Source organism: Oncorhynchus clarkii, chromosome 4, assembly GCF_045791955.1.
Source record: "Oncorhynchus clarkii lewisi isolate Uvic-CL-2024 chromosome 4, UVic_Ocla_1.0, whole genome shotgun sequence".
In the NCBI taxonomy this organism is placed as follows: domain Eukaryota; kingdom Metazoa; phylum Chordata; class Actinopteri; order Salmoniformes; family Salmonidae; genus Oncorhynchus; species Oncorhynchus clarkii.
The window spans coordinates 59,845,133-59,989,311 of NC_092150.1; the positions used below are offsets into that span (position 1 = coordinate 59,845,133).

The 144,179-nt window shown below is 41.7% G+C and overlaps 2 protein-coding genes across 2 annotated transcripts; one reads left to right on the plus strand and one right to left on the minus strand.

Moving 5' to 3' along the window:
- Nucleotides 1–13,170: 13,170 nt before the first annotated feature.
- Nucleotides 13,171–14,328, minus strand: LOC139407752 (5-hydroxytryptamine receptor 1B-like). The gene has a single exon (XM_071151611.1). It carries the CDS (start codon nt 14,326–14,328, stop codon nt 13,171–13,173), a length of 1,158 nt encoding a protein of 385 aa, XP_071007712.1.
- A 5,832-nt stretch (nt 14,329–20,160) lies between these two features.
- Nucleotides 20,161–64,083, plus strand: LOC139407751 (meiosis-specific protein MEI4-like). Its single transcript, XM_071151610.1, has 5 exons — nt 20,161–20,392; nt 20,713–20,964; nt 23,132–23,706; nt 33,329–33,460; nt 63,253–64,083. The coding sequence occupies exons 1-5, from the start codon at nt 20,353–20,355 to the stop codon at nt 63,529–63,531; spliced, it is 1,278 nt and encodes a 425-aa protein (XP_071007711.1). The 5' UTR covers nt 20,161–20,352; the 3' UTR covers nt 63,532–64,083.
- Nucleotides 64,084–144,179: the final 80,096 nt, after the last annotated feature.

Genomic DNA, 144,179 nt, shown 5'->3' on the forward strand with positions numbered 1-144,179 from the left:
ACCAACAATTTACGACGTTTGGAATGAGACTAACGTAAGGTAAGGTAAATAATGAATTAATTTGAAGACCAATTGATCAGATAATATATATGAAAAGTTATTTTAGGAAATGATAACTTTGTAATCTGAATATTTTTCCTTGGTGCCCCGACTTCCTAGTAATTACGGTTACATGATTAATCCGCCTAATCGCGTAATACTAATTACAGAGAATCTTTGATAAAAACTATCCGTCTTCAGTTAATGATAGTAAAGACACGACAACTGTAACATTCTTGTTGAATACCCAGTTCTCTTTCTGAGTAAACAATAAAAATGGTACACTCCCCTGTTTTTTTTGATTTTGACAAATACATGTTATTTGGATATCTGAATGTCTAACATCTGTTTGATGCTACAGAGACCTGTACAGTTTATGTGAATATATTCTGTGAATCCATAAAGGCAGATACATTTAGAAGATTTATTGAAAAGATCCCGATTTATTTACGGTCCTTTATCCGGCTTCGGTACACTGACAATGGTGTTTGGCATAGTAGGGTGTGGAAGCAGAGTGCTAGTGGTGAATGGTCTTGGGGGCTGCAGAAGGTGTGTTCTTACACGGTATGTATTGTTGTGTATGGGAGCTTGAAGAGAAATTGCACCTTTCAATCATTGTCCTACACAACAATACAAAAAAAACTTCCTCATCTCAAAGACCTATCTGTAAACCTCCCCCAGCCCATTGACTTTGACAGATCATTCTTGTCAATAGTAGCAGGGGATTTTGGTATCATGTTTTGGTATCATGTATCATGTTTTGAGAATTTGCAGAGAGAAGAATGAGGTGGTTGTGATTAATTACATGGTCTGGAATGTACTCTGTGGTCCTCAGGCTACATCTAACCACCTGTAACTACATCTAACCACCTTTAATCCCATAACACAAACACTACCCAATTCATGTTTATGCCATGCTTACTGTAAATGTAGCTATCTATACGCTTGTAAATATTTTTGCCAACTAACCTTCATCTTGTGCAGGGCTAGGGATTGGAAACATGCTGGTGGAATCAGATTATACACCACCTACATCAAAACACACAGCAATACACAATTTTACCACCCCACTAATTGTATCGATCTCTATTAGACTGGCTAGCATAGCACACCTAACATGCTGTTAGCTAGTTAGTGTCACTGAATTTGTAAATGTAGCTAATTTACCTGGTCCAGCTAACGTTACCTTACCTCTAATCGAGAATCTTCTGTTTTGTTGTGAAGGGAGAAAACTATGGTATCGTATCACTTCTCAGCTGTCATCTAAATGGGTTCCCCATCCGTTCAACCTGAAAATACCTCTGATAATCTTTGGTCACCGTAAGCATCATTCTTGATAGCCGCAAACCACTGGCAGCATCAGGGTATATTTCTGGTAGGTAGAATGTTCCACATCTTAGTTGAATTGGTTTAAATTGCTTAAAATTAAACTTCCTTCAATACAAATTCAATAAAATGTTTGCATCCTGTGTGGTGTGGCCAATTCAAATTTATTGTTTGAATTTGAAATAAACTCTGAAATTCCTAATTGACCCCAACCCACCAGGTGGTTTAGATGAGATATGTTTTACAATATTAATCTCTGAGCGTTGAATCTTAGCCCTCTATCATACTATGGGCTTTATTTTAACAAACCTAACGCAATGATAAATCTTAGCGCTGGCGAACGCACTATAGGTCCAAGGATGTGCCAGAAATATTTAGCTATTTTCGCTGCAGGAATTATTAGTGCAATAACTGGTGATGGCGCAAAAGGGCTGGGTTTTGATGAGTAAATAAATGATACAGTGCATTCAGAAAGTATTCACACCATTATATTTTCCCACATTATGTTGTGTTTCATGGCCTACGGAGCAGCGACCAACATGCATAGCAAAGAGTATCTCTCCTCTCTCAGTAGCAGAAGTTTGAGTTTCACGTTAAAGCAATGGTGTTGGGTTTACACAGGCGCTTTTCCATAGTCGGCCAATTTGATGGTTTTTAGGGGTTCTTCATTTTAAATACACTAAATGTTCCATGTTCTGGTCGTTTTATGGACACTCATGTTAATCGTATTTTCATACACTCCAAGATTTAAGACTAGCAACTGATCATTGGTTTTAATCACTACAATTAACACTGCTTTTCATCCTCTCTTTCATGTTATGCTACCTGCATGCCGATCACGGGCGGCACCTGGAAAACCTCTCTTCTACATTGATGCTAGCAACAATGACAAGATACTGGAACTCGTCATGGCTCTGGTTCCTTCGCTATCGCTGCGGGCTAGCTCTGAGCGATAGACATCTCACTCCAGCATGGGTGCTGCTACTGCTTCGCAATCGGTCCCAGCTTCACCCTGAAGATTATGGGCCGATGATCCTCTGCTGCTTGTGTACTAACTACAAGGAAATTCTTGAGGGAAACTTGTTTCAGTCTTATGGGCCGATGATTTGATTAAATGTTCTGAGATCGTGGACGCCTAGAGGAGGTCCTGCAGTAATTGCTCATTTTGCCATGACTGTCTAGTAGCTATGTTGCTTTTCTCTTGCAGCATTGCAATCTGCCATATAACACTGACTGTATATATAGCTGCAACTGGTTGGCTGGGTTCACAGATAGAATATTGTCATGTACCAGATGAGAGCTCATTTTGCCTCCGCGAGGGCACTCGGCTGTGCGTCACATGAGAATTAGCCTACTCATAAGTCTCAGAAGCTATCTCAGTGGCGTGATTACGGCACAGTGTAGATGGGTAGATTATTTTAATTTACCAAGATGGCAGGTTCATCTTGCCTCAGCAAAGTCACTGGGAGATGAGTAACATGGGAAATGAACTTACTGCGGGTGTGCCTGCTATAGCCCACACATAATTTCACTTGCATGCTACACATACAGAGGCTTGCGAAAGTATTCACCCCCCCTTGGCATTTTTCCTATTTTATTGCCTTACAACCTGGAATTAAAATAGATTTTTGGGGGTGGTTGTATAATTTGATTTACACAACATGCATACCACTTTGAAGAAACAAAATATTTTTTATTGTGAAACAAGCAAGAAATAAGACAAACAATTTTTTTACTTGAGCGTGCATAACTACTCATCCCCCCCAAGTCAATACTTTGTAGAGCCACCTTTTGCAGCAATTACAGCTGCAAGTCTCTTGGGGTATGTCTCTATAAGTTTGGCACATCTAGCCATTGGGATTTTTGTCCATTCTTCAAGGCAAAACTGCTCCAGCTCCTTCAAGTTGGATGGTTTCCGCTGGTGTACAGAAATCTTTAAGTCTTACCACAGATTCTCAATTGGATTGAGGTCTGGGCTTTGACTAGGCCGTTTCAAGACATTTAAATGTTTCCCCATGAACCACTCGAGTGTTGCTTCAGCAGTATGCTTAGGATCATTGTCCTGCTAGAAGGTGAACCTCAGTCCCAGTCTCAAATCTCTGGAAGACTGAAACAGGTTTCCCTCAAGAATTTCCTTGTAGTTAGCGCCATCCATCATTCCTTCAATTCTACCAGTTTCCCAGTCCCTGCCGATGAAAAACATCGCCACAGCATGATGCTGCCATCACCATGCTTCAGTGTTCTCAGGGTGATGAGAGGTGTTGGGTTTGCGCCAGACATTGTGTTTATCTTGATGGCCAAAAAGCTCAAGTTTAGTGTCATCTGACCAGAGTACCTTCTTCCATATGTTTGGTGGATTTCCTGCATGTCTTTTTTTGCGAACACATCATGCAATTGCTTTTTTCTGGCCACTCTTCTGTAAAGCCCAGCTATGTGGAGTGTACGGCTTAAATTGGTCCTATGGACAGATACTCCAATCTCCGCTGTGGAGCTTTGCAGCTCATTCAGGGTTATCTTTGGTCTCTTTGTTGCCTCCCTGATTAATGGCCTCCTTGCCTGGTTCGTGAGTTTTGGTGGGCGACCCTCTCTTGGCAGGTTTGTTGTGGTGCCATATTCTTTCCATTCTATAATAATGGATTTAATGGTGCTCCGTGGGATTTTCAAAGTTTTACATTTTTTTATAACCCAACTCTGATCTGTACTTCTCTACAATTTTGTCTCTGACCTGTTTGGAGAGCACCTTGGTCTTCATGGTGCCACTTGCTTGATGGTGTCCCTCTTCATTGTAAAAGGTTTAAACACATGCTTGTTCAATGAACCATAAACAATTAATGAACATGCACCTGTGGAACGGTCATTAAGACACTAACAGCTTACAGATGGTAGGCAATTAAGATCACAGTTATGAAAACTTAGGACACTAAAGAAGCCTTTCTACTGACTCTGAAAAACACTAAAAGAAAAATGCCCAGAGTCCCTGCTCATCTGCGTGAACGTGCCTTAGGCATGCTGCAAGGAGGCATGAGGACTGCAGATGTGGCCAGGGCACTAAATTGCAATGGCTGTACTGTGAGACGCCTAAGACAGCACTACAGGGAGACATGACGGACAGCTGATCGTCCTCGCAGTGGCAGACCACGTGTAACAACACCTGCACAGGATCGGTACATCCGAACATCACACCTCTTTGGATAGGTACAGGATGGAAACAACAACTGCCCGAGTTACACCAAGAACGCACAATCCCCCCATCAGTGCTCAGAGTTACACCAGGAACGCACAATCCCTCCATCAGTGCTCAGAGTTACACCAGGAACGCACAATCCCCCCATCAGTGCTCAGAGTTACACCAGGAACGCACAATCCCTCCATCAGTGCTCAGAGTTACACCAGGAACGCACAATCCCTCCATCAGTGCTCAGAGTTACACCAGGAACGCACAATCCCTCCATCAGTGCTCAGAGTTAAACCAGGAACGCACAATCCCTCCATCAGTGCTCAGAGTTACACCAGGAACGCACAATCCCCCCATCAGTGCTCAGAGTTACACCAGGAACGCACAATCCCTCCATCAGTGCTCAGAGTTACACCAGGAACGCACAATCCCTCCATCAGTGCTCAGACTTTTCCGTTTTGAAAGTTTTAGAATTTTTTGAATCAAGTAATTTTTTTGATTTCACTTCACCAATTTGGGCTATTTTGTGTATGTCCATTACATGAAATCCAAATAAAAATCAATTGAAATTACAGGTTGTAATACAACAAAATAGGAAAAATGCCAAGAGGAATGAATCATTTTGCAAAAAAGCTCTTAAATGGTGCACTTCTACCATACACATAGTTTGTTGTCTGACAACAGTTCTGCTGTTTTGGGGATTGGGCTATGGTCAAAAATAGTGCACTGTTTGGGAATAGGGTACTATTTGTGACTGCATTTCAGCCGGCTGACAAATCTGGGAACAAAAATTATCTGATAGGTTGCAAGATGTTAATAAACCATCACATTGGCCTTGCTATTACCCTCAGCCTGAACTTGCTTTTTTTCCTGTTATCAACTCCACAGAAAGAATAGGCTGCATTAAGCCTTTACATTTAGGGATTCCTCCCTATGATGGCATTACAAGCCCCCCAAAACACTCCCATCAGTACTTTTGAACAGTCCTCGTAAATTGTGAGAAATTATGGAAGTTCTGTCCGAGCTGGAGAGTGGGGAGTTGGCAGCCTCTTCTAACTGATCTATGGATCAGAGAGGCTGTGTGGGACAGAGAGAGGCTTCTGCGTCCCAAATGGCACCCTATTCCCTACATAGTGCACTACTTTTTTTTACCAAGCTATTCCCTATATAGTGCACTACTTTTGACCAGGCCCTGGTCAAAAGTAGTGCACTATATAGGGAATAGGGTGCCATTTGGGACACACACACAGAGTGGCGGTGCCAGATATAGAAGGGGCTTGGGCTCTGTTTGCCAGATGGATCGACACGACGCTGCTGGCGAAGGTCTCATTACAACGACTCGGGGGCCTTCCTAAGATAAAACAGGCATGGGGATCTGAGGAGAGAAATCCAGTCAGCATTCTGGCAGCCCAGCGCGCTCTCTCTCTACCTCGTCCCCTCCTCACCCCTCACCCTTCAGCCGACCCCTCCCTGGCTTCATCAGAGCGCTATTGTTTGTGCTGTGGCAGAAAATAGCCCTGTCCACCATGCAACCCAGCAGTGACATAGGAACACTCAAGCAGAGAGGAGAGATTCTGTCTGCTGTGAGCGATGCACCTGTGTGGTGACTCAGAGCCCAAGATGGAGTGGCAGAGTTGGCAGGTGTTGTTGCTCCGTCAGGTGGTTATTTCCCTGGTTGTTATGTAGAGCTGCAATTAGAACTTGTGATGAGTTGGAGGAAATGGTAAACAACCATGTTGTGTGAAAAATACAGCAAGTAGAGGTGGTGTACTGCTAATGAATGTTTATATACTGTAGGCTAATAGTGGAGCTGATTATCTAAGAGGCGATAGCATGACTCTTGCTGATCCGAGCGTCCCAAGGCAGGAGGGGGGAGGATAAAGACATCTCTTACAGGCACTGAGTGCTGGATGACAGCGAAGCTGAAGAGATTGAGCTCGGCGCACATGTGATAGATGGGCTGCACGAGCCTGCATGAGCTTCTGTGACTGGGGTTTGAATTTTGGCTGTCTGTCACTATGGCAGAAGAGGCTTGGCATGTGGGCCAGCTAAATAATCACACCACTGCGATTACTGGTCCATTTCTAACAGGATAATCCGCTGTGAAAGATGAATGGGGAAGTTATGTAATTGTGAGGGATATTATGGAGCGGGACCTAGCTACAGTACATCAATCTATTTTAAAATATATCTCTGCATTCACACCTTCAGTGTCTTTTGTAGTATAAAGTAAAAGTAGCCTTGGCTGGCTTGTGCGAGCCAGAAATACTCATAGAAGCAGGAGCCGGTTTCAGTATCATGAGACAGTTTAATGTACAAGTACAGGACGGACGGTAGTCTGTCGCAGGGCCTTAGCCCCAATCTATTTCCTTGATGCTGAGTGCTAAACGGACGCATCGGGTCCCATTTTAAGGTCTATGGTAGGACTTGGCCAGATAGAACTCCCAACCTTCCAATCCCAGGGCGGACACTAACCACAAGGCCCCTGACTTGGTCTGTTGCAGTGTATCTGGTATTGATTGTTTTTGCCTCGTCGGAAAAATGTGATTGTTTGGATAGTATGATTTATATTTCCAGTTGAAGTCGGAGCTTTACATACACCTTTGCCAAATACATTTAAACTCAGTTTTTCACAATTCCTGACATTTAATCCTAGTAAAAAGTTAGGATCACAACTTTATTTTAAGAATGTGAAATGTCAGAATAATAGTAGAGAGAATGATTTATTTCAGCTTTTATTTCTTTCATCACATTCCCAATGGGTCAGAAGTTTGCATACACTCAATTAGTATTTTGTAGCATTGCCATTGATTAACTTGGGTCAAATGTTTCAGTAGCCTTCCACAAGCTTCCCACAATAAGATGGGTGAATTTTGGCCCATTCCTCCTGACAGAGCTGGTGTAACTGAGTCAGGTTTGTAGGTCTCCTTGCTTGCACACACTTTTTCAGTTCTGCCCACAAATGTTCCATAGGATTGAGGTCAGGGCTTTGTGATGGCCACTCCAATACCTTGACTTTGTTATCCTTAAGCCATTTTGCCAAAACTTTGGAAGTATGCTTGGGGTCATTGTCCATTTGGAAGACCCATTTGAGACCAAGCTTTAACTTCCTGACTGACGTCTTGAGATGTTGCCTCAATATATCCACATAATTGTTCTACCTCATGATGCCATCTATTTTGTGAAGTGCACCAGTCCCTCCTGCAGCAAAGCACCGCCACAACATGATGCTGCCCCCCCGTGCTTCAAGGTTGGGATGGTGTTCTTCGGCTTGCAAGCCTCCCCCTTTTTCCTCCAAACATAACGAGGGCCATTATGGCCAAACAGTTCTATTTTTGTTTCATCAGACCAGAAGACATTTCTCCAAAAAGTACAATCTTTGTCCCCATGTGCAGTTGCAAACCATAGTCTGGCTTTTTTATGGCGGATTTTGGAGCAGTGGCTTCTTCCTTGCTGAGCAGCCTTCCAGGTTATGTCGATATAAGACTTGTTTGACTGTGGATATAGATACTTTTGTATCTGTTTCCTCCAGCATCTTCACAAGGTCCTTTGCTTTTGTTCTGGGATTGATTTGCACTTTTCGCACCAAAGTACGTTCATCTCTAGGAGACAGAACCAGTCTTCTTCCTGAGCGGTATGATGGCTGTGTGGTCCCATGGTGTTTATACTTGCGTACTATTGTTTGTACAGATGAACATGATACCTTCAGGCATTTGGAAACTGCTCCCAAGAATGAACCAGACTTGTGGAGGTCTACAAAAATAATGTCTGAGGTCTTGGCTGATTTCTTTTGATTTTCCCATGATGTCAAGCAAAGAGGCCCTGAGTTTGAAGGTAGGCCTTGAAATACATCCACAGGTACACCTCCAATTGACTCAAATGATGTCAATTAGCCTATCAGAAGCTTCTAAAGCCATGACATCATTTTCTGGAATTTTACAAGCTGTTTAAAGGCACAGTCAACTTAGTGTATGTAAACTTCTGACCCACTGGAATTGTGATGCAATGAATTATAAGTGAAATAATCTGTCTGTGAACAATTGTTGGAAAAATGACTTGTATCATGCACAAAGTAGATGTCCTAACCAACTTGCAAAAACTCTAGTTAGAAATTTGTGGAGTGGTGGTTGAAAAACTAGCCACACCCAGGTCTGATTACTGCCAGACCTGTTGAATCAAGAAATCACTTAAATAGAACCTGTCTGACAAAGTGAAGTAGGCCAAAAGATCTCAAAAAGCAAAACATCATTCCACGATCCAAAGAAATTCAGGAACAGATGAGAAACAAAGTAATTGACATCTATCAGTCTGGAAAGGGTTACAAAGCCATGTATAAAGCTTTGGGACTCCAGCGAACCATGGTGAGAGCCATTATCCACAAATGGAGAAAATTTGGAACAGTGGTGAACCTTCCCAGGAGTGGCCGGCCTATCAAAATTACCCCAAGAGCGCAGCGACGACTCATCCAAGAGGTCACAAAAGATCCCACAACAACATCTAAAGAACTGCAGGCCTCACTTGCCTCATTTAAATTCAGTGTTCATGACTCAACCAAAAGAAAGAGACTGGGCAAAAATGGCATCCATGGCAGAGTTCCAAAGCGAAAACTGCTGACCAAAAATAACATAAAGTCACGTCTGACTTTTGGCAAAAAACATCTTGATGATCCCCAAGACTTTTGGGGAAATATTCTGTGGACTGACGAGACAAAAGTTGAACTTTTTGGAAGGTGCGCGTCCCGTTACATCTGGCGTAAAAGTAACACAGCATTTCAGAAAAAGAACATCATACCAACAGTCAAATATGGTGCTGGTAGTGTGATGGTCTGTGGCTGCTTTGCTGCTTCAGGACCTGGACAACTTGCTATGATTGATGGAACCATGAATTCTGCTTTCTACCAAAAAATCCTGAAGGAGAATGTCCGGCCATCAATTTGTGACCTCAAGCTGAAGCGCACTTGGGTTCTGCAGCAGGACAATGATCCAAAACACACCAGCAAGTCCACCTCTGAATGGCCTAGTCAAAGTCCGGACTTGAATCCGATTGAGATGCTGTGGTATGACCTTAAAAAGGCGGTTAATGCTCGAAAACCCTCAAATGTGGCTGAATTAACACAATTCTGCAAAGAAGAGTGGGCCAAAATTCCTCCACAGCGATGTGAATGACTCATTGCCAGTTATCGCAAACACTTGATTGCAGTTGTTAGTGGGCAATTACTTTTTCACATAGGGCCATGAAGGTTCGGATAGCTTTTTTCCCTTAATAAATACAATTATCACTTAACCCAAGTAAACACAAAATGCAGTTATCTTTGTGTAATATTTACATTTGTTTGATGATCTGAAACATTTAAGTTTGACAAATGTGTAAAAAAAAAAATATCAGAAAGGGGCAAATACTTTTTCACAGCACTGTATATATCTATCTTGGCAGTGATCAAGGTGAGCTCTTCATAAAGATGTTGCTGTGTTTTGTTTGTTTGATGTGGAGGCAGCCTTGCTCCCATTCAATCAGCGGGCTACAGAGCTGGAAACTAAACTCCTCATGCCGCCATTCACTCCTATCACAGCCCGATGAACTGAGTCCTTTGTAGACCATGCAAGACAAATAGGTACTAAAGGCAGAGACTAATAACTTCCTGACAGGATTTGAATCTGGAGCAGCAATTAATATTGCCCTCTTCATATCAACTTCAGATCAAATACAGTATGTAACCAAAAATGTGTCTCGATTCATCTCACTCTGTTCATATCAATTTTATACCAAACGAGAAACCTTCAATATCTCAATACTTTCTCATTCGACACCACCCAGAGAAACATTAAAATGAGATGCCTTTTGTAATCTAACTTTCAAATGTATACAGATTCCTCTCCGCAAAGGAGGTTTATCTACACAAAATTCACATAACAAAAAGTACAGATGTAGAAAAATGCATTTGGAGCGTACCTTTTCTTCTAAACTGAAGTCCACCCCTCTTCATCTTTCTTCATCCATATCCCGTTCAATATGTTTTTTTGGCAATAGCAAAACAACCAACTACCCACTGAACCTCTGTTCCTGTTTGATAAAGCAATGCGAGGAACCATGGAAACAGTAATCAGAGTGCAGACTTTTAAATGTGTCAAAGTTGGCCTAATCGATCTCAGAGGCAGAGCAGGATATTAATTTTAGACTGGGTAAGAATAATATTGTTGCCATAGAGTCTGTCTCCCCTAAGCAAAGAGGCTTTTACCTGAGAGCAAAATGTACCACAAGAGGGAAAATGACATTTTTAATTTCATAATACAACTGAATCGAATGTACAGAAGGCACCATCCATCCAAAATCCCAGTACGATTCTAAAATGGTCCATTTAGAAGGTGCCCACAGCGTATGTTAATTATCCTATACACACACACACACACACACACACACACACACACACACACACACACACACACACACACACGAATACAGTGGGCAGCTTCTGGCAAAAAATAAAGAAAAGGATGCACCACCATCCACACATCTGGTCTCTGACTTTCACATGAATTAATGATTGCCTATATTATTTTGAACAATTAGGATATGCAATACCGAGCTGTGAGAAGTGCCTTGAAGTGATGAGAACAGAAATATTTTAAAAAGCAACAGTGATAGTGAACCTCATTAAATGTCATCTGGAGCATTTTCATCAGTGATGTCCAATAATTCAAATGGTCTTTAAAGTTGTGTTCGATTATTAACTTATTAACGTACCGCTAAAATGGTTGTTCGGTGTTCAAGGAGGTCGTAAACACCTGGCGTATGTCATAACACACTCTACTATCCCTTTAAGTTTGTTATCTGTTTTGTTACAGCATTCAAAAGATGGCTTTATCTCCTCTCCACAATTATGAGAAACTGATACAGCAAACAAATGTTATTACTATTTCAACATCATGATTTAACAATATCAAGCTTTTTGGCTGGAATATAGCGGTTGACCAGCATCATCATTTTTTACCACAGTCTGTTCTGAATTATAACCTGCTATGTTATCTAATACTTTGGGCTTTTTAGTTGCATTTCCATCTGACGTATGAAGTGCAAACTCATCATTTACCATCCTTCTACCATCTTGTTTTTTCCAAGGAAAATGGCCATACCCTTAGATTCCATTGAACGTTTTATTTCTTGTATTTCACAATAGCAGAAGTGATTTGTACTCCACTGGGATGGACCTCTACTCGCAGAGTCAATGCAATTACAGTGCATTGCTTATGAGCAGAGAAGCTTTATTGTACAGCATTAGTCAATTTGGATCAAATAGAACCTCCATTACATGAGTACTTAGCTGTTGCATCTCTGTAGTTTACTGTGGTTGTATTCGTCAAAATGTGATGTTTAACAATCAAATCTCAATGGATCTTCAACAGCTTATTATTTCTGTAAATTCTGTCAATTTTATCTAGCACTTAACACATGCAGCCTGGAATGTAAAGGGAATGCTGAGACATCTTTGAAACATTATGTTAGGTGTCTGTATTCTTGTCTGTCATATTTGACTTTGATTGGTATAATTCTACCAACAGCAGTATTTTGTAATACCCAGAAGGTTGCAGCAGAGTGAACTCACAGGTAATTTAAGCAGCTCCATAGCAAAATATAACAAAAACTACACACAAAAAAAATACACACGTTACAATGCGTACAGATATAGATACTTTGATTGAGGCTTGTTTGATAAAACAAGAAGTCCGCTTATAGTCCAGTTTGAAGTAAACAACCTTATTCACAATAAAAATAATAGTCAATTGATTATTTTTACATTGACCATGAGATTAAATGAGAGATGGTGTTTAATCATAAAATCCATGCTAATCTCATTAAAGAGTTAGAACAATAGTAAACATACAAGAAGTGGAACAGGAAAGGTCTCTGTTGGCACCAAGATTTTTGATGTGACTGACTATTATTTTCCTAAGGGGGGAGGGGCCTTCCCAGAGGGCTCAGAACCTATTTGTGCTTATCATTCCCACATGAGTTAGCCTACAATAAGTATATGTCCCGAATGGTACCCTGTTCCCTACAGTGTGTACTACTTTTGACCAAAAGTAGTACACACTGTATGTTGGGAACAGGATACCATCAGGATACCATTTGGGACGGATTCTAAATCTGTCATACAGCAGGCATTCCATGAATGTTTAAATATTAAACGTTATATTAAGCCTCTGTTCCTCCAAGTCAAAGAGCTATTGATATCCAACACATATTAACCTTGATACCAATAACGCAAAAAAGTTATTGCTGGTTTAGGTTGGAATATGAATTGTTTAGCCTGGGTGGGTGGTAATCTCATGACTGACTGCCAATCATAAGGAAGGTAGCAGACTATATAGCCTATTTCTGAATAGGTGTCAGTGATTAATTAATACATTTTTGCTTTGCAAAATAACCAAGTTCCCAAACTTGCCTGCAGGCCATGTAGATAGGCTTATGAAGTATAATATCATGTTCCTGGGCTTTTTGAAAACATACTAGATACAATACTGCAATAGGCTAACATGCTGTAATTATTGGAGAGCTGCAGTTTGTGGTGCTGCTGACGTAGCTGAGTAAAATGAAATGGGTTTGGCACCCTTTGTCTGGTAGGTAGCTTATTTTCAGGACCTGCAACATCTAAAGCGTATTAGTTTGTGGAAAGCCTTTTTGAAATCCTCATTGGACATGGTGTAAATGATGGGGTTTATTAAAGAGTTAAGATAACCCAACCAAGTGAATATGTCAAATAATTCTGGATAGAAACATGACGCACAGACTGAAACCACTAAAGTGTAAATGAAAAACGGTAGCCAGCATATGATGTAAGCTCCAAGAATGATCCCTAAAGTTTTTGTCGCCTTTCTTTCCCTGGCAGCGGAGATCCTCTTCTTCTCCAGGAGCGCGTCGGATACAATGACTTTCACATGGTTCACATTGGCAGTTGAGCTATTAGCGTCGCAGAAAGAGGCTTCGTTCGTCCCGTAATTTAGAGAGGTGGTGGATGCCACAGAATGTGTACCCGGCGAGTTTGTTATCAAATGGGCAGAAGTGAGTCTTTTCCCCGGTTTATTAGACGACTGTTTCAAGATTCTCTTTCGGGCTTCCACGTAGATCCTACCGTAAAGGGCTATGAGTAACAAAGTGGGAATATAGAAGGCTCCAAAAGTGGAATAAATAGTGTAGAAAATGTGATCAGTATTCACGTTGCAAGTGGTAACCTCGTCCGTTTTCACCTGACGCCAGAAGAAGGGCGGCAGTGAGATGGAGATGGCAATCACCCAGGCAGTGGCGATCATCCCCGCTGCGCGCGCTGGTGTGCGCTTCTTGGTGTACTCAACCGCGTCTGTTATTGCCCAGTAACGGTCCAGTGCAATTACGCACAAGTGAAGAATGGATGCGGTGCAACACGTAATGTCTGAAGACAACCATATGTCGCACATAACTTGTCCCAAAGTCCATGTTTGACTCACCGTGTATAGTGCGCTGATTGGCATCACCAATACGGACACTAGAAGGTCTGTCAGGGCGAGTGATGCTATCAGAAAGTTTGCAGGCGTATGCAGTTTTCTGGATTGATAAATAGTAGCAATAACGAATGCATTTGATAATGTTGTTGCAAAGGTTATCAGAGATAATGTAAATGCTAAACCGGCTTGGAAAGCCAAACTATCCACCTCCTCTCCTTCAGTCGTAACATTTACATTGGTATCATTGGTTGACATATTCCAGAACTCTCCATAAATAAAAGAAGTTGGCTTCAACTGACTGGCGCGCTCCATCCTTCGACACTCTTTTGACAGATGTCATTGAGCTTTGAAGGAAAACCCTTCATAAAAAGGAGCACAGGGACTGCTTATCCAACGTAAACGTCGCATTTATTATCATTTTCCAGGTTATGCGCAGCTCCATCCCCTTCGGTGTCCATCAGACGCACATTGATTATCCAAAAATCACAAGAAAAAAATGTGAACCCTTCTTCTTGAAATATCCTTTGCCTTGACTTCCCATTAATGTACTTTATTGTTTGTTATACATTCAGCTTTTGAATGGAATGTAGATATGAGAAACTTCCCATTCTATCCATTATTGAATTGTCGTTAGTTTGCCCAATTAAACGTGCATTTATTAATTATGTAGGCCTATCACAGTATTGATAAAAACATTTAAAGAATGATAATGATCTGTAGTAGTTTGCTTTCTTTATTGTTGTTCTTTGAGTCTGTTAATCCGCTCTTCTAGCCACTGTGCTGGATCTGCGGCACTTCAGAAGTTGGGCGCGGGCGAGGTTTCACACTTGGTTTTATAGAGAACGCTCGAGCTGGCAGAACCCTACAGATATCACACTGGTCCTCCTCTCTCTGTCTCTCAAGGCTGAGCAAGTGGTTTCATACACCGGGTCATAATGCCCTTGGGTTTAGTATTAATCATAGCCAGAAAAGGGCTATTAAACTATTTTTACATGCAAATATGGTTATGGTATCTGAAATAGGCCTAACTAATAACATAATAAAACAAATCTTACATTTACAAATGCATTCCGCCACATAACATTGATTGAGATGCAGTGCAACGCCAGAAAAGTGTCAATCAGCACCTTGGATAGCTCCACACAGGCGGTCCGCTGCAAGGACCTTTGGACAGCTCCTCTTCGGAAGTTTGTTACAATGTCATCAGTTCAACCGGGAAAGCCACGCATTGTGATGATTATATAGTACTTGGATATGTTGTTGGTGATATTATTATAGTCTATACGATACTGGTTGTGCTCTGTTCTTTAGAAAATGAAAATACAGGTGTTGTAGGGCGTATAATGAATACCAATGTCAAATCAAAATCAAATCAAATTGGTAGTGTACACATATTTTGAAAATGTTATCGCAGGTACAGCGAAATGCTTGTGTTCTAGCTCCAACGGTGCAGTAATAGGCTACCTAACAATACAAAACAATACACACAAATACAAAACATTTAAATAAAGTAATTAAGACAGATGGGGATGAGCATCCGGAATATAAATATATGTGTATATGATGGTGTGTATAGACTTTACGGACAGTATATGAATAGAAAAGGTGTGTACAGCAGTAGTTATATAGGATGAGCCTTGACTAGACTACAGTATATTCTGTACATTTAAAGTCGGTAAAACAGTATGTATTAAAGTGACCAGTGTTCAATGACTATGTACATAGGGCAGCAGTCTCTAAGGTGCAGGGTTTAGGACCAGGTGGTAGCTGGCTAGTAACAGTGACTAAAGTTCAGGGCAGGGTACTGGGCGGAGGCCGGCTAGTGGTAAAGTCTGCTGGCCTGGAGATTCTAAAGATGTATCCTATGATCAATCAATGGAAAACCATAATGGCATTGCCACTCTGCCTGTCTTTTTGGATATCTTTGAGTATGGCATATAGCCTTTCTCTGACTGTCTTTTTGTATCTCCACAAGATGAAAATAGAGAGTTGAGACTGAGATGGGCTTTGTGAACTTTGTTATTACCTTTGTAAATGATTAATATGTTGGTGCATAAATTGTAGAAGATGATATCTATTAGTGTTCAAATTAGTTATCCTCACAATCCCTCAAGTCACTATAATAGGGGAAATCAATTGTGCAATGCATATTGAAAAGGTTTGAGTTATCTTTGTGTAAAGAAGTTGAAGCAACTATGTCTCTACACCAACTGGGGATTTTATAGTTTATTAAGCTTCTTGGATTTTACTCCATTTTATGCCTTCATTCTAAACTCAACTTAACTTTTAAGTGGGTCATTATTAAACTTTATTAGGCAGTCATTTTCAATGAAATTATATCTGGGGTTCATTCTCTTTCCCCAACCCAGGTCTTGAACAGAGTCAAGGATGGTGAAATCTGCTGAAGAGAATAATCATTCTTATCTGCTAGTGAGAAAAATAAGGTCAAGCGGTTGCTTATTGCATTTCTATTGACAGAGACACTTTGCAATCGTGTAGAATTTGCCTTTGCAACACGAAAGCTGATTGTGATATTGATGTGAGCCTAAATGCTAATTATGACTAATGTATAGTGACTGTACATTATCATTAAGTACTAATTTAGGACCTGTTTGTCAGTCTGTCTTTGTTTCTTCCTGGCTGTACCTCCACCGTCAAAGCTATGCTTTTCCAATCCTACCTGCCTTAACTCCCAGGCTTTCAGCCTAAGCCAAATAGAGACATTCAGTGTCTCTACCATCTCAATTGAAATGTGTTGTTTGTTTGTTTAGCTTTTTATGAGCTTTGAAATAATTTTCTGTAATGAAAAGTGTGTACAAGTTAAATAAATGATTATTAATCATAATCAAGTGAATCTGTATTAAAATAGGCTATATCATTCATATTTATCAAAGCTAGATTGAATGTTTGAAACATGTCCTAGAATCCTTTCTTTGCGCTGAGAACCCTGAATATCACTGATTTAACTTATTTGATCAAATCAATACGTTTCTTTCATCAGATCAATTTACTCCAAATTAGACCATCATTGTGACTGGGACAAAAGTCTTCTCCCCAAGACTTGAGATAAAAAACAGTAGGTCTCTGGTGTTACTGAGAAGGCCATCTTTTATCTCTTCACTTGATCACAATGTTAATGTATTTGACTGTAAAAGGTCTACCTGAAGCTGGCCACGGTCTTGTTCCATCATTGTCTGGTATGACAGGGACTGTGTCCTTGCTGCTCTCCTCTGTCCATGAGAAGGATTTGTCAGTCAAGAGTAGGGTGAACACATTTAATATACCCAAATGCAGGACAATAGGAGGATTTTTCAGGGTCAGTGTAGCCTAAGAATAAAAACTATCTGGCCAGGTTTTGTAACTAATTTTGTGGCACAGACTCTACGTGGATAACTAACTATACATGCAGCCAGAGACAGTAGCCAGCAACATCGCCCTTGCAAAAAAATCTGCAACAGATTGGCTGGTGAAACGCACACTCGGTAGTCTGAATGGACCAGCAAACTGTCAATCAACACAGGTCGGGTGAGCTAGCGAACAGATTGCTGATTTGCTGTACAGCTATAGGATCTATTTCCATTGCAGCACAAACGTCAAATTGTAGGAAGAGAGGATTGCCATAATAATGAAATATGCAGCTCCAAAAAAAAATGGTGACCAAGAATATTAACTGTTTACTTTGCAAACGCACCAGCAATGGGACAACAATTACTAGCATATGCCCACTGGTCATTTGGTATGTAACAATTACTTGAAATTGATCATTTACTTATGAAGCTTGCATTTTTGAATTTTTTGTTAAAATTATTACTCTGGCGAAGATGCACCATAGGCGCGGCTCTTCACATGCACTCTCCAAACTTCCACCACTGGAAGGTGCTTTATGTGCTCTTGTTGAAATGTTTGCGTTTGCTTTCCATGTTTAAATGCATAGGCCCTATGAGGTGAATCTATGTTCCATCTAATACTACAATAATTGCTAGCGTTTCATCATTCCGTCCCTGTACCGTGTATTGCAACATATTTCTATACAATTTTTAATAGGCCTACATAGACATTTCTGTTTCATGTTTGATAGGCCTACGACACATTTCCATTTAGCCAACCATTTGTTACCCTGCTCTGAGTGGGCTCGATGTTTATAGTGCACATGCACATTCCTAAGACCCATGAGGTAAAAGTTATGTTCATTTAATTCAATGTATGATTTCCTTTGTTTATATTTCCCGGGTTATGCCAGAGTTATGTGCGTCTGTGTCCATTCTGTAATTTTTGTTGTTCATAAGGAGCGCGCTCCTCAGTGCGTGGCCTGCGCTCCACGCTTTGGAGTCAGAAAGTTGAATAAGAGAACATTATTGTTCCATGTATGCATGGTGTTGAAATATAATGAATAATCATTAAGTCTGATTAAGACGAATGTACCAATGTATGTGGATGTGGAAATGGCCTTTTACATTGTAGAACCAATGTATTGGTTGTAATTGTCAATTGGGTAATTGTGTGGTCCTGGGGGCCAAGTGTTTATATTATGCAGGCCTACCTGTTTGAGCTCCTGTTAGACAGATTCGATTTGGTTTCTCAAGGGGAGGCTGTTCAGTCTTGCCCTCTAGCTATGTCCGTTCAGATTGTATCCGGTTTAACCTGTCCTAAGGCTATTTATTTTGGGCTATTGCCCATGTATATTTGGTAAATCTACTTGTATATTTTGAATGAAATGGCGTTTTTACCATTGGATCACCAAGACCTATAAATACATTTACACTATGAGCACGTCAACTTGCATTGCCTTCTGCTGATTTCATGCCCTTACGACTGTTACAAGGTCCCTATTTTAAAATGACATGGGCTAATCAAAATGTGTTGTAGACAAAATAATGAAATGGGCTGTCTGGTAGCCTCAATAAATAGACAAAGATGTGTATTTGAACAAGTCATTGTATGTATATATATATATATATATATATATTTTACTAGACTTGAGACTCTTAGAAAGCATGACTTGGGCTTGACTCGAGTCTTGACCTGTTTGTTCTACTTGAGACTCGGGTCTTGTGACTTTCTTGTGACTCGAATAATAGTGATAGTAGTCCCACTATCATTTCTCAAAGATGGTACCGATAGACTCATTTTATATATATATATAATGAGTCTATCGGTATATATATATATATTTACTATTCAGCTGACCATCCTTAAACCTAATAAGAATAAGGTGGTGTTTTTGGTGTAACAGTAACATCATACCTTTATATTTGGTTATGTAGAACACCAATTAATCATTATGTGATCTTCCGAGACATTGATTCAGCTTTGATCTAACTTTACTAAACGAGCACCATTGTGAGAAGTGGCGGGTGCTATGGTAGCACTACACCCCCGCAGTCCGCTGAAACGAACAAGCAATTGAAGCGCCCCTAGCCTACTCTTTTGCCTCTTTTGCCCGACCACCTATGTGGCTGTTTTATGAAAATCTGGGAATATTTGGCCAAGGAAACATTTCTGGTTGTTTTTAAAACAGTTAGGAAAGGAGATTTTTAAAAGGGGATTGAGTGAAGTAGCAGAAAATATGTTGAATGAGCATCTAATAAGCATGGAGAGCCTCACATGTTTGACTAATTTACCTCATATCTTTCAGTTTAATATGGCTATTTACTTACTTTTGTAGCTCTTCACTAAAAGCACACTAGTTAGGCTGAACTGTCCTCTCCAACTTTAGCTGGAATTTAGCCCTAAAGGATTTGAGAAATATGATTGGTTGACGATAGGCCTATGACGTTGGCCTACGTCTCATCTTGCGCTGCACAGCATATCAGAGCTCAACAACGATTGGAGATGCGTTTAACATCATCAGTTGGCTTACGCTACCACATCCTTATGATATATATTTTAATACGCGCAACGCGACTGCAAGAGAGGTCTGAATGTCTGACTGAAATACGGGACAAATTATATAGATTTTTTCTTCTTCTAAATTAGTGACGTTTGATGTTCGGTTGCGAGACAAAGGGCCAAAATCCAGGACTCATACTTCAATTAATAAATTGAAAGTACTGGATATGTTCATTAAAACATATCGCAGGTTTGGTCAGTCTCATGCACACGCGCTTTCATATGATTGACAGCGATCATCATGCGCGAGAGGCTAACTACTGGTAACAATGGCCTAGTTAGCCACCGAGCGTGCTCGTTCAGGCAGGCATCATATCCGATATTTTCACAATACAACGAGAACAAGAGTAACTAGGGTGACTAGCCAAGTTAGCTAACTATATGAAGTTAGTAAAAATACCAATACCTTGGGGTAATCCGCCTCAGGTTTTTATGAACTCGGCTTGAATGATGGATCACAAAATTGAGCGAAGTCCGGCTACCAATGGTAAAATTGCATAGCTAACTTTGGCTAGCTAGCTTGTTAGTGTGATGTTGTGTTTGCCTGCTTGTTCGTTTTAACGCAACGTGTGTTTACCATTCCCCAATGTTAGGCAGCCAATTATAGTGACATTGATGGGCTAGCTAGTTAAGCTACTTCTTGCAAACATTGGGCAGACGGTTAGCTCCTAACGTTAGCGCCAATATTGTGGAGGAAGATGGCTAATTGCGCATAGGCAGGAGTGTCTGGTGTCGAACGAGACTAGAAGATGCATAGCTAGCTAGCTAAATGAACACAACAACATGATTGTTTCCCCTTGCTTTCAGGGACAGACACCGCGGAATGGGGTCTTAGAAAAGCTAAACTTGTCGTGGCTGTTGCCATAATAAAGAGTAAACCCCCCGGGATAAGTGGTCGGAAGCATGCGGAACATTTGGCCAACAAGCTGAATAGCCAGACTGAGGCCTGGAAGACCAAAGCTCAGAGGCTGCAGGAGGAAGTGCTCAGAATGCGTCAAAAGCTCCTTCTCACCCAGATGTTCTCAAAGCCAAAGAACACCAGTGGAACAGAAGCTGGTGGTGGGTCTCATTCATCCTCTGCTAGTTAGTAACTAGTTAACCATCAGTCCTTTAAAGTGTGACTAATAGCATATACCCTATGCTAGACATTTAATTTAATAAAAATGTGTCTTCTATTGGTCCATCACATGTGAATACAGTATACTCAGTAGGCCCGTTGTACGTTAGGTCTGCTGGATAGGTCCAAAGCAATGCATTTAGAATTAGATATCTGTGCCTCTGGATAGGGCTACAGCAGTGTACTGTCACAGTAAATAGCCTCCCAGTTTTATTATTTTGTTCAATTGAAGAACAGTAGGATTCATGCTCATTTAAATGTAGCATATTTTCAGTTAGTAAAGGACTGCTCAGCATGGATTGGATTACAATGTCTACATGAGGAGTGGAGCCTAGATTTCATACCTTAGCTATCAGCCGGGGTGGGGTGTACAGTCGTGGCCAAAAGTTGAGAATGACACAAATATTAATTTCCACAAAGTTTGCTGCTTCAGTGTCTTTAGATATTTTTGTCAGATGTTATTATGGAATACTGAAGTATAATTACAAGCATTTCATAAGTGTCAAAGGCTTTTATTAACAATTACATGAAGTTGATGGAAAGAGTCAATATTTGCAGTGTTGACCCTTCTTTTTCAAGACTTCTGCAATTCACCCTGGCATGCTGTCAATTAATGGACCCAAAATATCAATGTTTTGTTCACCGAGCCACTTAGTTATCACTTTTGCCTTATGGCAAGGTGCTCCATCATGCTGGAAAAGGCATTGTTCGTCACCAAACTGTTCCTGGATGGTTGGGAGAAGTTGCTCTCGGAGGATGTGTTGGTACCATTCTTTATTCATGGCTGTGTTCTTAGGCAAAATTGTGAGTGAGCCCACTCCCTTGGCTGAGAAGCAACCCCACACATGAATGGTCTCAGGATGCTTTACTGTTGGCATGACACAGGACTGATGGTAGAGCTCACCTTGTCTTCTCTGGACAAGCTTTTTTCCGGATGCCCCAAACAATCGGAAAGAGGATTCATCTGAGAAAATGACTTTACCCCAGTCCTCAGCAGTCCAATCCCTGTACCTTTTGCAGAATATCAGTCTGTCCCTGATGTTTTTCCTGGAGAGAAGTGGCTTCTTTGCCACCCTTCTTGACACCAGGCCATCCTCCAAAAGTCTTCGCCTCACTGTGCATGCAGATGCACTCACACCTGCCTGCTGCCATTCCTGAGCAAGCTCTGTACTGGTGGTGCCCCGATCCCGCAGCTGAATCAACTTTAGGAGACCGTCCTGGCACTTGCTGTACTTTCTTGGGAGCCCTGAAGCCTCCTTCACAACAATTGAACCGCTCTCCTTGAAGTTCTTGATGCTCCGATAAATGGTTGACTTAGGTGCAATCTTACTGGCAGCAATATCCTTGCCTGTGAAGCCCTTTTTGTGCAAAGAAATGATGACTGCACGTGTTTCTTTGTAGGTAACCATGGTTGACAGAGGAAGAAAAATTATTCCAAGCACCACCTTCCTTTTGAAGCTTCCAGTCTGTTATTCAAACTCAATCAGCATGACAGAGTGAGCTCCAGCCTTGTCCTCGTCAACACTCACGAGATAATCACTGACATGTCGTCAGATGGTCCTTTTGTGGCAGGGCTGAAATGCAGTGGAAATGTTTTTTGGGGATTCAGTTCATTTGCATGGCAAATAGGGACTTTGCAATTAATTGCAATTCATCTAATCACTCTTCATAACATTCTGGAGTATATGCAAATTGACATCATACAAACTGACGCAGCAGACTTTGTGAAAATTAATATTTGTTTCATTCTCAAAACTTTTGGCCACGACTGTATTATTGAACTGAAGGCCATTGTGGCCAATGAGCGGCTTGCTCATTAATGAAGTTGAGCATCATGGACACACAAGGTTGCTTTGGAAACAAGGCCCGTTGATGTGCAAAACAAGTAAGAATTAGACCTATATGAAATTACACAAGGTGGTGGTGAATTACTTAAAAGGCGAGAGAGACATAATTGAATGGAGTTTAATGACAAAGCTAATTGTGTGAAAACTGAGGGTGTTTTAATTATAGGGCCTAATGCTTAATTCAGTGACACAGAGTATAATGAAGCTGACAATGAGATATGCATAGTGATGAAGCTCATGTCCTACTTGGTGCAACCTGCAGGAGATGGCTTCATGGACCTGCTCTCTCAGGACTTCATGGGGCCGGGCTTGGTGAAAGATCCGCTCAACTCAGACATGGACTCCGGCTGTGGGATGGAGAACAACACAGAGACACTTCTGCCCACTCAAGACTCTGCAGAACCCAGTGCCCAGCCCGCCTTCCCACCTGTCACCACCACACCCCCCCAGATCCCATTCTCCAGCCTGTGTGAGGCAGACCCTCGTGGGAAGGCCATGCTGCTCCACATGCAGTTTCTCCAGAGCCTGTGTGGGCTGAACAGGGTGGAGTGGGAGGCAATGGGTGCGGAGGCTGGAGGGTTTAGCCTGGACAGGGACAAGGACAGGTCCGTGGTGGCAGACTCGGTGTGCCAGCTGCTGTCCTGTGTGGTGTCTGCTAGTAGGGATGACAGACCCCTGCCCCCACGCTCACTGCTCCTGCAGGCGTCCCGGGTGGCGGCCCAGGCAGTGGATCACTGGCTCTCCCACAGACAGCCCTCCCAGCTATTTGTGACAGGCATGGAAGATTCCCTGAAAGAGCTCACTGATGTTCTATTACGCAACGGCCAGCTCAACAGGGTAAGAGAACATAATGCATATCGTAGTGTATTAATGACAATATGTTTTACAGTACTATATTTGTGTAGGTGTTTAAAATATACTTCCTTTAGGAGGTAACACCAGACATTAAAATCCAAAGCGAGAGGTTCGCAGTCCTAGTCTCACTTACAGTTTGGATGATCATAGCATGGCTAAATGTAATATCAAGTTGACCGGAGATTGATGAGTTCAGTTGTTCTTAGTATGCAGTCCAGAATAACAGCCTGTATGTTTCATTACCCTCAGAAAGAAATTACAGTCATCAAAGTGGCATTGAGGTTTATAGATGATCATATCACCAGCTGACTGGTTTTCTGATTCACGCCCCTACCTTTAAGGTATCTGTGACCAATAGATGCATATCTGTATTCCCAGCCATGTGAAATCCATAGATTAGAGCCTAATGAAATTATTTAAATTGACTAATTTACTTACATGAACTGTAACTCAGTAAAATCTTTGAAATTGTTGCATGTTGCGTCTATATTTTTGTTCAGTGTAAATTGAAGACAGACAATTTTCTGTTTTAATGCACAGTAACATTAATATACACTGAGACTGTAGGAGGAAGGAAATGAGAGCATGGAGAAACAAGTGAGATAAAATGGGGAACGCCACCACACCCACTGTTATGACTAATCATGAGATATGACTGGCAGCACCAATACTTATTAGCTTCTGAGGGGACAGACAATCACCTTAGTGTCAGCAGGCTTGAATAAATGCTGTCACAGTTGAGTTGTGAAGGGCGTGTTGTCCCTTTCCGAATGAAGATTAATAGGTGGGAGGTTATATGTTGCTTTTAGGCCAATTGTTATTACAAATCTAGCCACAAGTCGCTTTGGATTTCCTGAAAAACTGCTTGAAAGATTCTTACCTGGCGTAAAGCATTATGGTGATTGTTGTACCAAACAACTTCCAGTAGTTGGACCATTGGTTGAGAGGCTGCTGAATCATAGTTATTTTGGTTACCTGATTATATGAATGGCCAGCAGTTTGCATGTTAGTCTTGGCTGGAACCCAGAAACAAATCTGTCACCAGAGACTAATGTGTCATAGCATTTCCATTATCCCCAAATAGACAGTATGTTGTCCGTCCGTATAGGCTAGGTCAGGGATGGGCAACTTTGATGGGGGTGGGGGCCACAATTAATCTGAATTCATCACTAGGGGCTGCAGTTGTGCTGCCAACATGCCCTGACCATGATTACTATGTTTAGATATATGGCCGCTAGACTAACAATCTAAACATTTTAGCTGATATGGGCTAGTTGAGTGACTCTCGGTGACTGACATAACAAAAGAAAAACTGCTGATGCACAAATTTCGAAATTGCACCTTGTGTATTCTACTATTCTAACTCGCAACAGTAAGTTGAGACCCGAACGGAGTAAAAAAAATAAATATAGATTTTGTATACTCGTGTGTGTGTGTGTGTGTGTGTGTGTGTGTGTGTGTGTGTGTGTGTGTGTGTGTGTGTGTGTGTGTGTGTGTGTGTGTGTGTGTGTGTGTGTGTGGGGGGGGGGGGGGGGGATCCGAGGGCGAGTGTAAATGTAAATAATGTATAGTGTAAATAATGTATAGAATGATTTCCATTGGGAGCTCTCAAACATGTCTGGCTAAAGTTCCGTTAGATATTTGCAAACACTGTATCCCAAGTGCTACCATACTCTTTTTTTAGTGCACTACTTTTGACCAGTGTCCACGATCAAAAGTAGTGCACTGTATAGGAAATAGAGTAGCATTTGTGACACCTAGCACGCTTTGGTCTCTGCGTCTTTAGCATGTCCTCAAGGTTACTGTTATTTAGCGGGACGGTAGATTGATGACCAGTCAGTCAAGAGGGAAAACATATAAGCTAGAAGTCAGCTTAATGTCAGTCAAGGAGGAACAGTCATGGCTGCTCTAGTCTAGAGAGTACAGAATGTTTTCCCAATCGTAATACAGTGTGTACAAAACCCTCACAGCCATGTTGCCTGCACCTGCCACCAGTATTTCAGAGTGGAATAGCCTAAATCATTGCAATGGTTTCTGCATCACCTGTAACAGCTCTCGTTGGTAGAAGAGTGGACCAAAGCGCAGCGGGGAAAGTGTTCATGATACTTTTATTATAAAAAAAAAACACTCAAACAAAATAACGAAAGCGCACAGTTCTGTCAGGTACAGACACTGAACAGAAAACAAGATCCCACAAAACCCAAAAGGAAAATGACAACTTATATGTGATCCCCAATCAGAGACAACGATAGACAGCTGCCTCTGATTGGGAACCACACACACACACACACACACACGGCCAAAAACAAAGAAATAGAAAAGATAGACATTCCCACCCGAGTCACACCCTGAACTAACCAAACATAGAGAATAAAAAGGATCTCTACGGTCAGGGCGTGACATCACCAGTATTCACGGTACACAACACAGTTTGAGGCAGTCTGGGACAGTTTATTCTCAAGTGCAAACTACTCAATAATGACCTTTGTTGAAAGGTTAGAGAAGTTATGATATCAAATTAATTGACATCAAGTTTCCTTATGAATATAATATATATATATATATATAGTTCCTTAAAAAAAAAATCTGTCAATTTGTCTCTGTTAATCAAATCGAAGCCTGAAAGTTTGGATAGGGATTTGTTTGTTTGTGGAAGCCCCTCCTCACAAAGTCCCTGAGAAGAGTTTCCTTTCCATTGTGCACTAAGCTGGTGTTTGGCTGAGTGTTGGCAAAGTGTAATGCTTTGACAAATAGGATCAATGTTTGCTGTAAAATGTTTGCCATTATGCCATGACTATTAAAATCTCATGTTCATAAAAAGACAAGGGAGGAAAGCTAACTTTGATTTATCTTAATATAGAGAACAATTGGCTGTGTCAAACTATCACAATTCTGAAATATTTTAAACTTGTCATGTGCCCATGGGCATCAGCAACAAGCCAACATGTTGGCGTGAAGTGGTGCAGCATGGTTGAGTGGACCTGCAATTTAGGACTGCGTAATACATTGATTGTTAAGTCATTTATAATGAAAACAGGACAAACAAGTGCCCAGGGAAACAATTTTAGTAGGCTCTCAAACTCTCTCCAAGCGGGTGCCCTCACTCCTTTGGCCCAATAGTTTCTGGTGTAAAATACGACAATAAGAAAGTCCGAACTAAAGTGGCTTGTTCGGAGGAGAGCACCATAGAATACCGCTGTAACTCTCTTTCACATGGCCATTTACAGGACAGTGAATGATCCGGACCAGGACGAACCTGCAGCACTCTGTGCCTCTGTGCGTATGAATCACAGACTGCTGAAATTGGGCTGTAGCTTTGGGACAGGAGGGCATGATGCAAAGTCCTCTACTGCTGTGACAGGGACTAAGCTCCTCAGCCCTGTTCTGTCTGTAGGACTCAGGAATCAGCGGCAGAATAACAGAGGCTACATTCCATATTCCCTATAGCAGTGTTTCTTAATCCTGGTCTTGTGGACCCGAAGCGGTGCACATTCTTGTTTTTGCCCTAGCACTACACCGCTGATTCAAATGATTAACTCCTCATCAAGCTTTGATGATTTGAATCAGGTGTGTAGTGCTAAGGCAAACACAGAAATGTGCACCCCATTGGGTCCTCAAGACCAGGATTAAGAAACACTGCTATAGGGAATATGGTTCTATTTGGGATGCAGTTTCTGTCATTCTGTTGCTGATTCCCCAGGACCAGGATTAAGAACTGCCCTATAGAATGCACTACTTTTGACCAGTGTCCTTAGGGTGCCTTTTGTGACTCACATCACTCCAGACATCCTTGATTGTGTTTGTAAAGAAAAACAATTCTATTCACCTCATGCCTGACTGATATTGCCGGTGAATAAAGTCATTAGCCAGGTAATTTTTACTCCGGCTGCCTGTATCAAGCCAAACAGCAGTCGGCCTTTGGGTCATTTCCATGCAAATGAAGGCTGCTCACTGCTCAGAAGGCTGATCACTGACACAGCTTGAGTGACTGAGGAAGAGTAGGCTGTATGCCGTTTCAGCAGGAGGAGCATCACTGCTGCAGAGTATTCTTTTTTTGAGATGGAGGCATCAGAGATACCGAAGGAGTTGTTTAAATGATTTCCAGCTCCATCCTGTAATTAGCGTAATAGGAGCTGTCTCCTCTGCTTTGGGATGACGCTGATGCTACTGGAGCTTATTGATGTCATTTGCAGTTGTGGAAATAGGATCCTTCAGTGATGTGACTTTATATTTATAACCCTCATTTCATTCAAGTTGATTAATTTCAATTAAAAAAAAACTGTAAATTAAACCAGATCCCATCCTATTGCTGGCTCGAGCTGTGTTAGTTAATTCTGCTGAGTAACTAAATGTGGGCGTAATTTTTCTTCTTCCTATTTCACACATGTGGAAGTGTGTTAATGTGTTTACTATGTTATGAATTGGTGGTTTGGTTTATAACAACTAACAAAAGCTTGAATGGTTATCAGCATCCTCAAGGAGGAAATCCTTAATTGAAAAATATGTTGTATTTTTATTCCGGTTCTAAACTGTGCTGCAATCTGCAATCTGCCTGCAATTTTTTATTAGGCTTAAATCTCTATCTTGACTTCAAATGCACGCTTCATTCCCTAGCAATGTGAAAAGAGATGAACTGTTACCATCAAGACGATGATGATGAAATACGCTATAGAGGCCTCTCTCAATAGCTGACATACTGTCAAATAATTTGGACTGGGTATTTCATCTGGGGACGTGAAATAGGTAGGCGATATCATTTACACCGACTGCAGCCCTCAACCTGGGTGATGATGGTAATGCCACAGAAGACAGAACTAGATTGAGATTCTATGGTTAATGCTGAGGCCCTTATGTCTGAATCTTTACCTGGCCCTGTCTGTCTGTAATGGCTTCACAGCTGTCTAGGGGCCAGTCTACTCTAGTCATGAAGGTGACGCGCCTAGATTAAATGGAATATCGTGACTCCCCAGAGGCACCAGTCAAATGTCACTCTCATAGCGTAAAAGGCTCAAGACTATAAGGTGATATTATTTCATGACAGTATTTTATTTCAACTGAGAATAGCACAAAGTTTAGTTTTCTGTCTGGTCACATAGTAGTCTCACTTATTATCATGGCTCCCTTTTCTCTTAGGGTGCTCAGTTATTACCTCTATCTTATGTGAAGACCTACAATTTGTCCAGCTTGTTCTCTTTGCGATATCGAAAAACCTTAGGCCTATAGTCTGAAATCTGAATACATCTTGTATCATAGTGTTTACGGTAGCCTATTGCATAGCATAGCCCTGCATACTGTGCAGGGATGATATTATAGTACAACCGTTCTCGTACGCTGTTCAAAACAAATTGCCAGTAGCCTAGCTATACACTGAGTGTATTCCATGACATAGACTGACCAGGTGAATCCAGGTGAAAGCTATGATCCCTTACTGTTAAGTCCACTTCAATCGGCGTAGATGAAGGGGAGGAGACCGGTTAAGGAAGGATTTTTAAGCCTTGAGACAATTGAGACATGGATTGTGTACACTACCGGTCAAAAGATTTAGAACACCTACTCATTCAAGACTTTTTCTTAATTTGACTATTTTCTACATTGTATACTAATAGTGAAGGCATCAAAACTATGAAATAACACATATGGAATCATGTAGCAATCAAAAAAGGGTTAAACAAATGAAATATTTTAAATTTGAGATTCTTCAAATAGCAACCCTTTGTCTTGATAGCTTTCTCTCAACCAGCTTCACCTGGAATGCTTTTTCAACATTCAACAGTCATGAGTAGTTCCCACATATGCTGAGCACTTGTTGGCTTCTTTTCCTTCACTCTGCGATCCGACTCATCCCAAAACATTTCAGTTTGGTTGAGGTCCGGGGATTGTAGAGGCTAGGTCATCTGATGCAGCCCTCCATCACTTTCCTTCTTGGTCAAATAGCCCTTACACAGCCTGGAGGTGTGTTGGGTCATTGTCCTGTTTAAAAACAAATGATAGTCCCACTAAGCCCAAACCAGATGTATTGAGGATTGCTGCAGAATGCTGTGGTAGCTATGCTGGTTAAGTGTGCCTTGAATTCTAAATAAATCACAGACAGTGTCACCAGCAAAGCACCCCTACACCATTCAGTGTCACCCGTTCATCCACACCACTTCTCACAATATCGCCAATTTGGACTCCAGACCAAAGGACACATTTCCACCAGTCTAATGTCCAATGCTCATATTTCTTGGCCCAAGCAAGTCTCTTCTTGTTGGTGTCGTTTAGTTGTGGTTACTTGCAGTAATTCAACCATGAAGGCCTGACTCACACAGTCTGCGCGAATCATGCCTTCATGGTCGAATTGCTGAAACGAAACCACTACTAAAGGACACCAATAAGAAGAGACTTGCTTGGGCCAAGAAACACAAGCAATGGACATTAGACCGGTGGAAATCTGTCCTTTGGTCTGAGTCGAAAATTTGCGATTTTATTCTGCAGCAATACGCCATCCCATCTGGTTTGGACTTAGTGGGACTATCATTTGTTTTTCAACAGGACAATGACACAACACACCTCCAGGCTGTGTAAGGGCTATTTGACCAAGAAGGAGAGTAATGGAGTGCTGCATCAGATGACCTGGCCTCCACAATCACCCGACCTCAACCCAATGGTTTGGTATGAGTTGGACTGCACATACACTTGTAGGAAATGCAGCCACCAAGTGCTAAACATATGTGGGAACTCCTTCAAGGCTTTTGGAAAATCATTCCTCATGAAGCTGGTTGAGAGAATGCCAAGAGTGTGCAAAGCTGTCATCAAGGCAAAGGGTGGCTAAAATATATTTAGATTTGTTTAACACTTTTTCGGTTATTACATGATTGCATGTGTTATTTCATAGTGGATGTCTTCACTATTATTCTACAATGTAGAATAGAGGTCAACCGATTGATCGGAATGGCCGATTAATTAGGGCCGATTTCAAGTTTTCATAACAATCGGAAATCTGTATTTTTGGACACCAATTTGGCATTTTTTTTTTTTTTTACGAATGGATGCCACCCGTTAGATAAAATACGGAACGGTTCCGTATTTCACTGAAAGTTAAAACGTCTTGTTTTCGAGATGATAGTTTCCGGATTCAACCATATTAATGACCTAATGCTCGTATTTCTTTGTATTATCATGTTATAACTAAGTCTATGATTTGATAGAGCAGTCTGACTGAGCGGTGGTAGGCAGCAGCAGGCTCGTAAGCATTCATTCAAACAGCACTTTTGTGCATTTTGCCAGCAGCTCTTCGTTGTGCATCAAGCATTGCGCTGTTTATGACTTCAAGCCTATCAACTCCTGAGATTAGGCTGGTGTAGCCGATGTGAAATGGCTAGCTAGTTAGCGGGGTGCGCGCTAATAGCGTTTCAAACGTCACTCGCTCTGAGACTTGAAGTGGTTGTTCCCCTTGCTCTGCATGGGTGTGGCTGTTGTCGATGTGTTCCTGGTTCGAGCCCAGGTAGGGGCGAGGAGAGGGACGGAAGCTATAACGTTACTGTTACACTGGCAATACTAAAGTGCCTATAAGAACATCCAATAGTCAAAGGTTAATGAAATACAAATTGTATAGAGAGAAATAGTAATATAATAATAATATAATATATAATATAATAACTACAACCTAAAACTTCTTACCTGGGAATATTGAAGACTCATGGTAAAAGGAACCACCAGCTTTCATATGTTCTCATGTTCTGAGCAAGGAACTTAAGCTTATATATATATATATATATATATATGCGCCATCTCTGTGAACTATTCCATTGCGGAGGCCTAGACTAAAAGACAATTTATGCTTGTTCTGAAAATGTGGTGGAGGCTCCGTGTGGAGGGTGTGAGGCAATTGCCGAACCTCCGTACCGCATCGCCATTCGCCTCCCAAATGTAGTAACAATGCAGAGGGCTCTGTATAGCACCGCATTGACATGATTGGGTGACGGGAGGTGGGGGCGGTACATCCTGTATAAACACAAACTCACTTCACAGCTTTGACCTGCTCTGCGACGCTCAAGAAGTATGAATGCCCTGATTTCTGCTGAGTCTGTATCACCGTAAATTCGGCATGGCCAATGCAGACATTGGATTGACCCTGCAGCGCCCAGATGCACAGTGCTCTCCAGGAATGCGCTCTCTCCCGCCAATTTGTGCACATTCATTGTTTCTTAACTTCATTGTGTGAATTGTTCGCAGGTGGTTGTTAGGAATATATGTAATTCCCCCATTACATATATCACCAGTCGTACATTTACCTTTAATTCCTATAATTTCTAATCTACAATGTTTGTTTGGTTATGGTAATTTCTGTTAATGTATTCAATATATTATTATTCCAGTCTTAAGGTTCTCATTGTCGGAGTAGACACATTGATTGCATAGCGCACAATCTATGCTACTCTTGTGAGAAACAAGTTTTGGTTTATTTCATTCCATTTAGAGTTTTGTCAATTCAATTTAGTCATTAACAGAAGCGCTCCAAACAAAAGACAATGTTGAGTAAGGACGCACACCTGATTACGCGTAGAAGTATATAGGCCTAGAGGCTACCTGGCCTGCACGCAAATGTAGGCATATAAATGTGCCTGTTTAGGGATCTAAAAGTATTTCTGATTGGATTAACACACCACCACTAATGAGCTGTGGAGCTGCTCAACTTAAAGTTTTCTTCACCTCAAACAGCAAGCAAACAAAGTCTGTTTTTACACCCATTGACAATGACAATATTTACTCAATGTAGTAACTCCACAATACTTTTGAGATAATATTCTATAAGAGGAACAGGAGTAGAACATTTGAGGTGCCAGTGCTCAGCTCCGGTGAGCTCCTGCCCAAGTCAAGCACTGCTTCTTATCCCTTGCGCAAATAGCCTACAGCTGTGTCTGTCTCAAACTCACTTGCATGGGAAACTGAGGGCCCAGAATATTTTATATAGCAAGTTCGCTAGTGCAAGCTTCTGGCTGAACCCAAGTTAATAATTTATACAATGTTTCAAGTTCGTTGCAGACAGGCCATGTATAGCAAATGTGATTTTTAGGATATTTTTTCTTTATCAGGATATTTTCTACCTGCAGGTTGCAATGTTTTTATTTGTTGCCTCTATATAGGCTATTTTTACATAGTTGACGATGGCAATAGAAGGGACTTTTTAGGTTTGTATCATTTTCATTTAGATTAGGATAGAATTCTAATTAACCACATGACAATGATTTGGAGATATGAAGACGATGTTTTAAATGAAATGAAATTGTTCCACGAAAATGTGCATATGAAAACCATAACTGGCACGCAGATCAGTATAAATAATACGATATATTGGCAAATGAGAAAGGTTACCGACTTCTAGTATAGTCTATTACCGGCTTAAAGCATCAGACAAGCTCAATATATATAGTTGGTTTTATTAAAACACATATGATGTGTCTATATATGCAAAAATACACCAATTGATTGGTCGAAAGAACAAAACTTTTGGTTGACCAAGATTTTTTGGGGGTTGGGGACAGCCCTAGTTAATTGAAAGAATATGGGGGTTGGTGGTGTTACCGTGCTGTTTTTTTATGTGTTTCCCTCTGGTCTGCATCAGTTCCAGGTTCAGGAGAGGCTGACGGAGTGTTTGATCCTGCTGGGAGGGAGCAACTTGCTTAGGTCCCTGCTCATCCGTCATGTGCTGTCTGAGATCAACCGGCTGGCAGAACACCTCTGGATCACCTGCCAGGTAAGGACCAGGACACGTGCACACAAACACACACACACACACACACACACACCTCTTGTTTGCCAACACTCTCCACACAGACCTGGGGTGGGGGAAGGGAGGATGTTACAGGTTTGTATAGGATGAGTTAAATCATTGAATTTAATTATGTTTAGTACTGTTTATTATGCATATGTAGTGAGCCAATATTGGGACAGTGACATGTATTTTGTTGTTTTGCCTCTGTACTCCAGCACTTTGGATATGAATGATACATATCCAAAGATACAATGACTATGAGGTTAAAGTGCAGACTGTCAGCTTTAATTTTAGGGTATTTTCATCCATATCGGGTGAACCGTTAAGGATTACATTACTTTTTAGACAAATTCACCCCATTTTAGGGGACCAAAAGTATTGGCACAAATGTACTTCAAGTAGTAAAACGTTAAGTATTTCATCCCATATTCATTGCACGCAATGACTACATCAAGCTTGACTACAAATTTGTTGGAAGTATTTGCTTGTTTGTTTTGGTTGTGTTTCAGATTATTTTGTGCCCAATCGAAATTAATGGTATATAATATATTGTGTCATTTTGGAGTCAGTTTTATTGTAAATAATAATATAATATGTTTCTAAACTCTTCATTAATGTGGATGCCACCATGATTACGGATCCTGAATGAATTGTGAATAATGATGTGTGTCTAACTTTCTCATTCAACTATCATACCCCCCCCCCCCCCTCCCCCCCAAAAATGCTAACCTCCACTCTTAATGTAATAGTGTTAGCATGTCTTGGTGGTATGATATTTGGGTGTCTGTAACTTTCTCACTCAGGGCATATTGCACAAGCCTACATGTCACAACATTGGTCTCAGGTAGCTTACAAGGTGTGGTGGGTGATGCTGTTTGACTGGCACGTCTCCTCTGAAAGCCAGTGTATACACACAGCCCAGCCGCCAGCTCTCATGCAAAATAGAAATGTGTGAATAGGGAATTGAAAGCAGATTATTCTCCCTTCTCGTGGCGCTCAACTCCCACTGTAGAGAGACAGTTTGTGTGTTTTTCCTTCATCCTATTGGGGGAAAAAGCCCTAATTTAAGCAGCCCTGAGCAAAAAGCAGAACACAGTGCTGCTGTACCAAGTGAATGAGAAAAGAGAATTTCTGTCACATCATTTTGTCTGCAAGCAAAGTCCTAGACATTGGTTTATTAAATACTATAGGACCTTTTCTTTGCTGAGACCATTGTTGTTGAGTTATTTAAGTACACTGTGGCTGCTACTGTAGACCACTGTCATTTGGTTATAATGTATTCAGATGACCTGTAATTGTTCACTTAATTTTTGGGGCTGTTGACTTGCCTCGTACCCCTCTAACATTGAGGTCTTGACACTTCATAGTACTTGTGCCTCTTCAAAGCCATTATGCCCTTGCACTTGACCCCTCTGCTGTCAATGTAGAAAAAGTGTTGGATAAATTGCTGGTAAAGACCTCTACCGTTTGAAGACTTAGCCACCAGACTGGCTAATTAGTATAGCCTGACCGATATATTGGTTCACCGATATCGGCTGATATTGGCCTTTAACAAACATATCGGTATCAGCCGATAATTCCACCGATAACCAATATTCAATAAATAGGATGAAAAAAGGGAATCTCATGCTTATCCGAACACTTAGATAGCAATGTTTCATTATTGTCACAATGCAAGAAATCAACATTTGAAGCATATTTTTTGGACAATTGGTCTTTTGGATGGCAATTTCTGAGAACTCGTGTGGAAAAGTTACACGTAAAACAGTATATCAGCAGATGTATCGGTAAGTTTTGTACCCCCCAAAATATTGGAATCGGTATCGGACCCCAAAAACACATCAGTCGGGCTCTACTCGGCATAGTACCTCACCCCCCAGAGAATGGATGTCCCTGTCTGTGTCCCAAATGACACCCTTTTATAAGACACCACTATTGACTAGGGCCAATAGGGCTCTGGTTAAAAGTAGTGCACTATATAGGGAATAGGGTGCCATTTGGATCGCATCCCCAATGATGCGGTTGAAAGGATTGAGGTGCATTTAACATAACTTAGAATGGGCTGCTGGCTTGCAGTCGCACTGTGGTACATTATTACAACAACAGGCTTAATTTGCTCTACAAGCTTGTCTGTGCTGTTGAACGTTTGCATGAAAATTGAGACATAACAGGCTTCTTTTTGGTTGATTTAGAGTCTTGGAATATGCTCTCTATACAATAATACATGAATGCAACTGTGGAGAAGAGGCCAGTGCATTGAGAGCTGTAGGCTGGGCTTTTGTCATTATTTTTTTATTTCACCTTTATTTAACCAGGTAGGCCAGTTGAGAACAAGTTCTCATTTACAACTGCGACCTGGCCAAGATAAAGCAAAGCAGTGCGACCAAAAACAATTACACAGAGTTACACATAAGCAAACGTACAGTCAATAACACAATAGAAAAATCAATGTACAGTGTGTGTAAATGTAGAAGATTAGGGAGGTAAAGCAATAAATAGGCCATAGAGGCGAAATAATTACAATTTAGCATTAACACTGGAGTGATAGATGTGCAGATGATGATGTGCAAGTAGAGATACTGGGGTGCAAAAGAGCAAAAAGATAACAATATTGTCAGGTCTTCTAGGAGTAGTGGGTTTGGAGTCAGGCGCAGAGAGCAGAGGGTTAGGACAATCTAATTTATTCCGGTGCAAAACGGCCACGCCAAAAACACTAGGCGCATAAAAGTGACCGGCCCAAAAACAGGACCCAAACAGTCCGGAGAAAATACAATACAAATGCACATCCACAAACTAACAGAGGAACAAGCCCGCACAAAAGCAGGCAGGCCTAACCGGCTTAAATAGCCCTAACCAAAACCCAAACAAGAAACAGGTGTAACTAAACTAACAGAAGAGGAAAAGGGGATCGGTGACAGCTAGTAGACCAGTGATGCCAAGCGCCGCCCAAACAGGAAGAGGAGCCACCTTCGGTGGGAGTCGTGACAAATTTGGGGATGAGGTAGTTGGATGTGCTATTTACAGATTTGCTCTGTACAGGTACAGTGATCGGTAAGCTGCTCTGACAGCTGATGCTTAAAGTTAGAGAGGGAGATATAAGTCTCCAGCTTTAGTGATTTTGCAATCGTTCCAGTTATTGGCAGCAGAGAACTGGAAGGAAAGGCGGCCAAAGTAGGTGTTGGCTTTGGGGATTACCAGTGAAATATACCTGCTGGAGCACGTGCTACGGGTGGGTGTTGCTATGGTGAGGAGTGAGCTGAGATAAGGCGGGGCTTTTCCTAGCAAAGACTTATATAGACTTATATAACCTGGAGCCAGTAGGTTTGGCCAGGAATATGTAGTGAGGGCCAGCAAATGAGAGCATACAGGTCACAGTGGTGGGTAGTATATGGGGCTTTGGTGACAAAATGGAAGGCACTGTGATAGACTACATCCAGTTTTCTGAGTAGAGTGTTGGAGGCTATTTTGTAAATGACATCTCCAAAGTCAAGGATCGGTAGGGCTGCCTGATTTGCCCATCAAAACACAGCGAGTGGGATTGTATACCGCATCAAGCCTCTGTTACTGCATCTTGCCTTGCAATGCAGTGGAGCAGTTTCTGTTAATACTGTATGATTTTCGAGAGCTGTGGTCGAGTCCTGGGAAATAAAGTTTGAAGACCTGCCAGCAGGGCCTAAAACTAACTTTTTAGTTTTAGTGGCAGTACTGTAGATAATCAAATCTACCAGCCACACTGATTTTCTTATTTTGGGTGGATATTTTACACAAAAAACGGATGAGCATGCTTATTAATGTTTCTAAGCATTAAATGTATTACTAGCAAGAAGTAATGTGGTATATTGCTTGATTTAATATTCTGTGACCTATGATGTCTATTTTTTCTAGCAGTGGGAGCAAACTCAAACATTGAAAAGCAACCGAGCTTGTGAACAAAACAATGTAAATAGCCAAGAAACACAAGGAAAACTTGAGTAAATTAGACCAATTTATATGCCTGTGCCCAATGCTTCTATAAACAAATATTTCGGGCACTCACGGCCCCCCAGACAGGCAGTGTTGCTGCATGAGGTGGGATAGCTACAACGTTAGGATTCAGATTTCTTTGTGCCTTACTAGATATGAAACAAAACGGCAGAAATACTTTGAAAACAGCTACAGCAACGTTTATTTTGCTATAAATCACAACTCGCACTTGTGGCCATACTTGACCATTTTTTTCTCAATTGCTCACACTGTAGAACCCGGAGTGTTACCACGCGGTAACGTGGCTGGTAAATCAGACATTCTTACCCACCAATGCCAAAACTCGCTTTTGGCAGGTGGCGGGTGTTCATTTTAGGCCCTGCTTGTCACACTTTAGTCTAGCCGTGGCTCGAAGGTCTTGTGAAAAAAAAAAAAAGTACTAATTTATCAGTCTCTTCTTTTCCGTCCTCGTGGCTGGGTAATGCACGGTACTGTATGCAGGGAGCATCCTCGGACTGATAGCCTCCCTGTGCGTTTGAGCCTCCCATGTGTCTGTGCGTGTTACCCCTGTCTTTCCCCCAGATCTGCAGTGGGACTGTGATAAAGGCAGACCAGTCAGATGAGGTGTATTTCTAGGGTGATTTATGTGAGCATTAATATTCCGTTAACCCTTCACACAGAGTGACAGAGCCACATGGTTTCTTCCTGCCTCTGTAGCTTCATGCACTCAGTAAGGGGTAACGCAGTGGGGGCTGCTCCTTTGGGATGGAGGTCGGATGATCAGTTCAGTCCACCGACACACACACACACTGCAGCAACATAAACACACACTACCTTGGTCGCTAGAGGTGAGATAGGCATCCCCATCTGTTTGCTAGACCCTTCCCATGGTAAAAAAAAATCTAAATAAGTCAGGACTTGGTAATGGTTGTATAAGGGACAAAATCTGTGTGTGGCCTAAAATGTAATTTTAAAAACCATGTCACTAGTTGCTTCTCTGTTAATGTAGCGGTCTGGTAACACCTAATAACAAGACAGTTCTAAGGACAACATGGAGAGGATGCTCAATTATGCCAAATTGTTTTAACGATGAGTCAGTCAGAGCTCTATTGGATCTGGTTGTATTCTGAGAAGTAATTTAGGATCAAATTGTTGTATAATTGGTTTGTTGCCCGATGGACATTGTAATCATGATTATTATGAGAATGATTGCATTTCTAATTGTTTTTTCTACAGACATGCTGTAGGCTGCATATAGCCTAATACTGAACCAAAGAGTGGTGCTGCCTCAAGTCTCTAGTGATGACAATCAATTAAAGAATGATTACTTCAGTAGTATTTTCTTTAAGCCATTATTATTTAATCGGGAGTAGTGACTATTAGGGCTGGGCGATATTACAACACAATCGGAAATCAACAATGTTTGACAGACATTGTCGATTGCAACGACATCATGATGTGACAGATGATAGTTTTTATATGTTTACATTTTTTTTTTTTTTACAGATGATAGTTTAACCTATTTGAACATGACTGGCACAGCAGAAGTCGGCCAGCGCACAACAGTGCAGCTCACAGCCTGGCGACACGCCAAATGACCTACCTATTCCTATTTGCCGTAGCCTTTTTCATGAATTATGTAGGTAGACTTAGCCTACTATTAACATAACGCACGAGTAGGCCTGCAATGTAGACGGCGCGGAGAGTGCCAAAAGCTGCACAAAACGTCAGATAACATTTCTCTTGCTCACCTCTCCAATGTCGGATGATCATGGGCCTTTTGCAGCAGACACTCCGTTGTGTGGCTTGTTCTGAAATCTTAATTTCCCTTTTTGTCCCATTCCCCATTTTTTATTTGCATGTGACTTGTTAGTCTAAGCATATATTTCACGATCAACATTGAAATTAATCCAGGAGGCCAGTAAGCCGAGTTCTATCTCAGTTATGTTTGTGAATATCCTAAATAAAAACATGATATGGTAATAATGAGAGATGGATAACCAACAATTGCAAGATGGAATAATTGAATGGGAGGTTAAACAAACCTTAAACGTTTTTGGACTCCACCTGACCAAAGTTTTTAGGAAAAACAAAGTGTTCCACCGGAAATTCCTTGCAAACCTAACAGCCAATAATATAGCCCTACACTAGGCTACTGTCAATAAAATGAGCAGTTAACGTTACTAGTACAAGTTTAAATAGATGTTTGTATTATTGTGGAAGTGTTAATTCATATCCTTGAATTGCGCTACGGGCATTACATAACCACCCGCAGCAGCGCTTTTGATAAGCGCAAATACAAAATGTATGTTGCCTATAAAAAGAGTGGCTACAAATTACAAAATGAATCAAGTAATCAAAATAAGTATGAAATTAACCGAATAAATGAAAGTGCAAATAAGTTTTAAAGCACACAACAGAGTATTCTAGCCTAGGCTACATTTATTTTGAATAAGACACATCTGTGAATACAGGCTTTGAAAATTAAACAAATAATGCAATGAAGAACCATTAACTATTTTTATTTTCATTATACACTGCTCAAAAAAATAAAGGGAACACTTAAACAACACAATGTAACTCCAAGTCAATCACACTTCTGTGAAATCAAACTGTCCACTTAGGAAGCAACACTGATTGACAATAAATTTCACATGCTGTTGTGCAAATGGCATAGACAACAGGTGGAAATTATAGGCAATTAGCAAGACACCCCCAATAAAGGAGTGGTTCTGCAGGTGGGGACCACAGACCACTTCTCAGTTCCTATGCTTCCTGGCTGATGTTTTGGTCACTTTTGAATGCTGGCGGTGCTTTCAGTCTAGTGGTAGCATGAGACGGAGTCTACAACCCACACGAGTGGCTCAGGTAGTGCAGCTCATCCAGGATGGCACATCAATGCGAGCTGTGGCAAGAAGGTTTGCTGTGTCTGTCAGCGTAGTGTCCAGAGCATGGAGGCGCTACCAGGAGACAGGCCAGTACATCAGGAGACATGGAGGAGGCCGTAGGAGGGCAACAACCCAGCAGCAGGACCACTACCTCCGCCTTTGTGCAAGGAGTAGCAGGAGGAGCACTGCCAGAGCACTGCAAAATGACCTCCAGCAGGCCACAAATGTGCATGTGTCTGCTCAAACGGTCAGAAACAGACTCCATGAGGGTGGTATGAGGGCCCGACGTCCACAGGTCGGGGTTGTGCTTACAGCCCAACACCGTGCAGGATGTTTTTCATTTGCCAGAGAACACCAAGATTGGCAAATTCGCCACTGGCGCCCTGTGCTCTTCACAGATGAAAGCAGGTTCACAATGAGCTCATGTGACAGACGTGACAGTCTGGAGTCGCCGTGGAGAACGTTCTGCTGCCTGCAACATCCTCCAGCATGACCGGTTTGGCGGAGGGTCAGTTGTGGGGTGGCATTTCTTTGGGGGGCCGCACAGCCCTCCATGTGCTCGCCAGAGGTAGCCTGACTGCCATTAGGTACCGAGATGAGATCCTCAGACCCCTTGTGAGACCATATGCTGGTGCGGTTGGCCCTGGGTTCCTCCTTATGCAAGACAATGCTAGACCTCATGTGGCTGGAGTGTGTCAGCAGTTCCAGCAAGAGGAAGGCATTGCTGCTATGGACTGGCCCTCCCGTTCCCCAGACCTGAATCCAATTGAGCACATCTGGGACATCATGTCTCGCTCCATCCACCAACGTTGCACCACAGACTGTCCAGGAGTTGGCGGATGCTTTAGTCAAGGTCTGGGAGGAGATCCCTCAGGAGACCATCCGCCACCTCATCAGGAGCATGCCCAGGCGTTGTAGGGAGGTCATACAGGCACGTGGAGGCCACACACACTACTGAGCCTCATTTTGACTTGTTTTAAGGACATGACATCAAAGTTGGATCAGCCTGTAGTGTGGTTTTCCACTTTAATTTTGAGTGTGACTCCAAATCCAGACCTCCATGGGTTGATAAATTTGATTTCCATTGATAATTTTTGTGTGATTTTGTTGTCAGCACATTCAACTATGTAAAGAAAAAAGTATTTAATAAGAATATTTCATTCATTCAGATCTAGGATGTGTTTTTTTAGTGTTCCCTTTATTTTTTTGAGCAGTGTATATTAACCTACCTAAAGGTTACTGGCAAGGAACACAAGCATGTTCACCTTTTCTGGCTTTAATAGACTCTGGAGTGGCATGCTGTATGTAGACCCACTGAAAACACATTCAGACCGAACACTTTTTGCACAAATGCAGAGGTAAAAAAAAAATTTGATGATACAATTGTAGGACAAGGTTTGGACAGGTCGATGTGTCATTCCAGACATCTCCCAACCCTAGTGACTATTCCATAAGCAGAGTTTAACCCAGCCAGGCAGCAGGTTTGCAGGCTCCGGTGGTGGGCAGGCGGGTTGCCACTGCCCTTGGACCATTCAGAGAAGCCCAGCCATCTGGGCCCCGTGTTGCACTGTGACAGGGCATGACAGTCACAGCACATAGCACCCAACCCAAACAGACAGACAACCCACACAGCCCATAGGACAAATGGTACAAACACTCACTCACTTCTCCAATAACACTATAACACTGGGCAGTAAAAATGAAAATCTGGACTGTTTTTCTGACTGTGCTTTATGTCAAGTTTAAATCATGGTTGTTCTGTGGCTATTGTGAAGCAATTTATCACCCTGGCCCTGCCATTTTGTAATTAGTAAAACACTTTACCGGAGCCATATATTTAGATATATGGCTCTGCTATTTACTGATGGTTGTCTTTTTCATCTTACACAGGGGTACTCCAAGGACAAACCCATAGCCTGAATATGATCTATCAGACTCGGTGTCCAAGCAGCAAACCTGTTTTTTATTGTCTAATTAGAGTGTGCTAGCTAGCCCAGTCTTAAGTCTGGGGAGGGAAGGGATTGTCAGGGATGACTACCTTTTAATAATATGAAGTTTGGCTCCAGGATGATGAATGAAAGTTATCAGATGTGCAGAGCTCGGTCAGCTATCATGTCAGCTAGAGCCAGAGGAAATGAGTGTCAGAGCTGAGGCTTGTAAAGGGCAATGGCAGCTAAAACTGTTCTGTTTAGCCTCAGAAAACTGCAGTGTAATGCTCGGGGGAACATTTTCACTCCGGATTACGCTGTCCATCTACAGTAAGCAGACCACTTACTTTTCATCCCTAAATGTCACGAGTGAGATATCTGTATCTGTACATTTTTAGCCAAAGCTTTCAGTAGAATCAGCTTTCCCTTTCATTTCTGGAGAGAGTATGCTAATCTTTCCTGAGCTGGGAAGGATGCACACTGAAAATTGAGAGCATAATTATATGTGATCATTGTCAGTTTGAGATGTGTTATTTAGAGACTTTTTAAAGAAATTTCATTGCATCCCACTTCACCATTTATCATTTATCAATGACTAGTTTCTGATGCAAAGCACCTTCTCGTCATCATAACATCCTGTATGTCGCCATGGCAGCCTGAAGGCCTATGTATACACTGCAAATTGGCCGGTATTACCTAGTGTTGATTTTCAGTATAACATGTAAGGGAAAGGGGTATACCTAGTCAGTTGTACAACTGAATGTCTTCAACTGAAATGTGTCTTCCGCATTTAACCCAACCTCTCTGAATCAGAACGGTGCGGGGGGCTGCCATAATCGACATCCACGTCTTCGGCTCCCGGGGAACAGTGGGTTAACTGCTTTGCTCAGGGGCAGAACAACCAATTTTTACCATGTCAGCTCGGGGATTCGATCCAGCAATCTTTCGGTTACATGTAGTGTTGATTCAAGTGTTAAATTAACACTAGTTGGTGTAAAATAACCCTAGTGTTGGTGTTAATAACCATTGTTAAACCAAGACCACGCCTATCATATTTCCCAGCATGCTCTGTTGCAGGTTGATTTTTAGAATGGTTTGTTTCATGCTATGTGTTTGCATGTACATTGATTAATTAATCTTATGCATCTCAAATATAAATAACATAAATGTTTCTACTAATCCAATCTGTTACTTCAATTTATTGCACCCGTTACTGAAATAGTTGTACCAGTTTAGATGCTTAGGTAGTCTCATATCTTAGTCTTCCCAACCTGGCAGTCATTCGGAATGCATGTTGCGGGGTGAATTAAAATTCAAAATGTTGGATATCCCCACTCTGGCTGGATTCCAATAAGACTTGTACATCACTTTGCACACCATCATAAAGTGACTTGCAGGCCCGATGTGGCTTGTAAATCATGAGTTTCGGGCCACTCTATTAGGCTAAAGCTCTCAAAATAAGCCTTGTGAAATATGTATTGTGTGAAATAATTTAATTTGAATAATAACATATTTGCTTAGGATCTCATCACAGGAGTGAAAATGGATAATTGCAACAACCATGTCACTGACAAATACAGTCATGGGTGGTAACTCTACAATTCACTCGAAAGGCAAGGCACTCTGGGAAATATGCAAATAGGGCATTACACTAAGCATTGTGTTAATTTAACACCGGAGAATTTGTGGCGTAGTAATGCACATGTACATGAGAGATTTCAGCTGAGGGACACTGCCTGCCATACCACGACAGAGTCAGCAGCTCAGACTCCAGCCCCACACACACACACATAGTGACACAGAATCACACACTCATGTCTGCTCTGCTCCCCCACCCGTCCTCCATTAGTTAGTGGTAGAGTGAGGTCAGGACCCTGCTTAGGACATCCTGTACCCTCAGTGCATCAGGATATTTGTACAGCCGTCCTCTGAGGGACACCGCCCCTGCTTCTGCCTTGGGTTAACTGCAAAGAGCCTTTTCAGGACAAATATTCCTTTCTCACACACACATGCACAGTGACACACACACACACACACACACACAAAGGGTGTCCCTATAAAGACAGAAAAATGATTATTCTGTGTGAATTATTCTTATCAGAGAGAAACTAATAACAGTACTTTTGTACTAAAACAATTGAGGTCATCGTCGTTGTTTTTCTACCACTGTAAAAAATTTTGCACATCTCACTGAGTCAGCGGTAAAGTGACCAGTGAAGATGGCTTTTCTTCTGCGGGAGAAAGACACCTTTGTCTATGAACAGCTTCCGTACCAGTCACACTATTTATAGCTCCTCAGACTGCAGACTGCAATCTCAGGCCTGTTGAACTTCTCTCGGCGGGATCATAGAGATCTACAGGCCGATCTATTCCATTTTCAGTAGATGACAATACCACATATCCCACAACTCCTGTCTAGGTCCCACAAGACATGACCAGGCATACCGATCCTTCTCTAGTAAGAACAAGTTATTTTATCTGCTATGTGGACTGCTTAAAGGATAACTCCAAAGTATTTAGTGGTGTCATACACAATTTTTGTATAATTGTATGATTTAATGTCTATTGACTGTTTAGTGATGAGCAAAACAGGAAAGTGCTCTTCTGTGACGTTTTCCATAATGACAAAGCAAAAACAGGTTTTTAGATATATATATATTTTTTTATTGGTACTTTTAACTCTTTTTTTTTCCCCTCCGCAATTTTGTGATATCCAATTGGTACATAGTCTGGTCCCATCGCTGCAACTCCCCTACAGTCTCGGGAGAGGCGAAGGTCAAGAGCCATGCGTCCTCTGAAACACGACCCTAACAAGCCTTACTGCTTCTTGACACAGTGCCTGCTTAACCCAGAAGCCAGCCGCACCAATGTGTTGGAGGAAACACTATACAACTGGCGACTGTCAGCGTGCAGGCGCCCGGCCCGCCACAAGGAGTTTGCTAGAGCGCGATGGGACAAGGACATCCCTGCCGGCCAAACCCTTCCCTAACCCGGACGACACTGGGTCAATTGTGCGCCGCCTCGGGTCTGTAGTGTCATGACGTTGCCCTCTTTGGGTACAGCAAGCCCCACCCCCCTCTCCCTGCCTCCTTCAACTAGGCTGCTGTGGTCAGAGAGAGGTCGTAAATTCCTGAGGAGAGGATCTCCTCATGGCCACACAGTATAGAGAGAGAGTGAAGTTTCATAGAGAACAAAGGAATTTCTTCCACCTCACAGAACTTGAGGTCCGAACAAATTTCATGTTCCGGAGAAGGTATAAAAGATCGGTGAAGAATCCAGCTACTGGTCCGTTTGAATCCAGCAACTGGTCCGTTTGTTACAACTTGGGAAGCCCATGGGAGACGGTGCGGCCACATTACCATAACGCTGTTTATATAATAGACTCGGATATGAGGTTTATATCTAATTGTTGTAAAAGATGAATGAGTGAGTATGATACTGTTTGTAAAATGGTGTAATGTGATTTTGGATATTTTTTTAACCTTTATTTAACTAGGCAAGTCAGTTAAGAACAAATTCTTATTTTCAATGACGACCTAGGAACAGTGGGTTAACTGCCTGTTCAGGGGCAGAACGACAGATTTGTACCTTGTCAGCTTGGGGGTTTGAACTTGCAACCTTCTGGTTACTAGTCCAACGCTCTAACCACTAGGCTATCCTGCCGCCCCGTTCTGCCTGTTCATGGGCAGAACGACAGATTTGTACCTTGTCAGCTCGGGGGTTTGAACTTGCAACCTTCCGGTTACTAGTCCAACGCTCTAACCACTAGGCTTCCCTTTTGAGTTGAACTAAATCAGAGGACCGCCCATGAGCCCAGTTAGGGTCAGGCATCCTGGGACAGCCCCTTTTCTGCAATTCCGAATAAAACCCAACTTTGAGAAATTCTCAGTAGACCATGTTTTCCTCCATTAGGAGGGGACAAAGGTTGCAGACCATTGCTGAATCTTTTAACCATACCACGTGGTTAAACTCTTAGACTATCGATACCGACAGAATAAGAACAAGTCTTTGATATTAATTACTAGTCTGCAGCTAGGAATTCGGTATCATTGAACACGAAGAACGACAACCGCCGAAACATCCATTCTACAATGTCACTCTGAACTATCCACTATAACTGCGACAGAGAGAGAGAGAAGGACAATTCTACAAAAGAAATGAACTTTTCAACAGCGATCAAGACGACACACTGAGCGTAAATATATATATTGATTGCAATTGTTCCCGAATGAGTGAGCGTTCATGTGTAAAGGATTAGCATTTCAATTGTTATAATTATTAACTCTGTAGTGACTTCTTTGTCGACCCCCACTTCCCCTTTTGTCTAACAAGCCGCCATTCTGGTTTAGCCCACTAGGGCACATTCTCCTATCATTTCTTGTAACCATATTTACTTTGTTGTTTTGTTTATGCATTTCTGTGAATTACTTAGTTAGTAATAAATAAATGATTTAAGACAATTGATGTATGGATGACTCATAGTGAAGACTGGGTTCGTGCAGATAACCAACAATTTACGACGTTTGGAATGAGACTAACGTGAGGTAAGGTAAATAATTCATTAATCAGAAGACTTTTGATCAGATATGAAAATATCTGAAAAGTTATATTGGGAAATTATAACTTTGTAATCTGAATATTTTCCTTGGTGCCCCGACTTCCTAGTTAATTACAGTTACATGATTAATCAGTTTGATCGCGTAATACTAATTACAGAGAATCTTTGATAAAAACTAAGTCATCAATTTAATGATAGTAAAGACACGACAGTAGTGACGCATCCTATTTCCGTTGATCATCCGTGAGATTTTTCTACAATTGATTGGAGTTCACCTGTGGTAAATTCAATTGATTGGACATGATTTGGAAAGGCACACACCTGTGTGTATATATAAGGTCCCACAGTTGACAGTGCATGTCAGAGAAATAAACAAGCCATGAGGTCGAAGGAGTTGTCCGTAGAGTGCCGAGACAGGATTGTGTCGAGGTACAGATCTGGGGAAAGGTACCAAAAAATGTTTGCAGAATTGAAGGTCCCCAAGAACACAGTCATATCAAATTTCAAATCAATTTATAAAGCTCTTCTTACATCAGCTGATATCTCAAAGTGCTGTACAAAAACCCAGCCTAAAACCCCAAACAGTAAGCAATGCATGTGTAGGAGCACAGTGGCCTCCATCACTCTGACAGAGCTCCAGAGTTCCTCTGTGGAGATGGGAGAACCTTCCAGAAGGACAACCATCTCTGCAGCACTCCACCAATCAGGCCTTTATGGTAGAGTGGCCAGACAGAAGCCACTCCTCAGTAAAAGGCACATGACAGCCCACTTGGAGTTTGCCAAAAGGCGTCTATTGGACTCAGACCATGAGAAACAAGATTCCCAGGTGTGATGAAACCAAAATTGAACTCTTTGGTCTGAATGCCAAGCGTCTGAAGGAAACCTGGCAGCATCATACTGTGGGGATATTTTTCAGGGACTAGGAGACTAGTCAGGATCGAGGGAGAAAATTAACGGAGCAAAGTACAGAGAGATCCTTGATGAAAACCTGCTCCAGAGTGCTCAGGACCTCAGACTGGGGCCTTCCAACAGGACAAGCACACAGCACACAGCCAAGACAACCCAGGAGTGGCTTCGGGAGAAGTCTTTGAATGTCCTTAAGTGGCCCAGCCAGAGCCTGGACATGAACCCGATCGAACATCTCTGGAGAGACCTGAAAATAGCTGTGCAGCGATGCTCCCCATCCAACCTGACAGAGCTTGAGAGGATTCAACAAAGTACTGAGTAAGGGTCTGCAAACATTTCTAAAAAGCTGTTTTTGCTTCGTCATTATGGGTATTGTGTGTAGATTGATGAGGGAAAAAAATAATTTAATACATTTTAGAATAAGGCTGTGGCGTAACAAAATGTGGAAAAAGTCCAGGCGTTTTAATACTTTCCGAATACACTGTAAGCCTTTGCAACATTGACCAATTAAAAGCAGTTCTGTAGCGATTAAGTTTCTGCAGTATACTATAGGCCAAATACATTATCACTGCTATGCTTGCCCTGCCGATGTTGTTCTTTTCAGATCGTTTTAAAATTATATTTCAAAACTTGTGTTCTATGATCACACTGGTAATAGATCATAATTTGTGGCACAGCTGAGTGAGAAATAATGTACTTTCTTTATAGACTTAAACATGAACTCACTCATAACAGCTGTATTCATTGACATGAGATAGTCTCTCTCTTTATCGTTTTAGACATTTTAAAATCACAGTAGTATCAACTGCCTTTGCTGTTTGTTCGAGGAAGCTGCCGTGTACAGACACTGATCTGAGCAATCCGATTGGGTTGTGGTTGGGCTATAGGTGTATTTGATTTGCTGTCCGGGTATGCTTAGTAGGCAGAGTTTACCTTCAGACACATGAAATTATTCAAAATGGGAACACTTTGCCTACCCGGCGCAAGGCAGCTGAAACAAGTGCACCTACCGCCAACAGCAGCCTTTATCGTTGGGTATTTTATAGAAATATTTTGCGATCGATTAGGAATGCCTTGGAGATCAACCAGTCGATCGCGATTGACTGTTTGGTGATTGATTTAGACTAAGCTTAGTCTGGGCTTTATAGCCAGCTTGCTATGCTAACTGCAGGCTAACTAGGAGGAGCATTGCATCATGAGAGATGAAATGCACCCTGGCAATCGTAGTATGCTGTAAACGAGGAATCGTGTGGTATGACTAACAAAAACAAAACATCAATGTGTATCAAATCTTACAGTAGTGCATGTATACTAAAAATGTAATAACTGGTTAGAAAGTGTCGGAATTGCCCTTTTTTAAAGGGAAAAGGTAGAAGGAAAAACTGACGAGTAGACTTTTCATGAGTATGTCAAACTCTTATAGCCTAGTAATGGGTGGTGTGCAGTGCACCTGAGGAAAAACAACACTCTTTGCCAATTTATCCTTTACAGAATATCCTGGAATGTAGAGAAGGAGAAAAAGAGAGTGTGTGTTCATTCATGTCCAAGTGAGTCTCTCTCATAAAAGTCATTTTATTCTAGCATTGTTTATGTCCCCCCAGCTGACATGCACCCGAGCTGAACCGCCTTATATCGTATCCAGCAAGCCTACGAGTCTGAGGGAAACGTGACTTATGGCTCTCAGCATTTCATGATACTGATGCTCATTAAAACCCTGGCCATTCTGACTGAGCTATGTCTCTCATTACACATCTGCCTAGTGCGTGTGTGTGTGTGTGTGTGTGTGTGTGTGTGTGTGTGTGTGTGTGTGTGTGTGTGTGTGTGTGTGTGTGTGTGTGTGTGTGTGACAAAGTGCCGCCTCTCTCTTTGTGCTCTCTCCTATTCTCTCTTATTCTCCACGGTTGGTGCTTTCCCTTCTAGGCCAGTGACCGGTTTCAAGGAAGATCAGATTAAGAGCTGCAGCAGAGGTTTTGCTGGACCGTTAAATAGCCAAGGATCAAAGTCGTACTTGGCCCCTCAAAGCAGCACAGATCTCTAACCGAGAGGGAAAACGAAGCTGTTTGATCAAAGTCATGTTATGATGAAACAAAGCCAGGAGCCACCAGTGCGTTGGTAAATCGCCTCATTTTTCCACTTCCTTCGACAGACTCTCACACTCTGCTGATGGCAAACAAATGTGTATCATGGTAGACAACGTGTTTTTCTCTGTGATATCTTGCATTCTGTTCAGGAGGCTCTACATACGTCTATGTTGTGAGATGGAACATAGTATACAAATAGTATATTTATTTTGTTGTCTTTTGGTGCCTTGACAATATAACTTTTTATTTAAATTGTAATAATATTCTTATGTTATTCTTGTCTATAACTGTTCTGTAGTCTGTAATGTATTTTAAGTTTTATGTGGGCTCCAGGAAGAATAGCTGCTGCATGTGCAACAGCTAATGGGGATCCTAAACTAGGAAGCAGCAGCAAGCGTCTCTGTGCCATCAGCATTGACCTACACACAGAGGTAGTGGGGATGAAGAAAATAAAGCCTTATCTGAGCCAGAACGCCCCACAGGGCAGGAGTCTATCTCCTGTGTCTGTAGTGTGAGGCATCTTGATGTACAAGTAAACCCCCTGGACAAAAAAAATGGATTAAAAAACACCCCCCAAAAAACAGACCTGGTAAATAGAGCAGAGAGGAGCCTGGGCAAGGACAGGCTGGGGAGATAGGTAACTGGGGAGAAGGTATACTGTGGTGTCAGGCCCAAGGCGGGCGAGCTGACAGAGGGGGCTGTAGCCTGTGGGGTTTCTGTCTATCAAACCATATTTCTTGGGGAAATTGACGGAATATTGCAGTTCAACCCAGGTGAAGTAATAAATCTCTCTGAAGGTTGATGTCACTTTTGGTCTCTTCATGAGTGTAGTGGGCAGTGAATGTGCCAGTGAGTCAGCGTCCGTATACTCACTACATCACAACGGTTCTGACTGAGGAAAGACCTCGAGAGACAGTTTTCTGAAGAACTACAAAATGCTTTTCTTCCTCAGAGAATAGCCTAGATTTTAATGGTGTTGCTTTTGAGGCAAGCTTGAAGAACTTGATGTTTCTTTTATCTTGTAACAAAAGGTATATGTCCTCACACTAAAAGCGGTCAAAATGCAGTCAGATGTAAACTCGGAGAATTCCCTCGCGGATGAGATGGGATCGATTAGCTGTCGGAGAAATCAGTGTATTGTCTGTCCACCGCCTTGAATGAGACGCTATGAAACACATTGTAGCTTTCTCTGAGGCAGAAGACAAATCAATTCTGGGGAGTTGTTTTCCTTATCTTGAGCCAAGGTGATGACGGCTGTGTGGGCTAGTATTGTCTGCCTTTGTAGTGCTGGCTACAATAGGCTTCGGTCAGATGGCTATCAGAAAATATTAGATTCACTAAGAGCATCTGCTCGGCTCTGCTCTCCACAGTTTACACACCGACCTCGTGACATAGAATGGGATTGCAAATACCGGACCAACAGTCCTGGAAAGAACCCATTTTTCGGCAGCAGTTTTGTTTCCACAGAAAGAGATTTATTGAAACTTATCCTGATTTATGGTCCAGGATTTTGTTTTTTTACGCCTCATAACATGTCCTGCACAGATCATTGATTTGCTTTATAGTGTTTATGAGTGACTTGCATAACATCATTTGCAAATAAGTACAGTACAATGTTCCTCAAATAAATTGATTGAAATTGAGTTCAAAAGTTACCTTTTAAAAATGATTTGAAATGGGTACTCGTCATCTTTTGGCTGCTGATATCTCAGACTCCAAAACATTTTCCAAGTTTGGAAGATCAACCCTCCAAATGTGTGGCCGGCAGGCAGGTTTTGTTTGACATTTGATTTAAACTCTAGCATTTTGGTTTGTACAGCCAATCTGTCACAGATGCGAAGGTTGGTGTTTTGAGGATCTGGCTACTAAGTTAAGTGAACAGTGTTAGTGATGAGCAAATATCTATTTGCTTTAGTGTTGTTGGCTCTGTACTGAAATGAGCAAGCACTGCATGGATATATTGTCCAAACTCCAATACAAACAGACACCTGTGCATACAGTCAGGTACATAATTGTTGGCACCATTGATAAAGATGAGCAAATAAGACTGTATGATGTAAGTAATACAAATACTGAGCTATATTGTATGCTCCAAAAAATTGGGAAATTATACTGAACAAATATATAAACGCAACATTCAACAATTTATAATATTTTACTGAGTTACAGTTAAATGAATTCATTAGGCCATAAATCTATGGATTTCACATGACTGAGCGGGGCGCAGCCATGGGAGGGCATAGGCCCAATCAGAATGAGTTTTCCCCCACAAAAATCAACATTTTGCAACGGCCATCTCAGTTTCCAGACTTGAACCCCTTTGAAAACCTGTGGTTTGAATTGAAGAGGACTCTACATAAGAACAGACAAAGGATATCAATGATCTGGAAAGATTCAGTATGGAGGAATAGTCTAAGATCCCTCCCAATGTGTTCTCCAATCTCATTAAACATTTTAGAGAAAGGATCAGTGTCGTTATCCTCACAAGGGGAGTAATAATGTATATTTCATTATTACTTGTTATACCAAATCTCTTTCTCTGAGCAATTTTATTAGTATAAATATAACTCAGAATTTGTATTTATTTTATACAGTCTTTTTTGCTCATCTTTATCCAGGATACCAATAATCATGGACAGAGTTTGATACTTGAGTTTGTGCAGAGATCAGGTACCTGTAATATTAGAATCTTAGCATCACTAACATTCTTTGTCTACCCACAGTGCATATTAATTCCATTCAGGCCACATTGAAGGCTGTTTTACCCTCGCCCATATTAACCACCAAATAATTACGTTTTCTGTCCTTCTCTATCAATTGAAGGCCTTTAATGTATTTGTTTACTAGGATCCTCATAGGGTCCACAGAATACAACAAAAACAACATGACAAATAACAAAACATTGATGCACATTTAAAACACGATATACAAAGAACACTACCAGGGTGTCTGTGTGCGTGTGTCCCCTCACAGTCCCGCCGTTCCATGAGAGATGTTGTTTAATCCGTTTTTTAAAGGTAATTTTGCTGTTTGCTTAAGTAATTGTAGATGGAAAGAAGTTCCATGCGATCAAATCAAGTCTAATTGTATTTGTTGCATGCGCCGAATTCAACCGGTGTAGACTTTACCGTGCAGTGCTTACTTACGAGCCCTTTTCCAACAATGCAGAGTTAAAAAGTAAAACTAATTTGCAAAAATGTCAAAAGGAAATAGTAACACAATAAAATAACAGTAACAAGGCTTTATGCAAGGAGTACCGGTGCCGAGTCAATGTGCAGGGGGTAATTGAAGTAATATGTACAAGTAGGTGGGGGTAAAAGTGACTAGGCAATTCAGGATAGATAATGAACAGAGTTGCAGCAGTAGATGTGAAAGTGTGTGTGTTTTTTTTTTTCAAAGTCGCCTTTATTTAACTGGGCAAGTCAGTTAAGAATAAATTCTTATTTACAATGACGGCCTAAGAACAGTGGGTTAACTGTGCAGGTGCAGAACGACAGGTGCAGAACGACAGGTGCAGAACGACAGATTTTTACCTTGTCAGCTCGGGGATTCGATCCAGTAACCTTTCGGTTACTGGCCCAATGCTCTAACCACTAGGCTACCAGCCGTATGTGTGAGTGTGTGGATAGAAGCTAGTGAGTGTGCATAGAGCCAATGTAAGAGAGACTGTGCAAAAGAAGGGGGGGGGGGGTCAATGCAAATAGTCTGGGTAGCCATTTGATTAACTGTTCAGCAGTCTGATAGCTTGGGGGTAGAAGCTGTTAAGGAGCCTTTTGGTCCCAGACTTGGCGCCCTTGTACCGCTTGCCGTGCTGTAGCAGAGAGAACAGTCTTTGACTTGGGTGGCTGGAGTCTTGGCTCTGTATAATACTGTGCGTTGCCCTGAATTCGTTTTGGACTTGGGGACTGTGAAGAGAACCCTGGTGACATGTCTTTTGGGGCATGTAAGGGTGTTTGAGCTGAATGTTATTTGATTATACAGACAGTCTGGAATTCTCGTCAACCCTCAACCAGGAAATACTGGTATGCATGTTGTTGGTTCTGTATGTGCAGTTAAGGGCAAGGTGTCCTGCTCTGTTCTGAGCCAGCTGCAGCTTTGCTAGGTCATTCTTTGCTGCACTTGATCAAGACTGGAGCCATAACCTTTTACTGCAGTGGTCTAAATCAGGGTCACACAGTGTTTCTTGGTAGTCTTAAATACATTTTTGAAACAAAAATATACACCTCATACCTATGGTTATGGGCTTTAAAAAAAAGACACCTGTACCATGTCAGATATAGAGTTGAAATGTAGAAAACGTTTAGTTTGCATACCAATATTACACTTTTATATATACTGAACCAAAATATAAAACATGCAACAATTTCAACGGCTTTACTGAATTACAGTTCATATTAGGAAATCATTAGGCCCTAATCTATGGATTTCACATGACTGGGCAGGGGCGCAGAGTGGGCAGGGGCGCAGAGCATAACTGGGCAGGTTCGCAGAAGAAGAGAACTAACTGGAAGTTAACCCCCACCCCTCACTTAGCAGGCACAGGCCATTTGACCATAGTTATGGGCCCTGGTCAAAAGTAGTGCACTATATAGGGAATAGGGTGCCATTTTGGATACAGAACAGTGTGTACCAAAGTCCTGGTGGATCGCAGGCTATGCATTTAGATGAGCGTTAATACTGAGCCTGCCCGCTAACTGGAAGTCTGGACACAGTATTGTTGCGTTAGTGAGCACTGAGAAGGGGAGCAGCTCTGTTCTGGAGAAGGGAGAAAATTGTATATTCCCTTATCTTTCCTCCTTGTCTGAATCAAACTGTGGGCTTTTCTGTTTCGCCTCCGCTCTGTCAACGAATCAATCTCTGTCTATCATTATATTACTACCCCTTTAGGCCTCTTAGCACAGCTTTATCATGCTGTATATACTTTTTCTCTCCCAATCTCTGAGATTGTGATGGCTGACTCTCCAATCAGAGAGTGGGACTGTATGTAGTCTCCTAGCTTTAACGAGCCGCAAGTCTAATCAACACAGCCAATTGAATTCCGTTCAGGGTCCACTTCATTATCTCAAACCTCTGCTATCAAGGTCACAGCACATTGTGATTAGAATCCCTGCAGACAGACAGATAGATCCAGTACAGGAGGCCCTGACACCACTTAAGGCAGAGCCGGACTACCGCATTTGGGGTACTTCCTGCATATCAACACATTTTGTGTAGGAAAAATGTACGGTTTTATTATGCTATTCTACATATTATGTCATGAGGCTAAGAGAAAATGTTTGACAAGGGGGCCCCCAACCCCTCAAAACAAAAACAAAAAATTCACACATGTATTAGTACACACCAAACAGACACACACACAAACAGCATTACAAAGAGAAGGGACTAGTGGAAGTTGTAATTGGACAGAAGGAAAGCATGTATTACACAGTGGCATTACTTGTAATAACAGTAGCAGCAGATAACTGTATCATAGCAGTGTACTGCTATATTATTTAAATAACAATATGCAATACAGCAGCTAATGCAGTAGCGTAGCATAGTTGGAGGCTAGCAATGCTAGGGAAAAGCCATGGAGGCAGCCATCTTGGGTTGCATAACAACACCGCAGCCATCTTCAGGCCTATAGTAACAGTGGAGAGAATACTCCTAATGGCCTGGATACTATACTGTAGGGTTGGGCGGTAATACTGTGTTTTACAATATACCAGTATTGATCGGTTTGCGTTTTTACTTTACCTTCTATAACGGTTTTTGAATGTTTGGTTTGCTAAATGTGATACGCCGTATGTAACGTCCCTTTTTATAATTTGCTCAGCTACTCGAGTCATCTCTCTGATCTCTCCATGCCGCTTCCCACACAGACCTAGCCCCGCCCCCTGTCACTCAAGTGGCGCATTTGTTCGTTCAGTCTGCATTGTCAATACAGCACATGCAACAATATTGGTGACAACGATGCTGTTTTCACTTTGCTTCTTCATATAAATCCACTAGCGTTCTATAATTACACTATGAGTTTGTGTTTCATACATCTGTAAATGGCTAATTTGTATTTTCTTAGCTAATTTTTAGATCTTCTGAATGGAAACTTGAACGTTGTTCGAATTTTGTGCAACTTCCGGCGCGTGTTTACAGTTAACTCTGAGGCTGTACCCCTACAGTTTTAGACAGTAGCCAATAGGCTATTATTGCAATTTGAGCATAATGTAGGCTTATCAGAGTGGCCAACCAACAAATCCAATGGAGAAAATCCCATTACATTTTCACATGTAAATAGCTTTTGATTTCTATGATATAGCCTACAGCCTATATGTGGTGTTCAATGCAGGCCTATATTGCATTAGACTTTTTTACATTATGCAAGGCTTGACATGAATTCATTATTTTTTATTTTTTTGGTCTATAACACCATGGGCCAAATAGGTGACTGTAAATTGCATTGTATTGTGTTGTATAATGTAAAAACCACTTTACAAAATATAATTGATTATTATGGTCATACAGAGAATTAGACAATGTAGGCTACCCCTCAGGATATTGGCTTATTTGTACATTCAAGCCTGTCTCAAAATACAACATTGCACTGTTAATTAAGACAAAATCTTTTTACCTGACTTGCTTTTCAAAGACAGCTTGAAATGTAGCCTACACATTTTGTGTTTGAGTAGGAAGCAGTAACTCCCTATTGCTGACCTATACTTACCTATAACTGGGCTAATAACGCACTAACTAGCAAAGAATATCCACAAATGTGCACATGCGTGGCTCTGATCTGAGCTGATCTGAAAAGCACATTCACTTGCGGGTGATTGAAGATTGAAAGGCCGCTTGTGGGCTAACTACCTGCCAATAGAATTCTACTCCTTTGCGATTTGGCTCTGCCAACAACAAAATCCACCTCAATCTTACAAAGTTAGATTTGTTTTGTTACATTGAAAGGGGGCTGAAATAATGTTGATTCTATCACAGAAAAAACATTGCTCTATATAGTGCAAACTATTAAGGCGAACTCTGTGAAGTTCTGCGCAGCCTGGCATTTCTTCTGCGGCGCAGTCCTGGAGGATTGTTTTAGCTTGCAGTTTAATTGGAACAGTTTAAAACAATCAGAATGGAGAAAGATCCATTCAAATCACTTAGAATGTATGTGCTGACCCTTGGATGGCATACGTATTTATTTATAAATACCTTGATGTGATATTTTGCCCATATCGCCCAGAACTACCCGAAGGGCGTATGTGGCAGGGGCTTCTAACGATCACGGATTACAAAAAAAAAGCCAGTCACGTTGCAGACACCAATGTCGCCCTACTGGACAAGCTAAACACCTTTTTCTCACGGTTCAAGCAAAACGACTCTGAGCTGCCGATGAGAGCCTCTGAGGACAATGAGGGTTACGTCTCCACGGAGGATGCATGCAAGTCATTCAAACATGTTAACCCCTTGCAAGGTTGCTGGCCCAGATGACATCCCTAGCCACGCCCTCCGAACAAGTGCAGACCAGCTAGCTGTTGTGTTTTTGGACATCCTGTTGTGTTTTCCGTTATCCCCACCTGCTTCAAGATGTTCACTATCATCCCTGTGCCCAAGAATGGTAACTGAACTGAATGACTACAGACCCGTACCACTCACTTCCGTCATCTTGAAGTGCTTTGAAAGGCTAGTCAGACTACATCAGCGCCTCCCTCCCGACACTGAACCGTCTCCAATTTGCCTACCGCCCCGACAGATCCACGGACAACCCAATTACCATTGCACTGCACACTGCCTTCACCCACCTGGACAAGCAGAATGCATATGTGAGGATGCTGTTCATCAACTACAGCTCGGTTCTTCAGTACCATAGTGTCCCTTTATGCTCACCACAAAGCTCACAGCCCCGGGACTGAACTCCTCCCTATGCAACTGGGTCCTGGATTTCCTGACAGACCCCCCCCCCCCCCCCCCCCCCCCAGGTGGTGAAGGTAGGCAACATTAACTCCTCCACACTGATTCTCAACACTAGGGCCCCACAAGTGTGCGTCCTCAGTCTCCTCCTGTACTCCCTGCATACCCACGACTGTGTGGCCTCACACAGTTTTCAACTCTCATCATCAAGTTCACTGACAACACGACAGCAGTAGGCCTGATTACCCACAACAGCAAGATGGCATACAGGGAGGAGGTAGGCACTCTGACGGTGTGGTGCCAGGTAAACAACCTCTCCCTCAACGTCAGCTAAACAAAGGGACTGATTGAGGACTTCAGGGGGAACGGGGCCGCCGTGGAGACCGTCAAAAAACGTAAAATGGTCAAACCACACAGACACCGGGGCGAAGAAGTTACAAAAGTGGCTCTTTAACCTCATGAGGCTGAAGAAATGTGGCCTGTCCCCAAGGGCCCTCAGTCTTCAACAGAAGCACCATTAAGAGTGTACTCTCCTCCCTGCCACTAAATCTGCCATGTGCATGTGACTAAATAAAAATCTAAGGGGAACAGTAGGGAAGATGTGTTCTATGTAAGATTAGCTATAACACTGATATGCATTAGCCTGCTAACACACTACATTGAATGAGACATGTAGCAGTAGCATGTTACATTTGAATAGATAAGGTACATGCAGCAGTTGAACCCTAACCCACTAGGTGTCCACTTACATGGTAATTCCATGCACTAACCCAGTGGTTCCAACCAGGGGTACTAGGACCCCTGGGGGTACTTGGCCTATCCACTGTGGGTACAAGAGAAGCCTCATGAGACCATAGGTGTACTGGTGAAATAGACGAGGGGGTACTTCAGGGGTAATCCAGGCAGAGCTAAATTCAGTTGTTGGTACAGTAACCAGAAACGGTTGGGAACCACTGCACTAACACACAGTAAGGAAGTCCAGATTAGAGGATTGTCCATGTGGAAAGGGGAGAGGTCCAGTTGCTGAATTGTGATGGAGGACAGAGACACTCAACCTGCCCTCCTTGGAACAACTAAAGCACCAGCAGGAATTGGGGGCCTGTTACCACCACCAGGTTAGACCGCTGATTGGCTGGCCAAGGTCAGCTGAACCACACCAGGAGAGAGATCCAGAAGAGGTGTGAATAGGTTGGGGGCAGAGAGACCTGTAAACAATGGAAAGCCAATTCCCCGAGTACCTCTGCTCTCTGCTAGGGTAATAAAGGTCCTATTCCCACTACGAGATATGAAGGAGAGTCTGTAGAGCGGGGTGGCGAAAGATAATTCAACTTTTCAATTCACATGACATCTTTGCCTCCCTCACCTTTCGTTCTGGCTGGTAACACAACATTCTTGGTCTGCAGCTCAAATTGACTGTAAATGGCACAGTAGCCACTAGCCAGTAAACATAAAAACAATTCAACAATAGCAGAACATGTTCTTCTAAAATGTATGACACTATTGAATAATACAACCAAACCATATTACACTTGAATAATGCAGCAATTCACAAGCATGTATGTGCAGACAATTTATTTTCTCGTACATTTAGCTTCAAGACCAAAGCACAGAGTTGCTAAAAGAGCGTGTCTTCATCAAGTAATGTTAGCCTATCAAAAATGAATGATTAACCCTCTCATGCCAATATAAAAGTACAGTAGACCTACCTTACATTACTCCAAATCAGCTTCATTTTCCTCAATATCATGCAAATCATTACATATGCTAAAAGCTCATTGTGACTGACAACATGGATATAAGTGAATTCACCACGATAAGCGGTGGAAGCCTATGGAAGCCCCCCCCCCGCAAAAAAGAATCTGACTGTGAGTTATGACATAGTAAATCATAATTATGAGATACTAAATCATAATTATGAGATCTGTAAGTCATAATTATGATATAGTGAGTCTGGATCACGGACTTGAAAAGTAATCTGTGATTCAAACAATAAAGTGGCCCCGCTGAGGAAAAACAAAAAAAGCTGAGGAATGGGGCAGGAGAAATGTAACCACTCTCAAATATGTACATAGTCTCAAGGACTCTCACATAGGGATGCAAGGACTGACCATCCATGAGATCAAAATGATAGTTTTAACCATGTTTTGAAGCTATACAGTGTTTGTTTACAATTATACTGTTTACAAACAATGGAGTTAAACAAGCTTATATTTTGGTTTCTGATGGCATAAGTAAGAACGTTGCTCATGAAGCATTTCTAAGTTACATTCTTCAAGAATCAATGGCTATATATACCAAACCCAGATTGCCCCTTTAACAGATTGGATTGAATTAATGCATTAGTCATATCTGATCAGATGTGAACCAGATGTCATCAAGCAGGCACCAACTCATATCACACACACACACACACTGTGATTGACTATAGGATATACAGTACATAAGGCTGTCCTTTGAAAGTTGAGGGCCTGATGCAAAGTGCACATTGGATTAATGTGATACAGATCGCCTGAACGTGTATCATTATTATGACTTACTATCTCATTATTATAACTTACTATCTCATTATTATGACTTACTATCTCATTATTATGACTTACTATCTCCTTATTTTCACTTACTATCTCATTATTTTTTACTTACTATCTCATTATTATGACTTACTATCTCATAACTCGAAGTCAGATTAAATCAAATAGATTTTGTGGTGGGAACAGACTTCCATAGTCAACTTGCACAATTAGTCTGTGCTTCAATCTCACCAACTGTAGCCTACTGATAACAACCACAGCTGCAGGTAACCTAGAGAAGCCTATACGCATCTGGGCAAACATAACTGTCACGCCCTGACCTTAGAGAGCCTTTTTATTCTCTATTTGGTTAGGTGGGGGTGTGACTAGGGTGGGCAATCTATGTTGTATTTTCTATGTTGACCTGGTCTATCGTTGTCTCTGATTGGGGATCATACTTAGGCAGCCTTTTATCCACCTTAGTTTGTGGGATCTTGATTTTGTATAGTTGCTGTGTAGCCTGCAGAACTTTACGTTCGTTTTGTATTTTGTTTTTCGTGTAACAATAACGTCCTGTTTTTATAGCCTAAGCTATGTATTTATAGCCTAAAATAGGCCCATTTATTTGTGTTCTGAGAAAATGTGAATGATCAAATTTGGTTTATATTCACACTTCGGGTGACTAGGCAACCTAGTCCTTTTTAATCACAAATAATTGACTGGAATGAATCAATCAACACAATTGTGATGACATACTGTATGAGTATCTGTTTTATTACAGATGCAAAGGCCTACAGGATGCAACCATGCATACAGTGAGCGCAGCCATGTTTGTTTTTGTCCGATCACAGTTGTCTCTGTCTGTGTAAAGGGTTTTCATGTTTTCATCCTCCCTAGGGTTAGGAGTTTTTCCAGGGTTGTTCTTTTTTTTACCATATGACCTGATCATACACTGTAACAAGGGTCTGCAGTTGATTACGTACCAGATCAGGAAAAACTCTGGGCCCCAGGAAAACAATTTCCCTCTACCACTCTGGAACCTGTAGTGCCACCTTTGAAATCACCACACAATGTTACAAATTAAAAAACATATCCTATTTGTATGACCACCACGTTTTTGGTGGTGTGGATGGGCTTCCATACTTTTACATGGCTCAGGGCAGCCGGCAGCTACTGCGACAATTTCAGAATGTAACAGGCTGTTACTGAAATTTCTGGTTAAAAAATCTCAATAAAAGTTTCAAATATTTGGAAGAAATTTCAGCTGTTTCAAAAACATTGCTCTGCTATTACCATTTATATTGTAGGAGTGTTGAGTCAATGAGACAATTCTGTTTACACTGCCTTGTTTCAAGGGGGTCAACTGTCGGGCGAGTGTCGTAGCGATCTAGACTTAGCAAGTATGCACGCTTACATTTGAGTAATATGTGTAGTCGACGGTATTTTTTTGTCTTGGAGTTGTGTCTCTGACATAGGGTAAAAGAAGGCTGAGAGAAGTGTTCAGGAGCAACTGTACGGGTTTTCTACACCGTTACGTTATTCTCTGTATATCGGTTATGATGCGCAAAAAGCAGGGAGTTGTTTTAGTGACACAAAGATTAGAGGACATTGGTCTCCAAAGAGAAACGACTAAGGCTCTTTTCCTTCTGAATATCTCTTCAAGCTGTAAGGTGCCCAAAAGGTAGTTGTTTTAGTGACTCGGTGTGTCTGGGCTGTTTTCCTTCTTCAGGAGGACTCTTATCTGCAGACCATCGGTGTTCTGGGGGTTTGTGCGCTACTCTAAATGTTTACTACTAGGCTACTTTAGTTTGCCCCCTCAGCGTATTTTGTCTTTGCAATGTTGGCACAATACTCATGTAATGTTAGCCAGCAGAAGGCATTATCTGCCGCTGTTTATTGTGCTTGTTCGGTGCTATTCTCCATGGTGGCATTGGTCAGCTCATTGAATAGCTTCCTCTGTTATAATAGCGGGATATTTACCATGGGACCTAAGTGGAAAGTTACTTCTGAGGGGAGAGGAACCCAGACCCCCCACCGCCACCGATAGAGGTCTTGCAGTTCATTTCAGGACTTCATCTACATTTTAATTTCCCAACCTGCTGCATTATTAATGGGAAAATGTGTGATCTTGTTTTCTGTGATACAACCTATTGGGGGAATAGATTGCATTGCGAAACATTTATAAGCCTTATGATTACCGTAGATATTTGATCATACTTTCCCGGGTTGTTGTGGTTTGGGAATACACCTCTAACACTACGGGAACCACCTGAGATGTGACACAAGCCTCAGAACTTGAGGAGCGGGAGGCAGGTAGGTAGGTAGTCGAGCGGCTGGAGTGTTAGGCCAGTAACCGGAAAGTCGCTGGTTCGAATACCCGAGCCAACAACGTGAAAAATATGTCTGTGCCCTTGAGCAAGGCACTCAACCCTAATTTGCTCCAGGGACGCCGTACAACTATGGCTAACCCTGTAAAACAACACATTTCACTGCACCCATCTTATTTATTTATTTATTTTAGTTTTCATGGCAGCAGCCATATTGAGACTATACCATTAGCACCCCAGGGAGAGGAGGTGTATGTTCGTGATCTACCCAGATGGGGTCCGAGTGAGTCAGGCAGGAGAGACTATTTCACATCCTGTCAGCTCTCTGGAGACAGCCAGCAGCCTGGAGCCGCACCTGACAGCCATCTGGCTGCTGTTCTACTCATTTTCACTCCACACACACAAACACACACACACACACACTCACACTCACACAAACAGCACAAGCATAAATGGCACTCATACACATACACAAATACACGCACACAGTGATACCAGTCAACTGGAATTAGGCTTCAAAGCACACTTTTTGCACACAAGTAAAACAATTTGTCATCAGTTTTTCTCTAAATTCGGTTGACTGTATATAATTATTTTTCATTTCTCTTTTTAGAAGCCTGTAAAATGACCTGAGAGCAGGTTGAGTTCAAATATTAAGTGTGAGATGCTGTTGGTATTTATTCCAGCCAGGTAGTTTACTTTAATTTCCTCTGTGATGTTTGTGTTTTTCAGGGGGAAAGCAGCGAGGGGTCCGGCCAGTTTGACATATCCCTGTATGAGAACTCCTTCTATCTGTTCTGGCTCCTGGAGCAGCTCCTTCAGGTCGGACAAGGACCTCCAGGGGCCACAGGGGGAACTGGGCACCACTGGAGCCCAGAGCAGAGGATCCTTCTGGGCCGGCTGGAGCATAGCGTCTTGCTCCTGTCCGATGATTTCCCTCTGTACTCCCTCTACATGTGGCGGATAGGGGCTCTCCTCGCCCCCTCCGACATCAACAACACCCAGACCTGAGACTGGCTTTCCAGGAACGAGCGCGGCACCGCCACACGCGTGTAATTCCACCTCCAGATCTTTCTACTTCAAAGGGCTGCAGAAGTTGGTGCAGTTAGTCAAGGAGGATTTGACTAACTTAGCAGGAATCAAAAGACAGGACTTGACAGGACTGGAGAATGAGGTGGTGGCTCCATTTGATATTCTCCTCAGAAGAAGAATCTAAAAATAGTTTTGTGGCTCGTATAGTAAGCTAAACCAATTATTATTGTGTGGCAATGTGAGAAAGACTACAGTGGATGACATTAGAAAAAAAGCATTACATTTTTAATTAGTTTTTATTTACAGACTGTAAATGTAGAATTAACATGCTGAGTATTGTATGAGCAGCTATTTATAGGAACATATTACTGTAAGGAAGGAATGTACAGAATGTTTGTGCTTAGACATCCACGTTTTAATTTGTTGATTCTATTAGCAACATTTTTACTAAAAGGACTTGAATAGAAAAAAGCCTAAATGTTTGTATTCCAGATTTTCCCCTTTCACTTTACAGATTAAAGTCCATGTAAATATTTTGGATTTTAGACTTTGATTTATTAGACCTGTTTTTGGAAGTATTAGCTGATATATTTAACATTTTAAAAGCAACATCCTGCTCCTTACCTGATCTTTCCAAAATATTTGTATTTTACATCGCTCTATTGTCAGAATTTTAATATCTCAAACAGAAGGGCCCTGGACTGGGATTCTACTAAGCTAACATATGGAATTGTTTTAAGATGGTAATACCAACGAACATTTAGCATGATTTTTTTAATGTTTTATGAATAATTTCATAAAACACTGAATTTGGCCTAACTGCTATTAGCCTATAGAAACGCATTGAATAACATTCATACATGGCAAAACAGATAGTCCAAAAATGTATAAAATTGAAGTTTGTTTTGAAGTGTCTGTCCTAAATATGAGATATATATATATAAAAATAAAAAAAGCTCAGGAATTTAGTATATCTATTTTTTACACATTTTTAACCCTTTTTTGGGCACTTAAGTACTTCCATATTCATTCAAAATGTATTTACCCCTTGACTTATTCCACATTTTGTTGTGTTACTGCCTGAATAAAAAATAAATGAAATAGATTCGCTCTCACCCATCTACACACAATACCCCATAATGACACATTGAAAACATGTTTGACATTTTTTCAAATATATAGAAAATTAAATGCATATGTCTAATTTACATAATTATTGACACCCCTGAGTCAATACTTTGTAGAAGCACCTTTGGCGGAAATTACAATCTTTAAGAGGATTGTACAATATTTGCCCATTGTTCTTTCAAAAATTATTCAAGCTCTGCCAAGTTGATTGTTGATCATTGCTAGACAGCCATTTTCAAGTCTTGCCATAGATTTTCAAGACAATTGAAGTCAAAACTAACTAGGCCACTCAGGAGCATTCAACGTCATCTTGGTAAGTCCAGTCCAGTGTAGATCTGTCCTTGTGTTTTAGGCTATTGTCCTGCTGAAATAATTAATCTCCCAGTGTCTGTTGGAAAGCAGACCGAACCAGGTTTTCCTCTAGGATTTTGCCTGTACTTATAGCTATATTCCTTTTATTTTTATCTGCCCAAAAATTCCCTAGTCCTTGCCGGCGACAAGCATACCCATAACATGATGCAGCCACCAACATGCTTGAAGATATGAAGAGTGGTACTCAGTGATGTATTGTCCTGGATTTTTTTCCCCAAACATAACGCTTTGTATTCAGGACCAAAAGTTATTTTCTTTGCCACATTTTTTGCAGTATTACTTGCCTTGTTGCAAACAGAATGGATGTTTGGAATATTCTTATTCTGTACAAGCTTCCTTCTTTTCACTCTGTCATTTAAGTTAGTATTGTGGAGTAACTACAATGTTGTTGATCCATCCACTGTTTTCTCATATCACAACCATTAAACTCTGTATCTGTTTAAAATAACCATTGGCCTCATGGTGAAATCCTTGAGCAGTTTTCTTCCTCTCCAGCAACTGAGTTAGGAAGGACACCATTATCTTTGTAGTGGCTGGGTGTATTGATACACCATCCACAGCCTAATTAATAAGAGTTATGGGAGGGTTTGGCCAGCCCGGATTTCCTTGTCCCATTGCGCTCTTGCGACTCCTTGTGGCAGGCCGGGCGCTTTCAAGCTGACTTCGGTTGCCAACTGGATGGTGTTTCCTCCGACACATTGGTGTGGCTGGCTTCCGGGTTAAGCGAGGTGTGTGTCAAGAAGCAGTGCGGTTTGGCAGGGTTGTGTTTCGGAGGACGCATGGCTCTCAAACTACGCCTCTCCCGAGACTGTAGGGGAGCTGCAGCAATGGGACAAGACTAACTACCAACTTGGATATCACGAAATTGGGGAGAAAAAGGAGTTAAAGTACAACAATAACAAAAAACATAATAATCATAACCTCATTAACCACTATTATTTAACACAGAATGAGTCCATGCAACTTATAATGCATTTTTTACTCCTGAACTTCAGGCTTGCCTTAACAAAGGGGTTGAATACTTATTGACTCAAGACATTTCAGCTTTAAGTTTCCCAAATTTTCAGCAACCACAATTTCACTTTGAGATTATGGGGTATCTGTGACACAAATTTAATCAATCTAAATGTAATACATTTTAAATTCAGGCTGTAACACAACAAAATTTGGAAAAAATAAGAATAATACATTCTGAAGGCACTGTACTTCCATAATTTTTACTGATAATTACTTCAGACAAGTCTTGTGAGGCTTCTGTACATCCTAGAGCAAAACACGTGTTCGTGAGAGTCATCATTCAGTAGAGGGATCGTTATTAATTTATACACCAAACCATTATGACGCTACAGACATTTTTGTGAGAAGACGATTTTTGGGATGTTTCCTGGTTTGACAAACACCGCTGTAGCTCAAATCAAATCAAATCAAATTTTATTTGTCACATACACATGGTTAGCAGATGTTAATGCGAGTGTAGCGAAATGCTTGTGCTTCTAGTTCCGACCATGCAGTAATAACCAACAAGTAATCTAACTAACAATTCCAAAACTACTGTCTTATACACAGTGTAAGGGGATAAAGAATATGTACATAAGGATATATGAATGAGTGATGGTACAGAGCAGCATAGGCAGGATACAGTAGATGGTATCGAGTACAGTATATACATGAGGTGAGTATGTAAACAAAGTGGCATAGTTAAAGTGGCTAGTGATACATGTATTACATAAGGATGCAGTCGATGATATAGAGTACAGTATATACGTATGCCTATGAGATGAATAATGTAGGGTAAGTAACATTATATAATGTAGCATTGTTTAAAGTGGCTAGTGATATATTTACATAATTTCCCATCAATTCCCATTATTAAAGTGGCTGGAGTTGAGTCAGTGTCAGTGTCAGTGTGTTGGCAGCAGCCACTCAATGTTAGTGGTGGCTGTTTAACTGTCTGATGGCCTTGAGATAGAAGCTGTTTTTCAGTCTCTCGGTCCCAGCTTTGATGCACCTGTACTGACCTCGCCTTCTGGATGATAGCGGGGTGAACAGGCAGTGGCTCGGGTGGTTGATGTCCTTGATGATCTTTATGGCCTTCCTGTAACATCGGGTGGTGTAGGTGTCCTGGAGGGCAGGTAGTTTGCCCCCGGTTGTGCAGACCTCACTACCCTCTGGAGAGCCTTACGGTTGTGGGCGGAGCAGTTGCCGTACCAGGCGGTGATACAGCCCGCCAGGATGCTCTCGATTGTAGAATTTGATTGTCGATCTGTAGAAGTTTGTGAGTGCTTTTGGTGACAAACCGAATTTCTTCAGCCTCCTGAGGTTGAAGAGGCGCTGCTGCGCCTTCTTCACGATGCTGTCTGTGTGAGTGGACCAATTCAGTTTGTCTGTGATGTGTATGCCGAGGAACTTAAAACTTGCTACCCTCTCCACTACTGTTCCATCGATGTGGATAGGGGGGTGTTCCCTCTGCTGTTTCCTGAAGTCCACAATCATCTCCTTAGTTTTGTTGACGTTGAGTGTGAGATTATTTTCCTGACACCACACTCCGAGGGCCCTCACCTCCTCCCTGTAGGCCGTCTCGTCGTTGTTGGTAATCAAGCCTACCACTGTTGTGTCGTCCGCAAACTTGATGATTGAGTTGGAGGCGTGCGTGGCCACGCAGTCGTGGGTGAACAGGGAGTACAGGAGAGGGCTCAGAACGCACCCTTGTGGGGCCCCAGTGTTGAGGATCAGCGGGGTGGAGATGTTGCCTACCCTCACCACCTGGGGGCGGCCCGTCAGGAAGTCCAGTACCCAGTTGCACAGGGCGGGGTCGAGACCCAGGGTCTCGAGCTTGATGACGAGCTTGGAGGGTACTATGGTGTTGAATGCCGAGCTGTAGTCGATGAACAGCATTCTCACATAGGTATTCCTCTTGTCCAGATGGGTTAGGGCAGTGTGCAGTGTGGTTGAGATTGCATCGTCTGTGGACCTATTTGGGCGGTAAGCAAATTGGAGTGGGTCTAGGGTGTCGGGTAGGGTGGAGGTGATTGGTCCTTGACTAGTCTATCAAAGCACTTCATGATGACGGAAGTGAGTGCTGTCGTTTAGCTCAGTTACCTTAGCTTTCTTTGGAACAGGAACAATGTTGGCCCTCTTGAAGCATGTGGGAACAGCAGACTGGTATAGGGATTGATTGAATATGTCCGTAAACACACCAGCCAGCTGGTCTGCGCATGCTCTGAGGGCACGGCTGGGGATGCCGTCTGGGCCTGCAGCCTTGCGAGGGTTAACACGTTTAAAGGTCTTACTCACCTCGGCTGCAGTGAAGGAGAGTCCGCATGTTTTCGTTGCAGGCCGTGTCAGTGGCACTGTATTGTCCTCAAAGCGGGCAAAAAAGTTATTTAGTCTGCCTGGGAGCAGGACATCCTGGTCCGTGACTGGGCTGGATTTCTTCTTGAAGTCCGTGATTGACTGTAGACCCTGCCACATGCCTCTTGTGTCTGAGCCGTTGAATTGAGATTCTACTTTGTCTCTGTACTGACGCTTAGCTTGTTTGATAGCCTTGCGGAGGGAATAGCTGCACTGTTTGTATTCGGTCATGTTACCAGTCACCTTGCCCTGATTAAAAGCAGTGGTTCGCGCTTTCAGTTTCACGCGAATGCTGCCATCAATACACGGTTTCTGGTTAGGGAATGTTTTAATCGTTGCTATGGGAACGACATCTTCAACACACGTTCTAATGAACTCGCACACCGAATCAGCGTATTCGTCAATATTGTTATCTGACGCAATACGAAACATGTCCCAGTCCACGTGATGGAAGCAGTCTTGGAGTGTGGAGTCAGCTTGGTCGGACCAGCGTTGGACAGACCTCAGCGTGGGAGCCTCTTGTTTTAGTTTCTGTCTGTAGGCAGGGATCAACAAAATGGAGTCGTGGTCAGCTTTTCCGAAAGGAGGGCGGGGCAGGGCCTTATATGCGTTGCGTTATGCGTGGAGAAACCCGCTGGCTGCACCGTCTCCGATAGCGTCTCTCCAGTGAGCCATGTTTCCGTGAAGCAAAGAACGTTACAGTCTCTGATGACCCTCTGGAATGCTACCCTTGCTCGGATTTCATCAACCTTGTTGTCAAGAGACTGGACATTGGCGAGAAGAATGCTAGGGAGTGGTGCACGATGTGCCCGTCTCCGGAGTCTGACCAGAAGACCGCCTCGTTTCCCTCTTTTTCTGAGTCGTTTTTTTGGGTCGCTGCATGGGATCCATTCCGTTGTCCTGGGTGAAAGTAAATAGTAAATAAATAATAGTAAGTAAATAAATAGTAAGTAAATAAATAATTAAACCCAATTTTGTATTGCTGATTCAACTTGTTAGCCAGGGTTCGTGAAGATAACCAAGAATATACCATTTTCAGATGAGACTGAATTAAAGTGACGATTAATATTGACTGTTATTGATGTAAAATATTACCAGGTCTTTAAGAGTTTATTCGGAAGATAACAGCTCTATAAATATTATTTTGTGGTGTCCTGACTCTCTAGTTAATTACATTTACATGGTTAGCTCAATCAGGTCATATTAATTACGGAGAAAGGATTTTATAGAATAGCATGTCATATCACTTAATCCGGCATAGCCAAAGACACGACAACAGATATCGACTCTAGGGAGTTTTAAGACATGATTGTATAGATTGTCAGTGACATTAATTATCAGTAACACTAGAGTAAATCTGACTTACTGTTTTTACTATTGTAAGTCGATAGCAGGGGTATTCGACCAGGGTTCCGCTGCCCCTACTGCCAGTGGATTTTTTTCTCTCAATGTTTTGATGAATATCGCTAGCAACAACAGAATAAACTAATTTTGAATTACATACCTATAGTAGAAACGAGGAGAATATCTTTCTACTTATGTAAACTCTTAATATTGAGCAAATTACACTCACTGGAGCCAATTACAGTCACTGGAATATCTGACATAGGCTTTGAATAAGCACCTGCGAATAGGCTACCAGTATGGCAAGTGCTGCTGGTAAGCTTTCTTGACTTGCGCATACATTTTTGCCAACACATGGCTAACCTTTGTTTAAAGGTCCAATGCAGCTGTTTTTTATGTCAATATTAAATCATTTCTGGGTGAAATCATTTCTGGGTACCTTACTGAGGTTGTTTTCTATTAAAATGGTCAAAAAGAAACAAAAATTGCTTCCTAGCAAAGAGCAATATCTCAAGCAAGAATTTTGCTATGACTGTATGGGAGTGGTCTGAGTGGGGAGGGGAAAACTGAAAATTTGTTGTCGTTGGCAGAGTGGTTTGGACCTCCCTTTCTTATTTGTCTTATTAACCAATTTACTGCATGTTCACCATGGGCGGCGAGAACTCCATCCCACCAAACCAGGCTGAAAAAACAGCTCTTACTCTAAAAGGACATTAACATAATTTTCACAATTTCACAGTATTATTCCAACCACATAGTGTGGAAATATATATAAAACACAGGAAACTGCACTGGGCATTTTACCATCTTAACAGTGGCTCTTAGCAAAAATTTATATCTAATAGGCTATGTTAGCGTTTACACTTCCTCTTCCAATTATAATGTGGGGAGGTCAAAATAATAAAAATGTATCTACCAAATCTATTCATTTGAAAATGTTGATTACTTCTTTCCATGATCAGTCACCCGATGATAAGAAAAGACGTGAAAACGTATGATGGGGGTCCCTTGGTCTCCACTTTGCCTGGGAAGTGGTCCCAGGGCAAGATAAGGTTGAAGACCCCTGTCCTATAGCAGTGATACCCTAAGTCTGACTTACTATAGTGTTTTAGTTAGTTATTTATTTAACCTTTATTTTAGCAGGGCCTCTTTTTCAAGGGATCCCTGCATGTAGACAAATAATACACATTTACAACATTTACAAATACAATATTTATTTACAAGCAATTTAAGAAAAGCAATCACATTCCTCAACACGGAGGTCCTCCATCAACAACTTCTACTGCCCTAGAGGTAACAGGGGATCAAGTTGCAGCGAGCTCTGCAGATAATTCTATACACGGGTGCAAAAACACTGAATGCAGATGTACCTAATTCTGTAGAGATCAACAGGACCTCTAGAGTTAGCCATCCCTGTGATGGGGTCTGGTAAGTCTTTAGGTACAGTGGAAGTTGGTGCAAAAGGGCTTCATTAACAAAAAGAGAGCAGTGTACCAATCTATGAGACTTGAGCTGGCCAGCCTACATTCTGATATAGGATGTAATAATGTGTACTAAACCTGTCGCCCGTAATAAAGAAAAGTGTTCTGTGGTAAACTGGATCTGATGGTTTCGCATTCATAAAAATGGTTTTACCATAGTCTAACACTTGCAGGAAAGTTGAATGAATTATCTGTGATCAATGAGGGCACTATCCAATATACATATACATAAATCATCGGAAACTTTTTAAAGTAAATTGGAAAACATCATGTACTTGGTTTTATCTGTATTAAGTACCAATCTCATTTCCACAAAAGCTTTCTGCAAAGCAGCAAAAGCAGATTGCAGCCCCCCAAAAAGCCTGGTTGTCACGCCCTGACCTTAGTATTCTTTGTTTTCTTTATTATTTTGGTTAGCTCAGGGTGTGACATGGGTGATATGTGTGTTTTTGTCATATTCTAGGGTGTTTGTACTGTCTAGGGTTTTTTGTAGATTTATGGGGTTGTTTTCATCTAGGTGTTTATGTTGGTCTATGGTTGCCTAGATTGGTTCTCAATTAGAGGCAGGTGTTTATCGTTGTCTCTGATTGGGAACCATATTTAGGCAGCCATCTTCTTTGGGTATTTCGTGTGTTATTGTCTATGTTATGTTGCACGTTAGCACATTGTCTATATAGCGGTCACGTTTGTCTTATTCTTTTTGTTGTTTTTGTTTAAGTGTTCTTCGTGTTCTTCATTAATGAAGAAGAATGTATTCTAACCACGCTGCGCTTTGGTCTACTCCATACGACGATCGTGACACTGGTCAACCGTGTACTCTTATTATCCACCCCTCAGAGCCTGGTTGCTCTCTAGATTTCTTCCTAGGTTACTGGCTTTCTAGGGTGTTTTCCCTAGCCACTGAGCTTCTACATCTGTATTGCTTGCTCTTTGGGATTTTAGGCAGGATATCTGTATAAGCACTTTGCGACAACTTGCTGTATGTAAAAAGGGCTTTATAAAATAAATGTTGAATGATTGATTGGGTGCAATAGCATACACAACTGTTTCATCTGCGTACAGGAGTATGTGATTTTTTTTTGTTACATATAGACCACTATTATATACAGTATATAGACAGTAAAAAGTACAGAACCTAAAATCAACCCCTGTGGGACACCTTTTGTAATATAAAGGATACTTGACTTAACACCATCAGAAAGTACACATTGCGTCCTATCTGTCAGGTAGTTTTTAAAACAATTACAAGATGCCTGGTCCAGGCCAATTTCAGACAACCTTTGAATTAGTAAAGAGTGGTCGACAGTGTTGAACGCTTTAGACAAGCCAATGAATAGAGCAGCACACTGTTTCTTTCTATCCAAACTATTCACCACATTTAAAACCAGTGTTGCTGCTGAGATGGTGCTATGGTCTGAAGCCCGACTGATGCACATTTCGAATAGATTTTGAGGTTAAGAAAGATTTAAGCCGAGTGTTGAATAAAGCACTGTATTGGTTTTGACTGACAGACATTATAAACATCATTACTACATCATTTTTTTAACCATTTTTTTATTACAAGAAGATGTCCCCATACCTCCCGCTAATTGGGCTACCTTTGCACATATTTTGTTGTCTGAGTGTGGGAAATGCTATAAATCGAGAGGAGTCGATGTGTTCTGAAAGATGAGATGTTGAGAATTATAATAAATACCGCTTTGATGTCTTCAAGCAAACTGCACACCCATGAGTACAAATGTGCACTTCACATTTCCACGTTTGAAAACTCATGTAATTTACAGTATCAACTTTTATGATCCACAGTTACAAGGATGATATGCGTTATACCCTGGGTTGTCCTGAACATTAAGGTCAGATGTTTGATAATGCCTATGTTTGTCGTATTGTGAATAAAAATGACCTGCAGAACACTCACGTGAACGCACTCATGACTCCATTCTATGCGCATCAAAATGACAATGTTTGTCTGAAGTAGGCTTTTTAAAGTTCAACACTTATAAGGTCACTTATAACAATAGGAGAGGTTTGTGGCCACTTGGAGACCCCACTTAGACCTCTCACTCAAACCCTTGTGATATTTATTTTCCTATCTTGCACCTACTCCAAAATGTCAACGAATATTCTCATGTTATTGAATGTATCCAGAGTATTTTTTAAATTGTCTTATGGGCAAATGCTTTGAAATGTACAGTTTGGATTCTTTTCTTTTGTTAGTTTAAATGTTGTGTCCCCGCTTTGGTCTGATAATTTCCCCATAATCTCCAAAGTGTTCTCTTTCAATTGATACCATGGTCATGCATATGCTTTTAGTAGTTCTTCTGTTAGAAACATTTACATTTGCCATATTCTTATAGGCCCATTTTCACGAGTTTAAGGGGTTAGTAAGCAGAGTGTCTAGCACATCACAAGTATAAAGTTGTTGAAAGGAAAACAAAGATTCACTACAAATTGATAGATTTTCCATCATGCTAACTAGTGGCTGGGAGAGGGAATAGTGGTCGATTGACTGACCAGGGTCAATTAAAGTACAATTTCTTTCAAATAAAAAGTCTGCCGAGATTAATTGCTGATTAAAAGCATCACTCATCAAATTGTTCTTAGTAAATATGTTAGAGTCTGACATAATTTGCTTAGGTAGGGAGGGAGAGGAATTCACACGCTTCAGTGCATAGCAGCGATGGCTCTGTGGACAGACTGAATAGGGTCTATAAAGCTGCGTTTAGACAGGCAGCCCAATTCAGATCTTATTCTCACTAATTGGTCTTTTGACCAATAAGCTCAGCTCTGAAAAATATCTCATGTGAAAAAGACCAATTAGTGGAAAAAAAATCTGAATCGAGCTGCCTGTCTAAACTCAGCCTTACATGCTGGGAGCGTCCGCGTGCGTCATCACGTGCCCGTTGATTTTGTCCATCCACACCAGACATGATCAGGACACACTGGTTCAAATATCAAAACGAACTCTGAAGCAACTATATTCATTTGGGGACATGTCGAAAAGCATTAAACAGTCATGGCAATTTAGCTAGCTAGCTGTCTGTTGCTAGCTAATTTGTCCGGTGATATAAACATTGGGTTATTATTTTACCTGAAATGCACAAGGTCCTCTACTCCAACAATTAATCCACAGATAAAAGGGTAAACCGAGGTAGTTTATAGTAATCTCTCCTCCTTCAGTCTTCTTCTTCTTCTTTGGACTTTATATGGCGGTTGGCAACCATTTTTGAGGTGCATTACTACCACCAACTGGACTGGAGTGAGTACCTCAGTTCATCTTTCAATCACCCACGTGGGTATATGCTCCTAAAAACCAATCAAGAGATGGGAGAGGCGGGACTTGCAGCGCGTCAAGCGTCACAAATAGAACCAAGTTCTATTTTAGCGCCTGGCTACGCTTAGCCTGTTGACGTGCGTGAGCAGTTTGGATGCAATTATTGAATAACATTGCGGTGTCAGTGCTGCATCTTCCTCCCCAGTCCCCACTGTCGTTATCCTCTCTTAAATTGCCGTGGAGCGAAGGTGAGGCAGACTGTCTGTGATGTGCTCTGCTCTGCTTGCCTCGGACTCCAGGTTATTTGTTTTTGAGTGTAATAATGGCCACGAAACACTAAATAAGGCTGCGTCCCAAATGACACCCTATTCCACATATAGTACACTACTTTTGACCAGAGCCCAGGTTTGGGACGTATGCTAACTTTGCGGCGGTGCATGGTGAATGACCTGCTCTCGCTCTGAGAAGCCCTGGCTCTGCTGATAGGCATCACTTCCATTGTTTCTGTCTCTGTGTCCCTGCCTGCCTCACTGCCTGTGATCTCCTCATCTTTCATATCCTGTTGCTAGAAGGGCAGGGATCCGCCTGCAGCGAAAAAACAGACTTATTTTATGTGCCTAGACATGTGATGTGTCTTGGTTCAAAGGGAGACAGAAATATAATGAAGGCAGGCAGAAATACCTCAACACATACGTACATGCAATGGCCAAGGCACTAAGATAAGAGACATCTCTATGGGCCAAATGCATGCATGATTACTACTTGTGTCATTGTTAAGGCACACTCCATATAATTACATAGAACACTGAACTATAGGCAGAGGTGAAAGTAGACTTAATTTCTTCCCGGTATGTGACCTCTTATTTATCGGCCTAACAATTGCCACCCCCCTCCTATCCCCGCTAAACTAGAAAAGTGTACAGCAGGGGTCGGCAATTGGTTTGGACTTGGGCTACAGAAAAAACACATAGGCTACTACCCTTTCTAACGTAGGCTACATCATTTATGTTAAATGAATTTGATGGAGCATTGTGTCTCTCCAACAGCACCCTGGAGAGGTACGGTGTTCATGGACAAGCTAAGTATGTAGCTAATGCTATGGACACCAGAACATAATCAGGTAAGGAAGTAGCCTAAGCTCTGATTTAAAGCAATACTGTGGAAACTTGGAACATTTAATTTGCAATTATTTCACTTGTTCTCCTCCCTCTAATAACCTACAGCCTTAAATACAGGTGTGTCATGGTGCTTTGAGCTTGTATCTCTTGCACAGGTGGCTGCTGAGGGGAGGGCGGCTCATAATAATGGCCGGAAATGGAATGGAATGGTATCAACACCTGGAAACCAGTCATTACCATGAGCCTGTTCTCTCCAATTAAGGTCCCACCAACCTCCTGTGATCTCTTGTTAATCCCTCAGGGCTTTGTGACAAAATAGAAGAGCAAGTCCTGGAGTGTGTGATGTGGGGGGGGGGTATCCAATTAACTTTTTAAGAGACCCTTAATCGTGCCAGTTAACTTCCCTGTTTCAACAAGGTTTAACATAAAATTCCATCCTCTCTACCTGTATCCTCTGCTTGCCCTGTGTGAGCTCCAAGCTAACTTTGAGTGATGCCAAAGTACAATTTTGTTTAGATATTTTACCATCAAGATGTCTTGCTTGGTTATGTTTCTGACACCCAAACAATGTATTTTCGAAATTGTAACATTGTGCCACAATAGGACACCCAAACAATCAAAAAACAAAACGAATAGACCATCAGAGCTGACATTTCGATGTGTATTTATGATTCATTAGTCCACCTTTTCTTTTTGTTCAGGGAGCTTCAGTGATGTGTGATGAATGTGTAGCTTTGATTAATCCCCCATCTGACTCTAGATACTAACCAAGGTTATATCCAGGTTATAACCAGCCAGCGCCTTGAAGATTGATCGTTTATCCTCTTCCTCTAGGGTTAAAATGACCCAAATGTCATGTAGCAGCTACACACACACACACAGGCCTCTCTACTTCTCTGTATCGCCTTTTTATTGGCCATGTCCTGAAGGATTACCCGGATATCTTAGAGGTCACATCTAGGATGCGTCCCAAATGGCATCCCTGTATCAGCGACTCTCGACAGGTGGGTTGCGACCCAAATTTGGAAAAATGATGAAATACTCCAGTCTGAACTTAAATGACTAAAACCAGGATGAAAGTGTGTAGAAAAAATAATGAACCTATATTTTAAATACACTGAACAAAAATAAAAATGCAACATGTAAAGTGTTGGTCCCATGTTTCATGAGCTGAAATTAAAGATCCCAGAAATCTTCCATACGCACAAAAAGCTTATTTCTTTCAAATTTTGTCCACAAATTTCTTGTATTTCTCCTTTGCCAAGATAATCCATCCACCTGACAGATGTGGCATATCAAGAAGCTCATGAAACAGCATGCTCATTACACAGGTGCACCTTGCGCTAGGGACACTAAAAGGTCACTCTAAAATGTGCAGTTTTGTCACACAACACAATGCCAGAGATGTCTTAAGTTTTGAGGGAGCATGCAATTGTTATGCTGACTGCAGGAATGTCCACCAGAACTGTTGCCATGAAAATGTAAAAAATAAATAAATGCAAATAGTCTGAGTAGCCATTTGATTAACTGTTCAGGAGTCTTATGGCTTGGGGGTAGAAGCTGTTTAGAAGCCTCTTGGGCCTAGACTTGGCGGTCCGGTACCGCTTGCTGTGTGGTAGCAGAGAGAACAGTCTATGACTAGGGTGACTGGAGTCTCTGACAACTTTTAGGACCTTCCTCTGACACCGCCTGGTATAGAGGTCCTGGATGGCAGGAAGCTTGGCCCCGGTGATGTACTGGGCCGTATGCACTACCCTCTGTAGTGCCTTGCGGTCGGTCGGAGGCCGAGCAGTTGCCATACCAGGCAGTGATGCAACCCGTCAGGATGCTCTCGATGGTGCAGCTGTAAAACCTTTTGAGGATCTGTGGACCCAGGCCAAATCTTTTCAGTCTCCTGAGTGGGAATAGGTTTTGTTGTGCCCTCTTCACGACTGTCTTGGTGTGCATGGACCATATTAGTTTGTTGGTGATGTGGACGCCAAGAACTTGAAGCTCTCAACCTGCTCCACTACAGCCCCGTCAATGAGAATGGGGGTGTGCTCGGTCCTCCTTTTCCTGTAGTCCACAATCATCTCCTTAGTCTTGATCACATTGAGGGAGAGGTTGTTGTCCTTGCACCACACGGTCAGGTCTCTGACCTTCTCCCTATAGGCTGTCTCATCGTTGTCGGTGATCAGGCCTACCACTGTTGTGTCATCAGCAAACTTAATGATGGTGTTGGAGTTGTGCCTGGCCATGCAGTCATGAGTGAACAGGGAGTACAGGAGGGGACTGAGCACGCACCCCTGAGGGGCCCCCGTGTTGAGGATCAGCATGGCGGATGTTTTATCTACCCTTACCACCTGGGGGCGGCCCGTCAGGAAGTCTAGGATCCAGTTGCAAAGGTAGGTGTTTAGTCCCAGGGTCCTTAGCTTTGTGATGATTTTTGAGGGCACTATCGTGTTGAATGCTGAGCTGTAGTCAATGAATAGCATTCTCACATAGCTGATAAATAAAGCCCTTTTGTGGGGAAAAACTTAACCTGATTGGCTGGGCCTAGCTCCCCAGTGGGTGGGTGGATCTATGAGCCCCTGCCCAGTCATGTGAATTCCACAGATTAGGGCCAAGTGAATTTATTTCAATTGACTGATTCCCTTATATGAACTGTAACTCAGTAAAAAACTAAGAAATTGTTCCATGTTGCATTCAGTATAATTTTACCAAGTTTTTCTTCAATCACAGTAATTTTTCAATATAGAGTCATTAGAAGCGCTGATCAGCGGATCTCAAACCAGTGAGTGTAACGAGTGCACTGAGAGTCGGGAAGGAAGTTCAGGGAGTGAGTGTTTTAATAAATAAACGTAACATAATACAAAACAAGAACACACGGACAACGCACCGACATGAAACTGAAACAGAAACAATAATGCCTGGGGAAGGAACCAAAGGGAGTGACATATATAGGGAAGGTAATCAGGGAAGTCATGGAGTCCAGGTGAATCTGATGAAGCGCAGGTGCGTGTAACGATGGTGACAGGTGTGCGGCATAACGAGCAGCCTGGTGACCTAGAGGCAGGAGAGGGAGCACACGTAACAGTGAGCTTAACATTCTTCATCAAGAATATGGACAAAATGGAATTATTGACAATGAAAAAGGTGGGACTGTTGTTCCCTTGTCATATAACTGGTACATTTACCATATAGTATAGATATAGTATTAAACATAGTTTTCCAGATGCCATTTTGACAAAAACAATATGCTATGTGAATATTGGATCACGACTGAGACAACCTGGTTCAATTTGGGTCCCGAGGCAAAACCAGTTGAGAACCACTGCCCTATATAGTGCATTACTTGTGACCAGAGCCCATAGTAGTGCCCTAGAGTTGCATGCACCAGCCAGCTCTGTTTATAGATCAGTGTCAAGTGGAGCAGATACTCTCCTATCAGACTAGAGTATTTAACCTCTACATACAAGAGACACTGAGGCTGCGTTTATACAGGCAGCCTAATTTGTATATTTTTTCCCAATTATTGGCAAAAGAGCTGATCTGATTGGACAAAAGACCCAATTAGTGAAAAAAATATCAGAATTGGCCTGCCTGTGTAAACGTAGCCTAAATTATTCCCTCATCTCAGCTGTTATATCAAGGTTCAATCAATTAGGCTATAAGCTCAATATAATGTTGATGATGAAAAAGATAGCTCCTCTAAAGCATGTTTTTCATCAAGGTTTTACATGCAGTAATTATTAGGCTGTAACCTAAAGGGATAGTTCACCCAAATTACTAAATATTGGTTTTGGTTTGGCTTTAGACTGCTTAAAGAGTAAGGTAACCAATATGTAGTGTGGTGAACTATCCCTTTAACATAGTGTAATTGCTATCTGAGCTGATTAAATGTAGTAGATGACTCCAAGGCCAGTGGAACTTTTTGCAACCCTGATTAACATAAAACTGATGTCATTGCCCTGTCATTGATGTAATTTATGTCTGCTTGTTCCAGATGCTGTTCGGTTTTACTTAATAGATCACTGATTTTATTTGGCAGCTGTTTTGGATATCAACTCTAATGTATTTTCTAATGATTTAATTACTACAAAGCTATTACCGTCCTGAGTTAAACATTAAAAACACATTCATTAGGGGTCACTGAGAGGGTTATTAACCTAGAGCAAATGTCAATTGAATGTGATCAGAAAAGGTCAAAGTATTTTTACTTTGCAAAGTTTCAATATACATTGATGAAGAGATATTTATTTAATTTAAGGAATAAATATATGTATATATGTTATCATAAACCAAAGGCTTCAATTTATATAAGGCTTCAATTTATCTAAAACTTACTGCACAGGCCATGAACAGAATTTGTCAACATTAAAGGGGAGAAGCACTGTACTGTACTTCTCTAAACTCTTATACACAGTATATCACTTACAGCCCACTCATTGTCTCTAAAAGGTTAGCAGTTATCACTCTTACTTAGTCATAAAGCAGTCCCCGGTTGGTTTACGCCAATGCTCTAGGGTTGTTGTGTTGAAGTCATCCTGGGTCTATGTCATAGATCACAGCACTGACCTTGAGCCCAGAACCCACGTCAACCTGAGTTGTGGCGATGACGTTAGTGCAATTTATGTGACAGCGTCTGATCCCCCACGTTCTTCACGCTTGATAGCAAGTAATGAAACGTGTGACGATCTATACCAGAGGTACTCGTGTGTAGGAATTACAGTCATGTGAATTACATTCATATTGGTGTGAACTTAACTCTTGTCTGAACTTCCTGGCATTGCAATATCAAGTCTGTCTCTGGCCTGTGAAACAAGGTTTAATCCAAACTTTTATTTCAGAATGTTAGAACATCACCTGTAATAAAGAATCCCATAGGTATAGTTCAGATCATAATACAGACATTGAAAAATCACTGAGGAACCCAACCATGCATTTCCCCCATTTAATGTAATATATTTTGGAAAGGCGTAACTTGATCGACATATTCTCATTCATCTTCATTTTACATGTTTTTGTATCTCCGCCAAGATGACAAAATTATTTTCCCTCTACAGCAACATAAAGCTGAAATATGACATCTTAGTGGAAGTAGAACACAGTATCTGGATCCTAAATGGCACCCTATTCCCTTTATAGTGCACTACTTTTGATAGTGCACTACTTTTGGCCAGGGCCCTGGTCAAACGTAGTGCAATATAAAGGGAATAGGGTTCCATTTGGAATGCACTCAGTGAAAGAGGAATTGCCCACAGTCAGGGTACTCGGGAGAAGCTACACATGTCTATCAGTCTTCATGTAAGGTAATGAGGGGTCCTCCTTAGCTCTCCACACCCCACTGGGTCATATTGAAGTGGAATATTATCAGGATTTATGGATGGAGGTCAACACTGCAAACAGTGTTGATTCTTTGGCATGCTTGCAGTTATCCGAAGTAATGAACAATAAGTCATGTTAAAAGGATACTCCACGATGACTGTAGAACTCAGCAGTCAGTGTTTGTTGGGTTTTGGTTCTTAAAGCTGCAGTATGAAACTTTTTGGGCGACCCAACCAAATTCACATAGAAGTGTGAGTTATCAATCTGTCATTCTCATTGAAAACAAGTCTAAGAAGAGGTAGATCTGTTTTATTTGTGCTATTTCTATGCTTCCCTTTATTAACTTTCGTTTTTACGTCTTTTACTTTCGGTTTTGTACACCAGCTTCAAACAGCAGAAAATACAATATTTTTGGTTATGGAAAATATATTTCACAGCGGTTTAGATGGTACAATGATTGTCTGCACTATCCTTGCTTGTTTGACACCTAAATTGAAATTAGGCAAACTATTAAAATAATTTGAAACCAGGAAAAGGTAGAGCAATTTCTGCATAGTGCACCTTTAATTTTCAACAGGTGACTGATTGAGATCAAAGAAACCAGGTGTTGGCAACCTGTCGCTAATTTGTGACAATTAAGTTCCAGCAGGGAGAAATTAAAACCAGTAGGACTAGAGCCCTCAGTTGTGCACACCTGAGCCGACAATGGTTAACATGTTGTGAGAATATGTCCCAGGATGAGAACGTCTTTCACGTCATTGAATTAATGGTTGTGGTAATAGCAGTTCTAAGCCTCTCTTTGGTAACTCCTAAGGATAGTTATTATTAGGAAATCAAACGATTATTGATCGATTATTATTAGAATGTCTGATACAGGTTTAGCTCTGGTCCAGGGCGTTACGTGTGGCTTGTTGAAACTAAGGAAGGCTCAGCTTCAGCAAGCCTCACATAACACCCTGGACCAGAGCTAGTACAGGGTGTATAGACCAAGTGCGAAAATGTAATTCTAATTACAAAAACTAAGTGACCTGTTGTGTGCTGACGTGACTTCCAAACTGGAACCTTGTACATTATAGTGTTCTTGTAATGGAACTCATGTTCTTCTGGAGGACTGACGTGTGACACACTAATGTGTGCTTAACCTCCGGTCCACTCCAGAGAGCCGTGCGTTAGATGGTGCATTCGGGTGCTGTCTAGCTCAGAGTCAGAGATGGAATGGTCATAGGGCAGTTCTGGCAAATGCCAGATGGGCTGGTCCATCTTTAGCCCTGTGGGCCTGCCTAAATTGGTGGGGTTGCTCAAAATTATCATTATTTGGCCAATAATGTGGGCCTCAAGGAAAAAAGGCAAAGCAAATGTCTGTACCTCGCATAACTCACCTAAAAGCACTTTGCTTGAAAAATTTGAAAAAAGTGGCAATATTACCATTTGTCCTTCTTGAGAAGCCATAACAACAACCCAGCCAGTATACACTTCCTCAAAATAGTCAGAATGAATCTAAGATAAGTCAAGAAATCTGCAATTAATTTGGACATTTTTGCAGGGGAGGTCTTAATCGTGCAATGTTGCATCTAACTAAGATGTTTGGTGCAGTATTTCTGAAGTGAAAAAAATGTGCATGAAAACTAGTCGTCTCTCGTTGATTGACAACAGACAATTAATTGAAGAATCCAATCCATAGTTCCTACTCCTACTAGGAGTAGTACTGTTGACTAATCACCGACTAAGGGACATAGACTTCGGCTACCAAACTTCGGCTTGCCACAAGAAAAAAAATTGGTGTGCAGTAACAGCCGGGAAAAAAACCTGCCGAACACCAAAACAAGCAAAAAAAGTCACAAAATTGTTTTCGACTGGGCAGCATACGCCAGGCTTAACACTCAAACCTCTTTGTCTGTGTGGCTTACAGAGAGACAGTTTGATTTAATTTGTGTAAAGGTCCAATATTAGTGCTGAGGGGAAATGTAATAATGCACGAAGTCATCCGACAGAATAATCATGTGTCTGTTTGTGACCTTTGTGTTTTAAAGCTGCCTGGATGATTCACCACTACCCTAATGAAACAGACGCTATTCTCATTAGATCACAGTTGTAATGGCATGATCTGCTGCTCCCCATAGAAAACAGGCACTGTGGCTGCATCTGAAATGGCACACTATTCCTATATAAGTGCACTACATTTTACATTATGTTTCCAAAATGGGTATTATGATGCCAGTACGTTTTTTTAAAACTGTTGCAGAGGCAGGATGTGTTGTAATTGGCCCACTCTTGACATGAATTAGTGGGCAATGCTTCTTCAAAAACAGGGTTTGGTCAGAAGATCACAAACGGCACTAATCGGTCTTAAATGATGTTGTACTAGAGTTCTTTAATAAGAATGTTCTTCTCTCTACACCACTGTGCCCTATTCCCTCTTTGTGTCTGACACTAAATGACGTTCGCCGTCCTGCAAACTGGGCTATGAATGACCACTGCCGGAATCCCCATGATTAGATTTTTCAATTTAGCGAGCAAGCATGACACCAAATGCTGGAATTCAGTTTTAATTTATCTAAAGCAATTTTGGGCTTTTGCTTCCACTCTGACGCTGTATGAATATGTTAATAAGCAAGACATGGTGAAAAGGTGAGAACACTCAGAGCTTCTTGTCTTGTTGGGTTGTGTTCTCCCTCACATCCACTCTCTCTTCAATTTACTTCTGAGTGACATTTTATTAGTTCCCATCACCAAATGACCTATCCAAAAGTCAAAGTGGGGAAACTGCAGAATAAATGTCAACAGGAATTCTTCAGGATCTCACTTCATGTGGTTGTCCAGCTCACTGCTATGCTTTGAGAGCATGAGGTTGTATGCTGGTGATACATCGTCAGAGGCAGATGAGCATAGCGCTGACATTTATGGAGTAAACATGGCCTTCCTACGTGACTACAGGGCATTCGAAAAGTATTCACACCCCTTCACTTTTTCCACATTTTGTTACATTTCAGCCTCATTCTAAAATTGATTAAATCGTTTTTTCTCTCTCATCAACCTACACTCAATACCCCATAACATGACAAAGCAAAAAAGTTTTTTGGGACATTTTTGCAAATTTATAAAAAAAAAACAAACAGAAATATCACATTTGCATAAGTATTCAGATCCTTTACTCAGTACTTTGTTGAAACACCTTTGGCAACGATTACAGCCTCGAGTCTTCTTCAGTATGACTCTACAAGTTTGGCACACCTGTATTTGGGGAGTTTCTCCCAATTTTCTCTGCAGATCCTCTCAAGCTCTGTCAGGTTGGATGGGGAGCATCGCTGCACAGCTATTTTCAGGTCTCTACAGAGATGTTCGATTGGGTTTAAGTCCAGGCTCTGGCAGGGCAACTCAAGGACATTCAGAGAATTGTCCCATACATTCAGAGACTTGTCACTTCTGCGTTGTCTAGGCTGTGTGCTTTGAGTCGTTGTCCTGTTGGAAGGCAAACCTTCACCCCAGTCTGAGGTCCTGAGCCCCCTGGAGCAGGTTCTCATTAAGGATCTCTCTGTACTTTGCTCCGTTCATCTTTTCCTTGATCCTGACTAGTTTCCTCATCCCTGCTGCTGAAAAACATCCCCACAGCATGATGCTGCCACCCCCATGCTTCACCGTAAGGATGGTATTGGCCAGGTGATGAGCGGTGCCTGGTTTCCGCTTGGCATTCAGGCCAAAGAGTTCAATCTTGGTTTCATCAGACTAGAGAATCTTGTTTCTTGTCCGAGAGTCCTTTAGGTGCCTTTTGGCAAACTCCAAGCCGGCTGTCATGTGCCTTTTACTGAGGAGTGGCTTCCGTCTGGCCACTCTACCACAAATACCTGATTGGTGGAGTGCTGCAGAGAAGGAGCTCTGTCAGAGTGACCATTGGGTTCTTGGTCACCTCCCTGACCAAGACCCTTCTCCCCTGATTGCTCAGTTTGGCCGTGCAAACTCTTCCAGGAAGAGTCTTTGTGGTTCCAAACTTCTTCCATTTAAGAATGATGGAGGCCATTGTGTTCTTGGAGACCTTCAAAGCTGCAGAAATGTTTTGGTACCCTTCCTCAGTTCTGTGCCATGACACAATCCTGTCTCGAAGCTCTACGGATAATTCCTTCAACCTCATGGCTTGGTTTTAGCTCTGACATGCACTGTCACCTGTGGGACCTTAAATAGACACGTGGTGCATTTTCAAATCATGTCCAATAAATTGAATTTACCACAGGTGGACTCCAATCAAGTTGTAGAACTATATCAAGGATGATTTATGAAAACAGGATGCACCTGAGCTCAATTTCGAGTCTCATAGCAAATGGTCTGAATATTTATTTAAATAAGATATTTCAGTTTTTTTGCAAACATTTCTAAAAAACCTACTTTCACTTTGTCATTATGGGCTATTGTGTGTAGATTGATGAGGGAAAAAATGTATTTAATCCATTTTAGAATAAGGCTGTAACGTAACAAAATGGGGAAAAGGTGAAGGGGTCTGAATACTTTCCGAATGCAATCTACATGTGGATTAAGGAAGAGCCCAGAATATACTGAATAAAATCACTGGAGTGTGTGCAAAGTCTGTGGTGTAACATTTCATTTTATGGGATCCTTATTACAGTGTAATTAGATATTTAATTACACTAACAAGTATTGTTATTCAGTGTAATCATTCATAGTTACACTGTAATAACCACATGTAACTGGTGATAATTGCAGTCTGTAATTACAGCGATGTAACAACGAATGCTTGTTACAAATTTGACCAAGTTTCTAATAGCATCCCGACGTGCCATATTTCCGCCTGCACAAACCACATGATAAGTGTTACCAAATTGAAAACCGACTACCTCATTGACACAACTCTGCAATACAGATCTGGAGTATGATCCCCAGGCCCAATTGCAAAATTCGGGTTCACAAACGGCTCACATCAACAACAAATAACTTTAAATTGTTAAATCATTTAACATTGCATTTGACAATTGGTCAATGACTTTACCATCAATTTTTTTTACATATTAATAAACAGTTATGGTTAAAATTGTGAGATAGTCATTTGTGCTTGCCAAATTGTAAGCCTATTAATCTTGGTTGAATAATGGTTTATAAATGCACTTAAAATGGTCGAACAGGGCCTTCAGAAAGTATTCACACCCATTGACTTTTATCACATTTTGTTGTGTTACATCCTGAATTTAAAATGGACTAAATGTAGATTTTTTGGGTCACTGGCCTCTACACAATACCCCATCATGTCAAAGTAGAATTATATTTTTACAATTGAATTACGAATGAAAAACTGAAATGTCTTGAGTCAATAAGTTTTCAATCCCTTTGTTATGACAAGCCTAAATCAGTTCAGGAGTAACAAGTCATATAATTGGTTGCATGGACTCACTCTGTGTGCAATAATAGTGTTTAACATGATTTTTGAATGACAACCTCATCTCTGTACCTCACACATAAACTCAGCAAAAAAAGAAATGTCCTCCCCCGCTGTCAACTGCGTTTATTTTCAGCAAACTTAACATGTGTAAATATTTGTATGAACATAACAAGATTCAACAACTGAGACATAAACTGAACAAGTTCCACAGACATGTGACTAACAGTAATGGAATAATGTGGCCCTGAACAAAGGGGGGGATCAAAGTAAAAAATAACAGCCAGTATCTGGTGTGGCCACCAGCTGCATTAAGTACTGCAGTGCATCTTCTCCTCATGGACCCCACCAGATTTGCCAGTTCTGGCCCCAGCCCTCACCCTTCGATCCAACAGGTCCCAGACGTGCTCAATGGGATTGAGATCCGGGCTCTTTGCTGGCCATGGCAGAACACTGACATTCCTGTCTTGCAGGAAATCACGCACAGAACGAGCAGTATGGCTGGTGGCATTGTCATGCTGGAGGGTCATGTCAGGATGAGCCTGCAGGAAGGGAACCACATGAGGAAGGAGGATGTCTTCCCTGTAATGCACAGCGTTGAGATTGTCTGCAATGACAGCACGCTCAGTCCGATGATGCTGTGACACACCATGACTGACCCTCCGACTCCAAACCGATCCCGTTCCAGAGTACATGCCCATTCCATCCAGAGTAACGCTCATTCCTTCGACGATAAACGCGAATCCGACCATCACCCCTGGTGATTCAAAACCGCGACTCGTCAGTGAAGAGCACTTTTTGCCAGTCCTGTCTGGTCCAGCGACAGTGGGTGGGTGCCCATAGGCTACGTTGTTGCCAGTGATGTTTGGTGAGGACCTGCCTCACAACAGGCCTACAAGCCCTCAGTCCAGCCTCTCTGTCTATTGCAGACAGTCTGAGGACTGATGGATGGATTGTACGTTCCTGGTGTAACTCGGACAGTTGTTGATGACATCCTGTACCTGTCCCGCAGGTGTGATGTTCGGATGTACCGATCCTGTGCAGGTGTTGTTACACGTGGTCTGCCACTGCAAGGACAATCAGCTGTCCGTCCTGTCTCCCTGTAGCGCTGTCATAGGTGTCTCACAGTACGGACATTGCAATTTATTGCCCTGGTCACATCTGCAGTCCTCATGTCTCCTTGCAGCATGCCTAATGCACGTTCACGCAGATGAGCAGGGACCCTGGGCATTTTTCTTTTAGTGTTTTTCAGAGTCAGTAGAAAGGCCTCTATAGTGTCCTAAGTTTTCATAACTGTGACCTTCATTGCCTACCGTCTGTAAGCTGTTAGTGTCTTAATGACCGTTTCACAGGTGCATGTTCATTAATTGTTTATGGTTCATTGAACAAGCATGGAAAACAGTGTTTAAACCCTTTACAATGAAAATATGTGAAATTATTTGGATTTTTACAAATTATTTTTGAAAGACAGGGTCCTGAAAAGGAGCCGTTTCTTGTTTTGCTGAGTTTATAATTATCTGCAAGGTCCCTCCGTTGAGCAGTGGATTTCAAACACAGATTCAACCACAAAGGCCAGGGAGGGTTGACAGCATGTACCTTTTGACAGCATGTACATTTTGACAGCATGTACTACAGTCAATTTAATCCACACTTTCATTAGTCCCCTTGTTTGGTGATTGTGACAACGAAAAGGAAGCAGACAGACATACCTACAGTAGTATTTTTTAGCAGGGAGATTTGGCAGGGTGACTTGATTTGTAACTGAAAATTATTTTGTCAAATAGATTGTAAATCGACAAGTGTACATTTGAATCTAGAGGGAGGACAATGAATAGAACAATTATTTGGTTAGGGTGTAGGAGCAGATTTTGTCATCTTGTCTTCAGTAGATTTTATTATCTATTTACTTTATTTATTTATTTATCAGTGGAACAATCATTTTCTTAACAATGGGCTAAAATGTAGAATAATTACTGTGCTTGTCAGCAAGAATACTAGTTATTCCCCACACTTATTTTATTGTTCCACTTATTCACAATTTTGCCATATTTGAAATATGATATGCCTACTTGTATCTTTCAACAGTAATTATATGAGGCTATGCATTATTGCAGCCATTCATGGACAGTTTTGAATAAGTCATTAAAATATGCATTGGATATGAAATGCTCCAGGAATCAAATCAATTTTTTAAATGTTAGTATTGCGCGCGTACTAGGCAGAGATGGTAAGGGGACTCAGAACTCATAACCACATCATATTTTGTCTATGTAGAGTAAGATAATGGCAAGGATCTTCAACTAGTAGGCATAACCCACCTGAATATTGATATTTATTAGATATTCAATGTTTCTAGCATTTGCCTGTCTCCCAATCTCATTTATTTACTGTCTGAATAAAAAATAAAAAAACATGTTAAAAAAATATATTTGCATGCTTCAAATTGCATCCCCCAAAAATCTCAAAGTAACAAAGTCGTCAATTTTTTTTGTGTTCCTTTAATGTTCAAAGCATCATGAATACACACATTTTTATATATATATATTTTTTTAATTATTATTTTTTGGGGGTGGATCAGCTTTAATATTGCGGATAGATTGTAGCTTCCATCAATGTAATTGTCTGCATCATTTCCAATCCCCCATATATTTATATATATACTGTAGTGAGGTGCGTACTGGTGGCAGAGAAGTCAGGTGCAGGAGAGCGAAAACGGATTTACAACGGTGTTGGTTAATATCCATAAACCACCGTCAACAGAACAATACAATAAATGGGTCAAACAAAACCCGGTAAATACCAGCATACCGTGAATAAGCACTACAAGAAAACAATTACCAACAAATTACCGCCTAGTTAAATAAAGGTTTTACACACACACACACACACACACACACACACACACACACACACACACACACACACACACACACACACAAACACACACACACACACACACACACACAAATATCTCGTAAACGCACTAGGCAGATGTGTAATGAGAGACATAGCTCAGTCAGAATGGCCAGGGTTTTAATGAGCATCAGTATCATGAAGTGCTGAGAGCCATAAGTCACGTTTCCCTCAGACTCGTAGGCTTGCTGGATACGATATAAGGCGGTTCAGCCCGGGTGCATGTCAGCTGGGGGGACATAAACAATGCTAGAATAAAATGACTTTTATGAGAGAGAAGTTATTTTGTTGGCATATACATGTGTCCCTATTACCAGTAAAACATAATCAAAACCTATTTCTTTCACATACTTGTTGTGCTGTTTCGTTGTTCATTTGCTCATTTGTTCAGTTGTTTCATTCTTAACCAGGACTTCCTCACACATGTCAAGCAGTGAAGTTTCAGCTCTGTCTGTCCGTTTCCATCTTGTCCAGCTGGGTGTGTAGCATTTCACGTAAACTCTGTTTCTTGTCTGCATCGAAGTAGCGGTCCTTGTACCTACAGTAGCATCGAGCATGGTGGCGACACAGTAAAGAGACTCAGAGAGAATACCACCGAATCGCTTGTTCATAGCCTCGAGTCATTTGTAAGTTTTATCCCCACGGTCTGTGTCGGCAGTTTTGTTGAGCAGGCGTTTCAATGCCATGACAGAGGGTATCACATCTGCTGCAGATAAAGTTGATTAGCTTATTTCTCTAGTCAGTAGTTCGAATGGCGCTAGGAGTGTGTTCATGTTTCCAAAATTTCAAACATATTTTCAAATGCCATTGAAATGGCAGCAACGGTATGAGAACCAGCACATTCTTGAGCATGCAAGATGGCTTTCCTGCATGCAATATGACCCACTGTGCTGTCAGACTCAGCATGCTCATGGGGCTGACATCTCTGGTCCAAATATCAGTCGTGACGCCCATAGCAAGTAGCATACTGAATTAATGGATTTCGGCCTTTGAGATGTCTCGCTGAAATGTTACTTTTTCAAATGACTGCTCAACTTGAACTTGTTTAGTTGTTGGAAGTGTGCGCTTAGTGTTTTTCTGCTTTTGTTCTGTGTTGCACTGTATTTTACGTGGTATCAATACGTAATCTACCAACGTTATATACGTAAGCTTTGACATCGGTTTTGCACATTGGCGTTAAACTAGACATCGCATTTTTAGCTAATATCGTCCGATTCCGATATGCTCACCAATATATTGTGCTTCCTTATTTATATGTATAAACTCCAGTCATACTTTATCAAAGGCCTTTTCAAAGTCAGCTATGAATACCAGGCCTGGTTTCCCAGATTTATCATAGTGTTCTATTGTTTCCAGTACTTGTTTATATTATCTCCAATGTATCGTCCACTTAAAAAAAACTGATTAGAATGAACAATATCCGGCATTACCTTTTTTAAATTCTATGCGCTAAGCATTTAGCTAGAATTTCTGCATTACAACACTGAAGTGTAAGAGGCCTCCAATTTTTTTAATGGACAGGATCTTTATATTCACCACTTGGATCCTGTTTCAGTAATAATGAAATCAGACCTTCTTGTTGAGTGTCCGATAATATACCATTTATATAGGAGTGCTTAAAACATGCTAATGCAAAAAGGTTTGACTGGCTGCTCCATGCTGACTGGCTGCTCTGGCTGCTCCATGCTGACTGGCTGCTCCATGCTGACTGGCGGCTCTGGCTGCTCCATGCTGACTGGCGGCTCTGGCTGCTCCATGCTGACTGGCGGCTCCTTGCAGACTGGCAGCTCTGGCGGCTCCTTGCAGACTGGCACCTTGGCAGCTCCTTGCAGACTGGCAGCTCCTTGCAGACTGGCAGCTCCTTGCAGACTGGCAACTCCTTGCAGACTGGCAGCTCCTTGCAGACTGGCAGCTCCTTGCAGACTGGCAGCTCCTTGCAGACTGGCAGCTCCTTGCAGACTGGCAGCTCTGGCTGCTCCTTGCAGACTGGCAGCGCTAAACAGGCGGGAGACTCCGGCAGCGCTGGAGAGGAGGAAGGCTCTGGCAGCGCTGGACAGGCGAGGCGCACTGTAGGCCTGATGCGTGGTGCTGGCACTGGTGGTACTGGGCCGAGAACACGCACAGGAAGCCTGGTGCGGGGAGTTGCCACCGGAGGGCTGATGCGTGGAGGTGGTACTGGATAGACCGGACCGTGCAGGCGCACTGGAGCTCTTGAGCACCGAGCCTGCCCAACCTTACCTGGTTGAATGCTCCCGGTCGCCCTGCCAGTGCGGCGAGGTGGAATAGCCCGGGCTATGCAGGCGAACCGGGGACACCGAGCGCAAGGCTGGTGCCATGTAAGCCGGCCCAAGGAGACGCACTAGGGACCAGATGCGTAGAGCCGGCTTCATGGCACTTCGCTGGATGCTCACTCTAGCCCGGCCGATACGCTGAGCTGGAATGTACCGCACCAGGCTATGCACCCGCACTGGAGACACTGTGCGCACCACAGCATAACACGGTGCCTGCCCGGTCTCTCTAGCCCCCCGGTAAGCACAGGAAGTTGGCGTAGGTCTCCTACCTGGCATCGCCATGCTCCCTGTGAGCCCCCCCCCCCAATACATTTTTGGGGCTGACTCTCGGGCTTCCATCCGCGTCGCCGTGCTCGTCTCTCCAACTCCATTCTCCGATAACCTTCTTCGCACTGCTCCAGCGAATCCCAGGCGGGCTCCGGCACTCTCCCTGGGTCGACCGCCCACCTGTCTATCTCCTCCCAAGTAGTATAGTCCATACTCTTGCCATCCAAAACGTCCTCCCATGTCCATTCCTCTTTTCGCTGCTCCTGCTGCCTTTCACCACGCCGCTTGGCCCTGTTGTGGTGGGTGATTCTGTAACGGTTTTCTTTAGGAGAGTCGGACCAAAATGCAGCATGGTGGTTATTCATGGTTTTTAATGAAGAAAAACTATACATGAATAAACTAACAAAACAATAAATGTGCGAAAACCTAAACAGCCTATCTGGTGACAACAACCACAAAGACAGGAACAATCACCCACAAAACACTCAAAGAATATGGCTGCCTAAATATGGTTCCCAATCAGAGACAACGATAAACACCTGCCTCTGATTGAGAACCACTTCATAGACTTACCTAGAAAACCCCACTAAGCCACAATCCCAATACCTAACAAAAACCTAAAGACAAAACACACCACATACAAAACCCATGTCACACCATGCCTGACCAAATTAATAAAGAAAACACAAAATACTAAGACCAGGGCGTGACAGTTTTTTATAATATATTACAGTGGATCTTTCTCGAATAAGTTCCTACATTTCTTTTTGTTTTGTGTCCCCCCAACCCCTCTTTTACACTGTTGCTACTCTCTTATCATCTATGCATAGTCACTTTAACTATACATTCATGTACATATTACCTGAATTAGCCCGACTAACCGATGCCCCCGCACATTGACTCTGTACCGGTACCACCTGTATATAGCCTCGCTACTGTTATTTTCACTGTCATTTTACTGTTTTCTATTTTTTATTTCTTTACTTATCTCCAGCTATATATATATTTTTTTTTTGAATTTTACCCCTTTTTCTCCCCAATTTCGTAGTATCCAATTGTTGTAGTAGCTACTATCTTGTCTCATCGCTACAACTCCCGTACGGGCTCGGGAGAGACGAAGGTTGAAAGTCATGCGTCCTCCGTTTCACACGTGACAAATAAACGTTGATTTGATTTGAAGACGACTAGCTTGATTGACCCTCCGTTATGTAAATCTCTCACTAGGTCAGGGTACTTAAGCCTCCATATATCCACTAATTCCAATATATGCATGACATTCATAATTTCCTTAAGTGCATGAGGGTGATAGTTTGTAGTGTGATTTCCTTTACGGTCCATAGATGTATTTATGTATTTAATCTCCCACCATAATAATAGAGTAGTAGTACTGCTTGTAGGGTTGATAAATTAACATATTTCAAATCATCCATCTACAGTTGAAGTCGGAAGTTTATATGCACCTTGGCCAAATACATTTCAAATACATTTTTCACAATTCCTGACATTTAACCTAGTAAAGATTTCCTTTCTTAGGTCAGTTAGGATCACAACTTTATTTTAAGAATGTGAAATGTCAGAATAATAGTAGAGAGTGATTTATTTCAGCTTTTATTTCTTTCATCACATTCCCAGTGGGTCAGAAGTTTACATACACTCAATTAGTATTTGGTAGCATTGCCTTTGAATTGTTTAACTTGGGTCAAATGTTTCAGGTAGCCTTCCACAAGCTTCTCACAATAAGTTGGGTGAATTTTGGCCCATTCCTCCTGACAGATCTGGTGTAACTGAGTCAGGATTGTAGGCCTCCTCGCTCGCACACGCTTTTTCAGTTCTGCCCATACATTTTCTATAGGATTGAGGTCAGGGCTTTGTGATGGCCACTCCAATACCTTGACTTTGTTGTCCTTAAGCCATTTTGCCACAAATTTGGAAGTATGCTTGGGGTCATTGTCCATTTGGAAGACCCATTTGCAACCAAGCTTTAACTTCCTGACTGATGTCTTGATATGTTGCTTCAATATATCCATATAATTTTCCTACCTCATGATGCCATCTATTTTGTGAAGTGCACCAGTCCCTGCTGCAGCAAAGCACACCCACAACATGTTGCTGCCACCCTGTGCTTCAAGGTTGGGATGGTATTCTTCGGCTTGTATGCCACCCCCTTTTTTGTGACACGGTGAATTATAAGTGAAATAATCTGTCTGTAAACAATCGTTGGAAAAATTACTTGTGTCATGCACAAAGTAGATGTCCTAACTGACTTGCCAAAACTATAGTTTGTTAACAAGAAATTTGTGGAGTGGTTGAAAAACAAGTTTATATGACTCCAACCTACGTGTATGTAATCTTCCGACTTCAACTGTACCTTGAGGATCTGTTTGGACAATTTGTACATTTGGATCAAAATTACTGTTAATTAATATCATCAACCCTTTTGAATTTCTTTACCCATGGGAGAAATATATTTTCTCCCCACAGTCCTTTTTCCACACAACTTTGTTGAATGAGTTTCCTGTAAACAATATATGTTATATTCCTCTTTTAGCCCGTCTATTCTTATTATCTGCTAAGCCATTACAATTAGAACTGGCTATACTTATTACACCATTTAACATAATGAAATACAAGTTTCAAATTGATTTTTCATCATATATGTTTGTAAACTCACCATTAAAAAGTACCATAGTGATTGAGTGTCCATATATCTATGCCATGATATATGCATTGCTACTAAGTAAACCTCCAACTGGTCCCCACTATTCCACCTGCTAAAACCCTCACATTCCAAGTTGGGTTGGTTGTCATCCCAGTGACCTTTCTCTAGTAGGGCCCGATAGGTTATTTATCACAATGAACGATGTCAGCTAAATGTCCACGATAAGTGGTAAGTTTGGTCGGTGTCAATTCATTTTGGTTCATCGTCCCAGCTCTAGGAGAGAGCACTAACAATGTACGCAGATATATAAATTAGACTGCTCAAGAACACAACGGCAGGGGAACGGTGGAGACTAGTAAAGACAGAGGCGGCATTCCAAATAGCACCCTATTTTAGCGTCAAAGTAGTGCACTATATATGGAATAGGGTGCCATTTTGGACACAAACAGAGCACTCGAACTGAATGGGGATGTGCCTGTAGCCCTTTCCTGCAGTTAAATTACCTAGTAGCATCATGGGTGGAATGTTATTCATATTTTTCATAATTAATCAACTTTTCTTTTTACGCAGGAAATCCGGTGTTTCTATGTCAAACAATTTTGTTATATTTCAGTCTTCTGTGATGTAATATTGGGATGCAAACTAAAAATTTGATACATTTCAACTCTATCTATTTTTTAAACCCATATCCATATGTGTGTGAGGTGTATTATTTTGTTTCAAAGTAGATTTGTTTATGACTATCAAGAAACACTCTGTGTGACCCTGATTTAGCCCACTGCAGTATGGTTAAGGGTTAAGGGGTCAGAAGTGTACTAATTGAGGTTCATGGTTGGTGGGTGCATCCATGTCAACTTATGGATGTGTTTCACTTAGAGGTATTTACAGGTTGAAATGTTTGTGAATCAAACGGATACCCTACTGTTTGATCTCTACAGTCAACCGCACAAACAAAAACATGGTATGGTTATTCAAAATAAGATATAGCATCATACATGATAAGTTCTTTATGAATAACTGTATTATAGGTTGCATGTTGTCAAACCTGTGCATAGCCGCGGGAAGATGTTTTGAGTAGTGGGTGCTGACCCCCCTCAATTTCGATCCGACCTCTCCCGTACCCACACGCGTGCTGCGCACCCAACCTTCCATTGGATCTGCAGATATTACTGCCTATAAAAATGGATCTAACTGATGGGATACACAAACAAGACAAGCTACATTCCTTGCCAAATCACGCCACTTTTATCAAACATTCTAAATGGACTGGATGATTAAAGTAGGGAAATATGTGTTCCAACCACGAGCTGCAGTTTTGGAGTAATAGCTGCATCTCGTCTCTTTTAGGCTTTTTGGCAAACACACGCCAAACACACGCCAAATGCGGGTATCTAATGGTTAAAAAGGGATGCATTTTTGCTTTTTAATGCTTTTAACTATGTCTCGACTACAAATATTATGAAAATGACACCCTCTTAAATATCAAGTACATTTTCCCTCAACAAAGTTGACTTGATAGTTATTTAAGATACTCTTCAAAGAGCTAGGGTTTCGGAGGTTTTCGAAAGATAGGCATGGACTCCAATCTCCTGAGGACCAAGAGACTAGAGGTGGGGGAACGGAACGGTCGGGTTGGGATGTAGGGTTTGAGCATAGCCTGAAGACGCAGACTCTGCATGGTATAGAATGCCAAATCATTTAGCCACACGGGTCCTCAGGCTTTGCCAGCAGCCCATCATTGATTGACACATCATATCTCAGCTTGCTAGATATCATCTAATTGAGATAACTTGTACAACAATGCATCTTGGAAATGTGCCCTTTGCTTGGCCCCTGCCTGGCAGACTGAGGCAGTGCTTGAGGGGTGAACAGGCAGGCTCAGGATGGGTGGGGTTTTCTCTCACCTTCTCACCTCGCTCTTTCTCGCTCTCAATTCAATTCTAAGGGATTTATTGGCATGGGAAACATATGTTTACATTGCCAAAGCAAATGGAATAGACGATAAAGAAAATGGAAATAAACAAGGGAAATAAAAAAAATCAGTAAACATTAAAAGAATCTAGACATTTCAAATGTTATATTATTGGCTGTTGTAACAATGTGCAAATAGGTCAAGTATGAAAGGAAAAATAAATAAACAGATAAATATAGGTAGTATATACAATAATGTGTGTGCTTCACTAGTTCTCATGGCAACAGAACACAAATCTTGCTGCTGTGATGGCACACGTCGGTATTTCGCCTAACAGATATGGGAGTTTATCAATGTTTGATTTGTTTTCAAATTCTTTGTGGGTCTGTGTGATCTGTGGGAAATATGTGTCTTTAATGTGGTCATACATCTCTCTCTCTCTCTATCACTGAGCTCCATATAAGATCCACAGCTCAGCAGCATCAGATCCACTCATCTCATAAAAATATTTGCTTCTCCAGCACCTAATAAATTATTTGTCTCATTAGCCCCTCTTTTTATTTACAAGGGGCAGTCCTCTTTGTTCCCCCAGACACCTCCAGCACCACAAATGAGCCCAGGCTGCTGTTAAATGATCACAATCTTTCATGAGCCATTCTGAGCCAACAATGACAAGAACCACTTCAACTCATGTGTGTTCTTCTTTCATTCTGGCTGGCTGTCCTCTTAAAACCATGGTAATGTGGGGATATTTCTATAACAAAGTGCATTGTTATTGCGTTGGAGTGACACAAGAAGGAGTGAGCCACACCAGAGATCAGTCTCTTAAAGGCAGAAGCTTACAGGAAACAAACCCATCAAGCTTACTCCGTCATGACTTATATCCCAAATAGCGCCCTATTTGCTTTATAGTGTACTTCTTTTGAAGGGTCCGTAGGGAATTGGAGGCCATTTACTTGGGGTTCCACAACTCTTCTAATTAACTCTCTGGTGAGAGATAAAAGATGGAACGTAATTTACAACTACTCTGATGTTGGCACTATCCCTTCATAATGACTGGCTGTGGAAAATAACCAACTTATTGGAATACATAAATGAATCATCAGTCTTTCTATCCAAGGCGTTCTCTGTGTGGGTGGAGTATCTGTCCACCTATACAGAGAAACAGAGATTTACAGTTAATTTCCCTCAATCAAAAGTAGCTGCAACTGCAAACTACTAATTGTGGAGCTGCTTATGCATTTCTTTATGGAGGACAGATGATATATTATCCCAATTGTAACTTTGAGCTGATTCATAATTGCCATTTGAATCTGAGTTTGTGCTGGCTGAGGAGGACTTCTTCATGCATACAATGGGCCCATCCCAAATGGTACCCTATTCAGTTTATAGTACACTGCTTTTGACCAGGCTCATAGGGCTCTGGTCAAAACTAGTGCACCACATAGGGAATAGTGTGCCATTTAGGATGCATCCCATGTGTCTCTCTGTAAAGTGACTGATGAGGAAAATCTCACTCTGCCTGTGGATACAGTTCCTTCCACAGCACGACAAAATGTCATAAGGGCAGCATGTACCCCAGGCTGTTGGGGAGAGCCCATCACTCAAAAGAGGCTCATATGCACGTAAACACACTTCAAAACAACACGGGCTGTTGCCACTGCATGTGTCTGTCCTATAGTCAGACTTCAGTGTCTCTATCACATTCTGTCATGCAGCTCCCCAGAGTCCCTCCCTTTGGCCTACTCTCCTCACTGACAAGCAACATACTTCTTTGGCTCTAGGGAAGAGTGGGGTAAGTCGAGCCATTTATTACATTCAGTATCTCTCCGTCAAGGGAAATATATAACTATTATTTCTAATAAAGATATCTACATATAATTCAGAATATTGTGTATTCCTGTAAAAATCTGAATTCATGTAAACATTACAGTTTTGAAAACAATAGCTTGTTTCTTTGCACAACTATGTGGTGTAGTTTGAGACATGGGGACAGGGGACAGGGTAAGTTAAGCCCCTTACACATTTCTATACCGAATGAAATATTAAAACAACTTTTTTTTAAAACCAATCAATCAATCAATCAAATTTATTTTATATAGCCCTTCGTACATCAGCTGATATCTCAAAGTGCTGTACAGAAACCCAGCCTAAAACCCCAAACAGCAAGCAATGCAGGTGAAGAAGCACGGTGGCTAGGAAAAACTCCCTAGAAAGGCCAAAACCTAGGAAGAAACCTAGAGAGGAACCAGGCTATGTGGGGTGGCCAGTCCTCTTCTGGCTGTGCCGGGTGGAGATTATAACAAAACATGGTCAAGATGTTCAAATGTTCATAAATGACCAGCATGGTCGAATAATAATAAGGCAGAATAGTTGAAACTGGAGCAGCAGCACAGTCAGGTGGACTGGGGACAGCAAGGAGTCATCATGTCAGGTATTCCTGGGGCATGGTCCTAGGGCTCAGGTCCTCCGAGAGAGAGAAAGAAAGAGAGAATTAGAGAGAGCATATGTGGGATGGCCAGTCCTCTTCTGGCTGTGCCGGGTGGAGATTATAACAGAACATGGCCAAGATGTTCAAATGTTCATAAATGATCAGCATGGTCGAATAATAATAAGGCAGAACAGTTGAAACTGGAGCAGCAGCACAGCCAGGTGGACTGGGGACAGCAAGGAGTCATCATGTCAGGTAGTCCTGGGGCATGGTCCTAGGGCTCAGGTCCTCCGAGAGAGAGAAAGAGAGAAGGAGAGAATTAGAGAACGCACACTTAGATTCGAATAGGACAGGAGAAGTACTCCAGATATAACAAACTGACCCTAGCCCCCCGACACATAAACTACTGCAGCATAAATACTGGAGGCTGAGACAGGAGGGGTCAGGAGACACTGTGGCCCACTCCGAGGACACCCCCGGACAGGGCCAAACAGGAAGGATATAACCCCATAAACCCCATAAAACCATGTCTATCTTTATTTCCCAAACACAATTCAGCACAATCACAATCACTTTTAATCATTTTAAGCATATTTTAACACCACACAAACACTTTGTACTTTGCCCTGTTATTACTTCATATTCCAGCGATAATGCCTAGCATTATACCTAGGGAAAAAAACACTTAAATTTGCTTACCTTGCCATTGGCTCAACCATTGGCCCAACTTGTGCACTGTCATAGTGGACCTCATGTTGACGCTTATAAAGACCACAGTTGATGTACAGAACAATCTTAAAATATCTACTTTGGTGTAGATACCAACATCATGAAACCTCAACACAATCAATACATTTTGACTTGGTGAAAAGTGGTAACTTGCTTAGCACTTTTTCCATGTGGTTTCTTCCTTCACAGACTCATGATGACCTCTTCTAAATATTTGGTCAAACTATACATTTTGTGTATGGTTTCCTAGAAACAAGGTTGACTCACCTTACCCCACTCTACCCTCCAACATAATCAAATCCTGTAGTTTTGTGTGTGTGTGCGTAGGTGTGTGTGCGTAGGTGTGTGTGTGTTTCGGATGTATCCATCTCTTGTCTTCTAAACTTCACAAATGAATCAATCTCCTTGTGAACTTTAGAAGTTGGCTTTTGTCCAAATAAAAGAGTTGCGTATGTCCCTGTGGAGGCCATTGTGATTGAAAGAGTAAAAGTCACATAAATAAGAGCTCCCTGCAGCTTTATCAAATGGTTTTAAGTCCATTTGAAATTGTGCTCATTTTCTATCTAGTGATTGGTCATGCTGTGGCGGCTCTAAGTAACAGTATCATGAAATTCTTTGAGAGTTAGCCTGAGGGGATATGCCCATATTTCCCCTCCTCCTCAAGCAGTGACCAAATTGAAACCATTTTTCTCAGGTTTTCCTAGAGGGCCACAAACATACTGACATCTCAAAAAGCTTTGCCTCCAAGTGATGGCTAAATCACAGAGCTGAAGACGCAGTGTTGTTGCTCTCTATTGAGAACATAAGGTGGGCGGTAGCTGTCTGCTGGTTTGCCGCCCATTTCCCTCGGGCAGTGGTCACCAACCTTTCTGAGTCGAGATCACTTTCACAGTCAAAAACAAGCAGAGATCTACCACTCAGATTTGTTTCAAATATGACAGAATTGAAAAAAACATTAACCTATTAAAAACAGTTATGTAGGAAAGAGGTTTGGGCAGTAGGCCTAAAACATTATCACAGCATATTGGCTATATGCCTAGCCTGCCAATATTGTTATTCTCACATCATATTATAGGCTATTTCAAAGCTCAAGCTTTGATAACAAAATAGATCGGTTGGTGTAGGGCTTGAGAGACTCTGCAGAGCATAATTTGAAATAATTAGCTTATTTATTTTACCGTACTGATGGTACCTGCATCTGATGGTCATGGTGCTTTCAAGACAACTGGGAACTCTGGGGGGGGGGGGGGGGGGGGGGGGGTGACGAGGTCAAATCATGACCAGTGATCTTCCGGTTGTAAAGTCGGTGCTCTAGAAAGATGCCTGAGTTTCCGACTTGGAATTCCGAATTTCCCAGCCGGATCTCTTTCTTTTTTTTTTTTTGAGTTCTCAGTTGTCTTGAACACACTGAAGTCGGAGATTTCCGAGCTCCCAGTTGTTTTGAACAAGCCATTAGTCTCAGTGGAGGGCGGGAAAGAGCAACAGAGGGTCCACAGCAACTGTCTTCCACTTGATCTTGACCACATCTGCCTCATGCACAAATTCATGTTGTTCCTATGATCAGAAAAAGTGAAATATTCCTTTCACATTATTATAGACACGACAAGCTAACAATAATACAAATGCAGGGCTATCGATACACTTGGCTACTCAAGCATGTTTTATATTTTGTAATAGTGTTGAATCAAAACTGTTGACAGTGTTGAATAAAAACTTAAACGTGAATTCACTCATGAAAACAGCAGCACTTAGCTGATCAGTATCATGGTTTTAAAAGTTGCTAAATCATACGCTAGTCACTTTAATTATGCCACTTTAAGATTTTTTGCATCTTACATTACTCATCTCATATGTATATACTATATCCGTCACTATCTATTCTTTACTATGCATTGCATCTCAGCCGCTCTGTCACTGCTCATCCATATATTTTATACTTCTATATTCTTATCCCATTCCATTACTAGATTGTGTGTATTATGTTTTGTTTTGGAATTTGTTAGATATTACCTGTTAGATACTGCTGCACTGCCGGATCTAGAAGCATAAGCATTTCGCTACACTCACCATAACATCTGCTAACCATGTGTATGTATGTGACCCAAAAAAAGTTATTAGATTTTTACATAGGCTAGTAGTAATCGTTGCTTTGGCCGGGGTCGTGGAAGCTCGGTAGGCACGGTGATTTGAGCTATCTGATTGGCCAGCACAGTAGGGGCAATCAATTTATTCACAGATCTCCTGGTTCGCCGGGTAGGCAGAGTCATCAAATCTAATTTATTTATGAAGCCCTTTTTACATCAGCAGATGTCACACATTGCCTATACAGAAACCAAGCCTAAAACCCCAAACAGCAAGCAATGCAGATGTAGAAGCATGGTGGCTAGGAAAAACTATTGAGAGCCACCAGTCTCTGAGGGGTGGCCAGGCCTCTTCTGGCTGTGCCGGGTGTAGATTACAAGAGTACATGGCCATGAAAGCCAGATCATTCTTCAAGATGTTCAACTGTTCATAGATGACCAGCAGGGTCAAATAGCAGGGTGCAACAGGTCAGCACCTCAGGAGTAAATGTCAGTTGGCTTTCCATAGCTGAGCATTCAGAGGTCGACACAGCTGGTGTGCGAGAGAGAATGAGAGGGTCAAAAACAGCAGGTCCGGGACAAGGTAGCATGTCCGGAGAACAGGTCAGGGTTCTATAGCCGGCAGGTGGAACAGTTGAAACTGGAGCAACAGCACGACAAGGTAGCACGTCTGGTGAACAGGTCAGGGTTCCATAGCCACAGGCAAAACAGCAGAAACTGGATCGGCAGCATGACCAGGTGGACTGGGGGCAGGGACAGCCAGGAGACATCAGGCCAGGTAGTCCTGAGGTGTGGTCATAGGGCTCAGGTCCTCCGAGAGAGATATATGGAAGAAACAGAGGGAGCATACAGGACTCCAGATAAGACAGGAGAATTTCCCCAGATAGGAAAAACTGACCCTTAGCCCCCTGACACAGACTATTGCAGCAAGATCTCCACCGGACGAGCCCGAGGGGTCGCAAGACCGGACAGGAAGATCACGTCAGTGACTCAACCCACTCAAATTGAGTATAGTGAAAAAAGTCTGTCACAACGTGAAGTAACCCCCTTAAAAGCCCCCTTTTTAAAATGTTCACCTAAAATGACATAACCAAATCTAACTGCCTGTAGCTCAGGACCTGAAGCAAGGATATGCATATTCTTGATACCATTTGAAAGGAAACACTTTGAAGTTTGTGGAAATGTGAAATTAGTGTTGGAGAATATAACACATTAGATAAAACAAAAATTCCATCATCTTTGAAATGCAAGAGAAATGGCATAATATAATATTGCAATTTTAGGCGCAATTTAGATTATGGCTTCAAGATGGCAGCAGTGTGTATGCAAATGTTCATATTGATCCAGTGAAGCGTTGCAATAATGCACAGTATTTTGTATCAAGTCTGCACAAATGTGCCGAATTGGTCAATTAATACGTTTTTAAGTACATAACTATAGAGAACATACAAAAATTATATGGTAATACAAAATGTAAGTTAACACATTCCCAGGAATGTCATGCATGATGGATCATTACCTTATACACTAACTTTCACACATCTAGATGGCCGGACGGGGTGGGTGTAGAACCAAAGTCAGCAGGGGTTCAAACTGTTGAACCCAGTTCCTACATTTGAATATAAAAATGAATTATATCAAACAAAACCATGCTACATTTTATCTCTGGGACCCTCGTGACAAATCAGAGCGAGATTACTGAATGTAAGTAGATTATTTACCTTCAGAGTTGAATGTATCAAACCAGTTGCTGTCATAAAAGTTGTTGTTGTGCACTCAAACAATAGCATGGTATTTTTTCACTGTAATGGCTACTGTAAATTGGACACTTCAGTTAAATTCTTAATCTAAGCTTTCTGCCCATATAAGACATGTCTGTGTCCTGGAAAGTTTGTTGTTATTTAAATCATTCTAGTCACATTAGTGCACGTTAGCATCAACCGTCCCGGTATAGGGACACCGATCCCGTTGATGATAACAGGGTCAGAGAATCCCAGTGGAGAGAGGGGAACCAGGCAGAGACGGCAAGGACAGTTCGTCACCCCAGTGCCTTGCCGTTCACCGTTGCACCCCTGGGCCAGACTACACTCAATCATAGGACCAACTGAAGAGATGAGTATACAGTGAAGACTTAAAAGGTTGAGATCAAGTCTGCATCTCTCACATGGATAGACAGACCATTTCATAAAAATTGAGCTCTATAAGAAAAAGACCTGCCTCCAGATGTTTGCTTAGAAATTCTAAGGACAATAAGGAAGCCTGCACCTGTGTATTCGTAACGCACGTGTAGGTATGTACGGAAGGACTAAATCGAAGATATACACTACATGGTGAAAAGTATGTGGACACCCCTTCAAATTAGTGGATGTGCCATTTCAGCCATACCTGTTGCTGAAAGATGTATCAAATTGACAAAAGTCACCTTGTCCGAGAGAGATCTACAAAGGTATCAAAACGTCACACCAGGGTAAGCCTACATGAAACACCGTCCTTATTTTAAACGTTTTTCTAAAATCCCCTATGGGGAAAAAGTAATGGTGGAAAAACCATTGGAACCATTTCCCTGTTTGACCACTAGGTTTTATGGGTATTATGACTCATACTGTGGTAGTTGATGCAACTGACTACACAACACCTTAGTAGAAATATACATGTTTTATTACAATTGTAACATCTACACGCTAGAAAGGTCCTGTCCTGGCCCATTAAAGGGAAGCCGTGGATACAGATAAAGAACAAGGAGAGTTGATTAAAGCTTAGAGTATTAGGTTAACTTCAAAATAACACATTAAGAAGAGTACACCAAAACAACTTCTTAGATCTCACTTCCACTAGATAGCTTTCTGAAACAGTGCTTTCAGAGATTCAGCTGACCAAGTTCACAAGATGACCAAAAATAGTGAGACAAACAATACTGTACCTTTGATAGTAGAAATGAAACAGTGAACTGCATTAACAAACATATATTTTAGAAATACAAATTACTTAAAGACAGTCACCTTATTGGAGGGTGCTACCAATAAACTGCCTGGACCTAAAACTAGCAAAGTCTCTCCAAACAAACCGACTGAAAATAAATGCAGTGGTTTTACCTAATGCAAATCTTAAATATTGTCACACCTGAATAACTTACTGATGGTCAAACTCAAAACAATCATCCACACCTCAAACATTTCTTCAAGACAGCATGGTCACAAAATGGTTTCTCACATAAATAAACCAACCACATCAACACCATACAGCCTATACACACAAATGACCTTCCAGGTAAAAATAAATAAATAATAATAATTACAAATATATATTAAAAAATGAAAAAGAATTAAACTAAATATAAAACTGTTTTTTTTTATTCTCTCACCTGAACATGCTTTTATACATTTCCTGCATGTCCTCCCCTAATAATGGTGCCCAGGGAAACACTGACCAAAACTTTGGTTCCTAGCCTGTCACAATATTCTTCAGTTACAACATTGTAACTGAATTAGGTTCAGGTGAGTGTTATGGTGATGCCCATCTACTGTGGGTTAAAGAGCAGGTCAGAGGCAGAGATACAGTTCAGTTTAATAGTCTTTATAGATTCAGGTAATAGAGATGATTTACAGTTGACATGAGGCATGTCTTGAATTGAGACTTGGTTTGCTAGCTAGCCAGGTTTCCTGGGTAGTTTGAACACAGTCCGTGACGCGGTTAGCCCTTGTGGCATGATAGTCCAGGGCTTGGGTCTGTTTAAATCTCTGCTTTTTGTTGCTGATTTCATCGGCCCTGCGAGCTGTGCTGGGCTGGAATTATGTGGAGTACTTTTTTTCTCCATATTATATATATCTTCAATAAGCCTTGAGAAAATTGAGACATGGATTATGTATGTGTGCCACTCAGAGGGTGAATAGGCAAAACAAAATATTTAAGTGCCTTTGAACGGGGTATGATAGTAGATGCCAGGCGCACCGGTTTGTGTCAAGAACTGCAATGCTACTGTGTTTTTCATGCTTAACAGTTTCCTGTGTGTATCAAGAATGTTCCACCACCCAAAGGACATCCAGCCAGCTTGACACAACTGTGGGAAGCATTGGAGACAACATGTGCCAGCATCCCGGTGGAACGCTTTCGACCCCTTGTATAGTCCATTCGACGAATTAAGGCTGTTCTGAGGGCAAGGGGGGGACTCAATATTAGGTAGGTGTTCCTAATGTTTGGTATACTCAGTGTATGTAGCCTTAGATATAAAGTTAATGAAGTCAATAACTTTCTAACATCAAATAACATTCATATACTGGCCATCTCTGAAATTTCCTTAGATAATTAGTTGATGATACAGCAGTAGCAATACAAGGATATAACATCTACAGAAAAGACAGGAATGCCTATAGGGGAGGTGTTGCAGTACATGTATTGAGTTATATTCCTGTAAAGCTTAGAGAGGATCTCATGTCAAATGTTGTTAAAGTATTGTGGTTCACCTGCCTCATCTAGACGTATTATGGGGTGCTGCTATAGGCCACCAAGGGCTAACAGTCAGCATTTGGATAATATGTCTATAATCAAATCAAAAGTTTTTTGTCACATGCACCGAATACAACAGTACACCTTACAGTGAAATACTTACTTAGAGGCCCTTAACCAACAATACAGTTAAGAAAAATACCTTTAAAAAAGTACAATTAAAGTCACTCATAATTTAAGAGCAGCAGTAAAATAACAATAGCAAGGCTATATACAGGGGGGTACCGGTACAGAGTCAATGTGCGGGGGTACCGGTTAGTCGAGGTAATTGAGGTAATATGTACATGTAGGTAGCGTTATTAAAGTTACTTTATTAAAGTATAATGCTTAACAGATGTCTGTTTTCTGGGTGACCTGAACATTGACTGGTTTGCAACTAGCCGTCTTCTCAAGAGGAAGCTTCTAGCTGTGACTAATTCCTGTAATATGACCCAGGTTATCACTCAACCAACTAGAGTGCATACCAATAGTGTTGGATATGTGACATCCATTTGTATTGATAATACAAAATTATTTCTCAGGACTCTTTTGATGAAGATGTAAAACAAATTATGTTGGTCTGATGTGTACGAGGAAGTGAATCCAGATGCAGCCCTGGAAGTATTTGTAAAATGAATCATGCCAATTGTTAACAAGCTGATAAAATAATTTAACTGTTGAAAGATAATGATGAAATACTTCTACTCTGAAACCTTAGAATTGTATGAATTTGATTAGAATCATAAAATTATTAATCTGTTGATGTGTGTAGTTTTAGTCAGAATTAGGTTAAACAATGTATCTGTATAGTGGAAAAACACAGACTGTCTGAGCAAAATTCGGTGCCGACCTGGCTAGGCTGCTGAGAGATTTGGGAGAGGACAGGGAGTACTTCTCAAGGTCTCAGGTCGGCTAGGCCTCAGAGATTTGGGAGAGGACAGGGAGTACTTCTCAAGGTCTCAGGTCGGCTAGGCCTCAGAGATTTGGGAGAGGACAGGGAGTACTTCTCAAGGTCTCAGGTCGGCTAGGCCTCAGAGATTTGGGAGAGGACAGGGAGTACTTCTCAAGGTCTCAGGTCGGCTAGGCCTCTGAGGAACTTATGAGGGCATAAGGAGTACTTCTCAAGGTTTCCCTAATCTCGGGGGAATGGAACTGTCGGCTGGGTAGTGATACAGTGCTGAGAGGTATGTGCGTAGGATACCTACTGTTTGTGTGGAAGTATGTGCGTAGGATACCTACTGTTTATGTGTGAAGGTATGTGCATAATGAGCCAGTATAAAATGGATGGTTTTGTACAACGGGGTGGGGAGCGCTCTCATTAATAAACATTTTGACTATTGTAGCTGGGCGTCTGTTTCATTCAACTAGAATCTTACAAACTCTGGGTTGCAGACTGAGTAGTTTAATTTAATTGGTTTATGAACATTGAGAACATAATTCTCTTAACACAAGCAAGCTCCTGTTAAGAAATGAACGGTGAAAACTGTTACAGCTCTCTGAATTGATGATGAATTGAACAATTGTGGTTCAAAGAAAGTATGCAAAAGAGGTGGCAAACAAGTCAGGCTGCTCAGCTGATTGGTTGACATAGTGTAAATTGAGACATTTCATGACTAAACTTAACAAAAACAATAAGAAATTATAAACCCAATTAATCTACATTGTTCATTGAAGTTGATGGTTCATTTGTAACAAATTGTTTTGATATTACCAATCATTTCAATAACTATTTCACGAGTAAAGTGGAAAAGCTCAGAAGTGATATTGTAACATTGAACCATCATATTTGTGTATAAGATATCTAATAATGAAAGATATAGAAATTTGGTCAAGTTTGTGTGGGAGAGGTGGAAAAGCTATTGTTATACATAAATAATTCTAAGATGCTAGGTACTGTATAGACAACCATGATGGGAAACTATTGAGAATGGTAGCAGACTGTATTGCCACTAGTGCTGTTGCGGTGACCATATTACCACCACACCGGCAGTCATGAGTCGTGACCTCAGTAAAATTCCATGTGACCATTGAGTCATCATAATTTCTTCTTATGCACTCTGGTCTTGCATTGGTAGTACCAGCCGCTAACGGCCTGGTACTCAGGGCTCTATTGTCCCTCCATCAGGTCCTAATGGCCTGGTACTCAGGGCTCCATTGTCCATCTAACCAGTCTGACATCAATGCAAATGAATGTAAAAAATCACCTAAAAAAATTCATCAAAACAGGGCCTCCCGGGTGGCGCAGTGGTCTAAGGCACTGCATCGCAGTACTAGCTGTGCCACAAGAGACTGTTTTCGAGCCCAGGCTCTGTCGCAGCCGGACGCTACTGGGAGGTCCATGGGGCAACGCACAATTGGCCTAGCGTCGTCCGGGTTAGGGAGGGTTTGGCCGGTAGGGACATCCTTGTTTCAAAACCTGAATTAAAATAAGGATTGTGTACAATAGCCTACAGCATAGCATGGCAGAAAAACATAAAACAAAACTGATATAAGATCTCATAATTCGTCTAGCCTATACTCCAAAAGCTACAAAGTAAGTAAATAGCCATATTAGACTGAAATATGTAAAGGTAATTTCGTCAAATTTGTGAGGCTCTCAACGCTCATTAGTTGCTCATTCAACATATTTGCTGCTACTTCACTCAATCCTGTTTTAAATGTCTCTCATGTTTTATATTCCCTGAGACCAACCAGAAGTGTTTCCTTGGCCATATATTTCCAGATTTTCATAAAAACAGCCACACTTGTGGTCTCTCCTTTCGAGGTCACCAAATTACATGAGAGTAAAAAGAATAGGCTAGGTGATGCTGGTGCGCTTAAATTAGCTTGTTCAATTGCAGGGTTGCCAGAGCGCACCTGAGTGTCACTCCGCCACTTTTCACTCATCTAATAGCCCAAAGTTAGCTAAATCAATGTCTTGGAAGATCACACATGTATTCATTAGTATTCTATATAACAGAAACAAATATAATAGCAAAGTATAGTGTTACTGTTACACCAAAAACACTACCTAATTTCTTATGAGATTTAGGATGGTTAAATGAATAGTCCAACAACAACAAAATATCATGCGGCGAAAACTCAACCGCGCCCAAATGTAGGCTACTAGGCAGAATGTGCTTTGATTGAAACAAAATACAGAAAGGCTAAATAGTTTCTTAACACCATCTGCCCTAATTTGCTCACAAAACAGTTATTTAATTGCAAGAAGTTCTAAATGCATATTCTGTGTTTGCTGCCCCAGAAAAATTCATGTAGGCTGCACAGTCCCGCAAAATCATCCTGTTGTCCCACATTTTGGTATTTTAAATGTGGTCACACTACCTGCGGGAAAGTGGCCAACATGATGACATGTATTTTTCCCCCCTGCCCTGGTTCCTGCCCATTTGATAATGGGCCATTCTGAATTAAAACTATTTTTCAGACATTAGTAAAGACAAGCTTAAATTATGTGAAAATATGATCACTTCACGAGAGAGAAAAAAAAACTGTGTGTGCAGCCTGAGGCAAGGAACAGAGCGCAAGCTATTTTTGCGGCTTTCTCAAATCATCAATAGCCTAAAGTCGCATCATGAAGCCCATATATATTTTGATTTCTAAGGCATTCTAAGGTTTGCATTATTCACAACTAAAGTTGCCAAACAACTCTAAATCTAGTTTAGGACTAGATTCAAATGACCACTTTTATGCTCAACATAGCCACTTCATACGCGTGACCTTGCACTGGAATGCAAAAAAATAATCCTTTCTATTTCATAAATCTCAGTTAAATTACATTCTCACTACCAAATCAGGTAATATAAAATAACGGCACAAATATACACATATCTTGTCTGCTAAATGAACAAGCCTACAGCCTATGGCATGGCGCATAGCCAGAAAACATACAGCAGGCCAACTCATATTCTGTTCTTCTGAAATACATTTCCTTCATATCATATTGTTTATTTAGACCTACCTAAAATAAATAATGGATTTATTGTGATGGTGTACATTATTTGATTTATATGACTTTTTTTTTTAAATGTAGGATGTTCCAAAGGCGTGCATCAGCAGCTTGTATGCATGGAGGCCTGGAGATGCTAAACGTGTTTACGTGAATTACAATTACTGTGAGACTTTCAGCACGTACATAGAGAAGGGCACTCAACTTGTACTACACTGACTCCGATGACAGATGATTGGTTAAAATAAATGGATAACAAGATGATAGTTGGAGCTGTATTGCTGGATTTCAGTGCAGCCTTTGATGTTACTGATCATAAATTGTTATTGAAGAAACTCACTTGCTATGGCTTTACATGACCTGCCATCACATGGTTGGAGAGTTACTTGTCCAATAGAACCCAGAGAGTGTTCTTCAATGCAAGCTTCTTTAATATCAGATATGTACAGTGCGGTGTCGCTTAAGGCAGTTGCCTTGGGCCATTACTCTTCTCTATTTTTACAAGTGATTCGCCACTGGTCTTACACAAAGCTAGAATGACTATGTATGCGGATGATTCCACACTCTACATGTCAGCACCCAAAGCCAGTGAGCTCACCGCCATTCACAATCAGGAGTTACAGACAGTATCAGAATGGGTGATTTAATAATAAACTGGTCTAAAATACATCCACAACTAAAACCATTGTATTTGGTTTAAAACGTTCGCTAAGACCTAATTCTCAACTGGAGTGTATAAAGGATGTGACCATTGAGCAAGTTGACGAAGCTAAACTCCTAGGTATAACATTGGATGGACAATTATAATGGTCAAGTCATATTAACAAAGTTGTTGTGAAGATGGGGAGGGGTATGTTCTGCACACAAAAATCAACTGTACTAGTTGTTCAGGCTCTGGTCTTGTCCCATCTTGATTACTGTCTGGTAATATGGCCAAGTGCAGCAAAGAAATACCTAGCAAAACTGCAGCTGGCTCAGAACAGAGCAGGACACCTTGCCCTTAACTGCACATACAGAACTAACAACATGCATACCAGTCTTTCCTGGTTGAGGGTTGATGAGAGATGAACTGCTTATTTTCTAGTTTTTATAAGAAGTATTACTATAATGAAAATTCCAGATTGTCTGCCTAATCAAATAACATTCAGCTCAGACACCCATACATACCCCACAAGACATGCCACCAGGGGTCTCTTCACAGTCCACAAGTCCAAAATAATTCACGGCAACGCACAGTATTATACAGAGCTCACTTCCATCTCCAATTACTCAAGCAAACAGCAAAATTACCTTTAAAAAAAGATTAAACAACATCTCACGGCAGGGACTGCGAGGGAACACATGTAAACACACGCACACAGAGACACACTCTAATACACATATTATATAAATATATACACACACACACACAGTTGAAGTCAGAAGTTTACATACACTTAGGTTGGAGTCATTAAAAACTAATTTTTCAACCACTCCACAAATTCCTTGTTATTAACAAACTATAGTAGTGGCAAGTCGGTTAGGACATCTACTTTGTGCATGACACAAGTAATTTCTCCAACAATTGTTAAAAGACAGATTATTTCACTTATAATTCACTGTATCACAATTTCAGTGGGTCAGAAGTTTACATACACTAAATTGACTGTGCCTTTAATCAGCTTGGAAAATTCCAGAAAATTATGTCATGGCTTTAGGAAGTTCTGATAGGCTAATTGACATAATTTGAGTCAATTGGAGGTGTACCTGTGGATATATTTCAAGGCCTACCTTCAAACTCAGTGCCTCTTTTCTTGACATCATGGGAAAATATAAATAAATCAGCCAAAACCTGGACCTCCACAAGTCTGGTTCATCCTTGGGAGCAATTTCCAAACGCCTGAAGGTACCACGTTCATCTGTACAAACAATAGTACGCAAGTATAAACACCATGGGACCATGCAGCCGTCATACCGCTCAGGAAGGAGATGCGTTCTATCTCCTAGAAAGGAACGTAATTTGGTGCAAAAAGTGCAAATCAATCCCAGAACAACAGCCAAGGACCCTGTGAAGATGCTGGAGGAAACAGGTACAAAAGTATCTATATCCACGGTAAAACAAATCCTATATCGACATAACCTGAAAGGCCGCTCAGCAAGGAAGAAGCCACTGCTCCAAAACCGCCATGAAAAAGCCAGACTACGGTTTGCAACTGCACATGGGGACAAATATCTTGGAGAAATTCACATTTTTTGAGAAATTAAACAAAAATAGAACTGTTTGGCCATAATGACCATTGTTTTGTTTGGAGGAAAAAGGGGGAGGCTTGCATGCCAAAGAACACCATCCAAACCGTGAAGCACGATGGTGGCAGCATCATGTTGTGGGGGTGCTTTGCTGCAGGAGGGACTGGTGCACTTCACAAAATAGATGACATCATGAGGTAGGAAAATTATGTGGATATATTGAAGCAACATCTCAAGACATCAGTTAAAGCATGGTCGCAAATGGGTCTTCCAAATGGACAATGACCCCAAGCATACATCCAAAGTTGTGGCAAAATGGCTTAAGGACAACAAAGTCAAGGTATTGGAGTGGACATCACAAAGCCCTGACCTCAATCCCATAGAAAATTTGTAGGCAGAACATAAAAAAGTGTGTGCGAGCAAGGAGGCCTACAAACCTGACTCAGTTACACCAGCTCTGTCAGGAGGAATGGGTCAAAATTCACCCAACTTATTGTGGGAAGCTTGTGGAAGGCTACCAGAAACGTTTGACCTAAGTTAAACAATTTAAAGGCCATGCCAACAAATACTAATTGAGTGTATGTCAACGTCTGACCCACTGGGAATGTGATGAAATAAATAAAAGCTGAAATAAATCACTCTCTACTATTATTCTGACATTTCACATTCTTAAAATAAAGTGGTGATCCTACCTGACCCAAGACAGGGAATTTTTTTACTAGGATTAAATGTCAGGAATTGTGAAGAACTGAGTTTAAATGTATTTGACTAAGGTGTATGTTTTTTATTTATTTTATTTCACCTTTATTTAACTAGGTAAGCTGGTTGAGAACAAGTTCTCATTTGCAACTGCGACCTGGCCAAGATAAAGCATAGCAGCTCGACACATACAACAACACATGGAATGAACATGGAATGAACAAAACATACAGTCAATAATAGAGTAGAAAAAAAAGAAAAAAAGTATATATACAGTGAGTGCAAATAAGGTCAAATAAGGGAGTTAAGGCAATAAATAGGCCATGGTGGCGAAGTAATTACAATATGGCAATTAAACACTGAAATGGTAGATGTACAAAAGATGGATGTGCAAGTAGAGATACTGTGGTGCAAAAGGAGCAAAATAAATAAATACCATATGGGAATGAGGTAGATAGATGGGCTGTATACAGATGGGCTATGAACAGGTGCAGTGATCTGTGAGCTGCTTTGACAGCTGGTTCTTAAAGCTAGTGAGGGAGATGGGAATCTCCAGCTTCAGTGATTTTTGTAGTTCGTTCCAGTCAGTGACAGCAGAGAACTGGAAGGAAAGGCGACCAAAGGAGGAATTGGGTTTGGGGGTGACCAGTGAGATATACCTGCTGGAGCGTGTGCTAGGAGTGGGTGCTGCCATGGTGACCAGCGAGCTGAGATAGGGCGGGGCTTTACCTAGCAGAGACTTGTAGATAACCTGTAGCCAGTGGGTTTGGTGACTAGTATGAAGCGAGGGCCAGCCAACGAGAGCGTACAGGTCGCAGTGGTGGGTAGTATATGGGGCTTTGGTGACAAAACGGAGGGCACTGTGATAGACTACATCCAGTTTGCTGAGTAGAGTGTTGGAGGCTATTTTATAGATGACTTCGCCGAAGTCAAGGATCGGTAGGATGGTCAGGTTTACAAGGGTATGTTTGGCAGCATGAGTGAAGGAAGCTTTGTTGCGAAATAGGAAGCCGATTCTATATTTAATTTTTGATTGGAGATGCTTAATGTGAGTCTGGAAGGAGAGTTTACAGCCTAGCCAGACACCTAGGTATTTGTAGTTATCCACGTATTCTAAGTCAGAGCCGTCCAGAGTAGTGATGCTGGATGGACGGGCAGGTGCGGGCAACGATCGGTTGAATAGCATGCATTTAGTTTTACTTGCATTTAAGAGCAGTTGAAGGCCATGGAAGGAGAGTTGTATGGCATTGAAGCTCATCTGGTTAAGACAGTGTCCAAAGAAGGGCCAGAAGTATACAGAATGGTGTCGTTTGCGTAGAGGTGGATTAGAGAATCACCAGCAGCAAGAGCGACATCATTGATGTATACAGAGAAGAGAGTCGGCCCGAGAATTGAACCCTGTGGCACCTCCATAGAGACTGCCAGAGGTCCGAGCAACAGGCCCTTCGATTTGACACACTGAGCTCTATCAGAGAAGTAGTTGGTGAACCAGGCGAGGCAATCATTTGAGAAACCAAGGCTGTTGAGTCTGCCAATAAGAATGTGGTGATTGACAGAGTCAAAAGCCTTGGCCAGGTCGATGAATACATCTGCACAGTAATGTCTCTTATCGATGGCGGTTATGATATCGTTAAGGACCTTGAGCGTGGCTGAGATGCACCCATGACCAGCTCGGAAACCAGATTGCATAGCGGAGAAGGTACGATGTGATTCAAAATGGTCAGTAATCTGTTTGTTAACTTGGCTTTCGAAGACCTTAGAGATGCAGGGTAGGATAGATATAGGTCTGTAGCAGTTTGGGTCTAGAGTGTCTCCCCCTTTGAAGAGGGGGATGATCGCGGCAGCTTTCCAATCTTTGGGAATCTCAGACGATACGAAAGAGAGGTTGAACAGGTTAGTAATAGGGGTTGCAACAATTTCGGCAGATCATTTAAGAAAGAGAGGGTCCAGATTGTCTTGCCCGGCTGATTTGTAGGGGTCCAGATTTTGCAGCTCTTTCAAAACATCAGCTATCTGGATATGGGTGAAGGAGAAACGGTGGGGGCTTGGGCGGGTTGCTGTGGAGGGTGCCGGGCAGTTGACCGGGGTAGCCAGGTGGAAAGCATGGCCAGCCGTAGAGAAACTTCCGACTTCAACTGTATATATATTTTGCATTGTTGTTTTTTAAGTTTGTGTTTGTGCTTGTCTATCTGTCACGCCCTGACCTTAGTTATCTTTGTTTTCTTTATTATTTTGGTTAGGTCAGGGTGTGACGAGGGTGATATGTGTTTTTGTCCTGTCTGGGGTTTTTGTATGTTTATGGGGGTTTTCCAGTCTAGGTGTTTTTATGTCTATGGTTGCCTAGATTGGTTCTCAGAGGCAGCTGTTTATCGTTGTCTCTGATTGGGGACCATGTTTAGGTAGCCATATGCCTTGGATAGTTTGTGGGTTATTGTCTATGTGTAGTTGCCTGTCAGTACTCGTGTCTCATAGCTTCACATTCGTTTTGTATAGTTTGTTCAGTGTTTATTTTTCATTAAAATAAGTATGTATTCTAATCACGCTGCGCTTTGGTCTCCTCGAACGTGACACTATCAGTACATCAGTGTTTTGTTACTTAAAAACGTTTAGTTTTTTGTGGACCCCAGGGAGTATAGCTGCTGCAAAATCTAATGGGGATACAAATAAATTAACAAATAAATATGCTCTGGGTGAGGTGTTCCCTTCATTAAACAGTAACTAGCATAGTCTGGTAGTTGTGCCATTTTAGCTAACCCTAGTCGGCAGGTGTTACTACAATATACAGTCATGTACACGAAAACACTACAGTAAATACTACATTATACTACAGTAATGTACACAAACACTACATTGAATACTATAGTATTCTACAGTCATGTCTGCAAAACACTACAGTGAAAATGACAGTAAAGTCAGAAAAAACACTACAATGAATACTATAGTATACTACAGTCATGTCCGCAAAAACACTACAATGAATACTATAGTATACTACAGTCATGTCTGCAAAAACACTATAGTGAATACTATAGTATACTACAGTTATGTCTTCAAAAATACTACAGCGAATACTATAGTATACTACAGTCATGTCTGCAAAAACGCTACAGTAAAGTCTGCAAAAACACTACAGTGAACACTATAGTACACTAAAGTAATGTACGCAAAAACCCTACAGTGAATACTATAGTATATAGGGTAAAGTTCGCAAAAACACTACAGTGAATACTATCGTATATAAATATAGTAATACTACAGTATTTAGACCATGGTATGCTATAGTATTTTTTCATGTGTTGTTTGATGTGGTACTGTTTTCAATCAGATAAGGGCTAATATCATTTGGAAGTGGATGATTCCTTCAAAGTCTTCATTCCATTCCATTCTCTCTATGGAACCTCTCGATTTGTGCTTGGAGAAAGTAGTGCCAAAAGTAGTGAAGTAGTGCCAATACATCTTGGACTCCACACATACCAATGGCAAAATAACCGCAGAACAACAGTTGGAGCATGATACAGAGATGTAGTTTTATTGATTGTTTTTTCCCTTTGAAAATATGCAGGCGGTCCTTTGGCCCAGGGAGAATTTTTTCAAAGCAGGTGTGACACAGAGTGGAAAGAATTTAGAGCGTTCCAAACTCTGTTGTCGTCATGCTGCAAACTTTTTTTTTATGACAAGGCATTTTTTATCAACCATTCTCTCGCAAAAGCCTGCGGTCACATGGCTGGAGAAGTACATTTATGCTGACTGATATTCCGAGTCATGGAAGTAAACATGTTTCAATTTCATGACAGTTTGAGATCTGAGCAGCTCTTATATCAACGGTCCGCCATAAAACCAAGGTCAAACCATTCTATTTATTTTGTTGCTGAACCATTTATCTTTTGAAAGTTATTTTGACATCAGCAGATCTTTCATCTTACAGTTAAGTCGACATAAGTTTACTACCATACTATTCTATATGCATATTAAGAACGCAGTGTGTGTGAGGTGTTGTCACTCATCCACTCTAGCCAACATCCAACAGAAGAAGAATGACATCCTTGATTAATCAGTGCAATTGCTGCCGTGGGGAGATTGATGTGTCTTGTTTAGAATTTACCTTGGCTATAGCAGCACTTCAAAGATTCATGAGGGAAGAAGGGAGACGGGATCAGAGGGGCAATCAAGATGCTGGGGTCCGTCTCTATTGAAACAGACTCTTAGTATTCCAGCCACATCCAGACAGAGGAGAGAAGGCAGCGCCAGTGTCTGCACCCACCCATATGAGGGCAGCAAGCTCCTCTGATGAGCTCAGCCCTCGTCTGAACTCAAATCTGGGCTAAATCTCCTGGCCTCCACACAGGTCAGTCGATGACCAGGGGATGGGATGGTTGCAGTGACAACGAGTGTGAGGGAAACACTTTTTGAAGCCCACCGACCGTTTGCTCTGAAATAGAAACGATTAGGATGATGCTTTCAGCAGCTGAGAGTAAAAAATGTGATGGTTTGAGACAGGTCTTTGTGTTTCTCCAGAACTACAGTGCCTTTATGAAGTATTCATACCCCTTGATTTATTCCACAGTTTGTTGTGTTAAAGCCTGCTATCAAAATTGATTAAATATTTTTTTAAACTCTCACCCATCTACACACAATACCCCATAACAACAAAGTGAAAATATATTTTTAGAAATAAAATACAGAAATATCTAATTTATGTAAATATTCACACCCCTGAGTCAAAACTTTGTGACCTTTGTCAGTGATTACAGCTGTGAGTCGTTATGGGTAAGTCTCTAAGAGCTTTCGACACCTGGATTGTGCGACAATTGTCCATAATTCTTTTCAGAATTCTTCAAGCTCTGTAAAATTGTTTTTTGATCATTGCTAGACAATCATTTTCAGGTCTTGCCATACATTTTCAAGTAGACTTAAGTCAAACTGTAACTCAGCCACTCAGGAACATTCACTGTCTTCTTGGTAAGCAACTCCAGTGTAGATTTGGCCTTGTGTTTTAGGTTATTGTCCTGCTGAAAGGGGAATTGATCTGCCAGTGTCTGGTGAGGAGCAGACTGAACCAGGTTTTCCTCTAGGATTTTGTCTGTGCTTAGCTCTATTCCATTTCTTTTTTATCCTGAAAAACTCCCAGTAGTTAATGATTACATGCATCCCCAGAACATGATGCAGCCACCACTATGCTTGAAAATTTAGAGAGTGGTACTCAGTAATGTGTTGAATTAGATTTGCACCAAGCATAACACTGTATTCAGGACAAAAAGTTAATTGCTTTGCCACATTTTTTGCAGTATTACTTTAGTGCCTTGTTGCAAACAGGATGCATATTTTGGAAAATGTGTATTATGTACAGGCTTCCTTCTTTTCATTCGGTCAACTAGGTTCGTACAATATTGTTGATCCATCCTCAGTTTTCTGCTATCACAGCCAATAAACTCTGTAACTGTTTAAAATCACCACTGGCCCCATGGTGAAATCCCTGAGTGGTTTCCTTTCTCTTTGGCAACTGAGTTAGGAAGGACGCCTGTATCTTTGTAGTGACTGGGTATTGACTGGGTATTGATACACCATCAAAAGTGTAATGAATAACTTCACCATGCTCAAAGGGATATTCAATGTCTGCATTTTTTTTTTACCCATCTACCTATTGGTGCCTTTCTTCTCTGGTCTTTGTGGTTGAATCTGTGTTTGAAATTCACTGCACAACTGAGGGACCTTATTTTTATTTTTTTATTTATTTTATTTCACCTTTATTTAACCAGGTAGGCTAGTTGAGAACAAGTTCTCATTTGCAACTGCGACCTGGCCAAGATAAGGCATAGCAGTGTGAACAGACAACACAGAGTTACACATGGAGTAAACAATTAACAAGTCAATAACACAGTAGAAAAAAGGGGAGTCTATATATACATTGTGTGCAAAAGGCATGAGAAGGTAGGCAAATAATTACAATTATGCAGATTAACACTGGAGTGATAAATGATCAGATGGTTATGTACAGGTAGAGATATTGGTGTGCAAAAGAGCAGAAAAATAAATAAATAAAAACAGTATGGGGATGAGGTAGGTGAAAATGGGTGGGCTATTTACCAATAGACTATGTACAGCTGCAGCGATCGGTTAGCTGCTCAGATAGCAGATGTTTGAAGTTGGTAAGGGAGATAAAAGTCTCCAACTTCAGCGATTTTTGCAATTCGTTCCAGTCACAGGCAGCAGAGAACTGGAACGAAAGGCGGCCAAATGAGGTGTTGGCTTTAGGGATGATCAGTGAGATACACCTGCTGGAGCGCGTGCTACGGATGGGTGTTGCCATCGTAACCAGTGAACTGAGATAAGGCGGAGCTTTACCTAGCATGGACTTGTAGATGACCTGGAGCCAGTGGGTCTGGCGACGAATATGTAGCGAGGGCCAGCCGACTAGAGCATACAAGTCGCAGTGGTGGGTGGTATAAGGTGCTTTAGTGACAAAACGGATGGCACTGTGATAAACTGCATCCAGTTTGCTGAATAGAGTGTTGGAAGCAATTTTGTAGATGACATCGCCGACGTCGAGGATCGGTAGGATAGTCAGGTTTACTAGGGTAAGTTTGGCGGCGTGAGTGAAGGAGGCTTTGTTGCGGAATAGAAAGCCGACTCTTGATTTGATTTTCGATTGGAGATGTTTGATATGGGTCTGGAAGGAGAGTTTAGAGTCTAGCCAGACACCTAGGTACTTATAGATGTCCACATATTCAAGGTCGGAACCATCCAGGGTGGTGATGCTGGTCAGGCGTGCGGGTGCAGGCAGCGAACGGTTGAAAAGCATGCATTTGGTTTTACTAGCGTTTAAGAGCAGTTGGAGGCCACGGAAGGAGTGCTGTATGGCATTGAAGCTCGTTTGGAGGTTAGATAGCACAGTGTCCAAGGACGGGCCAGAAGTATATAGAATGGTGTCGTCTGCGTAGAGGTGGATCAGGGAATCGCCCGCAGCATGATTATAATAATTGTATGTGTGGGGTACAGAGGTGAGGTAGTCATTCTAAAATCATGTTAAGCACTATTATTGCACACAGAGCTGGGCTGGCCACTCATTAGGCAGGATTGGCGGCAGATTGACGAGGGCTGCATTTTCTGAGCTAAACTGACCAAGACGCACCTCCGACAACACATAAAACTTAACAGAATCCTGCCCAAAAACAATGACAATTTCTCTCAACCAGTGGCATATGGGCTTTTTATATGAGTTCTGATGCCGCCCTGGGATAAGCAGTGCCCACTTATTTATCTTGTGCATTCCCAGCGCGCCTCTCCAAGGCGCTGTTGGAGAGGCACATCGCTGCGGTGCTCCACCAACATTCCGTAAAAAAATTATCTAACATGAAGCAGATATAGCATATGTTAGAAATAATATGTGGCCTTTTCTGTAGCCTACAGGCTGGAGATAAGATGTATGACAATATAATAAGGCGAAAACTTTTTACATCCAATCAAATAGCCCAACCTAAATGGCATCCAATAAAATACAATGGACTGACATGGTCACAAACAACATATCCTAAAAACAGGACATGTCAAAGTAAAATGGACAGTATGAAATTGACAATCAGGCTACTCACAACTGAAGTCCAGGAGTTTCATCCCGTGGGCTAAGTTGTCATGATGAATGGTTTGAAAATGTTTCCGTACATTTTTTAAATGCTGATCATAGCGAAAAAGAAAATACTTCTGCACTTCTCGCTGTGTAAACACATCGCTACTCCTGATAAAGTTGGATAGCTGATATTCAGAGCTTAAATAGCTAAATTGATTAGTCACAGGAATCAGGACTAATAAAGCCAATGCAATGGCTTATTTTACAGACGGTGGCCCTACTACATGGATGGGAATTCATAAAATTCCATTACGGCCGACATGGTAGTCTACACCCCTGTAAGCACGGACCAAATGTGAACCAGTGATAGACGTCTATGTTTAGTTCAGATTTTGTTCGGTCTGGACCAGCCTTGATTTGGCCCAAACATAGACGTCTATAAATTACGTCTTTTTAATTTACAGTCCTGAAAATAAGTATTTCCAATGTTCGGAAAATACATATTTTCATCTTTCATTCAGAACCAAACATGTACCTGATTTCATCATCTGAAAAATACATATTTTCACCTTTCATTCAGAACCAAACATGTACCTGATTTCATCATCTGGAAATTACATATTCTCCCCTTTCATTCAGAACCAAACATGTACCTGATTTCATCATCTGGAAAATACATATTCTCACCTTTCATTCAGAACCAAACATGTACCTGATTTCATCATCTGGAAAATACATATTCTCACCTTTCATTCAGAACCAAACATGTACCTGATTTCATCATCTGGAAAATACATATTCTCACCTTTCATTCAGAACCAAACATGTACCTGATTTCATCATCTGGAAAATACATATTCTCACCTTTCATTCAGAACCAAACATGTACCTGATTTCATCATCTGGAAAATACATATTTTCACCTTTCATTCAGTATCTAAATGAAACCTAACTTCAACATCATTTTGCTTACTGGGACTATTCTAGTAGTTGCTCAATTTTTGGGTCTCTCTAGAGTGGCAGAGTGGGCAAGACCATGCAACTTATGGGTTTCACATTTTTACTCCTGAACTTATTTAGGCTTGACATAACAAAGGGGTTGAATACTTATTGACTCAAGGCATTTCATCTTATTATTTTTTATTCGTTTGAAAAACATAATTCCACTTTGACATTATGTAGTATTGTGCATTGGCCTGTGACAAAAAAAAATCGAAATGTAATCCATTTTAAATTCAGGCCGTAACACAACAAAATGCGGAAAAAGTCCAGAGGTGTGAATACTTTCTGAAGGCCCTGTATGTCTTCCTTCTGACCTCGACTTTGAGGAGTTCTGTAATGTTCCACTTTTCTTGGGATCCTTCTTTTGTTATGCACAGTGTCATCCTGGAAATCTTTAAAGGGACATTATCATGTAGTTCCAACTGTGGTAATAGGCACATTTTTTGAAATAAATAAATGTTCCTTATAATCCCATGTACTGTTTGTTATTGTATTTATTTTCTGTTTATCAGTTGCAATTATGTACTCTTAATGCTTCCAGCCCAATAAATAACGTACTATACCTCAGGGGGATGATCGAAGCAGCAGTGTTTGAGAAACATTAAGAAACATTTGCACAAAGTCTCTTTGTTTGATGAGGTGTTGATGTACACCCACTTCTCCAGTGAGAAACAACAAACAATCCTTCTGCTGTGCATCCCTGTTTATAATTGAATGGGCGACCCATAGCCAACATTAGAGCAAATAATAGGCAGTGCCTTGGTGAATTATGCCGTGGTGGTCTGAGAGGAACGGCTATCTGGACAGCTCAGGCCTGGCTGGAACAGACGGGGGAGTTGTTTGATTGCCATGCTCTGTCCACAACAGTTGTCTTAATAATAATCAGTAGGGGAGCAAGAGCAGCAGTCGGAGAAGAGGCTCTTCCATCACTCAGGACTGGGAGGGGAAGGGGGAGGGGTTGATAAGGACATCATGTTTGTGTGGCTTGTACGGGTTCTGAATACATACCAGGCACCCAAGGAGTTACAATCAAGTGTTGGTGTTTTTCCTCATACCGAGAGTATCTAGTCGCCAGGTTCATGCTTTAAAGCTAAAATTGGGTTGCTAAATCGATTTTCGGACTTACACTGAGTGTACAAAACATTAGGAACACCTTCCTAATATTGAATTGCAACCCCTTTTGCCCTCAGAACAGCCTCAATTTGTTGGGGCGTGGACTCTGCAAGGTGTTGAAAGTGTTCCACAGGAATTCTGGCCAATGTTGACTCCAATGCAAAGGTGTGTCAAATTGGCTGGATGTCCTTTGGGTGGTGGACCATTCTTGATACACACAGGAAACTATAGAAAAACCCAGCTGCGTTGCAGTTCTTGACACGGTCGAACCGGTGAGATAAGGCACCTACTATCATACCCCGTTAAAAGGCACTTAAAAATTTGTATTGCCTATTCACTCTCTGGATGGCACACATACATAATCCATGTCTCAATTGTCTCAAGGCTTAAAAATCCTTCTTTAACCTGTCTCCTCCTCTTCATCTACACTGATTGAAGTGGATTTAACAGCTGACATTAATATGAGATCATAGAATGACCAGGTGAATCCAGGTGAAAGCTATGTCATGGAAAGAGCAGATGTTCCTAATGTGTTGTACACTGAGTGTAGATTTGTGTTGACCATGATTAGGGCACACGAATAGAATATGGTCTACTAAGCTAAATTAACAAACTAGGCATGCATAGCTCATCATGTGATCCTCAAACCAAAGACTGGCTAAACTCACGTTTCTAAAAGTAAATTCACTAACCTAAATTACTATATAAATCAAGTACATAATTGTATTAAGCTAACAAGGGGTAGCCCTATGCTTTTAGCCATTTTCCTTAACAAAAGCCAAGACCCTCACATACCCCCTCAATTCGAGCCCTGGTTTTAACTTAACACATAAACCAAGCCCTTCACTCACACTGAGATATTAAAGGAGTGCATGGAGACTGAAGGAATAGTATAGATTATTGTGAGGTCAAAAGCTCTGATAAATGCAGTGCCTTCAGAAAGTATTCACACCGCTTGACTTTTTACACATTTTGTTGTGTTTCGGTCTTAAATTAAAATGTATTAAAATGAGATTTTGTGTCACTGGCCAATGGACAGTACCCATATTGTCAAAGTGGAATTATGCTTTTAGATTATTTTTGTATTATTATTTTTTTTACAAATGAATGAAAAATGAAAAGCTGAAATGTCTTGAGTCAATAAGTATTCAACCCCTTTGTTATGGCAAGCCTAAGTAAGATCAGGAGTAAAAATGTGCTTAATAAGTTACATGGACTGGTGAAGTTATAAATTACATTTTTTAAGGTGTATCAATATGATGGGGGTCACCTTGGGGTCATGATAGGGGCTGCACCAAATTGTTGTATTAATAGAAGGGGAAGGGCCATAAGACCCTCCCCCACTACATGTATAGGATCCTGGACCACAAATTAGCAATATATGCATTATAAGGTTTAATACTGTTCCACAGTTCTTTTCTAGTCTCTGTGTCACGGCCGTTGAAAGAAGAGGACCATGGCGCAGCGTGGTGAGCATACATTCTCTTTTTATTAGAAAAAGACTCAGAACAAAACAATAAACACTACCAAACAAACCGTGAAGCTAAAGGCTATGTGCCATAAACAAAGTCAACTTCCCAAAAAGACAGGTGGGAAAAAGGGCTACCTAAGTATGGTTCTCAATCAGAGACAACGATAGACAGCTGTCCCTGATTGAGAGCCCTACCCGGCCAAACATACAAATAATAGAACATAGAATACCCACCCCAAATCACACCCTGACCAAATCAAATAGAGACATAAAAAGGATCTCTAAGGTCAGGGCGTGACAGTGGGAACCCTCATTGCGGGCCCCGGACTGGGAACCCTCATTGCGGGCCCCGGACTGGGAACCCTTGTTGCGGGCCCCGGACTGGAGACCGTCGCTGGAGGCTCCGGTCTGGAGGCCGTCGTTGTAGGCTTCTTGCCATGGATCATCACTGGAGTGGAGAGACACACAGGAGGCCTGGCTCTGGGAGCAGGCACAGGACTCACCAGGCTAGGGAGACATACAGGAGGCTTTGTCCTTGGCAGAGGCACCGGATGCACTGGCAGTCTCGAGCGCAGAGCTGGCACAACCCATTCTGGCTGGATGCCCACTTCCACCTGGCAAATGCGGGACACTGGCACAGAGCACACCGGCCTGTAAATGCTCACTCGAGACACCCTGTGCGCATCACCCCATAGCACGGTGCCTGACCAGTCACATGCTCGCCACAGTAAGCACGGGGAGTTGGCTCAAGTCTGAATCCTGACTCTGCCACACTCCCCGTGTGCCCCCAATTTTTTGGGGGGGGGGGCTGCCTCTTGTGCCTGCATCGATGGTTAGCCTCCTCATAGCACCGCCGCTCAGCTTTAGCTGCTTCCAGTTTCTCTTTCGGGCGGTCGATATTCCCCAGCCTGCCTCCAGGGTCCTTTCCCGTCCAGGATTTCCTCCCAAGTCCATGAATCCTGAACACGCTGCTCCTCCTTACCACGCTGCTTGGTCCGTTTGTGGTGGGAAGTTCTGTCACGGCCGTTGAAAGAAGAAGACCAAGGCGCAGCGTGGTTCTCTTTTTATTTGAAAAAGACGCAGAACAAAACAATAAACAGTACCAACAAATACACCCAGTCACTACAAAGATACAGGCATCCTTATTATAACTCAGTTGCTGGGGAAAAAGGAAAATGCTGAGTGATTTCCCCATGAGGCCTGTAGTGACTTTAAAACAGTTACAGAGTTTAATGGATGTGATAGGCGAACTACATTATAGTTACTCCACAACACTGACCTAAATGACAGATTGAAAAGAAGGAAGCCTGTATAGAATAAAAATATTCTAAAAGATGCACTGAAGTAATACTGCAAAAGAAATGTGCAAAGAAATTAACTTTATGTCCTGAATACAAAGCGTTATGGTTGGGGCAAATCCAACACATCACTAAGTACACTCTTCATATTTTCAAGCATGGTGGTAGCTGCATCATGTTATCGGTAAGCTTGTCATTTGCAAGGGAGTTTTTTGGGATAAAAATAAACAAAATAGAGCTAAAGCACAAGCAAAATCCTAGAGGGAAACCTGGTAAAGTCTGCTTTCAAACAGACATAGGGAGACAAATTCACCTTTCAGCAGGTCAATAACCTAAAACACAAGGCCAAATATACACTGGAGAACACAGGAGGCTGCTGAGGGGAGAACGGCTCATAATAATGTCCGGAACGAGGCACATGGAATGGCATCAAGCACCTGGAAACCACGTTTGATGTATTTGATACCATTCCACTCATCCTGCTCCAGTCATTAACATGAGCCCATTCTCTTAAATTAAGGTGCCACCAAGCTCCTGTGCTGGAGTTGCTTACCAAGACGACATTGAATGTTCCCAAGTGGCCTGGTTACAGTTTTGACTTAAATCGGCTTGAAAATCTATGGCAAGACTTGAAAATGGCTGTCTAGCAATGATCAACAACCAACTTGACAGAACTTGAAGGAAAGAAAAGTATTGTATGTATGAGTGTGCAAAGCTCTTACATGCTGACCAGACCAGACACGTCGCGTGCGTGAGCATCGCAAAATACATTTAGAAATCCATGTTATTCAATTATTGCACCAACACTGCTCACGCGCGCCAACAAACGTCTGCGATGCCAAGGGCAAAAATATAACTAATTTCTATTTCTGACGCAGATTGCGCTGGAAGTCCTGCCTCTCCCATCTCCTCATTGGTTTATAGAAGCAGGTACCCACGTGCCATCTCCTCATTGGTTATACCCACATGGGTGATTGAAAGACTAACTGTTTTGCCGGTAGTCGTGGTAATACTATGAAAGTTTAGATGCCAATCACCATATAGATTCAATGGTGAAAAGGCCTGGAAGGAGGAGAGATGACTAGAAACGATGTGTGGATTAACTGGCGGAGTAGAGGAGCATGTGCATTTCAGGTAAAACAACAACTCAATGTTTATATCCCAGGACAAATTAGCCAGCAACAACAAGCTAGCTAAATAGGACAAATTAGCTAGCAACAGCAAGCTAGCTAAATAGGACAAATTAGCCAGCAACAGCAAGCTAGCTAAATAGGACAAATTGGCGAGCAAGTGCAAGCTAACTAGCTAAATTGCCATACATGTTTAATGCTTTTTGACCTGTCTCCAAATTAAGCTAATTGGTTCAGAGTTTGTTTTGATATTTTAACCTGCGTGTCGTGATCGCATTTGGTGTAGGGGGACAAAATAAATGTATGCACGATGGCGCACGCGAGCAGCTGGTTTGGGTTCAGTGTTAGACTTACCCAGGAAGACTCACTTCTGTAATCCCTGCCAAAGGTGATTCTAACATGTATTGACTCAGAAATCACATTTACATAAGTTTTCAGACCCTTTACTCAGTACTTTGTTGAAGCACCTTTGGCAGTGATTACAGCCTCGCGTCTTCTTGATAACGTATTATACAGGTGTGCCAAATTACAAGCTTGGCACACCTGTATTTGCAGAGTTTCTCCCATTCTTCTCTGCAAATCCTCTCAAGCTCTGTCAGGTTGGATGGGAAGTGTCGCTGCACAGCTATTTTCAGGTCTCTCCAGAGATGTTCGATCGGGTTCAAGTCCAGGCTCCGGCTGGGCCACTCAAGGACATTCAGAGGCTTGTCCCAAAGCCACTCCTGCGTTGTCTTGGCTGTGTGCTTAGGGTTGTTGTCCTGTTGGATGGTGAACCTTCGCCACAATCTGAGGTCCTGAGTGCTCTGGAGCAGGTTTTCATCAAGGATCTCTCTGTACTTTGCTCCGTTCATCTTTCCCTCGATCCAGACTAGTCTTCCAGTCCCAGGCTGCTGAAAAACATCCCCACGGTATGATGCTGCCACCACCATGCTTAACAGTAGGGATGGTGCCTGGTTTCCTCCAGACATGAAGCTTGGCTTTCAGATAAAATAGTTGAATCTTGGTCTGAGAGTCCTTTAGGTGTCTTTTGGCTAACTACAAGCAGACTGTCGTGTGCCTTATACTGAGGAGTGGCTTCTGTCTGGTCACTCTACCATAAAGGCCTGATTGGTGGAGTGCTGCAGAGATGGTTATCCTTCTGGAAGATTCTCCCATCTCCACAGAGGAACTCTGGAGCTCTGTCAGAGTGATCATCGGGTTATTGTTCACCTCCCTGCCGGGCAGCCAGATCTAGGATGAGTCTTGGTGGTTCCAAATGTCTTCCATTTAAGAATGATGGAGGCCACTATGTTATTGAGGACCTTCAACGCTGCCAACATTTTTTGGTAACTTTCCCCAGATCTGTGCCTCGACACAATCCTGTTTATTTTTTATAAATAAGCAAAAATGTCTAAAAATCAGTTTTCGCTTTGTCAAGCTTCAGGTCCTCCTTCTCATCTTCGCACTCTCTCGCTCTCTCAAACTGAACAGGACATCAGTAGGCCTAGTCTGTGCGCACAGATATACATATTTTTTCTACAAATAAAAACATATTTTGAGAAGAAGCCTTTGATTCGCCTCCTGAAGTGCCACCGTACACGGAACAGCCATTAGTTAGGTAGCACAAAAGGGTTTACATCAGCAAGAGTATGGCAGGCCTGGGCTCATGTTTGGGATAGCCTATCCATTGCAGCGTGTAATTCTCTGTAGTCTAGTATTAAATACACCATCCCAAACTCGGGAAGGAAGTACATTTTATTAGAAATATAACTTTGCCCTGTGCTACTCTTCTCTGAGCATGCTATTTGATTGAGACCACTTGATATTGCGCACCCAGTAGAGAATCAGGAATGAGGAGCAGCATCGAGCACACATCAAGATATAATAAGCAACTAACTGTCAAACACTGAGCAATATGGCATTTAAATTATTTTAAATTACATGACCCTCCCCTGGACAAAAAAAAAAAATATATACTAAACGCTAATTGAAATTGAATAAGAATGACCCCCATTTTCCTCCGGGAAACAATTGTTCACGTTTCGACCGCTCTCTTACTGTTCCCAATTAAAATATATAAGTATTCTGGCTTTCTGTAGTTTCACTAGCCACATTGTCTTCAGTGAAGAGGCACTGTCACAGTGCATTTCCACATAACACGATAATTTGGAAAGCCACGCTAATTTCGGCCCTCATGTGGGTGCTAGCAAGCAGGCTAGGTAGTGCTAAGTACTGTATCATCAGCCAATACAGTAGATGCTGGAAGCTATAGTAAGCTTTAGTGGGGTGCGGGTCAGCGGTTTGTCACCCGCGCCTGCCCGCAGTTTCTAATAACCCATGCACAACAGCCCAACTATATGCTCTAAAGTGAAAATCTGAGGCCCACACCCAACCCTAACCCGCAAATATAGAACATTTTATAAAGTTATAGAAAGTTTCTGACAGGGGGTGCAGGATTTTTTCTTTTTCCTGATTTAATTTCTGACATTTTAGTTGTCCATTTGTTAGTCAACTTGTCTATAATAGATACATGTAGCTTCTCTTTTGTCATTATACACTGCTCAAAAAAATAAAGGGAACACTTAAACAACACAATGTAACTCCAAGTCAATCACACTTCTGTGAAATCAAACTGTCCACTTAGGAAGCAACACTGATTGACAATAAATTTCACATGCTGTTGTGCAAATGGAATAGACAACAGGTGGAAATTATAGGCAATTAGCAAGACACCCCCAATAAAGGAGTGGTTCTGCAGGGGGTGACCACAGACCACTTCTCAGTTCCTATGCTTCCTGGCTGATGTTTTGGTCACTTTTGAATGCTGGCGGTGCTTTCACTCTAGTGGTAGCATGAGACGGAGTCTACAACCCACACAAGTGGCTCAGGTAGTGCAGCTCATCCAGGATGGCACATCAATGCGAGCTGTGGCAAGAAGGTTTGCTGTGTCTGTCAGCGTAGTGTCCAGAGCATGGAGGCGCTACCAGGAGACAGGCCAGTACATCAGGAGACGTGGAGGAGGCCGTAGGAGGGCAACAACCCAGCAGCAGGACCGCTACTGCCACCTTTGTGCAAGGAGGAGCAGAAAGAGCACTGCCAGAGCCCTGCAAAATGACCTCCAGCAGGCCACAAATGTGCATGTGTCTGCTCAAACGGTCAGAAACAGACTCCATGAGGGTGGTATGAGGGCCCGACGTCCACAGGTGGGGGTTGTGCTTACAGCCCAACACCGTGCAGGACGTTTGGCATTCGCCAGAGAACACCAAGATTGGCAAATTCGCCACTGGTGCCCTGTGCTCTTCACAGATGAAAGCAGGTTCACACTGAGCACGTGACAGACGTGACAGAGTCTGGAGTCGCCGTGGAGAACGTTCTGCTGCCTGCAACATCCTCCAGCATGACCGGTTTGGCGGTGGGTAAGTCATGGTGTGGGGTGGCATTTCTTTGGGGGGCCGCACAGCCCTCCATGTGCTCGCCAGAGGTAGCCTGACTGCCATTAGGTACCAAGATGAGATCCCCAGACCCCTTGTGAAACCATATGCTCGTGCGGTTGGCACTGGGTTCCTCCTAATGCAAGACAATGCTAGACCTCATGTGGCTGGAGTGTGTCAGCAGTTCCTGCAAGAGGAAGGCATTGATGCTATGGACTGGCCCGCCCGTTCCCCAGACCTGAATCCAATTGAGCACATCTGGGACATCATGTCTCGCTCCATCCACCAACGCCACGTTGCACCATAGACTGTCCAGGAGTTGGCGGATGCTTTAGTCCAGGACTGGGAGGAGATCCCTCAGGAGACCATCCGTCACCTCATCAGGAGCATGCCCAGGCGTTGTAGGGAGGTCATACAGGCACGTGGAGGCCACACACTACTGAGCCTCATTTTGACTTGTTTTAAGGACATTACATCAAAGTTGGATCAGCCTGTAGTGTGGTTTTCCACTTTATAATTTTGAGTGGGACTCCAAATCCAGACCTCCATGGGTTGATAAAAATTATCAATGGAATTTTATTGTCAGCACATTCAACTATGTAAAGAAAAAAGTATTTAATAAGAATATTTTATTCATTCAGATCTAGGATGTGTTATTTTAGTGTTCCCTTTATTTTATTGAGCAGTGTATGTTGCCCTAGAAGACTAAATTAACCATACTCAACAGAATGTAATTGATTGATTGAATGAATGCTTCAATCTAGTTGACATCGGTGAAGTTTTCTCTGTCATCTTTCACGAAGCAAAGATGTTTAGGGACAGGGGAGAAAATACAATGAAGCAACAAAAAAAAACAGGAAAGATTTTCTGTGCAAAATATCCAAATTACATCAGTTTTACAGGTTGTAAGGAAAAGGTAAACTGTGAAATTGACCCAAAGTGTTTCTGATAAAATATTAATCGAAGCCAAACTGAAATCTTATGTGTTTGAAATACTATTATCTTTTATGATGCTTTTATGATGAAGACAGCACCTCTACAGATGGTATCTAACTGAGCATTGCATTCTCTCAAGATGCAGGGGAAGTCCCATCTTGTGACTGTCAAATATTAATTGAGCCTCATAATCATCACACATAACATCGCTGGCACTGCTATCATCCTCTTTTACCACTTCACCAAATCTTTCCCAAACATTACTTTTCTGGTCCTCCCTTCTCTTTATTTTCAACTGTCCTTTCACAGCTTTTATCTTATTGAATTAAACTTCGACCATGTCCTTTTTGCCTCTGTGGATTGACGTGAACCTTTTCTGCTCTTCCCAAAAGCCTTATTTGGCCATTGGCTGTGTAGGCTACTTGGCAAGCGTACAGTTAAACCCTAAAGTTTAGGCTTATGCAGTAATACCAGATAGCCTGAAATAATGACAATGTAGCCTATATAAATTGCACAATAATTATACATTTATGGATTTTTTTAGAGGTATTGTTTCTCTTTATTCAACCCACCTACCCTTCAGCCACACACTATTTAATGACCCTAAACACGTCCGCCCCGCAGATATAACCGCGGGACTGTGGGTTATGAGTCAACCTGCACATCACTAGTGAGCTTTAATTGGTCAAGTGCTGCAATATCGCAGAGTATTTGCATAAAGTTGAGCTTTCTCCAACTTTGGTCCCACCTTGTTCACGCTCTCTCGCTCTCTCGCTCTCTTGTTATGTGGAAATGCACTGTCAGGGAAGATCTGCGTTCTACCCTAAATCAATTTTCTCATGTATTTCTAGTCAATCCACCATGCATACAGTCTTGATCCACGGTAAACGCAGCGGTACAGATTGAATCGAGCCCTTGAGCTCTCACGGTGAGCGACATAGAGGTCAGAAAAAAACAAGACACCACCATCACCATGGTAAATAGGTGGATAGAACCACATAACTGGAATTAATATACTGTAATTTAGAACTCCCAACCCCAATGAAGAGATGCATAGAGCAAGAGAGAAATTCTCTTTCAGGACATAAAGGTACGGCTATTTATCAGATGCTATTTCAGTCAGCATGAAACTAAATAATACCCCCCCGCGTTCAAATGCACTTTTTGACTAGATGAGAAAAGATACCAATTTCATACTCTATTTTACGTTTGCTTAGAAATGAATTTGAATCAACACATTCATATGACTTTGTCTCAATCCTCATGTGTAAGGATTTATGCTTAGAATTGTTTTAAGTTTTTATGACAATGTCTCGCATTTAATTCAGATTGCAATAAAAATATGAGAGGGAGTAACAGGATGCTGTTCCACTGGAGTTCTGAATCCTTTTCAATCACAGATCTTTATTTTTTAGGTTTCTGATAGCATTTTACTCTGGTTCCTTGAAAGTTATCCTGTGAGGTTTTATTAATGCTTTGAGAACAGAAATGATAGGTTATTTTGATAACTTCCTTAAAGTGTTCACTGAATGTTTCAATAAGACTTTTAATAACATTGCTAGCTTTATGGGTTAACTTGTTTGACCCCCAAGCACACATGGAAATTAATTTCCTTAGGCATTAATCATGCAAATACATTTCTTTTTTATTCTGACACAGCATCAGTGAGACTTGAACCTATAATCTTTGTTCACTAGTCATGGAATTAGTCCACTGCACCACCAGGATGGAGATAGCATTCTAGAATACAAAGCTGATCATTTTAGTCTAATCAAACAGACCCCATTTCAAAGGAAATTAGCACCAGTGGGTGCGGCCAACACACCTGATCACACTTAACAAGATAAGAGTTTTGTTGATGCTGAGAACAGAAGGGATATGATTTTAAATATCATTCTTAGAACGTTCTCTGAACGATCTTGGAACAATTTGAGAACATGACTAAATAAAACCATGAGGAAACGTTATGCTGAAGTACTGAAAGTCCCACATAAGATCATTGTTTGCAGTTAATAAAACATGTTTTACTGTAATTTTTGTATATTTCCACACTATGAGGTTGAAGTAACACTGAAATTGTGAAAATGATGATAATGGCATTTTGTGTAAGAGCTGTTTGAAAAAGAAACAGGGGGCAGGTTTCAGGTGTGTGTAATTTAATTTTGGCCCACCCGGCGATCTGATTATAATAGACCAATTTAACATTCATTGTCTATTTACGTACTCCCTCTGTTTCGGTGCAGGTCCAGCCCAAAAGCAAGAGAGATTGTTCAATATGGCTGCCTTTGCACTGTATTCCATTCGAACAATCAGTTTATCTGATTTGGCTGGGAATGATTTTTCATAATCAACTGTCAGAGAAGTTCAGTCAAACCTCCTGTACAGCACACTTTGAATCGGACTACATTGTAAATCAGGCTAGGTACATGTGAATTTCCCAGCAGCTCCATCAAGTATCGCATGGATCTTAAAATCGGCAGCATCAGTAGCAACCATTCATGAAGTAAATGTCTAGATAGTTATTTTTCTGTTATAAGCGAAGGACATGCTATTCATGGGTTGCATGCTTTGTCACAAAATTGCTTTGACCGTTCTCGAGGACCAATAACAGAATGAATGTTCTCCTAGCTACTCAATGGCATTCTCTGAGCCGCCATATGGTGATGAAGATGTTATCTCATGTGCATTATAGTGACTTTTCTAAAGGATGACAAAACAATGACATTTCTAAAGGAGGCAAATCATTAGTAGGAAAACCTTTTGTCATCACTGTGATGTCGCCAGATTGACTTTATATGGAGTAAACTTTAGCTAGCTAGCTAAAATTGAGGGGCAGGACCAGATTTTAGCTAGCTAATTTATCTCCAGCTCTTCCTTCAAAGACTCAATCATGGACACCCTTACTGACAGTTGTGGCTGATTCGTGTGATGTATTGTCTCTACCTTCTTGCCCTGTGTACTGTTGCCTGTGTCCAATAATGTTTGTACCATGTTTTGTGCTGCTGCCATGTTGTGTTGCTACCATGCTGTGTTGCTACCATGCTAAACTCAGCAAAAAAAGAAAACAGCCTTTTTTCAGGACCCTGTCTTCAAAGATAATTCGTAAAAATCCAAATAACTTCACAGATCTTCATTGTAAAGGGTTTAAACACTGTATTCCATGCATGTTCAATGAACCATAAACAATTCATGAACATGCACCTGTGGAACGGTCGTTAAGACACTAACAGCTTACAGACGGTAGGCAATTAAGGTCACAGTTATGAAAACTTAGGACACTAAAGAGGCCTTTCTACTTACTCTGAAAAACACCAAAAGAAAGATGCCCAGGGTCCCCGCTCATCTGTGTGAACGTGCCTTAGGCATGAAGATTGCAGATATGGCCAGGGCAATAAATTGCAATGTCCTTACTGTGAGATGCCTAAGACAGCACTACAGGGATACAGGACGGACAGCTGATCGTCCTCGCAGTGGCAGACCATGTGTAACACCTGCACAGGATCGGTACATCACACCTGCGGGACAGGTACTGGATGGCAACAACAACTGCCCAAGTTACACCAGGAACGCACAATTCCTCCATCAGTGCTCAGACTGTCCGCAATAGGATGAGAGAGGCTGGACTGAGGGCTTGTACAGTAGGCCTGTTGTAAGGCAAGTCCTCACCAGACATCATTGGCAACAACGTCTCACCGGATTGATGGTCGGATTCGCGTTTATTTTCGAAGGAATGAGCGTTACCTGTACTGTGGAGCGGGATAGATCTCACAGCAAGAACTGGCAAATCTGGTGCAGTCCATGAGGAGGAGATGCACTGCAGTACTTAATGCAGCTGGTGGCCACACCAGCTACTGACTGGTACTTGATTTTGACCCCCCCTTTGTTCAGGGACACATTATTCCATTTCTGTTAGACACATGTCTGTGGAACTTGTACAGTTTGTCTCAGTTGTTGAATCTGGTTATGTTCATACTGTCAAGTGTCAGTGTGCAGCGGTGAGGACGGAGTCAGGCGCAGGACACAGAACTGAGTAAAAGAATGAACTTAACTCGAAAAGAAACAACCATAAATTCCACGCAGGGAGAGCACACCAAACCACAGCAGTCTAACACTCAACATGGAACAAACACACACAAAACATATTGGGAACCAGAGGGTTAAATAGGGAAAATAATATTAACGTAATGGTAACCAGGTGTGTACAATCAAGACAAAACAACATAGAAAAAGAAACGTAGATCGGTGGCAGCTAGAAAGCCGATGACGACGAAGTCGTGACAGCACCCCCCTCCTGACGCGCGGCTCCAGCAGCGCGCCGACGCTGGCCTCGGGGACGACCCGGAGGACGAGGCGCAGGGCGATCTGGGTGGAGACGGTGAAATGCAGTAAGGAAGGGTCCAGGATGTCCTCCACCGGCACCCAGCATCTCTCCTCTGGACCGTACCCCTCCCACTCCACAAGGTACTGAAGGCCCCTCGCCCAACACCTTGAGTCCATGATGGCTCGCACAGTATACGCCGGGGCCCCCTCGATGTCCAAAGGGGGCGGAGGAACCTCCCGCACCTCAGACTGCTGGAGCGGACCAGCAACCACCGGCCTGAGGAGAGACACATGGAACGAGGGATTAATACGATAATCAGGGGGAAGCTGTAACCTATAACATACCTTGTTCAATATCCTCAGGACTTTAAACCGCAGACCCAGCTTCCGGCAGGGCAGGCGAAGGGGCAGGTTTCGGTTCGAGAGCCAGACCCGGTCTCCCGGTGCATACACCGGAGCCTCACTGAGGAGGCGATCGGTGCTCGCCTTCTGTCGCCTGATGGCCCGTTGCAGGCGTACATGGGCAGTGTCCCAGGTCTCCTCCGAGCGCCGAAACCATTCATCCACCGCAGGTGCCTCAATCTGGCTCTGATGCCACGGTGCCAGGACCGGCTGATAACCTAGTACACACTGAAACGGAGACAGGTTAGTGGAGTGGCGGAGGGAGTTTTGGGCCATCTCTGCCCAGGGGATGAAAGCCGTCCACTCCCCCGGCCGGTCCTGGCAATAAGACCGCAGAAACCTACACACATCCTGGTTAACTCTCTCCACCTGCCCATTACTTTCGGGGTGAAACCCTGGAGGTCAGGCTGGCAGAGAAGCAGCTGAACTGGTTCCCCCTAACCCTCCTAGGCTGATCCTGGTGGTGGCTGCTGTACATACCAAGCTGGTGGTGCAGGTTGTAGAAATGCTATAGCCTGATCTGTTTATTATGTCTTGCTAACTCCTTATGTATGATAGTTGTCATGCCATGTTACCATAGCAGTTGGCTTGGCTATACATACAGTGCATTCGGAAAGTATTCAGACCCCTTCACCCTTTTCCACATGTTGTTACGTTACACAGCCTTATTCTAAAATTGATAAAATAAAAATCACTCAATCTACACACAATACCCCATAATGATAAAGCAACATTTATAAAAAATAAAAAACAGAAATACCTTATTTACATAAGTATTCAGACTCTTTGCCATGAGCTCAGGTGCATGCTGTTTCCATTGATCATCCTTGAGATGTTTCTACAACTTGATTGGAGTCCACCTGTGGTAAATTCAATTGATTGGACATAACTTGGAAAAGGCATACATACACCTGTCTATATAAGGTCCCACAGTTGACAGTGCATGTCAGAGAAAAAACCAAGCCATGAGGTCGAAGGAATTGTCCGTATAGCTCCGAGACAGGACTGTGTCGAGGCACAGATCTGGGGAAGGGTACCAACATTTTTTGCCAGCATTGAAGGTCCCCAAGAACACAATGTCCTCCATCATTCTTAAATGGAAGAAGTTCGGAACCACCAAGACTCTTCCTAGAGCTGGCTGCCCGGCCAAACTGAGCCATCGGGGGAGAAGGTTCTTGGTCAGGGAGGTGACTAAGAACCCGATGGTCACTGACAGAGCTCCAGAGGTCCTCTGTGGAGATGGTAGAATCTTCCAGGAGGACAACCTGACAGAGATTGAGAGGATCTGCAGAGAAGAATGGGAGAAACTCCCCAAATACAGCTAGCGTCATACCCAAGAAGACTCGAGGCTCTAATCGCTGCCAAAGGTGCTTCAACAAAGTACTGAGTAAAGGGGTCTGAATACTTTTTCTTTGTAATAAGTTAGCAAAATTTTAAAAAAACAAAAACAATTTTGCTTTGTCATTATGGTGTATTGTGTGTAGATTGATGAAGAAACAAATTATTTAATCCATTTTAGAATAAGGCTGTAATGTAACAACATTTTGAAAAAGTCGAGGGGTCAGAATACTTTCTGAATGCACTGTATACTGTACCCCCCAGAGCTTCAGCTGTAAAACAATAACTTGAAAAGATGCTTACATGCCATCATTATAACCTTGTTTACGATCAGCCAATCAGACTGTCTATGTAAATATCTAATTTCATATTCAATTTTGTTTCCTAATGCCCACACGATCAGACTGAGCATTTCAGTGGCCCAATGAGGCTCAGGGAAATAAATTATTAAACATATATTTTGAAGTTATATATAAAAAAAATAAACACACACAGTGATCTATTAGTTATCTCTGAACTATTTGAGAACATTTGCAATGTCAAACTAGTTGGAGAAGGTTCCTAGAACATTACCAAAATAAATGTAAATTAAATGTAATCCTGTTTGAGTTTAGGAAAACATTCTGTTAAAGTAATGAAATAACAAGAAAATAAAGTTTTTTTGTTTTTTTTCCTTAAATGTGCTGAGAATGTTCCAAAGCCAAGCAACTATTCTGCACCATTCCCAGAAAGTTGTGGTAAGGTTGTATGCAAAATAACCAGAGGACAACCATGCTCTCACCAAGCTCAAAGAAACATATCCCACTGGGCAGTGTGATTTCCATATAATTTCAACCCAAAAGATCTTTGTGATGACGTTGAATCAACGTGGGAAGGGCATGTCTTTTTTTTTTACCCAACTTTTAACCTAAATCCAATGACATGGTGAAATTATTTGTTGATTTCACGTTAAATTCATATTAGTTGACCACACAAATGTAAATCAAAATGTAGACGTTGAACTGACATCTGTGCCCAGTGGGATGGTTTTCATAACATTATGTACAAGCTTAGATCTGTGTACCAGAGTCTCACTGATCCATGCTGCTACCCACAAGGGCGCTTGTGGCTATACACTTGGCAGGAGGATCGGGCAAGGCAAGATGATGATGCCAAAGTCACTGCTTACTTTCTCAACCTTCAGTCAAACACTAAAAGTCTCAACTCAGTAATGATTTGAGAGGTCCAAAATCATGCAACGCTTATGGATTTGCTAATACAATCACACCACCCATACGGTTGTGACCATTTCAAATTAAAACAGGAACTGTTATCACATAACTTCTCCACACTGCAAAAAAAACAAGCCTACCTACTTGTTGTGTTCATTAACTCACAAGGAATCAAACAAAACTTAAGTTTGTCCAATGGAAAGCTGTAATGAAGTGTCATGAAGTCACAGTTGGCATGTTGAAAACAGATTTTCAAATGCTTTCTTGAAGAATAGGCACTAAATTCCCTCCATTTCAATCCATCTCGAGAAGAAAATCAGTATAGAAAAGGTTGCCATCTGGCATGTTTACACTTAATTGAGAGGTAAATATAATATTTTGATAAAGCTATTGTGCCAAAGGTTTGCAAATAATTCTCAGTCTTTATGGGGAAAAAAACACAAAAAGGCAACACAAATGACTTCTCTTTTGGAATTATGAATGTGCCCCTCAGAACAAATTGTATAATAATAGATTTGTGTTTTCCCTTTGATGGCATCATGTTCCTTTTCAACTCCTCCTGTCTCAATCTCACACCTCGGTCCCCTCCAGCTATCATTTCTGACAGTCTCAGAACCTCATCATTCTATCAATTCCTCCAACCCCCTTTACTTTTAGGTCTGGATGGAGGACAAGAACACGCAGTACTGGCACAGTAGGTAATTTTATCACTCTATTTCGACCCACAGTTCCCTAGAAGCCCAGGGAAAATGTAATTTCCCACCCAGAGCTCCTCATCCTTTGGCCTCATCAATCCCCATTCATTTTGAGCAGGTCCACTTCCTCACCTATTCAAAACAAGGTGTTATTCAGAGAGCATCTATGATTGAGCCTCTTCATGTCAATGGGTCCATGGGCTGCGTTCCAATTAACATCCTATTCCCTATATAGTGCACTTCTTCTAAACAGAGCCCTATGGGTCCTGGTCAAAAGTAGTACTTTATATAGGGAATAGGGTGTCATTTGAGATGTACCCCATGTCAACTACATGGGTCTCATCCGTGACTGAGGACATGCAACAAGCATGCGAGGATGAGAAGCCAGCTCTTGACTGATAAGCCCAGTCATGAGTGGCTACAGGGTCCTTGCACAAAAGGCCATGACCAGACATGTCTGTCGGATTGGATCCTTCAGACCCTTATCACCAACACTATCATCATAGGTATCATCATATTAAGCCTAGTGTATGAGAAGGTTGGCCAATGGCCATCAGACATGAAATAGAAGAGAGTTGATTCTAATGGAAGGCCTCCCTCTCCACATGTAGTGCCTCCACTCTCTCTTTCAGCCTAAAATGAAACTCACTCATGCAGGTCTACGGTATGTTGCGGACATTTGTCATTGGGTGTTGAACGTGAAGTGGAAAGGTGAGAGAGATTCAAGCCCACAAACACAGAGATCCGCATTCATTTTGTGAGCAGCTGTCATTTAAAAACAGAGGACTTCTCTTGAGAAGCTCTCAGACGCTCTGCGAAAAGTTACATCCATTTCATTTTTCATCCAACCTCAGGCGTGGCTTTTATTTCAAATAATCAGTGAAGTAGTAGTTCCTATTATTTCAACTGTTACCATGTCTTATGGTTGGAGAGGTGCTGATACAACACACGTATTGCTAGAACTGAGTATTATATTACTACAAAATACTGCCACATGCAGCTTGCCTACCTCCTCTCTGGGTATGGCTACATGTCGCCATTATTTAATGTGTACTGCCACCTTGTGCATCTAAGGTGTCCCTGCAGCATGTCTAACTAATGAGAACTTTTCACTCCAATTTTTTTAAGCATTGAAACATACCAAATAAAGGCTTAGTAAATGTGTAATGAACAACCAAGGAAGAGGTAAAATACATGTATCACTGCTCAGAGTTCATGGGAATTCAGTGGACTTTGTGGAAGGATAAAAAATAATATTTAAAACACAGGATTGTTATGGGAGCAATAATATCAATTGACAGTTAATTCATGGGAAATTCTCCTTCATATTACATGATTATGAGTACAATGTTTAATTTGTTCAGCATTTCATAACCACACACTTTAATGGACCCTAGGGGTCAGATCCTCGGACAGAGATTAGGCTTAGTTCTAGTCTAATAAGAATGTCCAATGGAGAATCTCAATTGAAATTGTGAAGGAAACTGGCCATAAATGTCTACCACATCGGGCCCTGAGGACAAATCTTCCCTGCAAAAGTGAGCCTTTCCACGGAAACTTCTAAATGTCTTGCTGTTCTCAGTTGTTCTAGAAAACTTGCACGGTACCTAGAAAAGAATGGATGACGACACCCACTTACATCGAGCTTTTAATGTGACGCTACAAATACTCCCAAATGGTCACAGACATATACTGTGCAAGCATTCTGTAGACAGCTTTGCTGTTATCGCCTCTAGCCCATTACTGGGCGTTCTGGCCCCTGTATAGTGTACACACTGCCAGCAGACATGAGTGAAATTGTTTCATAACTGTAGTCTTTATCTCTATCGTTGTGGAACAGGCTTACGGCAGAATATACAGTGCATTTGGAAAGTATTCAGACCCCTTCCCTTTTTCCACATTTTGTTACATTACAGCCTTGTTCTACAATTGATTAAATTCACTTTTTCCTCAATCTACTCTACACATAACACCCCATAATGACGAAGTGAAACAGGCTTTCGGAAATTTTTGCAAATGTATTAAAAATAAAAAAAAATTCTACAACTTGATTGGAGTCCACCTGTGGTAAATTAAATTGATTGGACATGATTTGGAAAGGTGCACACACCTGTCTATATAAGACACCACAGTTGACAGTGCATGTCGGAGCAAAAACCAAGCTATGAGGTCGAAGGGATTGTCCATAGAGCTCCGACACAGGATTGTGTCGAGGCACAGATCTGGGGAAGGGTACCAAAATATTCTGCAGCTTTGAAGGTCCCCAAGAACACAGTGGCCTTCATCATTCTTCAATGCAAGAAGTTTGGAACCACTAAGACACTTCCTAGAACTGGCCTCCTGGCCAAACTAAGCAAGCTGGGGAGAAGGGCCTTGGTCAGGGAGGTGAACAAGAACACTATGGTCATTCTGACAGATCTCCAGAGCTCTGTGGAGATTGGCGAGCCTTCCAGAAGGACAAAATCTCTGCAGCACTCCACCAATCTGGCCTTTATGGTAGAGTGGCCAGAGGGAAGGCATTCCTCAGTAAAAGGCACATGACAGGCCGCTTGGAGTTTGCCAAAAAGGCAGCTAGAGGAATCTCAGACCATGAGAAACATTCTCTGGTCTGATAAAAGCAATATTGAACTCTTTGGCCTGAATGCCAAGCATCACATCTGGAGGAAGCATGCTGTGGGGATGTTTTTCAGTGGCAGGGACTGTGAGACTAGTCAGGATCGAGGGAAAGATGAACAAGCTTGAGAGGATGAAAGAGCTTGAAAGGTTCTGCAGCGAGAAATGAGAGAAACTCCAAATACAGGTGTACCAAGCTTGTAGCGTCATACGCAAGTCTCAAGGCTGTAATCGCTGCCAAAGTTGCTTCAGAGTAAATGGTCAGAATATTTACATAAATGTGATATTTCAGTTGTAAAAATGTTATACATTTGCAAAAAAAACAAAAAAAAACTGTTTTTGCTTTGTCATTATGGAGAGTATTGTGTGTAGATTGGGGGGGGGACAATGTAACACATTTTAGAATAAGGCTTTAATGTAACAAAATGTGGAAAAAGTCAAAATGGTCTGAATACTCTGTGAGCAGTGATTATAGCCTCCTCCCTTTGCGGTGATGATTTGGCAGACTTTGTAGTTCTCTCACTTAGTGTAAGTCAGGGGAAAACCTCCCTTTTCCTTCAAATTATTGTCAAACTATCTTTTGGTTCAAAACAGATGTCAAAATAGTCAGACCATTTTAACACAGCAGACACGGCACAGCGTATTTTGTGTTTGTGTGAAACAGAAATATTTATTGGGAGATGTAAATAAATATATAAAACAAAGTGAAAGCTCTCTTATTCTCCCTGTACAACATGTTCCAAACGATCATCTATCATTCGAAATGAGGATACCAGTAGCAGCCCACACAGATACAGATGGGTTAGGGGAGGGAGAGAGTGGATTGACAAATTCCTCTCAGTGTACTTTGCTATCATCCAGTGGGTGTTGACTAAATTCAGCAATAGGGAGAAATGTTCTCGATCTTCATGAAGTATAATCATCTCTCTGTCTCTCAGCTAGCACATTATATGTTTCTTAGAGCTTGGTGAGAGCGTGGTTGTCCTGTGGTTATTTTGCAGACAATTTTCTGAAAATGGTGCAGGATAGTCTATATAAGGCACTGGATGAAAAGGCACACCTGTCTATATAAGGTCCCACAGTTGACAGTGTATTTCAGAGCAAAAACCAAGCCATGAGGTCGAAGGAATTGTCTATAGAGCTCCGAGACAGGAACCTTCCAGAAGGACAACCATCTCTGCAGCACTCCACCCATCAGGCCTTTATGGTAGAGTGGCCAGAAGCCACTCCTCAATGAAAGGCACATGACAGCCCACTTCGCCAAACATAAAGACTCTCAGACCATGAGAAACAAGATTCTCTGGTCTGATGAAACCAAGATTGAACTCTTTAGCCTGAATGCCAAGCTTCACGTCTGTGCCAAGCTTGTAGCATCATACCCAATAAGAATCGATGCTGTAATCGCTGCCAAAGATGCTTCAACAAAGTACTGAGTAAAGGGCCTGAATCCTGATTTGTCATTATGGGGTATTGTGTGTAGATTGATGAGGGGAAAAAAAGATTGAATACATTTTAGAATAAGGCTGTAATGTAACAAAATGTGAGAGAAAAGAAGTCAAGGGGTCTGAATACTTTCCGAAGGCACTGTACACTTCTTGAAGGATGACAATTAATGTAAGTAGAGCAGGAGAAAGCGGGTAATAGCATCTGCATTTAGGCTAAGCAGGACCTGAAACTAAAGTAACCCCCATGGAGGCTAACTCTGGGCCAAGCTGGATGATTTGTGCGAGTCTTTAAACTTATTAATCTTTGAATTTCAAATGTGGTGCTTACCTGCCTATATGGGTTAAAGGGGCTGAGGGGTATACCTCATATGGAGGAATATGAACGAGCCTATTCAAAGATCCACAAAAGTGTTTTCAAAAGAATCAAGCACAGTACTGACAGGAAGTCATCCAGCTTGGCCCAGGGCGAACCTCCACTTGGGGTGCTATAGTGTTGAGAGATGAGGGGTCTCAACACTATATGAGGGGTCTCAACACTACATTACCCACAAACACCTACCCAAAGGTCATTGTGATCAAGCAGTGATGGAAAAAGTACTCAATTGTCATCTTGAGTAAAAGTATAGATAATAGAAAGTTACAAGTAAAAGTGAAAGTATTTGGGTTTTAAATGTACTTAAGTATCAAAACTAAATGTAATTGCTAAAATATACTTACAGTGGGGCAAAAATGTATTTAGTCAGCCACCAATTGTGCAAGTTCTCCCACATAAAAATATGAGAGGCCTGTAATTTTCATCATAGGTACACTTCAACTATGACAGACAAAATGAGAAGAAAAAAATCCAGAAAATCACATTGTAGGATTTTTAATGAATTTATTTGCAAATTATGGTGGAAAATAAGTATTTGGTCACCTACAAACAAGCAAGATTTCTGGCTCTCAGACCTGTAACTTCTTCTTTAAGAGGCTCCTCTGTCCTCCACTCGTTACCTGTATTAATGGCACCTGTTTGAACTTGTTATCAGTATAAAAGACACCTGTCCACAACCTCAAACAGTCACACTCCAAACTCCACTATGGCCAAGACCAAAGAGCTGTCAAAGGACACCAGAAACAAAATTGTAGACCTGCAACAGGCTGGGAAGACTGAATCTGCAATAGGTAAGCAGCTTGGTTTGAAGAAATCAACTGTGGGAGCAATTATTAGGAAATGGAAGAAATACAAGACCACTGATAATCTCCCTCGATCTGGGGCTCCACGCAAGATTTCACCCCGTGGGGTCAA

Coding starts and splice junctions, on each gene's coding strand:
- LOC139407752 (XM_071151611.1), bottom strand. CDS start 14,328: ATGGAGCGCGCCAGTCAGTTGAAGCCAACTTCTTTTATTTATGGAGAG.
- LOC139407751 (XM_071151610.1), top strand. CDS start 20,353: ATGATGGATCACAAAATTGAGCGAAGTCCGGCTACCAATG. Junction 20,393..20,712: donor GCGAAGTCCGGCTACCAATG/GTAAAATTGCAT, acceptor CCTTGCTTTCAG/GGACAGACACCGCGGAATGG. Junction 23,707..33,328: donor GCAACGGCCAGCTCAACAGG/GTAAGAGAACAT, acceptor GGTCTGCATCAG/TTCCAGGTTCAGGAGAGGCT.